We start from the raw sequence: 144,179 nt of genomic DNA on the forward strand, positions 1-144,179 counted from the left end.
CTCCCATCTTGGAATCTTTTCTAAAGTTGTTCCAAAACAACTCTTTTAACAAGGTCAAAAGTCCTTTAAAGTATCAGGAAGTGCAAAATCACTAAATCACTGACTTCAACTGACTGAAACAGAAAAGGGCTGTTGATATTATTTTATGATGCTCAGATAAAGTCTTGGATTGGGGGTAAGAATGGAAAAGAGTGGATGCTCTCTGGGATCAGTTGTCCCTGAAATCCTTTTGACTGAGGACCATAGGTTTTGAGGTTGACAGAAGGTACCTTCACCTTCCCCCCATTAAACTCTGGACACAAGATCAGAATAAAGTAAAATGGGCAAATCTATAATGGCCTCAGAGCAGCGCTTATAAAGCTGGAGGAGATGAGGGTTGATAGTTAGGCCTGGGCGTCCTAGCATCCTGGTGTTAGTCCTGACTGTGATAGCATATGTGGTTGGAGGTCTGAGACATGACATTCGCCTTATAGAGAACAGAGGGAGATCAGTAAAGTAGGAAGAGTTTCCCAGAGATTAGAGGGAAGTAGGCAAGCCAAGGTAAAGGGAACAGTGATGGTTAGCTTGAGGACTAAGGTACAGGTAAGATGGAATTGTCCATAGATGGATGTCAGTGATCTTTGAACTGCTCAGGCTTGTGAGGGACTTCTGGCCAAGAACAATCCTGGATTTTAGGTGTGTGGTAGATGTAAATCTCATTTTTAATTTCTCTTGAGATTTCTCCTTTGACCCATGTGTTATTTAGAAGTGTGTTGTTTAATTTCCATGTATTTTGGGATTTTTCCAGTTATCTTTCTGTTATTGATTTCTAGTTAATTCCATTGTGGTCCAAGAGCAGATATTGTATGATTTCTATTCCTTTAAATTTGCTAAGGTGTGTGTTATAGCCCAGAATGTGGTCTACCTTGGGGAATGTTCCATGTGAGCTTGAGAAGAACATATATTTTGCTGTTGTTTTATGAAAGAGTCAATTATATCCAGTTGGTTGATAGCAGTATTGAGTTCAACTATATCCTTATTAATTTTCTGTCTGATAGGTATGTCCGTTTCTTCTAGAGGGGTGTTGAATCTCCAACCATGATAGCAGTTTCATCTATTTCTCCTATCAGTTTTTGTCTCATGAGGTTTGATGCTCTGATTGTTACATCTTTTCAGAAACTTGGCCCCTACCATTATGAATGCCCCTCTTTATCCCTAATAAGTTTCCTCACTTTGATCTCTGTTCGGTCTAAATTTAATATTGCTATTCCTCCTTTCTTTTCTTTTTATATACATTTATTTATTTATTTAATTTTGGCCATGTTGGGTCTTTGTTGCTGTACGCAAGCTTTCTCTACTTGTGGTGAGCAAGGGCTACTCTTCGTTGTGGTGTGCGGGCTCCTCATTGAGGTGGCTTCTCTTGTTGTGGAGTACGGGCTCTAGGTGTGCGGGCTTCAGCAGTTGTGGAGTGAGGGCTCAGTAGTTGTGGCGCATGGGCTTAGTTGCTCCACAGCATGTGGGATCTTCCCGGACCAGGGCTCGAACCCGTGTCCCCTGCATTGGCAGGTGGATTCTTAACCACTGTGCCACCAGGGAAGTCCAGCTACTCCTGCTTTCTATTGGTTAATGTTAGCATGGTATATTTTTCTTTATCCTTTTACTTTTAATCTATATGCATCTTTACATTTAAAGTAGAATTTTTGTAGAAAACATATAGTTGAGTCCTGTTTTTGTATCCACTCTGACAATCTCTGTCTTTCAATTGGTGCATTTAGACTACTGACATTCAAAATGATTATTGATATAGTTGGATTAATATCTACTATATTAGTTACTGTGTTTTTTATTCGTTGCCCTTGTTCTTTGTTCCTATTTTTGTCTTCCACTTTTTTTCTGCCTTTTATGGTTTTATTGAGCATTTTATGTGATTTCATCTTCTCTTATTTCTTAGCATATCAGTTATGCTTTTTCTTTTCCATTTTCTTAATGATTGCCCTAGAGTTGCAATATACATTTACAACTAATCCAAGTCTACTTTCAGATAACACTCTACCACTTCATGGGTAGTGTGAGTACTTTATAATAACAAAATAATACTAATTCCTCCCTCCCATCCCTTTTATCATTTGTCATTCATTTCATTTACATATACACAGCCATAAGCATATATACGCATGAGCAATATACACATGCATACATAATTGAATTCATTGTTGCTATTATTATTTTGAACAGTTATTTGTTAGATCAATTAAAAATAAGTAAAATAAAGGGTTTTTTTTACCTTCACTTATTCCTTCTTCAATGATCTTCCTTTCTTTATGTAGATCTGAGTTTCTGACCTATATTATTTTTCTTCTCTCTAAAAATTTCGTTCAACATTTCTTGTAAGGCAGGTTTACTAGCAACAAATTTTCTCAATTTTTGTTTGAGAAAGTCCTTATTTCTCCTTCACCTTTGAAGGATAACTTCATAGGGTACAGAATTCTAGGTTGGTGTCTACTCTCTTCTTGCTTGCATGGCTTCTAAAGAGGTTGGATGCAGTTCTTATCTTTCTTTGTTCCTCTGTGGGCAAGGTTTTTTCTCTCTGGCTTCTTTCAAGACTTTTTTTCTTTGATTTCTGTAGTTTGAAAAATGATATGCCTAGGTATAGTTTTGTTTTTTTTTGTTTTTTGTTTGTTTGTTTGTTTGTTTTTAATCCTGCTTGGTGTTCTCTGAGCTTCCTGGATCTCTGGTTTGTGTTGACATTAATTTGGGGAAATTCTCAGTTTTTGAATTCTCAGTTTTGAATACCATTCATGAATTTCAGTAATTTGAAATTATTTTTTCAAATATTTTATCTGCCCCTATCTCTCTTTCTTTTCCTTCTGGTATTCCCATTATGCATGTGTTATATCCTTTTTGGTTATCCTACAGTCCTTGGATATTCTGTTCTGTTTCTTTTCAGTCTTTGTTCTCTTTGCTTTTTAGTTTTCAAGATTTCTACTGAGATATCCTCAAGTTTAGAGATTCTTTTCTCAGCTGTGTCCAGTCTACTAATAAGCCCAGCAAAAGCATTCTTCATTTCTGTTGCAATTTTTTTTTTTTTTTTTTGCAGTACGCGGGCCTCCCACTGCTGTGGCCTCTCCCGTTGCGGAGCACAGGCTCCGGACGCACAGGCTCAGTGGCCATGGCTCACGGGCCCAGCCGCTCCGCGGCATGTGGGATCTTCCCGGACCGGGGCACGAACCCGTGTCCCCTGCATCGGCAGGCGAACTCTCAACCACTGCGCCACCAGGGAAGCCCTCTGTTGCAATATTTTTGATCTCCAGCATTTATTTTTGGTTCTTCTTTTAGGATTCACATCTTTCTGCTTACATTGCCCATCTGTTCTACTTTATCTATTAGAACCCTTAGCATATTAATCGTAGTTGTTTTAAATTCCTGGTCTCATAATTCCAATACTGTTGCCACTTCCGGTTCTGATGATTGCTCTATCTCTTCAAATTTTTTGTCTTTTAGTATGCTTTGTATGTTTTTGTTGACAGCTAGGCATAATGTACTAGATAAAAGGAACTGCTGTAAATAAACCTTTAGTAATGTGACAGTGAGGTGTGGGGAGAGGGGAAGTGTTCTATACTCCTATGATTAGATCTCAGTCTTTCAGTGAGCCTATGCTTCTAGACTATGGACTTCACAAGTGTTTCTCTGTATTTTTCTCCCCTCTTAGGTGGAGCAGGATGGCTAGAGTGGGCTGGAGTTGGGTATTTCCCTTCCCCATGTCAGTTAGGTTGTGATAATACCCTAGCAGGTAGGGTCTGGTTAAATAGTGCCCCCTGAGGGCAGGCCTTGTTAGGAACAAGATACTCTGGTATATTTCAAAATGGTTTATTTTCCCCTCCTCCTGCAGGGAGCTCAAGAGGATTTCCCCCCAAATTTACTGTGGGAAACTGGTCAAGCTCCTGGAGGTAAATCTTACAATATTGTTGGGGTCTCCGTATGACTGGGTGCCCCTGGAGTTTTTAACTCTCAGATTTTTTCTCACTCAGCCTCCAGCAATTTAGTTACAGATCAGGTAATTTTCCTACCCAGACGTACTCCTGAGTCTGTTCTGGTAAGCAGCAGCTCCCTGTGTTTGCATGTCTCTCTCTTCAACCTCAGGGGCAGTGATTAGCCCTGTGTCCTCCCTGCTCTTAAGGATCCAAGAAGAATTGCTGATTTTTCAGTCTGTTCGGCTTTTTACTTGTTGTTAGGACACAGCGGCAACTTTCAGGCACCTTATATGCGGAACCAGCTGTACATCTTATTAAATGCCAGTGTCACCGAGAGAGCTTTTTATTGAAGGCGGAGGAATTTAAAATATACCGAGAGACTCCAGCTACCCAATGAGTTCTAATTATTAATATTTCGCTCCATCTAGGAGGATTGAAGCAAGTGTGAAGTGCTTGGTGAGAGTGAAGGATGGGCTGGGGTCTAAGAGAAAGTCTTGCTACAGTCACTAGGCTGCACAAACAGGGGCTGGCCTTCCTTAAAACTCTACAATCCTTCTTAGAAAGGCAACAGTCACAATGAAAGGATCTAACTTGGCTCAGGCTTCATCCTCTATGAGGCAGTATCAGTAAAGTGGGTGTATTGCTGGTCAGTAAAGCTGCTCAGAGGATTTGCTCTGTGTATGTAACATGCTATTTTTTTTCTCCATAAATCCCAAGTAGGTATCAAGTGTCAGTTCTTTCTGTCAGTTCTAACTCACTGTTACTTTTTTGAATAGGAAGAGATAGCATATGATGTTTCCTATATATTGAGAATTTTTAAGGTAACGGGCTATTCTATTGTAAGGAAAAAGTCAAAACCACATTACATTTATATTTTTAAGTAAAAATCAGCCAAAGAAATAATACAATATTTTAGGTTGTTGATGATATCATAGTGTCTCTCTTTTTTTTTTTAAATGTCTGCTGAAGTCCAGTAAAGGATCTACAAACCTGTGTTGAGAGAACTGTGTTCTCGTAGAGAACAGAAGAGATAGAGTCTGATAAAATGCGCGTGCGCCTCCTAGTATAATAGAGGTGCCTTCTGATTTTGCAGTATCTCTAGTCAATGAAACCACAAGGTGAGATCATTTGGAACATTTTACATTAAATTAGGGGAGGCTAGATAAGGGAGAGAAGCACAACTTTAAAATACAATCTGGTTTAATCAAAACCAGAAAACCATGAACTCTTTGGGACTCAGAAGGAAAAAGGAGAACTTGAAAGCAACTGTAATATACAGGCGCCAATGCTGCTCTGTGACAGCTTCTACTTAATGGGAAAGCCGTGGTTTTTTCCAAGGTAAAGATAGTAAATCTGATTAGGGATCTGCCTAGAACAGGGAGTGTACTCTGATCTCTGGAAGAAGGTTTTGCCCTCAACAGGAAGCCTCACCACATCCTATGTGTACACTGGATGACTAATATTTATTATAGAGCCATGTGATGGAACAGTGAACAAAGGTTGCACCTGGTCACCTTAGGTCCGTCACCACAATCACTCCTCTTATGGAACGTGACATATTGCCCGCCTCCTAGGACAGTTTTTGAGCCACCAACGAATGTTACTTTATAAATACAGCTCAGAACCCCCAGGAATGTGTTAGGACAACTTATCAAACATACCGTCTCCCCCCTTGTCTCTCAGGTGCAAAAGGACTCTCCCAACACTTCCTTCGTCCTCGTGGCTGTGCTGTGATTGGCTGTGAATGACGTCATGACACTGTTTACTTTTCTTAGTTGAAGGCAAGGATTGGAGTGTGATAAGTGTGTCTACATTGTGTTAGGTAATAGGAGAAACTGTACACATAGGTCTTGAGCCATGTTGTACTCATTTACTATGAGCCTATGATGCGGCAACTCAATGAAACACACATCATCTGTGTGTCTTTTGTTATTTACAACTTTTGGAAGTTTCTGTTTACCTTGGGTTCTTCCTCTTGGACTCTCTTTCTAAGTTTAGCAGTTGAGCCCTACTATTAACAAGCTGTGTCTTTCCACAAACACAAAGCAAATTACTAGGCACAATTTGAAAAGAGATTTGTGGACTGAGTTCTGCCCTGACCAAGTTTTAAGATAAGTAGGTTTGTTTATAATTGAGAGTTGAATTGCCAGGTCTTTTGCAGCTCATTTCCACAAAGCAGAAAATGCCTGGAAAGGAGGAATTTGATTAGGTGGTTTTATATCTATCTATATATACGAAACTATCTATCTATATATACTAAACCCATGAGATATCTGTATCTCATGGGTTTAGTAGTATTTCTGGCATTTCTAGAGAGGTAGGAGAAGGCTCATCATAGAGTCTACAAATAACTCTTTAACAGATAAAGAAGAATGTAGGCAATGCTATTCAGCTAGATATCGTGGATTAGACCAAAAAGTTTTTAGGAGAGGTAAATTCTATCAAAATGTCTTCAAAGATTTTTTTTTTAAAAATAATTTCACCCTGCTCCATACAAAATGTACTGCAGAAATTTTGGTCACACAGTCAAAATAAGAACAATAATTTTCACAATTACTTTAATTATAATTTGGAGGTAGAATGTCCAGTGAAAAGTTATGAACTCCAATTAAGTAAAAATTGCACTTAAGAATCCAAGGGGCATTCTAAGGCCATGCCTTTGGACATTTAATGCCTTCATATCCTCAGTATTCCATCCACATGATAAGCCTCACAAATTGTTGATACTGATATTTCACATGAGATATTTCACATGATTTTAGCATACTCATTAGGAGCATTCGTATATTAAAATATCCCTCAAGGTTGCTTCTTGTTTCATGACAACTTTGGCTGCCTCCATGGGATTTCCAGAGGTTGCATTATTCTTTAAAGCCATTCAGCACAACTCACTCACCTGAAACTGCTTTCGTGGACAAAATTCAAAATGTGCTATCTTTATTATACACATTCATATTCTAAAAGGTAAATTTATATAGGTAAACATACTTTTGGATTCTCATTAGAGTATGTATTGGCCTGGAGACTATTAAACTTCTTTATATAAATATTATTTATAGGTATTAACCAAAAATTCCCTAAAATATCTAAAATCTTGAACTTGAGAGATAAAAATCACTGTAAAATGTATTTAAAGTTAAGAACTTCTCTAAGGGATTGTAAATCACTTACCTGTACTGTGCTTTGTAGAATCACAGCTTGGACAAGACCACAAGAACCTAAGAATAACCAATGACCCACAACACCCAGCCTGTCTTCAGATACTTCCTACGATTGAGAGCTCACTTTTCGTGATAACTCTTCCAACTTTCACAGGAAAAGTTTTCAGAAGAATTTTACCTGGTTGACTTTGGTCAACAGGTTTAAGCTTTCTGGGTCTCGGGGTCTTTTTACTTGTAAAAGTGTTCCATATTTGTTGCGTTTCTACTGTGGATCAGGCAGCCCCAAATATTTTTTTGGCAGGGGGAACCAAGGCAGGGTATAAATGAACAGATTGATGAAATGAAAAAGTAAGCTGCACAGAAATTTTAGTCTTTGGGGATGTAAAGTTGAACAAGACAATAGTCTAAAGGGAGAGATGGGGACATAATCAAACACTTATGAGGACAATACAATGAGTAATTTATTAAGGTCAGGAAATTCTGGGGACACTGGGAGCTGGGGACACTGCTTGCTATTTGCTCTTTCCCCAGCCCCCTCCCACGTGCAAGCTCAAAGTGCTGATTTCCTATAAAAACTGGATCAGGACTTCCCTCCAGGCGCCTCCTCTCCATGCCCTCCAAAGTCCCTTGCACTGTAAACCCCAGTGAAGGTAGGGACCCCACTGATTTTATTCATCCTTTTATCCATTTCACTGAGCCCAGATTCTGCCTTATGGAGACCCCAAGTACGTATATATCGAATAAATGAATAAATGAGTCATATCCAGAAGCTAATGGGGAGCTACTCATGGAAGTTATTTAAAGTAATGACATGAGCTTTCTTTCCCTTATTACTCCCTCCGGAAACATACTGCTGGTAGCAATAGGGATATGGGTCAAAGGAGGCCACGTAGGGGGATATTACAATAATTCAAGTAAGGAGTAATGAGGGGATGAAATAGGGTGATGCCGAGGATACTGGCAGGCGGTAGCCTTGATGATTGACTGGGTAATGGGGAGGGTGAAGAAGAGGTTATTTTCTGAGTTCTGGTTTTGTATTTTTCCAAATAAGGCACACGGGAGGAAGAGCAGTTTCTAGAAGCAGACCATGAGTTCCGCTTTGGACATGTTGCACCAAATATGACTGTGGATGGTAAGATTGGGAGATGCTTGCTGGGCACTTATCAGACCAGGTCTGGAGCTGAAATTGCAGACATCGTTGCTGACTCTGCAACACCCGTTCCACTCCTCTCTCAGTGATGTAGGAAATTGACCTCATCTCAAAGGTAGGCCTGATTGATCTAAAAGTATTGATCCCCAAATCATCCTACTTGCCAGAAATTAGTTCAGGAATAGGCATGTGATCTAATTCCCATCAATGAGAGGCAAGGAGGCTTCTGGAAAGGCACGGGAAGCCAGGCTTTCTCTCTCAGTGGATTTGGATGAGGAAGCCTATAGCTCTGGTGCTGCTGACAACTTTCCTACAGACACAAAGGTACTAAGCCACAGGATGAGGCCAACATGAAGACTGCAGAGTGGAGAGGGAAAACTCGTTTCCTTGACGATGTTGTTGAATCTGTGCATCCGCCATCTTGGAAGCTTACTCTACCGCTGGATGGCCTCTCACATGAGCGTTCTCATATCTTTTATGATCATTGGGTGAGGATCTTATTAGTGGCAGTTGAAAGCATCCTAACTGAAACGGCTGAAGCTAGCTATACATCTGGTGGTCAGAAGCCATGGGGTGACAGCTAAAGCTGGAGATGTTAAAGAGATTACCTGGGAAACGTAGGCTGAGAATGGAGTTCTGGGCACCTTACACTTATTTTTGCATCCCATCTGATTCTAACCTATGAATCAAGATTATTTTTTAGCCAAACTCAATCTCCGTAAGTCTATCCTTTAACAAGTAGCCCTGTGACTCTGAACAACCTACAAATCATTTAGCCTTTGTGTGTTTCAGTGAGCTGAACAGTGAATTGGGAGGACATTGTCTGTCCATACACCGACTGTACATATACACCTATACGAACAGGTTCAGGTTTTGTAGGGCTTGACGCATAGACCATCTTGAGAGACCCTCTTAAAAACTGGGTACAGAGACTTGGAAGGAAGCAGAGCAAGTGAGGGGCCCTAAGGTTTCAAGGCACATCTTTGTCTGCTTAACTTTCAGGTTGTTGTGTGGAATGAGTGAGATAAAGCAGGTGGCGCGTTTAACGCATGGTAATTGGTCAATAACGGTTAGCTGGAGTGATTAGGGATGACACATAATTTCGATCTAGACTATGGTGAGGCACCGATATCTGTATTTATTTAATTTTTCCATTGCTAGTTTAAACTCACTTCTGAGCAGAGTTCTTGCTAACTCCCTCTCCCTCACTCTACCTATAAGGCCCACTTCTCCACTAGGCAGAGGGGAAGGGTGCCTTGGGCCCCTAATAATTTAGAAGCACACAAAAATATTTGTATTTCTTTTAAAATCAGAAGAAAAAAATGACCTTTCAGGTTAAAACAATTTAATACAAAGATCAGTATATTCACCTTTATTCCAACGCCGTAGTAAAATCTAAGTTTTAATATTTTCTTATGGAGAATGAAACCCATAAGGCAAAAGTTCCCAAGGCCCACAAAATTCAGAATGCAGCCCTGCTATCTGCTTCTCCCCTTTGGTCACTTTTTCTGTTTTCCATTATTTTCTACACCTTCATCTCTTCCTTGCCTCTCCCCACTCTTTACTATTTTAAACCGATTATTCTCCTACCTCTAGCATTTTCTGGTCTATATCCGTATGACCATCTCGTGTAAAATGAAAAAATAAAAACAAGCATTTTCTTTGTGTTTCTTTCCTGTCTCAGCCTTTTAATTCCTCGGGTTATCAGCTTTCAGAGTGAAGACACATAATCCCTTTGAGAATGGAAGACTCAGGATGGAGAGTTTGAGACACACCTTCTGAAACTGCAGCCTCTTGAGAGACTGATTCCCAGCAAAGAGTGTTGCCGCTCTGCGTTTCACACTGGAACACAGTGTAGACGACTAACGTTAATTAGGATTACAGGGCCAGGGAGGCTTACCGCGCTGTGACAGCTCACGAGAAAGAGAATGCTGCTGCTTCTTTTGGGTGCAATTCTGAGTGTCATGTATGTATGTATTAATCCTTAGGCTCAAGCCAAGTTACATTGGGGTGAGATGCAATCTATTATTTTTAGGTCATATTGGGTAGGGGCGGAGGCTATTATTTTAGGTTAGTGAGAAGGTAGGTTGGGTTAATTTCAGATGATCAAGTTTCCTGTTATGAGCCTTCCTTCAAAAACTAATTTTGGAATGTTATCATTTATAGTTCACACTTATGGAGAACTTAATGTTGGAAGCATTCCTTAGATCAAGGGGATTTCACGCCTGGGTAATTTTCAAGTTTTATTGTTTTCCAGCTTACTTGCCTGACTTAGAATTCCTACTGCTTCTTAAATTTCACAAATAAATGCCTTAAAGAAAAAAGCTTACACACTAAAAACAAACCAGTACTTAACTCCTTCTTCCAAAACCCCACTGTCCTGAGGGAGATATACATAAAGTAAGAAATAAAGTGGCAAGTTTCCTGTTTCATGAATGCCTTGAATTCTAATTATTTCTTAAAGATAGATTGAAAACAAAGGTTTTTATAAATAATGATCATTAAGATTGTAATCTCTAAACGCTGGCATATAAGTCTCTGATTTACCATATAAGTTCACACTGATTACCCAAGATGATTTCCAGATGTTTACTCTCTGCATGTAATTAAATTTTGCTAAAAATTATAACTGGCTCAGTTGCTTTAAAAAAAGAACTGTCAACAGAAACATGAAAGAAGTTTTCACTGAGATATTTTTCCCTTCACGGTAGTCACTCCTCTCGTGACAGAAATCTCCTTCCTCAAAAATCTCTGGCTCACTTAAACCCACTCCTGGTTTTAACCGGAGAAGAGAAAGTTGCTCTAAGACATGTGGCAGATTGATCACTTCAAGTCCATCATTTGGGAGGAAACTGCCACAGAATTTGTATGACAGCATAGAAAATTGGCACAAGTAAATTATTGAGTCTGTATTCACAGGCGTAAAAGGGAATAGAAATGTATGACAATGGGCAGTAAAATTAAAACTTCAGGGAGAATCAAAGTATCATGGAAAAACAGGTAAGAGCATTGTCTGTTTATGTACTGGGAACTGAAATGATAAGTTTGGGAAAACCTGTGTAATGTATCAGCTAGAATGTGGGTATAATGCACAACAGCAAATGAAGAGACAGATACCACGTGATGGAAAAGGAACAAAAGTCAGGCAAGAAAATAGTTCAAAGATGCATATCTGGTAGAAATCATTTAAATATATTAGAAAGAAGGAGATGGTAAACTAATCAAATGCAGAGGAATGAAGCTGAGGGGAAACACAGAGAGAAGAAGAAGGAGGCCAAATAATTTGACAAGAGAGGAAGGATGAAAAGATAGAATGAGAGCAACCATCAGGCAATGGTTCTTAATGACCTGTTTCTCATGAAAAATGCATTATCCTGGAAGGGAATGATTTTTCTCCTCCCTCACACTACTTTGATTTGTGTGTCTACAACACACCGAGCCCACTGGGAGGCAGCCGATGGATTCAGAGCCTCCAGAATGATCAACAGGAGACTGCCATTCCAGACACCAAATGCAGTGTAAATAATTACATATCAATGCAAGTCCACTAACGTTGATAGGGTGTGTACTCTCAGGATGAAGCAGGCATCTGCACTGTGACAGAAGTCTGGGGTCTTGACAGAAATGCAAAACCCCAAATGAACCACAATGGTGATCCAGGGGGAGGAAGACTCAAAAAGGGTAAATGTAACTTGACCCAGAAGTTCTTAACCTTATTCTGAATAACAGACTTTGCATATTTGATGAAAGTCTCAGGCTTTTACCCCAGAAAACGCACATTTGTGTGTACAAACAAAATTGTGTTTATGTCAAAAGGTTTATAGATCTCCTGAAGTCTGTGCTCCCCCTACTTTAAGATCTTAGAGTTCTGAAATTTTAATAGAGAACAACGTTTAATAGGCCACTATTTAAACTACTTACTGATTCACTTCAGTTACAACCTTAGGAATTACTGTAATTACTGAATTTAACTAAAGAGTGAGGCACAGGTGTTGTCCCTCTGGGAAATCTTTATTCAAACATGACTTCTTCAATCTTCCAGCAGGGCTGGATTTTTTGTTTATGTATTATTTATACGTTACTGTGTTCTAGCAAAAAATTTTGACTTGTAAAATGCATATAATACAAAATAAAAAAATAAGTACTTGGAGGAATCAGGTGAAATAAAAACATGAGTAAAAAGCCCACAAAATTCAGAGACAAAAATTAGCAGAGTGTATGTCATGGTAGATGTTAGTTACAATTTTGTAACTTTCTGGTAGCCAAAGCTAAGACAAAGACAGGCTTAATTACAACACTTATTACATTTGATAAAACAAAAACTAATTATCTATTAGGCTACGAGTAACAGAAAACTCAGCTAATAATGCTTTACATGAATCAGGGGCTATTTTTCTCACTAACAGGAAGTCCAGAGGTGGACACTTGTTCAGTCATGTTATCAGAGACCCGGGCTTTTTCTATCTGTCTTCCCTACTGTCCTTAGGGTGTTGATTTTTATCACTCTGTAGCCTCACTGCCTCAAGTGGGCTGCTACAACTCCAGACATCACATCCATGACCAAGGTAGAGAGAAGAGGTAAGGACAGGCTCGAGATCTCTCCTCCCACATGTATTTTTCATCAGGAAAGTAATTGCCCCCCCTTCCTTTTGCCAGTTGCCATTGCTTCCTTGCAGACTTCCTTCTATGTTTCGTGGCCACAACTGGATCATATGAATTCCCCCCACTACAAGAGAGACTGGAAAAGTGAGCATCGGACTTTTTGGCCTTTACAGAGAAAGGAGGGCAAGCAAGGGCCTTGGGAATGGCTTTGGGTTAGTGTCTTCTACAGACAATATGAACAGATTTTCCTGATGTAGAACAGCCTCACTTCTGGGTGTCCTCAAAAGGAGGGTACTGTGTGATTCCTCAGATTATGCCCTAAACATCAATCCATGCAGAAAACGCAGCAGCAAGTACTATCATGTTCCATGAGACTTCATGTTTCTCTCTATAGGCTGATGGCTTAGGCTAAGGCACAAATTTAGAAAAGGGAGGTCTACAAGGAATCAAAACTCAAGTTCACAGCCCTGTTATGATCTCGTTTAATTCAAGGGCAACATTTAGCCTAGCTAGTGTAATGTATGGGCAGCAATGTCCTTGTAAATATTATAATATTATAAATATTATAATGTCCTTTGTAAATATTATTTCTCACAACTGGACTTTGAATTAGAATGAGACCACAGGGAGTTAAAGGTTGTAATCTCCAGCACAAACCTACCTGGAACATAAAAGCCTACATTGCTGATAAGAGCAGACATAGATGCTTTAACAACCTGCTAGTGAGAGGAGAGGATTAAGTGCTCCTTCTACAAATTCAGAAGCATAACCAACACGTATGCCTGATGGATAAATGTTCTCTGACTGGTGAAGATGAGTCCCAAGAAGAAGAGGTAATCATTCTTTCCACTCTATTCCCTTAGCGCTGCATCTCCGTCTCCATGATAGCATGTATAGTCCAGATTTATGTAGCTCTATTACTGGTTATAAGCCTACTCATTTTGTAGCCCAAGACCATGTTATTTTTCATATAATAGACAGGTATGTTCTCAGAAATATCTAGAAAAAGTATTCTTTTATTGAACAGTGGGTAGAGGTTGCTTAGATAATATCTGGAGAGACAACTTTGCACAAAGAAATCAATGACAACTTCCTTCATGCTCTTTTTAGTAGTGAATGCTTGAAATAAGCATTATTTGAATTCTTATTGTTTAAAGACTGGAATACTAGATGCAGTGGGTTAGACACTAGAGGATAAAAGTTCAAGGGAAAGAAGATGTACTTTCCCTTGAAGAACCTGTGAACTAGTTGTGGGGATGGGCATATTGTATCTGAGAAAGAAAACCAAAACATTTACAAACGCTGTTGTTTTAATAAAGGGTAAATTCGACGTAGGGCAGAAAAAAGGTACAATTAAATTATAATGCTTTTGTGTCTAATTCCATGTCTAAGGTCTTTTGTTTGATAAAAAAGATTAAGGCCTATGACTTGTTTTATAATTGGAGGTGTTTCATAAATAAAAAGAGTTGGTGAATAGAGTTACCTGACATGGAATTTTAAAATATACTGGTGAAATATATTCTTCATCATGTATAATCAAGCTACATCTTTTGCATTAATTGTTGGTATAGGTTAGAAACACAATCTGCTAATTGTTTTTTTTATTGCTATAGACATTAAGGAGGCATTCCCATCTTATTTGGGGTTTAGGAGGAAATGGAAAATGACATCATATAAATTACACACTAAGTTGCAGGAATAACAGGAAATGAAAGATGAACAAGACATGTGAGGAGAACAAAAAAATTATTTATTGTCACTGAAAGTTAAAGAATTACGAGATAGGATGTCAGGGGTGTCATTTAGCTGGAGAGCATGAAATTCTGAGCAAAGAATTTCAGATTTCACATGCTAAGAAAAAGAGAGTGAAGGTACTTTAAAAAATATCTGACTGTTGGATTATAAAATCTTTGAGAATAATGACTGTCTTCCAGGTTTACATTTATTCACTCAATAAACTCTATGGCTCTGTGGGGGATCAAAAATAAATAAGAAATATAATCCTTGCTCCTCTATGGTCCATGGTCTACTAGAGAAGAAATTATGTTTATACAAAAAGCTGTAATACAAGGTGGACTGTTTTAAATTCCATGGCAGGAATATAGATCAAGTTCCAGGGACTCTGCCATGTGAAGGAGTATCCCAGCTGTACGGCGTTGAGAAAGGCTTCCTCGAAGAGGTGACATCTGAGCTGGACACTAAGGGATCAGTGGTGCTTTGACCTAGAGAGACATCGGGAAGAAGGACATTCTAAGGAGGAGAGACAGTGTGGCTAAAGTGTTGGTGGCAGAAAAGAGAGGCATATGTATAGAGAATAGAAAACAGTCCAGTTTATAGGCCCATAAGAGTTCATTAAGTGGAAAAATGAGAGATAAAAATGAAAACAAGTGTTGAGGTTAGATTCTAGAGAGTCTGTTAGATTTAAGTGAAGGCACTTGGACTTTATTTGGTAGATAATGAGAAGCTATCGATGCTTCTTGAGTACCGGACAGAAATCGAACACATGTTTTTCAAGTGGAAGAGGCTTCAGGTGATAGGAACCAAGCTATCACTCTGTTCACTTTGAAGTGCCCAACATAGTCTTAGCATGTAATAAATAGATGACAATATTTTTAGATTGGCTATTAGAGAAGTACATGAGCAGGGAAGCCATCTAAGAATATTATTGAGAATGTCTGACATCTCCAGGGATGGATCAGGTATGCCGTGTCGGTATACCGTCGATCCACCCATCTCCTTCTGCACGGCCCCTGTATCACAGGGGCTGGAAGGTTAACAGCTACATTTCTCAGGCTCCCTTGCTGTCAGGGTTTCAGATGCCTCCCATGAGATTTGGAAGGTGAAATGCAGGTGAAGGCCAATTTTATTTCTGCAGCAGTGACAGGTTCTGGCAGAACTGAGTTTTTGCTGTGGACAGACTTCACATCCCACTTTCTTGTGACCAGCCTCACGGATATGGGGCAACTGTAAAACTGGCAGCAGTTCCTCGACCCCTGGGTGTTGACAGTGATTTCCTGACCTCCGGTTCAGAGCTACAGGCTTATAACCTCAAAACCTAGCAAAGGCACGAGCTTTCCATCTAAGAGGTCTTCCTCACTTACATTTAGCTCTTCGGATAATTTTTCAGCCCTCAATTCCCTGTATTAAATTCCTTTCTACTTGAGGTACCTAAAATGGTTCTGTTTCCTGCACTGAACACTGACAGGAGCAAGAGATGAAGAAACTTGCATAGCAGAGGGAAATAGTCATTCAAGGATAAGTCATTGTGAGATGGAAGAAAAGAAATTGAAGTTGGAGGTCCTTCGGCACTACTAAGGGCACCAATGTCCTTTGTTTCAAATGGTCACGTCTATTTGAAGAGGGAGGCAAGCAAGGTAATCTTTATTCTGCACGGTTGTATACTCAGCTAAAATAGGGAGTACCATTAAGGAAGGGGGCAAGGAAGGATATGGAGAACAGCTAGCGCTCCCAGTCACATCACTGTAACCATTCAGTCTTCCCTCTTATGGAGGCTGGCAGCTTCCCATTTCTTGCTCCCTCAGGCCCCAACACCATCCCCATCCCAGGTTGTAATCTTAATGCTACTGCTTTTGTCATTTTTTGTCACTTTACCCTCTCTCCCCTACCTGGAACATTTTGCTTGGAGTACTTCTCCTAGCATTAATTATTTTAAAATTCTTTCTCTATCAGCCTACCTGTGACCACCTGAATTTTCCCTCTTCTATGTCTACCAAAAAATGGAACATCCCACCAGACCCCTCAGGCCAAATTTCTATAATGCCTTCTTGTAGAGTCGCCTTGACCTGGCTTCTAGAAGGGCTTCAGGTTGTATTGCCCTTCTCCTGACCCTCCATTCAATTTTTCCTTCCAAAAGTCCAGTAGGTCTTGAAAACAACTTCCTTGAAGCTTTTTTGGACTAACTGCAGCCCTCTGTACACCTCACATGAAGCCCCAACAAATCTCCCTTCTTCTGTGCCTTACCAGTACTGTAAACTATTTTCTGTAATGTAAATTACATCTCTTCCAGTTTTGCCAACATTCTTTCAGAGTTCTTTTTAATCTGTGAGTTTTCTCCAGCCATAGTTTTTCCTTTTCCACTTTTTCTACTCTTACATTCAAAGTGGCTCAGGGATTGAAGCCCTCTGACCATAGAAAGATATGAAAAGAGATACTTAATTCATGCATTCCGTTGATAAAGTTTCTCTCTTGGCTCTGTTTGAGCTAAGTGAGACCCCAATGAACATCTTTCTGCATCTTCTGGGACCTATCATGGCTCTTATCTACAACACCTTGGGCTTCCCAAGCTTAAGGCTTAGAGATGCATCCACAGACAACTGACTTGCAATGCCACGCCCTAGAGAAATACCCTGGCTGTGAAAGCTCCTATTGCCTAAATAAAGTGAGGATGCTTTTTCATGGAAGTCCAAGATCAGTTTGATACAATTCAATATCGAATCTCCATGTAACAGGACAAGGAAAGGAGCATCTTCTGTGCCTTTAGCAATTACAATAGTCCAGGTTATGTTGCAGTAGCCAACAGCTTTCAAATATTATGAGTGGCTTTAAACCAAAAGCGCTGATTTCTTGCTCATGCTACTTGTCCCTTGTAGGTTGGCAGGGGGACTCTGATATTATAGTTATTTAAAGGCTCAGGCTGATGGAGAAACTATCATCTCAAATACTGGTGGTCCCCATTCCAGAGAGCCTTACATCAGTAATTCAATACTCCAGGCAGGAAGAGACCCATGTCACTTCTACTCACTGGCTAGAACTAGTCACATGGCCCTACCCAACCACAAGGAGACCAGGAAGTGCAACCCACTTTGCTTGAAAGGGTGGAGAACTGGAAATACTTAGAGAACAGTACTAATATTATCCACAAAACCTAAGAGAAGTCTAGTCAATTGTGACTATTAATATTCACAAGTCACTATTTGATTGCAATTCATATTTCTAAACTTCTTTGTGTTCCAGTCAAAGGAAATCACTTTCAACGTTTTGCTGCTAATTACTCTGTATCTCTCTCAAATTGTTCCTACTTCAAGGTAAAATGTTTTGAGAGCTCTGGTACAAACTCCCAGGCTGTCTCAGCTTCCTTGTTAATATCCTTGGCACTTGGGCTCTCCTTGAGCGTCCTCCCCACCCCTCCCACCAGCCCCAGCCTCCCCGCTGCACTTGCCTGTCACCCTGGGAGCTGCTTGCATGCAGCACTGTTTCAGTGGAAGGCAGCAATACACAAGGGCACCTCATTGTTGGAAAGGAACTGCCTTCTGCCTGCCAAGGACAAATGCAGACACACAAAGCAATATCAAGCAAGACTTCACATCAAAGGGAACCCTGCCTGGGCTTGCCAAGAGCAGGGCTGCCTCTGAGCCTTTCCCTTCAGCCTTGTTAGTATTCTTGGGCCCACAGGGCTCCGGGTGCTCCTACCAGGCCCCCTCATTCACCCAGAACTCCTGTTTACTCTGACACCTGAAGCTCAGACTCTCCCTGAATGTGGCCCCGACCACTTGAATGGAGCAGAATGCCAAGTGTTTTAAAATGTTGGGCGATTAGGAAGGAAAATCCATGAGAAATATTTACTCCACGAACTCTGTTTGAGTAGGAGAACAGAATACTTTACTCAGTTTGTTCACTGCAACAACACAGAGAGAGTTAAGTCCCTGCCTAGTGTTTCAGGGGAAAAAGCACAGAAGGGAAACTTACCTATTGAGGAAGGAAGGATGCTCTATGAGCAGCGGTTGGGGACCATTAGAACCGATGCTGACATGGAGACTGGCTGTCCTAGGCACTCAGACCTGGTGGGGAGAAGTGGTTTCCAGAGAAACTTCTAGTTCTACTTTAGAATCAACACAAGAGTTCATGTTCCGTTGCTCTCAGGAACAGAAAAAGTCTCTGTTTTAGAAGGAGGATGAGGAAAAAATGGACAAAGAGAATGACAGTGACAGATAAACTTTATTTTAGAAAACAGGTAAGGCTTTCTGTTCTGGATACTAAAGAACTCTTTTGGAAATCTACGTTAATCATCAAAATACAATGGAAGTTTTTGAAAGTTTTAAAGTCAAAGATTGTGCGAGATGGAAGGGGAACTTAGAGACTGTATTTTCCAAATCTTTTTTTTTGAGTTAAGAAAACCTGAGGCTCAGGGATGTCAAAGGGCTTTTTCACAGTAACACACTGGTTAGTGGCAAAGCTGTAGCTAGAACCCTGAGCTCCTGGCTCCCAGGCTTGGTGGAGCAGTCCTAGACATGGCATGCGATCAGAGTGCAGGTCTGCAACTTCGTCAAGGACAGTATTTTTAACACATGGCTTCAACCCTTTGACTAAGATCTTCCACTGTGGCCAACCCTACTGCCCTGTTCCAACAGCTTCCCAGAACCGTAGTAATTAGAGCAAAAAAAATAATGGACAGGGCCCAGAGAAAATGTCACAGTTCTAGAAGTGGGAGGAGGTACAGATAATGCGTTTACATAATTTCCTACTTTCAGAACACTTCATGTAACCATGGATCCATGGAGAGAGCTCAGGCATTCCATGATGGGAAAAAAAAAAATTACGTCTTTTACTAACCTCTTATTGAAAGGCAACATTTCCTTCATCATGAATGTAGGCAACAAACCAAGACAGTATTTGCAGAACTTGGACTTTGTCACTAATAGAAATAATAAATATTCTCATATTATATTAGTTTGGTAGATATCTTGGAATATCTTTACCCTCATTACCACTTTGCAATTACGGTAGTTATTCGATCTGCCACTAGAGTTTGTTATTTAGTGCTTAATAGATAAGCACATATTTGGCTATGTTACAGATTTTTATAAATATTTTGAAAACAAAATTTCAATATAATTAGATTCCTTTATAATCCTTGGTATTTTATTTTATGCAGTTAAAGGCATTGTTCCGAGAAGGGATCTGTAGAATTCATCTGACTGTCGAAAGGGTCCTTGGCATGAAGATTGGGAATCCCTGACATATGAGGGGTGAACGAGTGTCAGGTTGCTGATGGGTACTCATGTCACTCGATCCCATGTGTCTGTTCCATCACCCTGTGGGCTCAGAGTGACAGACATGCTCACTTGTCATTCCGGATTGGAGAACCGCCAGTGTCTCTTGCTTGCAGTTCCAGGATGCACCAGCCTTTGAAAGCTGGTATGACTATATTACAAATGTGACAGGAAAGAATCCATTGTTTGGCATTATTATTAAAATGAAGGCTGATGGAGATTTGGTGACATTTATATTAAGAGGGTTGTATTCTCATGTCTCGTGGAAGTTTTTTCCCAGGGAGTTGGCATTCCAAAGTCCACTCAAAAGAAAATCAGATTTTTCAAAGGTGGCACAAGTTGGTTTGGCATAGCAAATAAATGTTAAGAAAGAAAATGAAATTTGAAAATATCGAGGCACCATTTTCCACCCTTCAGATAGGCAAAGAGTTTTAAAGATGACAGTCTGCAGGAATGATGGGGTGTAATGAAATGAGTGTTTTCATAAGCTGCCCACAGGACCAAGAGTTGGCATAACTTTTCCAGATGACAGTTTGGATTCTATGTTTTAATTGCTTTTCACCCAGTCGTTTCACTTCTAGGAATTTATCCCTACAGACAGAAATACAAGATATTCTTTTAAGGAGCTTCCCTGGTGGTGCAGTGGTTAAGAATCCGCCTGCCAATGCAGGGGACACGGGTTCGAGCCCTGATCCGGGAAGATCTCACATGCCTGGAGCAACTAAGCCCGTGCACGACAACTACTGAGCCTGCACTCTAGAGCCCACGAGCCACAACAGCTGAGCCCACATGCCACAACTACTGAAGCCCGTGCACGTAGAGCCCATGCTCTGCAACAAGAGAAGCCACTGCAGTGAGAATCCCGCGCACCGCAATGAATAGTAGCCCCTGCTCGCTGCAACTAGAGAAGCCCGCGTGTAGCAACGAAGACCCAACGCAGCCAAAGATAAATAAATTTTTTTTAAAAAAGATATTCTTTTAAGGATCTTCATCAAAATATTTTTTGTAACAGTCAAAACTGGCAACAACATGAATGCTAACAATATGAGGTTGGTTAAATAAATTATGCTACTTCTGCAAGACAAGCTATTATGTAGCTAATTTTAAAAAATACCCATTCTGAAAATATTTAATGATATGGGAAATGCATAAATATAATGTTAGGCCTAAAATGCAAGACATAAAACTGCATGTGTAAAATAATCCTGGTTTTTGGTTTCAAAAATATTCATTGTGTTTCTTTGCAATCTTAACTTACATGCATATGCAGGTAGAATATATACATGTTTAAAAAAAAAACTTGGGAGGAAATGTATCAAAGTGTCAGTATTGGCAGTCTTTGGGTAGCTGCATTTGAATACTTTTATTGACTTCTTTATACTTTGTGGTATATTCTGATATTAGATAAAGCAGTAAGACATTGTGTTTTAAATGATGAACTGGGCCATAGGGGCTGATCTCTGTTTGCAGTGCCTTCTTGTTGCTCCAGACAAAAGTTTGTTTTGCTAGTTGCTGCTGTTAGTTTTCTCCTAACCTTTGCTCTCTTTCCTCACCATGGGCTTCCAGATGTCCGATTTAACCAAGTTCAGGGCATTCAACTCACGTACATTTTCCCCCTCTAGCTTGTACAGAAAATTCAGAAACTACATGAGGGCTGCCAATCTGATAGAGTTAGCATCAGTGTGAATGTCAACCAGAAACCTCTAGGCATAATGAGAAATAGTTCAATGGGGGGGGGGGGGATCTGAAGCTTTTGTAAACAAAACTGAAGATGGAGCTTAAAATAGGGTGAGAATTTGAGGAGGCATCTGCCCCTCTCCTTTTACCTCTGACTGTTTCTGCCTAGCTGCGCTTTGTGCATGTCAAGAGGCAGGAAGGGCGATGAAAAAGAATTCTTCTAGAGCCACTTAACCTTTCGCTCATATTTGAATTGAAAGTTGATACATTTTCAACTTTCAGCGATTATTTAGCAGGTAGTGTATAAATTGGCTGGAAAAAAATGTTTGGCTGGATGAAGCCATTATCTATTGATTTTACCTTGAAAGTGAGAATTATGAAGGCAGTTTTCTGTCTGTGAATGTTTGTTTTAAGCTCCTATTATTTGCAATTTCGAATTTTGAAAACACTAGAGCCTAGATTCCCTTCCTCCTCTCTTTCTTAAACTTGGATCGATTTTCTCCTGGGTGAAGTTTAAAATAATAAAAACTGAGAAACCATTTACTCAATGCTTCCTGTTGCATAGCAATCTAAACAAACAAGTCCCTTTCCTCTGTTAAGAACTTCCAATAAAACAATCACAATGGTTGTGTTTAAAAGAGATGATTTCCAAGTCTCCTTTTTTTTTTTCTTTAAGAAAAAAATATTAGAGGCCAAAGATTGCAGGAAAAAAACTCAATTGACTTTTTAGTGTTTCACTTCTCATGCTTCTGCAGGGATTTGAAAACTTCTTCTTTTGTGGTGAGGCCAGAGGGGCTGAGCTGGACATATGAGTACCAAGCCAACCAAAGCAGGAAAAACAATAAGAAATAATACTAACCATCAAGTGTTGAGTATCCTCTGTGTGCCCGGCGCAGTGCCATGTCAATTACCTAATCCTGTAACAAATCTCTCGTGTTGGGTATCTTCCATCTGCATGCCCAAGTCTTCCCTCTACTCTTCTCCATCCTGTTCTCTGCTCAGGAACCATGATCTGTATGGACTGCAGCAAAGGGCTCCCTTGCCCAGGGGCACTGGCAAGAGAGAGGAGGGAGGAGACAAGGATGGGGTACTTATTTTCCTGGCGTCTGTCTGCTGCTTACGGCAGGTTGGCTGTGTCCCTCTGCCCAGAGCCACAGCTCCCGCCAGGCAGTCCTCCCCGTCCAGCTCCTCTCCCTGAGTCCAGGAATTGCTCTTTGCACTCAGTGCCTTCAGGCGTCCTGATGGAAAGAGCTCTTCCCTGTTGCTAGCTCGAGAGGATGACCCTATCCTTAATGGTAGAGTCCAGCCCTACCCGGCCCTCTGCCCCTCTGCAAAGAGTCTCTTTGTTCACCCCCTTCAGTCACCCCTTCTGAGGATGACATCTGTTTCCTGCTTACCTGTTACCCCTGTCACCATCCTCAGGCAGACCCTGGTAGTTCTTGCTAAGAGGACTATGCTAACCCCCAACGTACTCTTACTTTCCAGATTATTTTGTATTCTCTTGTAAAGCAAACCTTTCTCTTTTTTTTTGTTTTTTTTGGCGGTACGCGGGCCTCTCACTGTCGTGGCCTCTCCCGTCGCGGAGCACAGGCTCCGGATGCGCAGGCTCAGCGGCCATGGCTCACGGGCCCAGCTGCTCCGTGGCATGTGGGATCTTCCCAGACTGGGGCACAAACCCGTGTCCCCTGCATCGGCAGGCGAACTCTCAACCACTGCGCCACCAGGGAAGCCCAAATCTTTCTTTTTTTTTAAAAAAAAAAATTATATATATATGTATTATTGAAGTATAGTTGATTTACAATGTTGTGTTAGCTTCAGGTGTACAACACAGTGATTCATTTACACACACATATATATATACATATATATATTCTTATTCAGAGTCTTTTCCCTTATAGGTTATTGCAAAATATTGAGTAGAGTTCCTTGTGCTATACAGTAGGCCCTTGTTGGTTATCTATTTTATTTATATATAGTAGTGTGTATATGTTAATCCCAACCTCCTAATTTATCCCTCCCCCCACTTTTCCCTTTGGTAACCAAAAGTTTGATTTCTATGTCTGTGGAGCAAATCTTTCTAAAGCACTGCTAAGACACTCAGTTTGACCCCATCCCGCCATAGGAAAGTATTCAAACATGCCATCTTCAGACTTTCCATAGGAAAGTATTCAAACATGCCATCTTTAGACTTTCCAGAGCTCTCAGGTTTGGTCAAACCGGTTTGTGCTCCATTTCTTGAAAGATGGTGCAATTTTCTCCTTCCCTGTGATCGCTCACACAGTAAACGGGCCTCTGCTGCCCGCTTCCAAAATTACACTCATCCCTCAAGATTCTCTTCCAGCCCCACCTTTTCCAGTTAGTCTTTCCTCCCTGATGTTTTTGTTGGAATGTCTTCCTGTGCAAGTTATTGGGAAATCAATGACATATCACCTTGCCATACATCCTCTAGTATTTTGGAAACATTATTTACATTTTAAATCATTTGGCTTTTCAAAATCACGGGCTTTGGCACCAAGTAGTTTTGGCCTTGACTGAAAGCTCTGTCAACAGTGGAAACTCGCATAAGTTATTAACCTGGCAATCTCTCTTGACTCCAAAATGAAAGGGTAATAGTAATACCCACCTTACATAGTATTGTGAGGATTAAGTTAACATTTATAAACTCTTATTACAGGTATACAGATAAATATTATATTACTTCTCTTGTTTTCTCTTTCCTCCAACTGCGGCTCAAAACTAGCTAACATTTATTAAATGCTTATCACGTGTCATGTACTATTCTAAGCATTTTGCACACATTAATTTAATTACAGCCGTCCTATGTATTACTATTCTCCCTATTTTATGGATGGAGAAACTAAGGTACAGAGAGGTTAAGAAACTTGCCCAAAGACTAAGCTGGGAGCATTAATTCACACGCAGACTGTAGACTTTTTGAGACAAAGACCCATCTTTACACCAGATTTCTTTCTGTCTTTCACAGGGCCAAGCATGATGTCTTATATATAGTCGGTATTCAATAAACGTTGATTTCCTTCCAAGAGGCAAAGGCAATTAAGCTAGTGTCGCAATAGGCAGGGGGCTAGAAATGCACGTGGTCAAAGCAGCAGCTGCTTCCAGGAAGCAAGCGGTAAGTAACAGTGCAGCTGAGACGGAGCTAGGATGCGAGTTTCTGGCAACTGAGGAATGCGGCTGCTGCAGGAAGTCAGAGGGAAGCCAGCTGGGGGGAGGTAAGAAAGAGGAGAACCTGAGCGGGGGAGGCCAGCAATGGTGGAAACTTGTACCAACTAAGCCGGAACTCCTCTGCCAGCGATCCTCCAGGCCCCGAGGAGACAGTAAATCTTACTCCATCCTACGGTTATACCGCTGCAGCATCTTTAAAAACACTTAGCCCCAGACTAATGGGCCCTTTCCTGCTGCCCTTCTTACCTAAGCCAGCAACCTCAGAGCTTTCTGGGATTGCTATTAAAAACACCCAGATCCCAGGAATCGCTCTCCACCAACACAACTGTCACTCACGCCAAGCATGGGACATATGGCCGAGCATCTGGGAGGGGGCAGATCGGCCAGGAGTGCTGGCGGGCGGCACAGGCTTTCATTAGAATGGATGTGTCACAGTAAATCATTTTGTAAATGTTCCCTCCCTTCTCTCTGCATAGCGAAACATAAAGGAAGACGAATTACCCGCAGCTCCATAATGCTGTTTGAATATGCCAAAGCTTGTGCCTGAGACACTTACTGACATTGCCTTAAATATCTTTTTAATATCTTGGCCAGGTCAGGCATACCAATGGCATGACAGAGCTTGCAAATCAATGCCCCAGCTGTTTTGGTTTTTTAATAAAACTGAATGTGATCTCTTTTAAATGATCGCCTTCCATCCCCTAGTTTTCTACAGAGTTTTCAGAGAGCGGCACTGTGGGCAGCCTTGAAGTCAGGACTTGGCTCTGAAAGGAGAGTTGTTCCTTTGGGGTGGGAGTGGGGGTAGAAATGAAACATTTGCGGGGTTACCGTCGTCATCTTTTCCTAGTCCCCGGCCTCACAAATCTGGTGACAGACGTAATTCACAAAACCAACGTGTGGCTCGCTGCTGTTTTAAAACATGGATTTACCAAAATGTTGCCGAAGAATCTAAAGGTTTCAACTTCTAAAAGTCACGTTGGGCTCTCCATCTGGGATCAGTCCAAGTGATTTATTCATCATTTTATTAGAGATCTTTTCCCAGGGAAATTCTCTGTATCTGATTATCAACATAATGGAAACTGAAAGAGCCCCTACCAAGAATTCAACCTATGCATATGACTTTTGCCCCCGGAAAAAAATGGAATATGTAAAACTGTCATCAACAGGAACCATCTTGACTGCAGGACATCCACGGTCCCCAGTTACGACAGGAATTCCTCATGCAAATAGGGAGGTGGTCCTGTCTAATTTGAGGTTCCAGTAGGAGGAAAAATCCAACGTAAGTGCTTATAAATCAGAGTTTTATAATGATATTAGTTGACGGCTACTTACGTGGGTCATAAATGTGACACCACGATAAATAGTCTAGTTGCTTTGAGGATGTATTTGAAGGACTCTTTTACTGGCTTTGAGATATTACAGTACCTCCATCAGGAAAGTCTCATCTGTTTTTGCAGTTTATTGCTTTTACTTTCTATAGTTTGTACAAAATGTCTAAGCTTTGTTTCTTCCAATATTTTGCCTGGGCTACATTAGTGGAAGCCTGTGTTTTCCCTGGGCCTTCAGAACCACAAGCCAAATTAAGACAAATGGGGAGCTGGAGCCTCAGCTGGGCCCCCGGAGAGGCCTCCTCCCACTGCCTTCCTTCCCCTGACTTTTCATAAACCAACTTCGAAGCAACTAAAATCCCCCCCCCCCTTTTTTTTTCTGACCACAGGCAAAGTTCTGTCTCCTCGGTTCTCTGAAAGTTATCCATTCCTGAATTTTACCCTTAACCACAGTGGAGGAAAGGGAATAACTGAGGTCAGGAAATATGGAAAGAATGTTAACAATTTACCACTAAAATATACATTAAGAATATTTTCAGCAAGTATAATCTCCACGTTGAACTTCTAAATCTAGAATTCTCCTGTCATTATGACCATCTTCACATTTACGTGTGCCCCTTTCAGCTTCAATTCAGTCCTTCCTGAATGAACTCTTTGTAAAAGGTAGGGCTGAGTAAAAATAGACAAATAAGGTCTCCAAGTTTCCCTCCCTATTCAACATTTGGCTTCACTGATTATAAATGTTAAAGCGGTTAGGTTAAAATACTCGTCTTTCACATGAGCCAGTGCATGAAGATCACCAGAGATTTGAATAGACGTAAAAATAGAAGCAAAAGTACACTCACAGGTAGTGCCTTCAGTTGAATAAGTTCCGTTAATAGAAATCCAAAGTCATAAATACTTTTGCTTTAAGATTGTCACAGAATGTTAGCATGAGACAGAGACTTAGAGATCCTTTTATTCCATCCCTCACTTTATACAGGACACCAGTACCAATAATCATCACTGCCAGTGTATATGGGTTATCTCATTTAATCCTAACAACCCTAGGATGCGTCATCCCCATTTTGCAGATGGGAAACCGAGGCAGAGAGAGGCGAAGTAACTTGCTCAAGTTGAAGTGGCAGAGGTAGGATTCAAACTCGGGCACTCAGGTTCCTAATTCAAACACTGGGTTAGGGAACCTCCAGGGATTTGAACCCTTGTCTCCAACAGCTGGCCTCTTTGCCCTGCCCTGGGGCAAGTGGATGGCTGTGACCAGCCTGGCTTTATCCTCTCCTTCCTGTGCCATGTCTCTTCCTCACACTGATCTCAGGTTGGCCTGGAATGGCTGTCATGATCCAAGATGAATCCGTCTTTGTCCCAAGAGCTGTAGCCAAGGCCTCCCCAGACACGCATGCTGGGCTGCATCTGTCGCTAATGGGATTTCCAGATTTCTGTGTCTTGATGAGTCCCCACTTGGCAGCCTTGCATATCCATGAATCTAATGTGTGCAGTCATGCTCTTCAGCTGTTCCAGTCTGGCAAAAAAGTGATGATGTCTGTGGTCAGGTTAACTCTGAAGGCAGACTCACTGTAGAAGAAATGACCCCCTTAGCAGGGTTAGGTTTCTGAGTCCATCTTTGCAGGGCTGAAGCTACCTTAAGAAGGCAATAAGTCATATGGTAATAATGCCTCTGCACACATCCAGCACTCATCTTCCTTAGATCCTGAGCACTTTATATATTATTTCCATGTACGTGAACTTTCCTTAGAGGTATTTTTTCCCTCTTTCCCCCTTTTTTTCTTAAGTGACGTATTGTAACTTGAAGGCCTCTCTCTTGTTCCGCTTTGTTTTCTCTGTATATTACCTACCATAGGGCATTAAACTTGGAAGACCAACCAATGATTATTAAATGCAAAAAAGAACAGCCTGTACCAAAGCCCTATTGTCTCATTGACCTGTGTCATGGACTTCGGCATTTCTTGGCTGTCCACACCCATTCTATACCCCAACATACCCACTTTTGGAGAAATTCTTTCTTTTGGAGAATTCTCTCCCCCTCACGGTGTGACATCTTAGTGATCAATAAGTCCAAGTGCCCATTTCTCTCTCTGGAAGCTGTAGCGGGAAGTCCCGATCTCATAGGGTTGTCATGTGCATTTACTGAGTTAATTCATCTGAAACATGTAGCAACTGCTCAGTCGTATTAGCTCGTCTACTTGCTATTATTGTTCTTCATCTTGTTCTAGTTTGCCTTCCCATTTTCGTTATTATTATTAGATTACTATCCTCCTATGGCAGCTGGGACAATGACATTTGGTCTGAACTTTGCCACTCACTCTTTCCCCTGGAATGTTGAATGTTGTATGGTGGACACGGGACAGAAGATGTGGTTGGATTTTTTTTTAATTGTGAAATATAACGACACTTAGGGAACAGTGCATAAAACTACATGAAAGATTTATAAATAATTGAAAGCGAGAACCAATGTCAAGATTATCAGCCTCCTAATCCTTCCTGTGTGTCCCTCACCGATCGAAACCCTCTCGCTCATTCAGGGATAGCTTCACGGGTATGCGACCTGTGCAGTGGCCCAGGGCTCCATGCTCAGAAGTGTCCCAGGCTTCGTTTCATGCTTTGCAGTCGCCATCTCGAAATTCCTAATAACCTTTCACCAAGCAGTCATGCATTTTCATTTTGCGCTGGGCCCTGCAAATTAGGTAGCTGGTCCTGTCTTCACTTCTTGAGGTAACCATTATTCTGACTTTTATGAAGATGATTTTCCTGCTTTTCCAGATGTGTGCATCTGGAGCTCTTCATCCCAGTGGTATTCTCTGACATACTCTTTCTGCTACAAAGTCTACCAATCCTATGATTCCTGTCTCATAGCCTTCAGAGATGCCCTGTCTGTTACCTTCCAACATTCTCCCAATACATTTTATTTTGCTTAGGTTTGCCAGTGTCGATTTCTGTTGCTTGCAATCAAAGAAACACTACTGGTACAGTCTGTTACTAAAAGACCCTTGATTGAGAAAAAGACAGTATATAGTAGTTTTTCTCTGTTTTGTTTCCTTCTGCCCATACCCCGAAGTCTGATGAGTATTCTATAGATTTGAGATTTATTTAAAAAACTGACTACCATCTAACCTGACAAATTCTTGTTCTCTAGCAGAAGAAATTGAAACTCGAAGTTGTGAAAGCAGTTACTATATTTAGAAAAATATCTTCAGGACAGGCCACAAAGACCAAAGGACCTGCCAATGACACTTTTTTCTTTTCAGAAAAGTTGCTTTGGGCTGCTCATGGATTACCACTTTGTGCAGAACTCCTCCCCGTGAGATGTAGTTGCGGTAGGGTCCCCAGTCCCCAGCTGCACATGTATTCTTGTCCCCCTAATTTCAGTGATTGGTGCAGGGATAGGGGTATGTGACCCAAAAAGAACCACTAATAATCCTCCCTAGTAGTCTTCTGCTTGAACCATCAAGGAGGATGACCTCTGGCCTTTGGGGACCCTGGAATGATATTAAGCTAGGGTTGCCGAGGTGTGGGGAAAAAGCAGTAGAGACCGAGGCCAACACATTAAAGGCAGTAAGCAGAAGCCATGAGGTACCCAGGGAGTTGCTATTATAGTTGATGGTGGAATAAAAGCAGAGGCAGAGAAATCCTGGCTACCAGACTGCTTTGAGCCTCTTGGGGGACTGTGGTGTCTTGAGGAACATTTTAGTGCTCCATGAAGCTTGGCTTCATCACAGTCAAGATGGTTCCCTCTGCTTCCCTGTTTCCCCGTGTGTCCTAAAACAAACATCCAACACCTGTCTCAGCCTCTCGCATCAGAATTGGTGCCTGAAATGAAACATAGTTACAAACACTTGGTGATTTCACTTGAGACCCTAAAAAAACCCTCTGCAGACTCACTGTGCTTAACCAACATTTGTTCTTACTAACTGTGGGCTTTCCTTATGCTCTCAGTGCCTGCAGCTCAGGGGTGAGTGAAACAGGGCAAGGCCAACATGGAAATGGTAACCCAACGAAGGGGACCGACAGGAACTGCCTGCAACATTGGAATACTGACCTGGTGAGTCCTGAATTCTTTTTTCTTCATCTCCACTCCCTCTACTCTATTTAAGGCTGCTAGAACCCTTGGCCTGGATTGAGGCTGGCCTCCCTGCTTGCAATCTTGTTTCCCTCAACTCCATTCTCCACAGAGCAGCCAAAGCAAACGTTATAAAAGTAATATTTTATAATTGCTCTCTGGATAGGACTCCAAACCCTTAGTATGCACTTGAGATTGTTTATGGTCTTGGCCCTTGCTTACCGCTCCAGCCGTGTTCTCACCACCTCCCCCCTACCTCCATCCCATCGCTCACACACTCTGCTCCAGAGCCAACCCCTCTTCCCTGAGCTCACTCTTCTGCCTTCTCACCTTTTACATGAGTTTCCTCAGCCCCTCCCCTTGCTGCCTCCTACTCTTCCTTAAGGGTTTAGTTTAAATGTCTTTTCCTCCAAGAGATTTTTTTGTGAGCCCCAAAGACTGAGGTTCTCAATCAGACACTGTAGACCTCTTTATTTTATTTTTAAAATTTATTTTATTTAAGTAGAGTTGATTTACAATGTTGGGTTAGTTTCCATACAGCAAAGTTTTATAAATATATATATACACACACATATATATACATATATACCCATATATATGTATATATATTCTTTTTCATATCCTTTTCCATTATGGTTTATCATAGGATATTGAATATAGTTCCCTGTGCTATACAGTAGGACCTTGTTGTTTATCCATTCTATATATATAATAGTTTGCATCTGCTAATCCAAACTTCCCAAGCCATCCCTCCCCCATGCCCTCTCCCCCTTGGCAACCACAAGTCTGTTCTCTATGTCTGTGAGTCTGTTTTGTAGATAAGTTCATTTGCGTCATATTTAAGATTCCACATATAAGTGATATCATATGGTATTTGTCTTTCTCTTTCTGATTTATCTCACTTAATATGATAATTTCTAGGTCCATCCATGTTGCTGTAAATGGCATTATTTCATTCTTTTTTAGGGTTGAGTAATATTCCATTGTATATATGTAACACATCTTCTTTAACCATTCATCTGTTGATAAACACGTTTCCATATCTTGGCTATTGTAAATAGTGCTGCTATGAACATAAGGGTGTCACTGATGTGTATGAAATGGATGACTAATTAAAGAACCTGCTGTATAAAAAAATTAATTAAATTAAATTTAAAAAATTAAAAAATAAATAAATTAATTAAATGACAAAAACAACCTCCCCCCCAAAACATAACGGTGCATGTATCTTTTCAAATTAGAGTTTTGTCCAGATATATGCCCAGGAGTGGGATTGCTGGATCACATAGCAACTCTATTTTTATTTTTTTGAGGAACCTCCATACTGTTTTCCATAGTGGCTGTACCAATTTACATTCCCACCAACAGTGTAGTAGTGTTCCCTTTTTAGAGCTTTTTATTTTAAACTATAGAGTTTAAAGAACTGTAGAGTTCCTTATTTTAAATTGAATGACTCTTTAATTTGTCTGTTTCTGACTTGACTGTAAATTCCTTGAGGGTGACAAGCACATTGTTGGTGCACAAACAATGTATGTATGAGATTAGAAGAAACAATGGAACTCTACCACTTCTGTAGCCAGAGCTCACAGCTATGGGCTAAGGGAGATCAGAAAATTGGACTAGAATCTCGGTCAAAATACGGGCCAGGGCCCCAATCACTAGTCAAACAAGACTGCTAGGAACCATGAATTACTTGGAAAACTACCACCTTAATCAGGTTTGTCTGAGGCAATCTAGCAAATCCATCCATTTTCTTTCCTTGCATATTTTAACTAGAAGAAATTAATAGTCCTCCCCTTCCTGTCAATATTTACATGTCAGACAAATTGCCTATTTCATCATTTCTTAAACAAACAAGCAAAAACTAACCCAAATCACAGACAAGCTAGGATGCTTGGTGAGTTGTATTAGATGTATTACAATCTTGGCTTGAGAGTCCATTAATTGGAATCAGACTTGTGGAAGGACAAAGTGCAAATAGTTAAGCAGATTCCTTAAATTTTGCTAAAACAGGAGTAAAAATAAGAAAACCAGAAATCACCTTCATCCTGGCCAACGTGGGAAGCCTGGATAAGTAGATGACAGTATATTCTGAACCATAAAGGAATGTTGGTTTGTCTTCTTTTCCTTTTGAAAAGACTTCCTTTATTTAGGAAACCCTAACCCTAACCATAACTGTAACCCTAATATATCAGGAGACCCTGATATCAGCAAGCAGAATGCTTCAAGGCAACATCTGTGGTTGAAAGAGCACTGAACTGATGATAGGATTCTGGGTAAGTCACCTGACTTCTTGGACCCTCAGTTTCTTCATCTGTGAAACAGGAATAATGATAACAACTGAGCCTTCCCTGCCTGCTGAGAGATGCCACAAGAGAGAGTGTTTTAGAAACAGCTTTGTAAAGTCCAAAGCCCTCTGTAAACACAGGGTGTGGCATTAACTCTGTCTAGCATGGTCTACAGGAAACAAAGCCAGGGAAACCGAGTCCATGAGCATCAGATTTGGAAGATGTGTTTCTGAGCAGAAGTCATGAGATCAAACTTTATGATACAAATAAGCAGTAGGAAAGCACAGGAATCACTTTTTCTTTGATCAAATTAATTATCGTGAGTAAATTCTCCCTCATCAATTGTGCTAAAATGGTTTTTCATTTCTCAGGCAGCTTTTTACAACGTCATGTTGTGTTTAATGGTCATCACTAAATTGTTCATCAATTTAAATCAATAAGTTGGCAAAATAGTTGCAGGAACTGAGGTTTCCCTTTCTCTTCAGCACAGAGAGGAGACATGGAAGGATTGTTTAAGAATGTATTTCTATGTGGGTCTCAAGTAAAGGTGGCCATTGGTACCAGTAAGGACTGGACTCAGGATAATCACAGGCATGCACATAGCTACATCCCTTTACCATAGCAGACATCAACAATCAATCACAGGCCCTCAAGCCTGGAGTTGGCCTCAGAACCCTTCCCAACATAATGGTAACTTGATCAGATAAGGGCAAAATCCATTTGTCATGCCTGGTCTAGGCACTGATCCGAGGCATGACTCTTCAAAATTGTGCTGTTAAAGCAGCTATTAGGTGATGCCCCAATGTCCTACTGAGAAAATAAACTAGCAACTTACAGGCTTGTGACTTATTCTTTCATTTTCAGAACACTTATTAATTCAAAGCAAAGCAAACAGTGTAGTAGAGTGAAACCAAAACGCCTGGGTTGTAATCTCATAGAAGGTTCTCTCTCTTCTTCCAGCCACACAGGATATTTGATCCTTCTAATGCCATTAACTGTTGGCTTCAAACAACTGTGAAGAAGAAGAAGAAACCTGACACTTAGTCAGATGGTGTTTATACAGATGTAGCTTCTTCCTTAGCATTTTTGGTCAGGAGGAGCTCAGTGAGCTGGGGGCTGAATCTCAGGAATGTGTAAATAAAGTGACATTGACACAGACCTTTAGGAACATTTGCAAGCCCCATTCTAACCCCACTTAGAGCAGAGGGTCTTAATCTTTATTGGGTATGAACTCCTTTGGCAGTCTGGTGAAGTTTATGAACCCTTCTCAGAATATTGTCTTTAAAGATGACAGTAAAAGAAAACATATTAGGTTATAAAGGAATCTGATTATATTGAAATAAATTATTGGAATATTTTTTAAAAATCTGTGATATAGTAATAATATATGTGCTTCTTGACTAAGCATTAAATAACAAGATCTAACTGCAGGTCAAATACCTACTATAATTTTGGGGTAAAGATGAGTGCAAATATCTGGGATAACTGTAATGTTCTATAGATTATCTGTGATTCTTACTGGTGACCAAGTCACAGGTACTGACTGAATAATACTACTGTGGTTCGTAAGCACATTTAAAACAGGAAAGTTGCTAAATTTCAGAAAGGGATTAGTAAAAATAAAGGCAGAATTTTTTCCTGCATCCAGCTAGTTCATGAACCCTCTGAATTATGTCCTGGTACCCCAGTTACAAACCTCAGACTTAGACAAACTTGGGCATAAGGGTCTCTGACTAACAGGGCAACACCCCTTACCTCTAGTTTCTCATTTGGGGAATATCTTATGCAAAAGAAAATGGTCCTCTATGGATTGCTTTGCTTTGGTGTGAGACCACCGTTCTCTTCTCTACTTTCAGAGCTTTTCCCTTGAGGGTGGTACCCAGCTTAAACACATTCTCTGCCATAAAAACTGCATAACCATTGTAGACGTGAGGAAATGGGAACATAAGTAGGTTAAGTGACCAGACCTCCAGAACCAAACAGCGGGAAAGACCATCAAACACCACAACCTCTGATTTCTAGACTTGGGAGAAAGTTCTGTTACTTACGGTCATTTTCTATCCCTGGCAAGTTAAAGGGTTAAGAAGGCCAGAAGCTCTCACTAGATCTGACTTGAACCAGAGGTCCAGGAAAGGAATCTCAAGTATAATCAGGGACTCCTCGTCTAGGGGGGTCGATTTGATACAGCACCTCACCTAGAACTTTTCTGCAGGGGAGTCGCTAAAGAACTAGATGATCTAGTATTGGTGGGAAATCTTTAACATGATATCATTGAAGCATTGTTAGTGATACATCTGTTTTGTGGTTGGTTTTACATTGGATCAAATGAAATCTATTGATGTGTGGGTGGAAGTGGGAGATGGGTGAGAGGAACTATTTTAGAAAATACTGCTCTTGGGTATGATAGCCTCTGACACAACATTATAATTGTTTTAATTGAGGTATGGTTGATTTACAACGTTGTGTTAGTTTCAGGTGTACAGCACAGTGATTCAGCCATATATATGTTAAATATATATTAAAATAAATAAGTTGCTTAACGATTTATTTTAATGACATTTTCACTTCTTCATTTGTAGGCGATCACAAAAGGGCTCCCCAGAATTATTTAATACTAGAAAAATAACCCTGAGAGAGAATCAAATTAACCACCCCACCCTCTTCTAACAACGTGGAAGCTTGCAAACGGGTCCATGGCTCCTCGTACACTGACTCACTTTGGTTCTCTCACTTGGGCTTTATTTATGGTGAGAGCTGCAAAGCTGAGCTTCTGGGGCATCTCGGTCTCCCCTGGATTTAGGTGAGTGTCCAGAGTGCAGGAATGTGGGAGTGAAAGGCATGAACAAAGAAGACTTTGTGAGCACTCCTCTGAAGAACTTTGTCCTTCTATTCGATTGCTTTTTCCTCCACTGAAAAAAAATTACCCAAATAATACATGCTCAGGTAAAAATGTAAATAATACAGAAGTGAATTTAATAAGAGGTGAAAGTCCCTCTTTCTTTGCCATCCTCCAATCCGACTCCTTTCCCCAGAAGTGGAGTATCTTTCCAGAACTTTTTTTCTGTGTTTATATATGTATATGCATATAAATGCACAGAATGTAAATAAATTCAAATGAAGTGTTTATTTCTTTACAAAAATGGGAACATATTATACATATCCTTCTATGACTTACTTTTTTTTTTTTTTTGGCAGTACACGGGCTTCTCCCTGTTGTGGCCTCTCCCGTTGCGGAGCACAGGCTCCGGACGCGCAGGCTCAGCGGCCATGGCTCACGGGCCCAGCCTCTCCGCGGCAGGTGGGATCCTCCCGGACCGGGGCACGAACCCGTGTCCCCTGCATCGGGAGGCGGACTCTCAACCACTGCGCCACCAGGGAAGCCCCTATGACTTACTTTTTTAATCTTATTTTCTCTATGACTTACTTTTTTACTTAATAGTTCTTAGCTATCTGTTTGTACATATAGATCTATCTTATTCCTTTTAATGTCTACATACTGTTCCATAATATAGACGGATGCCCCATATATGTTTAACCATTTCCCTGTGCATGGACATTCAAGTTGTTTGCAGGTTGGGTTTTTGTTAGTTGGTTTTGTTGCTATCAGAAACAGTACTCCAATATTATATCTTCTTTAAGCTGCAAAAACTCACCCCTCAATGTGATTTTTCTCTCCTCCTGCAGGGATAAGAGTGGAGGTGGGGAGAACAGAAAAAAGAGAGGATGCAATCCTTTTCTTCCCCCTGATCACTTCTTTCCCTTCTCCCACCTGAGTTCCCAACCACGATATACAAAAAGAGAGCTCCCTCTGCTGGGAATGCTCTTTCCTTCCTCCCTCTCACCTGGGTAACTTTTCATCCTGCAAGGCACACCTCACATTTTGTCTCCCCAAGGCCCTGCCCTACCACCAAGAGAGGGAAAGGGGCCCGCTTCTGTGCTCCCATGGCCCTCTCTGCATCTCATGTCATTTTGAAGTCACCTGACTATATGCCTGGCCCCTGAGGGGAGGGAAGGATGGAGAGTGGAGTGTTCACCGTGTATCCTCAGCTCCTAGCAGCATGGTTAGCACGTGATAGGGGCCCCGTGACACAACTGGTGCCCTGAACTGAAGGGCCTGCAGATGAGTAGCTCCTGACTTAGTGTACACTTGGTCTAGTTACCTTTCAATATGTGTTGAAGCCAACAACACTAGATTATGACTCATCTGGACAGCATCTGAGCATGGAACCAGGTGCATGGACCTCTTGCAGAAAGGTTAAAACAACACAAATCTCATGGCATTCACCAGTGCCTTCTCTGGTCTTCCCCCACACTCATCACATCCACGGGGATCACTCTGGTCTTGGCAGTAGGCTCTAGCACACCGAAAAAAGAACAAGACCTGTTCTGCAGGTTCTATTTTTAATTTTTATTAAAATCATTACCTGTGCCCTGCTTGATAGTTCTCAGGCAGGTAGCTCTGATAAAACCGGTTGGGTTATGCCCTTTCCTGGCCGCGGCTCTGCCCATCCCGAAGCCTCCGCTAGGTCTGGTAGGAGCTGATGAGTTTTCCAGGGCCTCCACTCTCCCTCCCATGTAAGACAGGGAGCGCCCAGCAGGGGACTGCATGTTTCCAGACTGCTGGAGCAGAAAAGAAGGGAAGATAAAGGAGCGCAGAAGAGCTGAAGAGAGAGTCCATCTGAAGCAGCCAGAAGATCAGACCCCAGCGTTGAGGCTGACATTATGAATCCTGAAACTCTAGACTATCCTCAAGAAACTCTAGGTATCTTGGGGACCAGGTAGTTAGTATTGGAGCCAAAGAAGGTTTGGGGAACTGGATACCTTCTTATGTAAAGCTCAATGCATGCTAATTCCACCCTTGCACCAAATTGCTACTTCCTAACTTGACCTATATAAACATTCTGGAGTCAACTGGCAGTAGGCCACGATCTTCCACTCTGGCTTACACAGGTGGCCAGTAAACTCTGATATCTACACGGTGACCCCAACAGTGAGGGAGAAGGAAGAGGGATGAGCAGAGGAGATGGAGAAGGACTGGTGTGACTGCATCTTCTTCCCATCTGTCATTCTCCAGAGAAGCAAACTGACACCCAGAGAGGTGAAGGGTCAGGCCCAAGCCACTGCGCTGGAGAGCCAGCAGCGGACCTCTGAGGATAACTCAGGTCTCCTCCAGGCTGGTCTCTGTACTTTTCTATGCCCTGAATTTTGGAGTAGGTAGAACAGATGTCTGCCACACTTCTGTTATAACCTATGTGTAAGGGAGGGATGGGTGTACTGTACCTCCTCCACTTGACTTGCCAATTTCCCATCTCTATCAGTTTTTCTCTTCGACCTCTAGTTTGGTTCTTCTATACATGCAAATACCCCTCGGAGAGGCAACACAATCTCACTGAGGGCAACATCATTAAATCTTTTCTGTAAAGCATATTGAGCAAAGTCCTGGGCTAATACGGGCTCGGGGAAGAGTCTGTGTGTGTGTTTGTTAAGGTTTCCAACCCTCCAGAGGGAATATGATGCCAAAAGGGAAGAGATGACTCTGGATTTACTTTTTGCCTAGAGACCAGGCTGACATCAGGGATTTTTTTCCTATGAGAGTGTGTTCCTTGTCACTTTGGCCACAGAGTGAGATATGGAATCACAGTAGTTCACATCCTGGCCTGGCTGCTCCTACAACCATAAACTTCCATTGACCCAGATTCTTCTTGTCAGCCCATAGGAAGATGAGTCTACACTGATCAGCAGATTAGTTCTTTAAAGTGGAAGACTGCCAGCGAGATGTGTCAGCCGCCCTCCTTGGTGGAGGAGATTAGGTGGGAGAGCCTCCCTTTCGGGCAAGGTGTATCCTGGGTCAGTAAATCATTTCTGGCCTGAAGTCACCTGCTTATTCCCATGCATTAAATAAAGTAAGAAGCCTCCTTTGCTCCCTCACAGGTGGATTGCCAATGTCATTGCCTAGCTACGAAAGCAGGGGTGCCTCTAGAGCCTGACAGCTGCCCCCGTTATGGAGGCTCTACCTTTAGTAGTTATTTTAGGGTTCCTTCTGAACCTTGTTAAGTCTTCACGTTTCTCCTTAGTTGGAGGAGCCCAGAATGAAAATTAAGGAATGTGGTCCTATAGCAGCTGAGCATGCCGGGAGGATGGGTTAATGCACTGTGGCCCCCTCTCTCTCTTCGCATCCCTTGTGAGGATAAGTAAAAGAAAGCAATGCCTGCAAAGCTCTCTGAGCTCCCTGGGGAGAGGGATTATGAATGCCCAGATTCTGTGGTTTATACAGGGCATTCAACAGTACCACGAACAGTTAGACTTTCCCCTCCCTGACAGAATTTGATGACATGAATCTCCCAAAAGTTTTCTCTGAAATAGGATTTTCTAAAAGTGAACAAGAGAGAAAACATCTCAGTCTTCCAATAATGACTGACCCCAGGCAAGGTTCTGCTAAACCTGGGGGAGGGGCTGCATTTCCCATGGGACAAGCGGATTCTTCCTTTCTGGAACGTCTCAAAGACCGAGCAGTAATGGGAAACACAAGAGCGAGTTTGACTACTGAGATTTAACAAGGCCTGTCGTTTCTGTGCCTAATCCTCATATATATTCCATTATGGTGATTTTTCAAGACAGACCACGAAAACCAGACCCTCTTCTGTACATGGGGTGGGGTAAAGGGCAGGAAGCAAAAGGCGCAAGAAGGGTCTATAATGAGAGCAATCACGAATAATCCCAACAAAACTTCTGGAAAAACCAGCCTGATTTCTATTTCTCAGGAAATTCTCCCTTTGACTAATCTGCCAGGCTCCAGTGAAATCCCAAACTAAGTTCTTCAGGATGCTTAAAATACGAAATCTGATGTAAAAGTAAACATTTTAGAAATAGATACATGAAATGACATTGTGGAAAGCTGAGAGAAAGAGAAGGTTTGGTAAGTCAACTCTTTCTAAACTATTTCAGCCTGCCTGGATCTAGACAAGGGAGGAATTTAGAACCCAGCTGCCCAGATTCTCTCTGTGGCTGCTCAGACATTCTTCAGTGGCTTTGGTGGTTAAAAAAAAAAAAAAAAAAAGACACAAAGAACAAAAAAAAACTTTATAACTTGCTTCAGAAAGACAAGTGCCTCCCATTCATGACCATTAGAACTCATAGAAAGTCGACTGGATTCACACCGACCCAATCAGCGAAAGATTGCACGTCTCGTATAAAGGCTGCAGTACCATCCGCCCTCCAATAGAATGAGTAATTTTATGCTATTTTTGGATGGTGTGGTTCTTTAAAACAAAGTGATAAATTAAAGTGGCCCCAGTAATGTTGCAAAAATGTTAAGCTGTCTTAAAGCAAATGGAAAATGTGGACTTCTCGTACAAAGAAGGAGACAGCAGATGGAAAGGTCTGGAGTTGGCTTTCAACTGAGTTCAGAAGAATTTCAGCCAATCAGTCCATCTGGTATTGAACTTTGGAAACTGCCCTGTGTGCAGTATTGTTCCTGGGCATGCAGAATATTTCTTTTCTTCTTAAAGGAAGAAAAAACTAGTCTTTTTTTTTTTACTTTCTGAATTTTATTTTATTAATTTTTGTATACAGCAGGATCTTATTACTTATCCATTTTATACCTATTAAGGTATATATGTCAATCCCAATCTCCCAATTCATCCCACCACCCGCCCCACTGCTTTCCCCCCTTGGTGTCCGTGAGTTTGTTCTCTACATCTGTGTACCTATTTCTGCCCTGCAAACCAGTTCATCTGTACCATTTTTCTAGGTTCCACATATATGCGTTAATATATGATATTAGTTTTTGTCTTTTTGACTTACTTCACTCTGTATGACAGTCTCTACATTCATCCATGTCTCTACAAATAACCCAATTTTGTTCCTTTTTATGGCTGAGTAATATTCCATTGTATATATGTACCACATCTTCTTTATCCATTCGCCTGTCAATGGGCATTTATGTTGCTTCCATGACCTGGCTATTGTAAATAGTGCTGCAACATTGGGGGGCATGTGTCTTTTTGAATTATGGTTTTCTCAGGTATATGCCCAGGAGTGGGATTGTTGGGTCATACGGTAATTCTATTTTTAGTTTTTTAAGGAACCTCCATACTGTCCTCCATAGTGGCTGTATCAATTTACATTCCCACCAACAGTGCAAGAGAGATCCCTTTTCTCCACACCCTCTCCACAACTTCATGTTTATAGATTTTCTGATGTTGCCCATTCTAACTGGTGTGAGGTGATACCTCATTGTAGTTTTGATTTGCATTTCTCTAATGATTAGTGATGTTGAGCAGCTTTTCATGTGCTTCTTGGCCATGTGTATGTCTTCTTTGGAGAAATGTCTATTGAGGTCTTCTGCCCATTTTTGGATTGGGTTGTTTGTTTTTTTTAATATTGAGCTGCATGAGCTGTCTATATATTTTGGAGATTAATCCTTTGTCCGTTGAGTCGTTTGCAAATATTTTCTCCCATTCTGAGGGTTGTCTTTTCATCTTGTTTATGGTTTCCTTTGCTGTGCAAAAGCTTTTAAGTTTCCTTAGGTCCCACTTCTTTATTTTTGTTTTTATTTCCATTACTCTAGGAGGTGGATCAAAAAAGATCTTGCTGTGATTTATGTCAAAGAGTGTTCTTCCTATGTTTTCCTCTAAGAGTTTTATAGTGTCTCATCTTATATTTAGGTCTCTAATCCATTTTGAGTTTATTTTTGTGTATGGTGTTAGGGAGTGTTCTAATTTCATTCTTTTATGTAGCTGTCCAGTTTTTCCAGCACCACTTATTGAAGAGACTGTCTTTTCTCCCTTGTATATCCTTGCCTCCATCCTTGCCTCCTTTGTCATAGATTAGTTGACCATAGGTGTGTGGGTTTATCTCTGGGCTTTCTATCCTGTTCCATTGATGTATATTTCTGTTTTTGTGCCAGTACCATATTGTCTTGATTACTGTAGCTTTGTAGTATAGTCTGAAGTCAGAGGGTCTGATTCCTTCAGCTCCATTTTTTCCCCTCAAGACTGCTTTGGCTATTCAGGGTCTTTTGTGTCACCAAACAAATTTTAAGATTTTTTGTTCTAGTTCTGTAAAAAATGCCATTGGTAATTTGATAGGGATTGCATTGAATCTGTAGATTGCTTTGAGTAGTATAGTCATTTTCACAATATTGATTCTTCCAATCCAAGAACATGGTATATATCTCCACCTCTTGGTATCATCTTTAATTTCTTTCATCAGTGTCTTATAGTTTTCTGCATACAGGTCTTTTGTCTCTCTAGGTAGGTTTATTCCTAGGTAGTTTTTTCTTTTTGTTGCAATGGTAAATGGGAGTGTTTCCTTAATTTCTCTTTCAGATTTTTCATCATTAGTGTATAGGAATGAAAGATATTTCTGTGCATTAATTTTGTATCCTGCAACTTTACCAGATTCATTGATTAGCTCTAGTAGTTTTCTGGTGGCATCTTTAGGATTCTCTATGTATAGTATCATGTCATCTGCAAACAGTGACAGTTTTACTTCTTCTTTTCCAATTTGTATTCCTTTTCTTTTTCTTCTCTGATTGCCGTGGCTAGGACTTCCAAAACTATGTTGAATAATAGTGGTGAGAGTGGACATCCTTGTCTTGTTCCTGATCTTAGAGTAAATGCTTTCAGTTTTTCACCACTGAGAATGATGTTTGCTGTGGTTTTGTCGTATATGGCCTTTATTATGTTTAGGTAGGTTCCCTCTGTGCCCACTTTCTGGAGAGTTTTTATCATACATGGGTGTTGAATTTTGTCAAAAGCTTTTTCTTCATCTATTGAGGTGATCATATGGTTTTTATTCTTCAATTTGTTAATATGGTGTATCACATTGATTGATTTGCATATATTGAAGAATCCTTGCATCCCTGGGATAAATCCCACTTGATCATGGTGTATGATCCTTTTAATGTGCTGTTGGATTCTGTTTGCTAGTATTTTGTTGAGGATTTTTGCATCTATATTCATCAGTGATATTGGTCTGTAATTTTCTTTTTTTGTAGTATCTTTGTCTGGTTTTGGTATCAGGGTGATAGTGGACTCATAGAATGAATTTGGGAGTGTTCCTTCCTCTGCAGTATTTTGGAAGAGTTTGAGAAGGGTGGGTGTTAGCTCTTCTCTAAATGTTTGATAGAATTCACCTGTGAAGCCATCTGGTCCTGGACTTCCGTTTGTTGGAAGATTTTTAATCACAGTTTCAATTTCATTACTTGTGATTGGTCTGTTCATATTTTCTGCTTCTTTCTGGTTCAGTCTTGGAAAGTTATACCTTTCTAAGAATTTGTCTGTTTCTTCCTGGTTGTCTATTTTATTGACATAGAGTTGTTTGTAGTAGTCCCTTAGGATGCTTTGTATGTCTGTAGTGTCTGTTGTAACATCTCCTTTTTCATTTCTAATTTTATTGATTTGAGTCCTCTTCTTTTTCTTGATGAGTTTGGCTAATGGTTCATCAATTTTGTTTATCTTCTCAAAGAACCAGCTTTTAGTTTGATTGATCTTTGCTATTGTTTTCTTTTTTCTATTTCATTTATTTCTGCTCTGATCTTCATGATTTCTTTCCTTCTGCTAACTTTGGGTTTTGTTTGTTTTTCTTTCTCTAGTTCCTTTAGGTGTAAGGTTAGATTGTTTATTTGAGATTTTTCTTGTTTCTTGAAGTAGGCTTGTACTGCTATAAACTTCCCTTTTAGAAGTACTTTTGCTGCATCCTATAGGGTTTGGATCGTCATATTTTCATTGTCATTTGTCTCTAGGTATTTTTTGATTTCCTCTTTGATTTCTTCAGTGATATCTTGGTTATTTAGTAATGTATTGTTTAGCCTCCATGTGTTTGTGTTTTTATGTTTATTTTCCCTGTAATTCATGTCGAATCTCATAGCGCTGTGGTCAGAAAAGATGCTTGATATGATTTCAATTTTCTTAAATTTACTGAGGCTGATTTGTGACCCAAGATGTGATCTATCCTGGAGAATGTTCCTTGCGCACTTGAGAAGAAAGTGTAATCTACTGTTTTTGGATGGAATGTCCTATAAATATCAATTAAATCTATCTGGTCTATTGTGTCATTTAAACCTTCTGTTTCCTTATTAATTTTCATTTTGGGTGATCTGTCCATTGGTGTAAGTGAGGTGCTAAAGTCCCCCACTATTATTGTGTTACCGTCAATGTCCTCTTTTAGAGCTGTTAGCAGTTGCCTTATGTACTGAGGTGCTCCTATGTTGGGTGCATATATATTTATAATTGTTATATCTTCTTCTTGGATTGATCCATTGCTCATTATGTAGTGTCCTTCCTTGTCTCTTGTAACATTCTTTATTTTAAAGTCTATTTTATCTGATATGAGTATTGCTACTCCAGCTTTCTTTTGATTTCCATTTGCATGGAATATCTTATTCCATCCCTTCACTTTCAGTGTGTATGTGTCCCTAGGTCTGAAGTGGGTCTCTTGTAGACAGCATATATATGGATCTTGTTTTTGTATCCATTCAGCAAGCCTGTGTCTTTTGGTTGTAGTAGTTAATCCATTCACGTTTAAGGTAATTATCGATATGTATGTTCCTATGACAATTTTCTTAATTGTTTTGGGTTTGTTTTTGTAGGTCCTTTTCTTGTCTTGTGTTTCCCACTTAGAGAAGTTCCTTTAGCATTTGTTGTAGATCTGGTTTGGTGGTGCTGAATTCTCTTAGCTTTTTCTTGTCTGTAAGGCTTTTGATTTCTCCATCAAATCTGAATGAGATCCTTGCTGGGTAGAGTAATCTTGGTTGTACGTTCTTCCATTTCATCACTTTAAATATGTCATGCCACTTCCTTCTGGCTTGTAGAGTTTCTGCTGAGAAATCAGCTGTTAACATTATGGGAGTTCCCTTGTGTATTGTTTGTCATTTTCCCTTGCTGCTTTCAATAATTTTTCTTTGTCTTAATTTTTGCCAATTTGATTACTATGTGTCTTGGTGTGTTTCTCCTTGGGTTTATCCTGTATGGGACTCTCTTCTCTTCCTGGACTTGTGTGGCTATTTCCTTTCCCATGTTAAGGGAGTTTTTGACTATAATCTCTTCAAATATTTTCTTGGGTTCTTTCTCTCTCTCTTCTCCTTCTGGGACCCCTGTAATGCAAATGTTGTTACATTTAACGTTGTCCCAGAGGTCTCTTAGGCTGTCTTCATTTCTTTTCATTCTTTTTTCTTTATTCTGTTCTGTGAATTCCACAGAATTCCACTATTCTGTCTTCCAGGTCACTCATCCGTTCTTCTGCCTCAGTTATTCTGCTATTGATTCCTTCTAGTGTAGTTTTCATTTCAGTTATTTTATTGTTCATCCCTGTTGGTTCGTTCTTTAATTCTTTTAGGTCTTTGTTAAACATTTCTTGCCTCTTCTTGATCTTTGCCTCCATTCTGTTTCCAAGGTCCTGGATCATCTTCACTATCATTATTCTGAATTCTTTTTCTGGAAGGTTGCCTATCTCCACTTCATTTAGTTGTTTCTCTGGGGTTTTATCTTTTTCCTTCATCTGGTACATAGCCCTTGCCTTTTCATCTTGTCTATCTTTCTGTGAATGTGGTTTTTTTTCCCACAGGTTGCAGGATTGTAGTTCTTCTTGCTTCTGCTGTCTGCCCTCTGGGCATGAAGAATTATTACAGAGCAATTATTTGGGGGGTTTCTGGATCCCCAGTTAATAGAGAATTTCTTGAGGGTAGGCACATTGTTTGTTTTTCTATAATAAGACCCCACCCAGCCAAGTTCATGTCCCACCTTCTATAGTTCTCCCAGGCTACTCAAAACAACCTATAATTGGTCACTGGAGCCATCCATCACCTCTCCCCAGTGTTCTCCAAGTCCAGGCTCTATTTCTCCACATTTCAGTTAATTAAATCCTACATCCCACACATCCTTCAAGGTCCAGCATAAACCCCCTGTTGTTCCTTAATGACTCAGCCAGTGATGGTGGCTCCTTTTTCTCCTCTCTTATTGCACTTAGGGTGGACCACACAGAGGTGTTTAGATGAGCAGCAGAGAGAAGGGGAACATCCCAGGAACAGCACGGACAAAGGCAGACTGAGGGCACCCCAGTGATGCTGGGGAAGGGGAAGAGTGGGAGAGAGTTTGGGGAGCTGGAAAGAGAAAGAAGTTGGTTCCAAGTTCAGGCCCAGGTCCCTTCACTCCTGAGCTCAGCAACAGTGGGCAAATCATGTCCTGTCTGGAAACCTCGGTTCCTCCAGTGCCAAAGACGTCCCCTGAAAGCTTTTGTGAGTGAGTGCCTGTAGTATCTGTCAAACAAATGAATGAATTTATGCTAAACGTATTTAACATATATCAAAGTGGCTTACTGGGATGAGGAGGGTATGAGTAAAGGCAGTTTTGGGAAGGCTTTCTGAATTAGGTCTCCCCAGCAATCCCTTCCACAGTTCCAAGTTCTTTTTTGTTGTTGCCCTGTATCAGTTTAGGCTTGGGGAGGTGTATGTATGTGAAGGTGTCTGGCTCCCTAACATACTATGTGCTCCCATGGCAGGGATGTGGTATATATATGATTTTAATATTTATTTATTTATTTGGCTGTGTCAGGTCTTAGTTGTGGCATGCGGGATCTTTAGTTGCGGCATGTGAACTCTTAGTTGCGCATGTGGGATCTAGTTCCCTGAGTAGGGATCGAATCCGAGCCCCCTGCATTGGGAGTGTGGAGTCTTAGCCACCGGATAACCAGGGAAGTCCCAAGGGACATGGTATTTTCATATACTGTTGTGTCCCCAGAACTGAGCCCAGTGCCTCAATAAATACCTGTGGGAGAAATGAATGAGTTCATCCTCAAGGCGTTGGTAGCATTTTAAAAAGTGCTTTAGAAAGAGTGTCCTGGCAATGGTGTGCTGCACAGATTAGAGAGGGTGAGGCTAAGAACCAGAGCTTCAACTGCTTCTGAACTTGAGAAATTTGGGGAACTTATTGTGGGCACATTTTATGTTTTGCCAGTGAGGACACCCCTCTTCTGAATCTTAGCAACAGTTTCTGCATGGAGTATCACCACCAAAGATCTTCTGAGGGAGCCCTCCATTCAGCAGTAACAAGATTTGTCCTGTTTGATAAACATGATGATTGATTCAACATGATCTTAATACCAAGATTTATTGAGTGCTAAGTATGTACTAGACACTGTTCTAAGAACTTGACAGGTTGTATTAGTCAGGGTTGTCTGGAGAAACAGAAACAATAGGAGATATACATACCTATGTGTAAAGAGATTTAGTATAAGGAGTTGGATCGTGTGAAGGTCAGAAATCCCAAGGTCTGCTGTCGGCAAGCTGGAGACCCAGGAAAGCTGAGGGTATAGTTCTAGTTCAAGTCCCAGTCTGAAGGCAGGAGAAGACTGATGTCCTAGTTTGAGGATGGGAAGAGAAAGAGAGAGAGAGAGAGAGAGCGCTTCCCTGGTGGCGCAGTGGTTGGTTCGTGCCCCGGTCCAGGAAGATCCCACATGCCGCGGAGCGGCTGGGCCCCGTGAGCCATGGCCGCTGAGCCTGCGCGTCGGGAGCCTGTGCTCCACAACGGGAGAGGCCACAACAGTGAGAGGCCCGCGTACCACAAAAAAAAAAAAAAAAAAAAAAAAAAAGAGAGAGAGAGAATTCTCCTTTTCTCAGCCTTTTTGTTCTATTCAGGCCCTCAATGGACTGGCTGAGGCCCACCCACATTGGGAAGGGCAGTGTGCTTTACTCAGACTACTGATTCAAATGCTAATCTCACCCAGAAACACCCTCACAGACACACCCAGAAAAATGTTTAATCAAATGTCTGGGCACTCCATGGCCCAGTCAAGTTGACACATAAAATTACTCATCATACATGTGTTAATTCAATTAATCCTCACAGTGATTTTGTAGGCAGGTAGCACTATTATCCTCTTCATTTGGGCGAGCCAGGATTTGGGCCAGTCTGACTTCAGAACCAATAAGTCTAGCCAGTACAGTATGCTCCACTGCTCCACCCTGCCTTGGAAAGCCATCCTAGGGCTTCCCTTCACATGTGCAAGTGATGTTTATTTTATTTTGTTGAATAAGATAATTTCAAAACATCAAATAAAGTTTTAAAAAATAGTTTATTATTTTTATGTGTTACCTTCTGGTCCTTATCCAATTTTACATATAACTTCACAAAAGGTCCTGGTTTGCCTCATATATGCAAACTTAGAAGTAATGTTGGCATAAACAGTGTCATGCTCACCTGGCGTTGGTTAGTTGCTCAGTAACAATAATAATGGTAATAATCATAACATGAAATTATTATTACCAATTAACTTTATTAAGTAATTATTATCTAATGAATTTTTAATATATCTCATTCTTCTGGGTTGTGGTTTACTTTCCTGAACGGGACCAAAAAAAAAAAAAAAGTAAATCTACTACTTATTAAAGAAGACATTTACATCAAATTCTCTTCATAACAAGGAAATACAACAAGATGTCAAATGTTGGATCCAAGTGATAGGAGTATAGGCAATTTTTCTTTGGTCTCTTTTTTCTGCCCTTTTAAATATATCACAATGGAAAAATATATAAATCACCTTATTTATTTAAAAGTCTGTACAATTACAACATTAATTAAGGTAAAACTGGGCCAAACTGCCCATAAGAAACACTTTCGGTGGCTGCAGGACCATTAGGGCTGGTCCATATGCCACCCTGACTTCAAAGACTCTTCGGTGGCCTTCCTTATCACACCTCAAACCATAACAGATGCTAGATCATAGTGTTACCGAACCAAACAAGAGTCTGCTTGCCCAACATGTAGCAGAGCCAATCTGCTGACACTAGGTTGTGGTGAAGAAAAGTGCAGAGTTTATGTGCAGGGCACCAAGCAAGGAGAGCGGGCAGCTCAGCTCATGCTCATAAGACCCAAACTCCTCAATGGTTTCAGAGAAGTGTTGTTGTTTTTTTAAAAATAAATTTATTTATTTATTGGCCGCATTGGGTCTTCATTGCTGCGCGTGGGCTTTCTCTAGTTGCAGCGAGTGGGGGCTACTCTTTGTTGCAGTGCGCGGGCTTCTCATCTAGGTGGCTCCTCTTGTTGTGGAACATGGGCTCTAGGCATGCGGGCTTCAGTAGTTGGGGCGCATGGGCTTAGTTGCTCTGTGGCATGTGGGATCTTCCCAAACCAAGACTCGAACCTGTGTCCCTGCATTGACAGGTAGATTCTCAACCGCTGTGCCACCAGGGAAGTCCCCAGAGAAGGGTTTTTAAAGGCAGCATTGGGAGTGAGGGTCTCAGGGTGATCAGCTCATGGACATTTTTCTGATTGGTTGGTCGTGAGGTAATAGGGTGATGTGTCAGGAACCTTAATCATCAACCTTCTGGTTCGAACCACTCTGGCATCTACATGCTTGTGGTCACCACACAGTCACCATCCTCCACCTGGTGGAGATCTTAATTTCTGCAGAAAAACTCAGAGATATGCATCAGATTGTTACGTCTATCCCTTCAGGAGGAACTAGGAGACAAGTGAGTCCATTTTTCTAATCATTAACTGCTTGAGTCTGCTCTTTGGAACGCAGGGAAGGTTAAATGAGATGCAGGGACTTGGAGGGGATTGTACCCAGGAGGGTCCCACAGGGTCCTGCTCAGCTTCAATACCCCCTTTTCTTTCATACTCCTCAATCCTGAGGGGAACAGAGGCAGGACAAGAAAGGGAATGAAGTTTTGGTAGGACAAGTTAGTCATAAACTTGACAGGAGAACTCGGTTTTAGGGGGACTTGGTTTCAATAGGGCTCCCAACCTGTTACTGATTTCCTCCAAGATTATTAGCTATTTAGTGACAGACCAAAGCACAGAACCCAGGCTTCATGATTCCCCGCTCTCTTATCCCAAATGAGCCAGCTTCGTGAAATTTTCTTTCTAAGATTTCATCACGTGCATTTTCCTACTTTGCGTTGGGTCCATGGGCTCATGGCTACAGGAGCATAAATGTAGAAACTGGGTGCAGGAGTAACAAAAACATGGTGAACCTCCCCGCATTCTGTCCCCTTCTCACCTCTGGCAGACATCATTAATGGATCAGAGAACACTCTTCCCTGAGCTCAGCCTTAGTTCAGATCCTTCCCAACACATTGCTCCAGGCAGCCACTACAAAGAACTGGCTCTGAGGATGAACCTTGCTCTCCCTGGATGGAGTAGTGATGGCAATCTTAATCCTTCCTTTGCCTTCCTTAGTATCTGGCCTTGGTTCTATGATTATATCTCCAACATTGCACTGATTTTTCATTCTTCTTGAGCGAATCTATTCTGAAAATGGTAACTCAGCTTGGAAGCTACTTTCATGCCCAAACAGATTCCCAAAACACAAGACCTGGGGGAATCACATTGAACCTGTTTATTTTGCATGCTTAGAAACCTCTGAATGATTGGCTCCAGCTTACACAGGCGTGTTCACGACGGAACAGAAACCAGTCCCAAGCTAGCTGACTCTTTGTCCAGTGCTCTTTTTACCACTCTGCCCATCTGACTCTGGGCTTTATCAGACAGAACAGCAAAAAATGTTCCTGGGGCCTGACACGTGTAAACACTCCTCCATCACCCTGGCCACGGCAGCTTGCCAAGACAGGAATGAGGCCAAATTTAGTGGGTCCTTCAGCCCGGTGACCCCGGTGGAAACAGTCTCCTGATATAGAACAGAGAGAGCCAGAGAAAAATGTGCCGTCCCACAAAGAACAAAGCCTGGGATGATTCATTGTCCTGATCCTGGTGATTTATCACTGGATGTGGTCATTCATACGTGGCTGTCAGCAACTTTGCAGGAATTCTAATCTGGACGCTCGTCCTGAACACATAATTCCCTACTTACTTCCTCCTGGTTCCCAAACATTCAGAAGTTTCCTGGGCATGCTTCCCTGGCTGCCCTCTTGGTATACAGCCAGATAGTCTGGGGGCCTTGGGTAACTCTTTTAGCTTCTCTGAACCTCAGCTTTCTCATCCTTAAAAGCCAGAAATTGAAGGAGTTGTTCTCGAAGATCCCTTCTGGACCGAAAATCCTATGACAAGACAGATTTAGGAAACCCTTTTAAATAAGAAAAACATATTTGATTTCCTATATCTTACAGCTTGGCTGGTTACCTACGTCCTGATGGGACCAGGTGAGGAGTGTGGGCCAGGGCCTGGCGGGAGGCCGTAACCTTTGAGGAAGGACCACCACCCTCCCAGTCCACTGTGGTCCGTCTCCTTCTGCACTATGGAAACTTCTCGTGCTCAGATCACTAACGATTTATTTGTTGCCAAATTCAATGTTCAAATACTTTATAAAGTAAAAGAAAATTATACAAGCACTATGAGGGTATTCTTATGAAAAATCAAGAAAGCAGAATACGTATATATATGAAGTCATGTATACGTGTAAACATTTACAAAGATGCCATTTTTTTAGGGGGACTTATTCTAGGTATTTTAGTTTAGATTTATTTTTACAGACATGAGATCAAACGGAACATATTTCTTTGTATCATGCTTTTTCCACTTGACAGCATGTCCTAGAACTCTTAACCATGCCAGCCCATGTAGTCTTTTTTATTAATTGCTGCGGAGGGTCCCTATATGGTGTTTTAACTACTTCTTTTTGTTAACCACTTCTCCACTGATGGATATTTCGTTTGCTTCTTAAGGTGCTGCTATTTCAAAAAAATATTGCAGTAAACTAATATTCTTGTCCACACATTTGACCATTTCTCTAAGATTGGTATATCTAGAAGCAAAACTGTTAGGTTTACAGAAATGTACATTTTAAATTTTGAAGAATTCTGCCAACTAATCCTTTAATGTGGTAGTACCAATGGGAATACTCATTTTCCCATATTCTCATTGATTCTCCACTGCTTTTTAATATATATATATATTTTTAATTTATTTGTTTTTTTAATTTATTTATTTTTGGCTGCATTGGGTCTTTGTTGCTGCATGCAGGCTTGCTCCAGTTGTGTCAAGCTGGGGCTACTCTTCGTTGCAGTGCACGCATTTTTTGTGGTGGCTTCTCTTTTTGCAGAGTACGGGCTCTAGGGCATGTGGGCTCAGTAGTTGTGGCGCACGGGCTTAGTTGCTCCGCAGCATGTGGGATCTCCCCGGACGAGGGCTCGAACTCGTGTCTCCTGCGTTGGCAGGCAGGTTCTTAACCACTGCGCCACTGGGGAAGCCCTGCTTTTTAATATTTGTCATTTCTCCATTATTAGCAAGGTTGAGCACATTTACACGTGTGTGTTGGCCGTGTATATTCTTTCATGAATTGTCTATTTATAAGCTTTGCTTATTTTTCAGTTAGGTTGCCTTGTTTTCTTATCAGTTTGTAGGAGTGTTAAAAATTTTTTTTTAAATGAACTCAAGTACTCATCACCTAGTTGCAATATTATCAACTCATGGCCAACATATTCTCCCATCCCCATGCAAGGATTATTTTGAAGAAAATCTCCAACATCATACCGTTCCATCTGTTAATATTTTAGTTAGTAAATCTAAAAACTCAAAGCTCTTAGAAATATCCACATTATCATCATATCTAATAAGAAAAATGATTCCCTTATGTTGTCAATTATTCAGGGTTCAAAGTTCCTCCATTAGCTTTTATATTTTTAAAAAAATAATTACCTCAGTGTCATCAAATAACCAGTAAGTGTTTACATTTCTTCCATTGCCTCATAAATCTTTTTTAAACAATCTGTGTGAACCCAGGTCCAAAGAATGTCTGTGAATTTTAATTGGTTAATATGCTTTTTAAGTCTCTTTTAATTTATAGGTTCTTCCCCTCATGTGTTGAAGACTTCTGGTTATTTTTCTTATGGACTTTCTCTCAGCCTGGGTTTTGCTGATTGCCTCTGATGATATCATTTAACATGTTCTTGTGTCCTGTATATTTCTTGAATGCTTGTAGTTAGATCTAAGGCTTGATGGGATTGTTGTTTTGACAAGAGTAGTTTATAGGTGTGTTGTATATTTCCAATAAGACCACCTATACAATCATGAATGGCTACTAACCTCTGGCTGTCTCTTTGTGAGGTTAGCAGCCATTCATGATTGTGTTGGTCTGGACACACTCAGGAAACAGAAACCACACAATAATTCAAATAGGGGACACTTAATATAAAGAATTATTAATTCTGATAGGAAAGTAACTGTGAAGATGTAAGGAGACCCCTACTGGGTATCCTCTATCTAAGGGAGAGTACTCAAGGAAAGATAAGCTTGGCGAGAGGGCCTCCCCACAAGGCTGGGTCTCCCAGTCAGTTGGAGAAGGTATGGCTGGGCACACTAGAAGTTGGCAGTTAAGTTCACAGGGCTGCTCGGTCAGTCACAGCCACCAGGTGAGCAAGAAAGAATCCACGGATGCAGGCACGCTGAGGCTGGTGGGTACCGCGATGGGTAGAAGGCCTGGTGTGTGGCATTCACGTTGGGAGGGTGGTGGGAAACAGCATCTTGGGGTGCAGGCCAGCTGACACTGGAGAACAGCGCACAGGAGGAGGTGGGGCTCCACTGCAGGTGTGAGGCCTGGGGTACACAGTGTCTACAGCACAGGGCTGAGGCAAGGCGGCCACTGGGCCCAGGCTGGGCGTCCGCGGTCTCTGAGGTCTCTGATGGACCACACGTTCTAGGCATGTGGCTGAGGCGGGGCAGGCACTGTTGACAGGCTGTGCAGCCAGTGCAAGGGAAACAAGAAAGAGAGAGGGAGAGAGGGAGAGAGGGAGAGAGAGAGAGAGAGAGAGAGAGAGAGAGAGAGAGAGAGAGAGAGAGAGAGAGAGAGAGACCGGGACCTAGAAGAAGAGCCCCCTCTGTCCTGCGATGTCCATCTGGCGCCCTCTACCGATAAAGCTTAACATTGCACTCTTTGTAAAAGAGTCCAATTCATTATCACAGAGCAGGTACTGAAAGGTGCATTGGGGGCTGAGAAGCCATAAATTGATAAGGGACACAATGCTCATTGGCTAGGTCCGTTATTTCACTAGGGGTTGTGATTCTAGCTACCTTCGTATTAGTAGTTGGACTGATCCCAGAGGGAGAATCTTCCTACATCTCTCTGGCTGCCCTGAGACACAGTGTGTACCAGAACCTGGCTCTTTCCCCTGCGCCACCACTTTTCCACTTCTCACACGGTCTAGGTCTTTAGCGTCACAGCACTTTTTGCTCATTCACCAGGTCTAATCTGAACTCCCACTACTTTGGGCCTCCTGGCATCTCCTTTTCTCTCTGGTCCAACGCCTGACTTCGGGACAAAACTACCTTCTCATCACCTCCTGAATCTTGCCTGTAAATCCCCTGAACAGAATACTTGGGAAGTGGAACTTTTCATTCACACCTTGTGTAATCCTCACTTGTGGAATGCATGTTATTGTCCTGATCTTACAGATGGGAAACCCGAGGTTTAGAGAGGTGAAGCAAGTGCGTCCAGGTACTTCCAGAAGCAAGTTCCAGGTGGTAATGGGCAGAGATGGCATTAGAACCTGAGTCTGCTTTACTCTGACTCATGACAGCTTGCCAACCCCCCGCCCCGGGGAGGCACTCACAGCCTTCTGCCTATTTCTCTTCAGGTAACTTCAAACTCACTTGTCTCCTGGCTTCTCACCAGTTCTGTTTTCTTCTGAATTTCCAGGTCATTAAAAGTGTTCTCCCAGAATCATCATTGAAAAACTCTCTTCCAGGATCACCTCCTCAAATATCCAATCCAGGTCTTTATTTTTTAACTGGGTTTTTTTCTCTAACAGTTCCCTAATACCATCTCACTGCATTTAGCTCCATGCAATTCAATTGCAGTTTATTTTCTCTGGCCTCAGGTTGATGAGACCGACACCTATATCCTCTTTAGTGTGAAGATGCTGGGGTTTTTTGTTTGTTTTTTTTGCGGTACGTGGTCCTCTCACTGTTGTGGCCTCTCCCGTTGCGGAGCACAGGCTCCGGATGCGCAGGCTCAGCGGCCATGGCTCACGGGCCCAGCCGCTCCGCGGCATGTGGGATCTTCCCGGACCGGGGCACGAACCCGTGTCCCCTCCATCGACAGGCGGGCTCTCAACCACTGCGCCACCAGGGAAGCCCACCAGCTGTGAAGTCTTGACTATTCCAGCTGTGCAGAGATGGCTGCAAAGCATATTGCAATCTTTCTTTTCCTCTCTTCCTTCTGCAGTTCATCCTCCCTCCTTCAACGAGTCACCTGCCACTTTTCCTTTTCTCCTGAGTCATCTCCTCCATCCCATAGTTATCACTCCCGCCTCCTGGTCTTCCTTAGCCCCCTCCCCTCCATCCCTTCCTTTTGGTCCATGGCCCCCTCTCTACCTCCTTCCTTCCTCCTACCCAAGCTTTACTGGCAAAATCAAACAAAATAACAAAAGAATGGGGAATAAGTAAACAGCTGCCTACCCTCACATGGAAATCCCTGGAAGCAGCTCCCTTCACCTCCACTGACAGAGTGTCTCTGCATTTCAAAGTGCTTGGCGCTTGTTCAAGGCCAGTCCCAGTGGCCATGGAGTCATTGTGTTGAGATGAAGGTGCATCTAGGCAGTTTCTATATTTAGGTGCAATTGTGTTTCTGGAAAAGGCTGCACATCACATAATAGGAAATCCTGAGAGTGTGAAGACTGTTTCCTGCCAGTTGAAGCATTGTTGTCTTTGGCTGTTCTGACAATAGCAGAAGCCCGCAAGTAAGTGGGCAAAGGTGGAGGGGCAGCGAGAGGCAGGAACCCGGACGCGCTGGGTAGCTGAGAAGCAGTGAAGTGTGGGCGCAGGGGAAGTGGGGACGGCTGGGGAAGGTGATTTAAAACTATAAGTGAAAGCAAGTAAGTTACAGAACCCTGTCAGAGGATGAAAAAAGAAAACACCTCATTCATCTGTAAAAATATTTGTGGAAATGTTGTCAGCTAGGCCCAGGCATTGTCTGCTCAGCGTAGGCTTCTATAAAAATGGTCCTTGATTATGTGGAGATGCAATGGACACCGCTCAATGGGGGTACTGATGACAGTCAGTGGTGATGACATTGATGGGGGTGGTGATGATGGTGATGGAGAAAGTCACAGCTATTTTCCTCAGGCGTAAGGAGCTGAACACTCTTTCTGCTGGGAGTCTCTGGAGAGTTCTGAGGCAGTGCTTCTCAGCCTTAAATGTACATATGAATCACTTGGAATCTCATTCGAATGCAGATTCTGATCCAGTAAGTCTCGGACAAGCCTGAGATTCTGCATTTCTAACAAACTTCCGGGCGAGAGAGGCATGGGAGAACATATTAGGGGATGGATTTTTAGAGTGTTGAGTCAGGGTTGGGAGATAGAAAATAAGGCAGAGTTGATTGATATAGGGCCCTTTCTCATGACTCAGGATTCCTACCCTGGTGAGGACACAGAAGACATTCTCTTTACTGGAGTAACAAGGAATCCATTACTTACGGCCGGGGAGGCACCAACATCTGTGGAAGCACAGCAGTGGCTGTCTTCCGCAGGCCAAGATTGACTGTAGGAGATGCTGCGTTAGACTTGGGCTCCATGGTCAATGGGGTTGGTACCATTCTGGAATACCAAAGGCGAAGTGGAGGCAATCATCAGAGGCAAGCCGGAAGTAATTGTCATAGTGAGGGGCAAGGCAGAAGGACAGCCTAAGGGCTTTGACCTGCAAGGGCCTCTGGTGATGACTGATAGACCATGGTGTGTCTAAGGATGAGGTCATAGGCAGCCCACGGGGGTGCTGCTTGACCTATGTATACAGAAAGGTCAAGAGCAAACGAGCAGAAGGCTGGTACCAGCTGCCACCGTGAAAAATCACGATCCCTCATCCAGTTTTTAGGCGTGAGTCGGTTCTCAGACCAAGAGCACATTACGGAAGGAGAGGCCAGTTCCTTTTCAGGAAGGATCCTGCAACATTCCACACCAAACATATTCGGTAGCTCTTCCCCTAACCCTGCCCTCCAAACCCCATCGCCATTTACCCCAGCAATTCTACACTGGGGAACGGAGGATACCCAGCTCTTTCAAGGATCTGAGTTGTTACTGATAACAGGGGACCCGAAACACCACCATGGCTCCCTGGTCGAGTGGCGTACAGAGAACAGTGTGATAAATGGCCCAAGTCAGTCTCAAAATGGGTCCAAGATAGGTCCATGAACCACACTGGGGTCTCTTCCTCATTCCAATGGCATCCCGTAAACCAGCTTCCCCAAAGAAGGAGGAAGGAGAGCAGGAAGGGGAGGAAGGGGAGAAAAGAAAAAAGCCTCACCCGGACGTGTGGCACTGGCTGATTTTCATGTTGTACATGCTCCCGCCAAGGCCAGTTTCCAGCCACCAACAGGAAGTCATTGAACGTGAACTTGGGAAAAGATGCCTGAGTTCCTCTGCGTAGAATCAGGACGGGTGCACGGAAGAGCTGGCAGAACTCACCTGGAGCCCGTGAGCACTCAGGCCATGTCCTGTGGCTGTTTGGGTGAATGATCCCTTTCCTCCCAAAGCAGGGACACTACTCACCACCCAAGCCTCACTGACCCTTGACTCTAATTGTTGATCTAGCAGCCGTGAGGAGACGCAAGAGCAGGTCTTCAGGACAGCGAACACAGCCTAGCAAGGTTTCTGGCTCGGAGGAGGCCTTTGTCTAACCTCCAGGTGAGGGGCAGCTGGTCTCCTCTAGCAAGTGGGAGGAGGGGGCGACTGCTGCCATCCCAGAGCTTCTAGGAAACTGGAGGCTTCATGGATCTCAGGCTCACCTCCCTCAAGTTCCAGGTCCCACTCTTTCTTCTCAGGGCCCTCAATTCCGCATAGGAGACATGCCAAGGCTGTGGTGCAGCCTCCTCTGTTACTGCAACACTCTGACAATCGGGTCCTAGACCTGGTTTTCTTCCTGACCCGCCCTCCAGCTGCAGGAGACGAGGATTTTAAAAAATGCTGCCGTGGAAGCCCTATGGCTTTCGCACTGTGTTCTAAGTTGATGGCTGGCTGCACTGAGCCTGTCGTTTTCTTCCTTCAGGGTTTCAGTTATAGTTAGCAACAACTCAGCAACTCTCCAGTCTTTGCCACCGAATCTCTAATGGGCCGGAGCTATTGCATGAGCTGATGCATCTCCTTCCGGCAGATTCCATCTCAACTCACTGCCGATGAGAATCTTAGAGAACTCATCCACAGCTGAGTGAGATGGGAATCTTACAGAATCTTTCAGAACTCCACTCAGCACCAACAATGGGGTCTTGCAAACATTGGGCTGCGGAATGACCCTATTCCACAATTCCATCCTGAGGCTCTGCCTCAAGACAACTTCCAACACCAATTGTCTTAGGTTGAGTTCTCCCAAATCAGACCCTGACACAAGGATTTGAGTGTAAGTAGTTTATTTTCACAAGGATCCCAGGAAGCACCAGTAGAGACAGGGAAGGGCAGGTAGCTAATAAAGGGTGTGTTATCCAGCAGTCGCCCTCTTGGGAACACTGGGGCTTAATGGCACTGGGAAATACTCTGGAACATTCCTCAGAGTTACCCACTGCCCTGAGGGATGAGGAAGCTGATGTGCTTCTCCACCCACACCTCAGCTGTCATTGCTTGAGGGCTGTGTCTGGAGAACATTAACTCCCTGGCAGCCCAAAACAGCCCTCAGCAGACAAAAATCAGGTGTTCACAAAAGTAGCCATTGGAATTTCAAGGCAAGTGCTAAGGAGATGTGGGCTGGGCATGTCAGCCTCTGCTACAACCTTGTGTCATAGAATGGAGTTAATGGTCACCTCACCATGGCCTCAGCAGCAACGCCAAAAACAAAAAAAAATCCAGAGTAGAGCCAGCCCAAACGCAGATGGTGCTTGGAAACTCTTGGGGAAAGGAACACGGAATGATCTCGGTGCTGGAGCCACTGACGACATGATGGTCAGGAACTACAGTTGCAGCTGAAGATTGGAATACCGCACTGCCGTGTGGGGTGAGTCACCTAGCCGGTTCTTGTGAGACTCTCCACGGGGGTGTCAGGAGGTGTGGTCCATGGATGGGTTAATCTGACCAATTAACACCGTGCCCTCAGGTAACAACACATGATCCCTGTGAAAAAGACCCCTGAAAGAGTGACTCCTTGGGTGAGAATTTCAGGCATAGGCTGTAGGGAAGTGATGGCTATACAGGTTTTTTTGGTAAAGCCCTTCTCATTATATTGAAAATACTAACAGCATCTACTTGCATTTGTATGGAGTTCTCCGAGCACTTTCATAAATTAATTAGTTCAGTCAACTTACTCATAACAACCCCAGGAAGACAAATGAGGGGGGCATTTGTCCTCATTTTAGAGATGCGAGCATTGAGACGCAGTGAGGTTAAGTGACTCGCTGCAAGGTCCCGGTGCCAGGTGGAGAAGAGGCTCTACCTCAGATCTTCTGATTCCGTGTCATTCGGAGCTTGTTCCTGTTTCCCATGAGCTGTCTCTCCCATTTGCTGTAAGAGAGCACCTCGGTTGCAGCAACGTCTCTGGTTCGCTTTGGCAGCCCCAGTGCTGGCGTATTCTGAGTGCTTAATATCTGGATGTTAAGCAAATGAATTTTGAAGTCCCACCAGAAGGCTTGTAAGGTGAGGTAGCAGCTTTTGTCAAGCCCCCTTTCTTGGTCTCTCCTCCCGACTACACCTGCACACACACACACACACACACACACACACACAACCACACTCTTCTCTCACACATACACTTCAACTCTGCAGGCTATACTCCCCAGCCCCCCAGCTTTGTTGAGATGGAGTTGACACATACAGTTGTAAAATATTTAAAGTGTACCTCGTGGTGATTTGATATACATATACATGGTGAAAGTATTCCCCGTTTAGTTAAGTAACACATCCATCGCCTCATTTTCTATCTATCTATTTATTTAGTGAGAACTTTCAAGTTCTAGTCTTGTAGCAAATTTCAATTAGACAGTGCAGTGTTCGGGCTCTGCTCTTTGGATACTTCTTGGAAAGCCTAGGACAGCTTGAGAAATCTAAGGATCGAGAGGCAATCAGAGGTGACCTCACATTTATTAGGAGACCCAGACCGCTCTCTGGACATGTCTTTAGAGTTAGACGGTGGAGTCTTGGCTGAGTCCTGATGGTATTCAGAACTGTTCAGCTCACCATCCTATGCAGGATCTGCTCTCCCAAGGTCAGGCCTCCCTTCCGTGGTATGCAGTGCCCTTCTAGAGCCACAAGAGGGAGCCAGTGGAGCGGAGAGCCCGCCTTAAAAGAGCCGCCTGCACCAGGAATGATCCTTCAGAGGCTGGACCGAACCCACAAAAGAAATCTGGACGGAGCGCCAAAGTGGGAGAAGGAGGAGGCCTTGGGGAGTGGGAAGCAGAACAGAGGGAACGTGAGAAAAGAGAAAACTGTAGAATAAAGCAGAGGGGGAGGGTGTCAAAATTGTAATTAATCATATTTCATGTAAAAAAAAATAAATCGGGGAGGGGGCTTCCCTGGTGGCGCAGTGGTTGAGAGTCTGCCTGCCGATGCAGGGGACACGGGTTCGTGCCCCGGTCCGGGAAGATCCCACATGCCGCGGAGTGGCTGGGCCCGTGAGCCATGGCCGCTGAGCCTGCGCGTCTGGAGCCTGTGCTCCGCAACGGGAGAGGCCACAACAGTGAGAGGCCCGCGTGCCGCAAAAAAAAAAAAAAAAAAAAAAAAAAAAAAAAAAAAAAATCGAGGAATTTTCATCCTTTACTTTGCACTATTCTGATTTTTTTTTCGGAACAAAAAGACATTATTTTCATAATTAACAGCGAATAAACATATATTTAAAACAAATGGGAAAAATAGAACAAACTGAGCGAAATGATGGAAAAATCCTGTAGTTGCTCTGGAGTTCTGGGAAAAATCAGTGTCGGTCCAGGTTTTCTGCTTTGTTACCAGGGACTGCCCGGAGGCCTCCACATCTGTATTTACATCCATTGTCTCCTTTTCCTTCACTCATTCTCTTATGAATTGTAATTGTCTTCTGAGCAAACCACCTTTAGTCTGAAATTAATATAAATAACTAACATTAATGTTTTGCAATCATTCTTAACTGAAGCTTTTATCATTTCTACTTCTTTATGAAGATAAACCCCCAAATGAAATCGTTAAAACTTCATTGGAAACAATAGTAAAGCTATTTTATCGCCTCTTGGAAGCCTCTATTTTGAGAGTTTGTTTTGTGTATCTTGAGAGGCACAGCTATAAAGCGATGGGAATGATTTTAATTAAACATCTTGGACCTGATGTATCTAATTGACACTTTTCCTGCAAATCACAGGAACCAATATGATTATTACAGGCATCAAAGCCTTTGGCTTAGGAAATTGCCCTCTGAGTCCCTTTAGAAAACATATTAAAAAAATCAATTTATATCATGCTTCTTTGGGACTCCAAATGTTATTATCCATCTTAAAATGGGTTTTTCTTGTTTGTTGTTTTTTTGGGGGGTGGTACGCGGGACCCTCACTGCTGTGGCCCCTCCCGTTGCGAAGCACAGACTCCGGACGCGCAGGCTCAGCGGCCATGGCTCACGGGTCCAGCCGCTCCGCGGCATGTGGAATCTTCCCGGACCGGGGCACGAACCCGCTTCCCCTGCATCGGCAGGCGGACTCTCAACCACTGCGCCACCAGGGAAGCCCCTTAAAATGTGTTCTATTCATTTGAATGTAGCTGCCGGTGACTCAGATCTTTTCGGGAAATTAATTCACGCTCAGAGGATGAAGACTCACCGCCTGCATTATTGTATCCGGAGAAGTATCGGGGAGAAGGAGGGAGCAGCAAACAGAGTCTGGCCTTGGTGGTGGGGCCGGAGCTCTCTTTTTGGTGGGAGAGGAGGGGCAGGGTCTCGCTGTCTGTGTCGAATGCCCTCTTAGCCTCTCACCGGTACCCACACCGCTGAGAGGAGCTCAGCACACAGCCTCGGCTCACGTTCCCCACCTCCAAAGGTGGGTCTGAACTGGTGTGGGCCCTGCGGCAGCGGGGCTTCTTCTGTCCCAAAGCTTCCCAATCATTTGCATATCGTAAATACATAGAAAGGGCTAATGCCAGAACTAAAAGCTAGAACTGGAGGCTATCTGGAGACATCTATGCAGGGGATGGTGAAAAAAATGCATCACATTTTTCTTATATTATGTAATAGGAAGTAGTGAATTTTTATGAAACTTCCAAGTAAAATCTTTGAACATATTTATTTATTTTGGCTGCATTGGGTCTTTGTTGCGGAGCACAGGCTTTCTTTAGTCACGGCGAGCGGGGACTACTCTTGGTTGTGGTGCACGGGCTTCTCATTGCAGTGGCTTCTCTTGTTGCAGAGCGTGGGCTCTAGGTGCGCAGGCTTCACTAGTTGCCGCACGTGGGCTCAGTAGTTGTGGCGTGCGGACTTAGTTGCTCTGCAGCATGTGGAATCTTCCTGGACCAGGGATCAAACACATGTCCCCTGCTTTGGCAGGCGGATTCTTAACCACTGCACCGCCAGGGAAGTCCCTGAATATTTTTAATAAGAAGCTTGAGTTTGCTTCCATCTATATAATTTTCTAAAATCAGATCTATGCTTAAAATGGCTCCTTGAGGGACTTCCCTGGGGGTCCAGTGGTTAAGACTATGTGCTTCTACTGCACGGGGTGCAGGGAACTAAGATCCTGTGTGAAAAAAAAAGACTCCTAGCAATAATTCCTCAAGACTTTTTAATAATAACCTCTTCAGAATTTTGACAGTCACCATCAATGACTTCATTTGCAAAAGAAAGTGATACGATTTTTAAGACCCGTTTCGCAGCCATTCCAAAATTTACAACATTTGAAATTATAACAAAAGAGAAATCAAGTGTTCTTACTCTTCTTTCAAGACAGAGGGAATGTAGGCATTTCCTATGATAAGGAGAATAGATTTTGATTTCAATGAAACATTTTCAGATCAAGTATTTCAAAATAAGGGGCTCTGATCTGCAGAGGGTACATGCACGCATGGTTAGAGTGCTTATCTTGCAGCAAGTAGCCAGACGTATCCCACGGATACAAAGAGAGAGACTGGAGAGCTGTGAAGGCCAGAGGCCCTTTGCTTCTTGGGTCCCTGGAGCCAGACTCTTCTGGCAGCTGCATAGGCCCCTCATCCAGGCAGTCACTGCTACCCTCTACAGGGGATGGAGCTGCCCGGGATGCCAGTGGCAGGGCACATCCCTTACTGCTCGCCCTCAGCTCACCCCTGCACAGCAACCAACAAGAGGCCCACAGTGATGCCCCAGCCTCTCTGGCCCGGAGGCCTCAGCAAATCAGGATCGTGGACTCACTAGTAACCCACTCGGAGCACCCCACTACAAACCACTGTGGGAAAGCTCTCTTCTACTTTGGACCCAAGGAATCTTCTCCACTCACATCCTGGTCAGCCAGTTCCTCAGGGGGAGAAACAGAAGGGGATCTCGGGCCAAAGCTCCACAGGTATCAGAATGCCCTAGGCTGACTTTGCCCCTGGGACCGAGCTCTCTTGGAGCTCACCAGGGTTAGCATAGCCACAGGAAGATATTTTAGGGTTCCCATCTTAGGGTATCTGTTACTATTGAGATGTGACCAACAACCTCTTTGCTCTTCATGGTGGAATAGCTAAGAGTTGTTCCAGATGTGTTTGGAAAAATGGTTTTACTGGAATCGGTGTCCCCTCATCCAAGGTGATTGCTTTTGAAGGAACGGCACTCATTTGGATATTAAGTTTCTCCCGTTGGAATAAGTTGCCTCTTCCTATCCTTACACATGGTTTTCTTTTATCCATAGATCAAGAATTCTGCTGCATTTCAGAAGCAGTAGTTTAATGCTCAGGTGTGTCAGCATGTAGTTAGCTTTGTGAATGGGCTTCACCTGATTTTAATCAGTTGTAGCTTTGGAGCCCTCATTTGTTTACAGCCTCTCACTCAATAACAAATTACTCCCAAAATTTAGCAGCTTAAAATAACACACATTTATTATCTCATAGCTTCTGTGGGTCAGAAGTCAAGGAGGGGGACTTCCCCGGTGGTCCAGTGGGTAAGACTCCATGCTTCCAATGCAGGGGGCCCAGTTTCGATCCCTGGTTGAGGAACTAGATCCTGCATGCATGCCACAGCTAAGACTTCGCATGCCGCAGATAAGACTTCGCCTGCCGCAACTAAGAGTCCACATGCCGCAACTAAGAAGTCCACATGCCACAACTAAAGATCCCACATGCTGCAACGAAGATCCCATGTGCCCCAACTAAGACCTGGCATGGCCGAAATAAATAAATATTAAAAAAAGAAAAAGGAATCAAGTAGGGCTCAGCTGGATGTGTCTGGCTTTAGAGCCCTCATGTAGTTGCTGTCAAGCTGTCAGCTGGGGGCTGCGGTCTCATCTGAAGACTCGGTTGGGGGAGAATCGGTTTCTAAACTCTCTCACATGGCTGTTGGAAGGATTTAGTTCCTTGTGGGCTGTGGGACTGAAGACCTTGGTTCCTGACTGGCTCTTGGCTGGAGCTGCTGCTCAGTTTCTTGCCACGTGAGTCTTCCCATAGGGTGGCTTATACAACACAGCAGCTGGTTTCTGTCAGAGTGAGCAAGCAGGAGAGAGAAAAAGCCCCAAGATAGAAGGCACTAGATCTGAAACTGAGCAGGGCCCTGCGGGGCCCTCCTGGTGACAGACTCCTCCGTGTCCCTGCTTACTGTTGACTGGGAAAAGCAGCTATGGAAATATACTGTGACCTCCATGTATAACAAAGAACAGGCCCTAGCAGTTAATGTTTGGAGAAGTAAGGAATGCAGAAACAAAGATAGGACAGTCAGACAGGAAAGTATCCATAACTTAAACATTAAATCAGTCACAAGGACACCCAGTTCTGTTTCAAAGGTAAAGATAAGTCTGACACACATGCCTAAATAGTTTTGCAGATACTAAAACCCTCACCACGTGGAAGAGGTTAACTGCATGTTGACCACCAGGATGTAGCCCCTAGTCCAGTTGGAGCCAAAAAACTGATCATTGAGATTCTCCAAACATCACCCTGTTACCTCACCATCAACCAATCAGAGAACTGAGCACAAGCTGATCGTGTACCTCACAACCCTCTCCCTTGCTCTGTCTTTGAACACTCTTTCCCTGACAGCCATCAGGGATTTCAGTCTTTTGAACGTGAACCACCCATTCTCCTTGCTAGCACCTGCAATAAACATTGTACTTTTCTTCACCAAAACCTGGTGTCAGTAGACTGGCCTTACTGCATGCTGGGTGAGCAGACCCAACTTTGGTTCGGTAACAGATTTGTGACCTAATCTTGGGTAGGATATCCCATTACGTCCAGCTCTCCCTCAAGAGGAGGGGATTACACTTAAACTTAAATAACGGGAGTCAGAGGTCAGTGTTGGTTATCGTGGAAGCTACCCACCAGCCTCTGCCAAACATCCACACTTATTCCCTTTCTCTGAGACTCTGTCTGAAGGATGGGCTGGTTTCCCCATCCTTTAAGGACAGGAGCACAGCTTGATTCTTGTCAGCACCTCTTTCCTACCCATTCACTCACCTCTTCATTCAACAAGCATATATATTGAGGCTACTATATGCCAGATTCCATGCTACACACTTGGAGGCTGGTAGAAAAGAGGACCCCTCTGTATGCACAGAGTTTCTTACCTTCTGACCTCTTACGTAGAACCTGTGGCCTGCTGCAGTCCTCTCAGAGGCCAACTGATGTCCTGATGACCCACGTGGATGGCTTGGGTCAGAGACACTGTGCCACCCGCGTGCTGACAGGGCTCCTCCTGCTACCATCTCCCTCTGGGGCACCATGCTCCACCTCCAGCCTAGTCACCTCATTCGCCCCCTTCCAGCAGCCAGACTTTGTTTCTCCATCCTGAGCCTTCCCAGGTCAGTGCATCCTGCTGCATTCTGAGTGAGGAAACTCTCCATGCCTCAGTTTCCTCCCTGGGTAATGACTTGTATAGTAAACAAAGATAATACAGGAAAGAACCTAGAACAGAGACTGGTAACAGTAAACACTTAAACTGTAGCCTTCCCAATGTTGTTATTATTCTGCACACCTGTTCAGGCAGCCACAAAATTAGTCACATTGCCACAGAGTCATACCCACATGGATGTATGAGTGGGAACGTCGATAAAAAGGTTATGCTCGTTTCCTCCAGTTTAATATCACTTTGAAGCTCTTTTCTTAAAGCTCTGATCTCATCCTGGAAACCTGAATTCTTTCACCAGCACTGCTGCTTTTCTCAGAGGTTCCCACGTTGCTTCCATCCCCTCCCCACCCACATCCCGTATTGGATGACTAATGTGGCCCCTTGCCGCTGGCTCTCACATCGCCTGGCTGCCTGGATGGAACCATCTTCATCCTCTCTTGTGTCATCCTTGGCTGAAGTGGCTTCAGGTAGGAGGATTTGGGCCAAGGTTTCATTTGCCAGCTCACGGGGGCAACCTGTCTATACACGCCGCATGGTAAATTGCACACCAGCTGTTTGAAAAACATCCTACAGGAGCCAGTGACTGTGTTGAAGTTGGGGTCCCCTCCCTGAGATATTGGTGAGCTTTAAGGCAGGAAGGGGTCCCTGGAACTGTTGAGCCCCGCCCACACCCCCAAGTTCCCGGAGATCTGGCATAGATCACACGCCGCTAAACTTAGCTCCCTCTCCGCCTCTGTCAGCAATGCTTCCTGACACAAGGCAGGTGTTGCTGGCATATAGTGAGATTTGCCCTCTCTGCATTGCTGTCCCAGCCATGTCCCCAGCTGCCAGAGGCCAGGCTCACTTCTTGGTGTGGAACTGTTTGCCTTCTCATCGTGGCCCCCTACCTGTGGCCTGATGAACAAACAATTAAGGAAGCTGGAATGCTTATTGCTCAAGCTAAGACTACCGCCAGCCAGAGAGGAGGGGAGTATGAGACGGCGCGGTGTGAGGTTAGGAGCGTCGTCATTAAATCGTAGAGTTTTGCTGTCCTCTGATCGGCACGCGGGCTTCCGGGAAGCCTTTCTCCCTGGATCTGACGACAACCGCCTGCTCTTTTCTGATATTTGCCCCTCATCCTTTCCTGATTTGCTTTCTTATCCCCTCACATCCTCACTCCCACCCCCTGTGGTCGTTTCTCCCACAAGCTTATCTTCTCATCCCAGGTTTCACCGCCTCAGCCCTGGATCTTGCCTGTGAGGAGGGGTACCCCCCACATGACAGGTGCTCTGGTCTTCCTCCTCACACCCACACCCCCCCTCCTTCCTCCACTCTCTCTGCTGCAGCTGCGGTTTTGGATGGAGGGCAGTGGAACCTGGGTTGAAGGGTCCCCCACTCTTGTGCTAGGCAGGTTGACAGAGCCTCTGTGGATGAGAGTAACAAGCATTGAGGAGCAGAACGCACAGCTTTTTTCTTAACGGGCGCGGGTGGCTGGCTTTAGAGCAGGGTAGGTGGTTATAGAGCAGTAGATGATGTTTTAGGTCCCTCATCTCCCACTCTCTTCTGCATCCTGCTTCATGTCTCTTATTAAAGGCATGCTTGTGTCCACCTGGATCTCTGAGACTTTCTGACAGGTGAGTGGTTGAGGATCAACAGTTATCAGTCAAGCAATCTCCAGTATATGTAAAGAACTACATCTCAACAGCAAAGGAGGCAAACAACCCAAATAAAAAATGGGAAAAGGACTGGAATAGACATGTCTTTAAAGAATACATACAAGGGCTTCCCTGGTGGCGCAGTGGTTGAGCGTCCGCCTGCCGATGCAGGGGACACGGGTTCGTGCCCCGGTCCGGGAAGATCCCACATGCCGCGGAGCGGCTGGGCCCGTGAGCCATGGCCACTGAGCCTGTGCGTCCGGAGCCTGTGCTCCGCAACGGGAGAGGCCACAGCAGTGGGAGGCCCGCGTACTGCAAAAAAAAAAAAAAAAAAAAAAGAATACATACAAATGGCCGATAAACATGGGAAAAAATGCTCAATATCATTAGTCATTTAAGGAAATGCAAATCCAAACTACAATGAGATACGACTTCACATCTACCAGGATGACTATAATAAAAAAAGGAAAAATAACAAGTGTAGGCAAGGATGTGGAGAAATCAGAACCCTGGTACATTGCTAGTGGGGATATAAAATTGTACAGATACCGCAGAAAACAGTTTGGCAACTTATCAAAATCTAAACGTACAATTACCATAAGGTCTAGCAATTCCATTCCTCAGTGTATACCCCAAAGAATTGAAAACAGGACTCTATCAGATCCTTGTATGCCAATGTTCATAGCAGCACTATTCACAATAGCCAAAAGGTGGAAACAATCTGTGTCCATCAGCAGATGAATGGATAAACAAAATGTGGTATACGCATACAACGGAATACTATATTTTAAAAAAAAATCTTCTATTTATTTATTTTTGGCTGTGCTGGGCCTTCGTTGCTGCATGCGGGCTTTCTCTAGTTGCAGCGAGCGGGGGCTACTCTTCGCTGCAGTGTGCGGACTTCTCATTGCAGTGACTTCTCTTGTCGCGGAGCACGGGCTCTAGATGCGTGGGCTTCAGTAGTTGTGGCACGTGGGCTCAGCAGTTGTGGCTCATGGGCTCTAGAGCACAAGCTCAGTAGTTGTGGCACATGGGCTTAGTTGCTCCGTGACATATGGGATCTTCTCAGATGAGGGCTCGAACCCATGTCCCATGCACTGGCAGGTGGATTCTTAACCACTGCGCCACCAGGGAAGTCCCTATAATGGAGTACTATTGAGCCATAAAAGGAATGAAATTCTGATATGTGCTACAGCATGGATGAGTCTTGAAAACGAGCTACATGAAATGTCGTCACAAAAGGACACACATTGTATTTTTGTGTTTGCACTGTATTTATCATACATGTATGATTTCAAATATGTGAAATATCTAGAATGGACAAATTCATAGAGATAAAAAGTAGAGTAGAAGTTACTCGGGGCTGAGGGAGGTGAGGAGTTACTGTTTAATGGGTGCAATGTTTCTGCTTGGGTTGATACCAAAAGCTTTGGAAATGGATAGTGGTAATGCTTGCACAACACTGTGAATGTGATTAATGTCACTGAATTATACACTTAAAAATGGTTCAAATGGCACATTTTACGTTACATATATCTTACCACAATAAAAAATTTTCAAAGCAAAATAAATGAAAGACAGCTCCAAAGGACAGGTATGTAAACAAAGGCTCTGGAGGTGGGAGGGTTGGAGGTTGAAATTTGTGGGCTGTTTACTAAGAGAGTGACTGTGGGCAAGACTTGACATCTTGGACAAATCCTCCTAGAGTGTCTCGGGTTTCTCAGCAGAAGGCAGCAGAGTGAAACGCATAAGAGCATAGGCTCTGACTGCCTGGGTCCAGTTCCCATTTTGACACCTGTGTGACCTTGGATGAGTTACTGAGCCCTCTTGCTCTGTTCTCCCCACCTGTAAAATGGAGACAGTACAACTTACCTCACTGGGTTTTTGTTCAAATTTGATAAGTTAATTTGTGCCAAGGTTTTCAAAATAGTGCCGGCCACATAAGAAGTGCTAAATAAACATTAGCTGTAAAATGGAACCAGGGTGGAATTACTTACAGTTCGTTAGCAAAGAGATTTTTTAATTAAACATTTAAAAATGTAAAATACTAAAAGAAAAAACATTCCTGCCTGCTCTCGTTATATTTAAGAGCTTTATTCCCTCTAAATTTTTAGACTTTGCAAATTCCAGATAAGTTTATCAAAGCTTAAACTTTTCTTCTCTTTCTTCTTCTATCCTGCTGTGCTGGTGCTCTAAGCATTTTTAAAGCAGCCTAAGCAGTATTTCACACTGGCTGTGGGGAGAGTCGCCAGAAAAATAATGTCTACCTTAAGAGGTGGTTTTGAGGCTTAAGTAAGATAAATGTATGTGAAAAACTCCCTTTCATGGCATGTAATGTTCTTCAGCTCTGTGAGACCCAATGCCCCCTTTTTAATAACAGGTGTTTGTTTACGGAATTATAAGCAGAATTATAAGATTCATACCCCAAGGTACACACCTTGTATAATCTCCTATCCTAGAGTACGGGCTGGACCAGTGAATATAATGGAATGTCACTCCCATGATAAGGTTACTAACCAATTGACTGTGAGTTAATAGAAAAGAAGATGGTCTCTAGTGGGCCTGACCTTTAAAAGAAGGTGAAATATTAGATGTTCTCAAACAAATTGCCACATTGTTAGAGGGTCTGCAGGAGGAACCACCTGGCAAGGATCTGAGCGCAGCTTCTAGATGCTAACAGCAACCCTGGCAGATGGCCAGCAGGGAAACAGGGACCTCAGTCCTACAAACACAGGGAACTGACTTTTGCCGACAACCCAAGTGAGCTTGGAATGGATCTTGTCCTAGTTGACTCTCCAGATGAGAACAGAGCCAGCGAACACCCTCCTTTATCTCAGTCTTGTGAGGTCCTGAGCAGAAGACTCAGCTGAGGCTGTGCTGGACCTCTGTCCGCAGAAACTGGAGAGAATAAATTTGTGCGGTGTTAAGTGACTAAATGTGTCTTAAATTTTTACACTGAAATAGAAAACTAATACCCCCTTTTCCATCTTGAAATAAAATTCATGGATAATATAGTCTACTTATAAGCATAATTTTAAAATTTCAATGTAAGATCCTAACTATATTATTAGGAGAAGTAAAAGGAAGGTAATATCTAAGAGTAGAATAATATATATATTTAAACAAGGGAGAGCCCAGCCACACTCACAATAGAAGATATGAAAGAGCCAGATCTTTGCACCTGTACGTAAAACCACGAAGAACGTCACAGGTGCAAATGCAGACTGACCCAGTGTTCAAACACTGCATGTGATTTTTCCAAAATAGTGAACAATCCTGGTGAAATTTTGTACAAAACAAAGCCCATCCTTCTGTCCATTTGTACTCTAGTTACATTCCCCCAAATCTCAGTGTATATTAAAACCTTGCAAAAAATACTGCGTGATCAAGTTAGATTGATGCACGTATAACTATAAACAGATCTCTCATTCGCACTCCTGTCCAGTGAGACAGTCATCCAGGATGCAGAAAAATATCTCTTGTTTGGAAAAGGAGCCTATCCGCTAAAAAAGCCAGGAGCCCCCTTTCCCGCATCATGGTAAGATAAAAAACTCTCTTGGCAGGACTTCCCTGGTGGCGCAGTGGTTGAGAATCTGCCTGCTAATGCAGGGGACACGGGCTCAAGCCCTGGTCTGGTAGGATCCCACATGCCGCGGAGCAACTAGGCCCATGAGCCACAACTACCGAGCCTGCGAGTCTGGAGCCTGTGCTCCGCAACAAGAGAGGCCGCGATAGTGAGAGGCCCACGCACCGCGATGGAGTGGCCCCCACTTGCCACAACTAGAGAAAGCTCTCGCACAGAAACGAAGACGCAACACAGCAAAAATAAATAAATTAATTAATAAACTCCTACCCCCAACATCTTAAAAAAACAAAACAGAACAGAAAAAAAAACCTCTCTTGCAGATTTCTGAATTGACCTCCAGCGGAGGTGCCGCTGCAGCCTGCAGTGTAGCATCCGAGTGCTATTATTACTGTGTGGTTCCTCCCCCACTACCCCATGCTCTCCCGGATTTGTCTTTTGGGGTTGTCAGGTGGAGAAAACGTACATTGCTAAACAGTTAAAACACTTCTGGCATAGGCTTTTTTGCTTCTTTGGCAAAATGACAACATTAAAATTAGAAATACAAAACCCCCCGTGGCGACGGCCAAGAAACAAGCCACTGCCGTGGCCCCTCGCCTCGCACGTGGGCAGCTTCCCGGCTGGGACATGTGTGGAGGCAGATCTGCGAGTCCCGGTGAGGAAGCACGAGGAAGCAAACGCACTGCCCGCCCACGGATTTCTGTAGCTGCCAGTTTCGCTGGTGATGAGGTCCCTCTGGCTGGCTCACAACATGCGGGGCTCGGCTTGCAGGGGTCACCGATGCTCGTTTCTGCTGCCCCCAAGGGTGAAATGGTGAAGTGGGGGGTGCTTCTCAATTAAAAAGCAAAAGGCACTGGGAGAGAGCGCCGCCACCCAAGCAGAGAGCTTGAGCAGCCTGACTGCCCCCAGTCCCTGCAGGTGCTGCTGGCGGGGACGTTTCGCACTCCAAGGAGGGGGCCAGAGCATCGGGGATGGAAGATCCTTGGCTCCGCCGGAGCACTGCCAAACAGCACCAACTGGATCTTTCTGTGAGAGACTCTGGAAGGAGAGATGCTCAAAGATCACCTGCTTCCGAGCCTCCCAGCCCAGCGACCGGAGCGCAGCCGCAGAGGGTTTCCTCTTGCGGACCCCAGCTGCCTGGGGCCTCTGCAGGGAGACTGAGAATAGAACAGCTCTCCAGCAAACCCAGAGGCTCCCTTGGTGCCTCGGGGCCTCAGAATCCTGAGTTGGTTTTTCACAAGGTATTAGAGGAAAACAACACAGGAACCCTCACTGCTTTGCCATCACCCTCAGAATGTATCCACTTCCTCCCATGACCCAGAGCCCCTGATGATCTGTTAATCTGGGTGCTGGGTTTTAGTGTTACTTCCTGGCCAAGAGAATCTGGGGGAAAATGCTGCTTCAGAACTCAGTTCTGGTGTGGACTTGTTCCAAAATGTGTGGAATATATTCAAGTCCCAAGCTGGTTCCCATTCCTTATGAATTGCCTTATCTCCATGATTTCTAGACCTGTTCTTTGTAGTCTACCCACAAGGGAACACTTCTGCTTCAAGCCAGGAATGGGAAGGGCCCCATTTCATTAAAGTCACTGGTCAGATACAGACAGATCTCATGACATCTTTTTGCCCAGGCAGCAAAAAAAGCACCTGGTTGAACCTTCATCGGTCAACACTCGGATGGCTGAGCGACAATCTTTTCCCCAGCAGGTGGGGATAGCGAAGTGATCTCTGCTCCATTAGCACCCCCTGAGGAAAGAGCTACTCTCTGAATGTGGACCTCGAGAAAGGAGCTCGGAGTAAGACAGGGACTCTCAGCTCTAAGACCCATCCCACTGTCTGAAAATGCTTGGTTCTGTTGCCCTCCTAGAGCCACGCCTGGTACTCAGGGCCACTATGGTCCTCGATTACAAAACACACTTCTTAACCTTTCCACCCCTTTAAAACTGGATGTGTCTTGTACCTCTCTCAACTTTCTGACATCGGGCAGTTTCTTTTATTCTCATACTACACAAAACAATGGGGTGTTTTATAATGAATAGCATCATGGATTCTATGAAATAAAACAAAAAGACAAGGCAGCCATATAGAGAACCTTTCCTGAAATTCAAATCAATGGGAAATGCACTGTGAAGGAATCTCAGGTTGCACCTGTTGATGGGGTTATCAGATTACAAATGACATAGACATAGGAAAATATTTCCTGTGTCAAAGGATACTGTCTTAGTCAGCTCAGGCTGCCACAGCAGAATACTACAGACTGGGTGGGTTACATGACAGACGTTTATTTCTCACAGCTCTGGAGGCCGTGAAGCCCAAGATCAAGGTGCCGGCAGATGTGATTCTTGGCGAGGGCTCTATTCCTGGCTTGCAGACAGCCGCCTTCTCCCTGTGTCCTCACATGGTAGTGACGGGGATGGGGAGGAGGGAGAGAGAGCCAGACAGACACACAGAGGGCTCTCTGGTCTCTTCTTATAAAGGCAGGAATCTCATCGTGAGGACCCCACCTTTACAACCTCATATAAACTTAATTATTTCTTATCTTAGTCTGTTCCAGATGCTATAATAAAAATACCACAAACTGGGTGTCCTATAAGCAGAGGACATTTACTGCTGGAAGGACAATATCAGGGTGCCAGCATGGTCAGGCTCTGGTGAGAGCTCTTTTTTGGGCCGCAGACTGTCGACTTACTATGCTATTGCCACAAGGTGGAAAGCGCAAAGGAGCTTTCTCTAGCCTTTTTTTTTTTTAAGATTTAATTTTGTTTATTTTTGGCTGCGTTGGGTCTTCGTTGCTGCGCACGGGCTTCCTCTAGTTGCGGCGAGTGGGGGCTACTCTTCGTTGCGGTGCGCAGGCTTCTCATTGCGGTGGCTTCTCTTGTTGTGGAGCACGGGCTCTAGGCGTGCGGGCTCAGTAGTTGAGGTGCACGCGCTTGGTTGCTCCGCGGCACGGGGGATCTTCCCGGACCAGGGCTTGAATCCGTGTCCCCTGCATTGGCAGGCGGATTCTTAACCACTGCGCCACCAGGGAAGTCCCTCTCCAGCCTTTTTTATAAGGGCATGAAACACATTCACGAGGGCTCCACCTTCATGACCTTATCACCTCCCCAAAGCCCCACCTCCTAATACCATCAGAATGAGCATCAGTATTTCAACATATGAATTTTGGGGAGACACAAACATTCAGACCATAGTATCTCCCAGAGGCTCCATCTCCAAGTATCATCACACTGAGTGTTAGGGCTTTGGCGTATAAATTGGGGCAGGATACAATTTAGTCCATAGAAGATACCGTTGTCAGTGAGATGGCATGACCATTTGGATGACTGTTTGCCCAAGTCATTTCTGGTTGAACACAGCACGTTCAATGTAGTGACTCATATCTGTGTCCAGCTGAGGGTTATTTTTGACATGCCACGAAACACACAACCTTGGCCCCATGCTGGTCAATGATTTTCTATCAATAGTTTTAACGAAGGTAACATAAAGTTGCTTATTCAAAGGAAGGATAAACAACTTATATCCTGCATGGAAAATAATTCCCATCGAATGGAGTCGGCAATGTGGAATTTAACAAAGCAAAGGAAGTTTTCATTTGCGTTCAAAGAATGAATGGTATATATGTAAGATGAGGGAGGAGGTGGGATCGTTCCTTAAGGAGGAATGTTTTCTTCAGCATGTTTGATGTGAAGCAAGAGTGCGATAGAGTTATGAAAATGGGTAGCAAAATGAATTGCAGTTCTGAAAGTGTCCTGACCTTAAAATGTAATGGTTCTACTGGACTCTGGATACACATTAATGTAAAACAGTTTCTCAACTTGGGCACTGTTGGCACATTGGGCCAGATAATTCTTTGTAGTGGAGGTTGTCCTGTGCATTGGAGGGTGTCAAGCAGCATCTCTGGCTTCTACCCACTAGATGCCCATGGCAACCACATACCTTTCCGAACCCTCCCCAGGTCCTGACCATCAAAAATGTCTCCAGATGTGGCCAAATGTCCTCTGAGAGGCAAGATCACCCTCAGTTGAGAACACTGATGTAAAGTGTTACATTCAATTTTTGGAAGCACAATTTAAGAGGGAAGCAGCCAAGCTAGAAGAACATTCCATGAGAAAGGCAATGATTACATTAAAGCATCTGTCAAAAATGCACAGCATACAGAGCACATGTTGATAAGGAGCTTTTGCAAGTTAAGTCCTTGGACCTCAAGTGTCCATTAAATGCTCCTCATTCAATATGGGTTCCTTAATAATCTTCAATTATTTGAAGAGCTCTTGATTGAAGATGGAATAGATCAAGGGTGTGAGGGTTACAGACAGGTAGATTTCAGAATACAAAGAAAGCTTTTCTTTTAGTTGTTCTTTAAAAAAAAGAAAAAAATCGGATATTACATTAGTGTACAAAGTAAAAAGTCAGAGTTTCTCCCCTTTACCCCAATTTGATCCCTAGTAACCACAGATAATGGTTTGGGGAGATTTCCTAGACACCCCTCAGGTAAAATGCACTAAGGTCAGAATGGTCACAAATGTCCTCCTCTCCTGGCTTTGTAGAGTACATGAAATGGCCAGGTCAAATGCTTCCCTCCTGCTTCTCCTCTGCCCCCCTCCCACTTTGTGGAGAGTCTTTCTGCTGCACTGGTCCAAGACTTAAGATATTTTTTTAATTGTGAAAAATTTCTCACCTCCACAAAGAAGAGACAATAATTAAAAACAAAAAACCACCCATGTTCCCATCAACCAGATTTAACAATTATCAAGATTTTGCCACATTTATTTCCTTTACCCTTTTTTTCTTTTCTGAAGAATTTTAAAACAGATCTCAAACATCATGTTATTTCACTCCCACATACTTCAGTGTGTTTCTTAAAATATATATATATATATATATATATATATATAAAATTCCAAAACTTTTATGCTGTAAAATCAGAGGATGGACAGGGAAGGATGGAGCTAAAAAAAAGAAAAAAAAAACTGGAGGAGGAGGGAAAGAAGTAGGAGTAGGGGTGGGGAGAGGAGGAGGGTTTTGGGGGGAGCGAGCGGAAAGGCTGGGAAACTCTGAGGTTCATCGAAAACAGGAAGAAGAGGGCTTCCCTGTGGCGCAGTGGTTGAGAGTCCGCCTGCCGATGCAGGGGACACGGGTTCGTGCCCCGGTCTGGGGAAGATCCCACATGCCGCGGAGCAGCTGGGCCCATGAGCCATGGACACTGAGCCTGCACGTCCGGAGCCCGTGCTCCGCAACGGGAGAGGCCACAGCAGTGAGAGGCCCACATACCGCACAAAACAAACAAACAAACAAACAAAAAAAACAGGAAGAAGAGACAAGGGGATACTAGACGGATTATTAAGGATTATATTTGATCACTTGTTCCTTCAAAAGACTTGAGTGCTAATTTTTAACTGGATTTTTTAAATCTATTTTTTTCGTATTTAGATGTTAAAAATATGACTCTCTTCTCAGTTTGAACCATGTGTGACTTGGTTCCACTAGAGTACATACATTAAATGTGTTAGTTTATCTTATGATGAAAATGGAACACATGATTTTCACTTAATGTAATAGACATTTTAGAAAGAGTGTTTTTCCTAAGAGTCTCTCACAATGTGCCAGGCTCTCAGTCCTTCATGTGAGCTACGTTGCTTAAATTCACAGTAACTTTATGCTTTAGGGGCTATAATTATCCCTATGTTACAGTTGGGGGGTTAAATGTCTTGTCCAAGGTCACTGCTTTTGGGGGCAGAGGCAGGTATTGAACCCAAGTCTATCTCATTCCAAAGTGTGGCTCTCAGCCTCTCCTCCACAGTAACTGTGCTAGGAGGCTGTGGATCACAGCTGTGAGGGGATGCCCATCCGATAGGCGTGGAGAGTTCCATGGCTCTGTGCTGTTAGAAATGCCACCCCTGCAAATGTGCATTCCTTACTCAGAGGTTCCTATCTTTATAAATTCCTGTAAAAAATGCAAACTCTTCCTGGGAAAGTGGAACCAGTCAGATAAATTCAATGCTCATGAAACATGATGAGCTGGAAGGGAATTGTCTTAGTCTGTTCAGGCTGCTATAACAAATTACCATACACTGGGTAGCTTATAAACAACAGAAATTTATTTCTCAGGATTCTGGGGGCTGAAAGTCCAAGATCAGGATCCCAACATGGTGGGGTTCTGGTGAAAGCCCTATTCCTGTTGCAGTAGGCTTACTTCTTGCTGTATCCTCACATGGTGGAGAGAGAGCAAGCTAGCACTCTGGAACCTCTTTTATAAGGGCACTAATTCCACTCATGAGGGCTCCACCCTCATGACCTAAGCACCTTCCAAAGGCTTCACCTCCTAACACCATCATAGTGGGGGTTAGGATTTCAACATATGAATTTTTTTTGTATTACAAACATTCAGGGCAGAGCAGGAGTAGGGTGGTTAGGATCAGGAACTCTAGGCTCAGACAAACCTGGTCTCACATCCTGCCCCTGCACTTACAAGCCCTGAGACCTTGGGCAAATTGCTTAACTTCTCCAGATCTCCATTTTCTCTCTGGTAAAGTAGCAGTTATTACATGATAAGTTTCACCTGTTTGGCTGGTGGTGTTGGCCTTTTGTTCTGCCTGTACTGGAGGGTTTCAGTCTATGCCCAACAAAGTATATGTCATAGTTTCTGAGCAGTGTCCCTGACATTGACGTCACCCCTTTGGGCTAGACTCTGTGGGTGGAAAGCACTTTTTGACATGGAGAGGCATGGCCTAGTGGGATGGCACATGGAGCCAGAGCCATCACACTGACAGAACAGCATGCTAATGCAGGTTTGTAAAGAGTCAAGGTTGTGCTCTGCCCTCTTCATCATTGTTCAATATTGTAAAACATAGCCAGGCCTTCTGCATTACATGTAAAGTGACCAACAGCAGAGGTGGGACTTTCGGTGCTAAAACTGGGACCACTCAGGGCAAACCGGGGTGAACTGGTCATCCTCCTTGCACATCTCCGGGGGATCTTCATGAAGTTGCCCCCTTGTGCAAGGCACAGTTTGTGTAACTATATACCAGTCCCGAAGAGGGTTATTAACCAAAAAAATGCTTTCTGCTTAAAGTTAAGATTATTGTGGACAGTTTGTATTCTCAATGGTTAACTGCAAATACCTCCACAAATGAGAAAAGGCTAGAGAAATAAATAACAAAGTTATTTGGGCTCTATTTGGAGAAAAGTTCAATCATTTCTGGCTCTAAAAATAAATAAAATTACTTGGTCCCCATTTGAAGTAGGAGGCCAATTTTCCGTTCCTTAACCATTTATTCCCTTAACAGTTTTATTCCCTCAACATTTTCACACATACGGAAAAGGTGAACTAGTAAAAAAAAAAACCATACACACTCCACCTAGTTCTTAATAATTGTTAACATACTGCTATATATACACTCACTCTCGCCTCTCTCTCTCTAAGTATGTACATGTGCCATGTTTGAGTTCCTTCTCTCTATATGTATGTGCATGAAAATATTTATATATTTTTTTATTCTTGTTGATTTGAAGAAAAGTTGCAGATATCATATTTCATCCCTAAATCCTTCATCTCACATCTCCAAATGCCATTATTTCACATAAGAAAATGAACAATTCCATACAATCATTACTTTCAATGTTCCCCAGTTGTACCCAAATTGATATTTTAGAAAATTACATTATTGTCATTCATTAATAGATTTAATTTTTGCCTGTTTCCTTTAAGTCTTTATCTTGTTGAATGCTATACCCCATAACGGCACTGGAATTAAGTGTCAATAAGACAAAGTTGAGTTGATTGCTTGCTGTGGTAAGGGAGAATGATACCTGGACAGAGCCTAATAGTATCTCGGAGGAGGAAGGTCAGTTGGGATATTCACTGAGACTCTGAGGTCTGGTTTAAGGTGGGTCTTTCCACTGGAGGTGGGGGATTAGAGGATGGGGGCCTTGGGCAGGACTGAGTAAGGATCAAGATATAATAATTTAAGATTCATGGCTCCAGAAGATCTCTAAGATCTAACAATCTGTGAGTCATTATGTCCTATTTTCTTATTTAAAGCACAAAGCAGAGTCTTCTGGGTCAACCCTGCATCGGAGGATGCTGAAAAGCTTACCAATCCCCTGATCCTACCCCCAAATCTGCAGAGTCTCAGGGGTTTCACTGAGGGGTTAACTCTGAACTCCTGACTTCTAAGATGCTATGACTTCCGCTGGGGATATTGAATGTCTTCAGGTTCTTTTTTCAGCCCATAAAACTTAGATTTTAGCTTGGGAGGGATCAAGGCATCAGTCAGGGATTGAGGGAATGCCATCCCAGGGCTTGTATAGAAAAAGAAGGAAAGGAATGACTCTGCAAGTCCCACACCCAAGATCAGAAGTTCAATATTTAAAAAAGGAATTTGTAACACAATCAACATAAAAATCAATTATATTTCCATACACTAGCAACGAACAATCTGAAAATGAAATTAAGAAAACAATTCTAAGATAGGGGTAGGGGAACAAGAGCTACAAACTATTGGGTATAAAATAAGCTACAAAGTTATACAAAGTTATACTGTACAACACGAGGAATAGAGGAATAGAGCCAATATTTTATAATAACTATAAATGCAGTGTAACCTTTCAAGTTATGACTCATTTGTAACTTATATAGTATTGTACATCAACTATACTTCAATTAAAAAAATCCATTAACAATAGGGGCAAAAATAATAAAAGAAAACGGTATGTCTGTTCTTCAAAATAATTAAACATAGAATTATTATAAGATCCAGCAATTCCACTTCTAGGTATATACCCCAAAGAATTGAAAACAGAAACTCTAACAGAGATTCGTACACCCATGTTTGTAGCAGCATTAATCACTATAGCCAAAAGGTGGAAGCAACCCAAGTGTCCACTGATGGGTGAATAGGTAAACAAAATGTGGTATATATTTGCGAAGGCATATTATTTGGCAAATGAAGTACTGATATGTTCAACAACATGGATGAACCTTGAAAACATTACGGTAAGTGAAAGAAGTCAGACGCAAAAGGCTATATACTGTGTAATTCTATTTCTATAAAGTGTAGAGAATTGACAAAATCACAGAGACCGAAAATGGATTCGTGGTTGCCAGAGCCTCAGAGTAGGGAGCAGTGGGGTGTGAGTACTAATGGTGTGGAGCTACTTTTTCAGGTGATAAACTGTCCTAGAATTAGATAGTGGTGATGGTTTCACCGTTCTGCGTAAATGCTAAAATGCACTCAAGTGTACAGTTTCAAATGGTGACTTTTATAGTATATGAACATCTTATTTTTTGAAAAAAGGAAACTTGGAACAGTCATGTGGCTCCTGTTTCCAAATGATCAATGGATTGGAGGGAAGTGATGTGCGCTCTCTGGATTTGTCCTACTTGAACACAACCGTGATATCTGTAGAGTAGATGCCCAAAGCATCATCCTTAAAATTGTTACCTCTGGATTGGGATTGGCCATCGAAGAAAGCTGTCACACTGAAACTGTGATTTCTTTCTTTCTTTTTATTTTTTATTTTTTGTGGTATGCGGGCCTCTCACTGCCGCGGCCTCTCCCGTTGCGGAGCACAGGCTCTGGACGCGCAGGCCCAGCGGCCATGGGCCACGGGACCAGCCGCCTCGCGGCATGTGGGATCTTCCCAGACCGGGGCACGAACCCGCGTCCCCTGCATCGGCAGACGGACTCTCAACCTCTGTGCCACCAGGCGAGCCCCGAAACTGTAATTTCTTAGTATAAACTTAAAATTGCTGGAAAAGGGACTTGATTGGAACAGCTTGCATTAGGTACCCAACCCCTGAGCCAAACAAACAACTGAGGGGCAGATGGTGGTTAAGGGTAGAAGGAGGAACTGCTACTGCCCCACCCCTGGGCCAGTCAGCTGTGGGCAGGGGTCACCAGGTACAATTATGCTTGTTCTGACTGCATGCATGTCCACAGGAGTGGAGAAGGGGAGAAGGGTCGAGCCCAAGTGCTGGGCAGACAAAAATAGTGCCTGGGGGCTTTCCTGGTGGAGCAGTGGTTGAGGGTCCGCCTGCCGGTGCAGGGGACACGGGTTCGGGCCCCGGTCCGGGAAGATCCCACATGCCGCGGAGCGGGTGGGCCCGTGAGCCATGGCCGCTGAGCCTGCGCGTCCGGAGCCTGTGCTCCGCAACGGGAGAGGTCACAACAGTGAGAGGCCCGCATACTGCAAAAAAATAAAAAAAAAAAAGATGTTAATTCCAGGGAGTTAACCTAGGCCTGGCCTACCACCAGCCATACGGATCTGCCCTCCCTCCCTTCCTCCAGAGAGAAAGAAGATACTGTCTGTCTCAGCTCTGCCCTGGGCAAAAGAGAAAAAGAGGAGGAAGAATAACCCCTTCACGAGCCCACTTGATCCCATCCACCAGCTCTGGACTAAGAGGAATTGTGGTCTTTTTAGTCGCTCTGAATAAAACTGGTTCCAGTTAGTGAGGAAGAAGGGAAGAATGAAGATTGGAGAAGCAATTGACAGCCTCTGCCAAACCATTCAAACCAGCTTATGTCATGATGGAAAGATCCGAGGAAGCGCCAGGGGACCAAGGGCAGGAAGTGCGGTCGGGTCTCATGGTGGGGGGAGGGGAGGGGCAGGCAATACCCAGGAACTATAGGGTATTTGGGAACCCAGGCGGCCACTCTGGGAGTCTCTTTCTGGGGCCCATTGGTTTTTAGTCTGGTCTTTACTCCCCATAATTACCTCTTACTTTTTCTTTCTCTCCCATCTGGCTCTTTGTGTCTCTGTGCACACAACGGAAGATGGTCACTCTCTAGATCCCAAGTTCCCGTGTCCTTTGCTCAAGGAGACCGATGGAGATCACAGGGCTTTCTCTGAATATTTGCCTCCAACTTCCCAGGAAAGAGAATCTGATTATCTCCCTTTGGTCAGGGGTTACTCCTGGTCCAATGATCTGTGGTCAGAGGGCCACTCAATTCAAACACGTCTGCTAGATCCACGTGTGTGTGTGTGTGTGTGTGTGTGTGTGTGTGCGCGTGTGCGTGTGTGTTGGGGTTAGGAGAGTAATTCTCAAAGGAGCACTTCTCAGCCAGAATCAAGGCTCTCTCCTGTAAGTAACCATAATATAGTAAAATGAACTTCTGTTAATAAAAATACAGAATCAGAAAGTCCAAATTAACAAGTACCTCCCTGATCATATGAAATCATTGAGGCCCTGCCAGTCCCTGAAATGCCATCTGAATTCACCACATCAAGAGAAGGGTAGGTTAGATCCTATATCCTTCTTCAGTTAGGGGCTTTCTGTATTATCCGGGAGTCTTTACAAAAATCTGTCACTTATTTCTGAGCTGGGGATGACCAGCTCACCCGAATATCCCATTCTCAGGCCTGCCAAATAAATAGGGGTTTACTGTCTTCCTTGGAGTCTGGAATGGATTCAGTCAAATAGGCTCCACATTTCCATGAGTTTTAAGATGCTGAATATCGGCCAGCTCCACCCCACCAAGTGTAATTGTTGACAGCTGTGTCTTGAAAAGGGTTTCTTTTGTTGCCCATCCAGCTGAGTGAGGCAAATTACTTCATTAACATTTAGGCCATGTTACACGTTCAAGCGCTTGTGAGGTATTTGGATTTCAGATGAGGTTGTTTTTTTAAAAAATTTTTGTTCCCAACATGACGAGCCTCCATTTCTGTAATGAGTTTTTGTGTATATGGGTGCTATTGAAAGCCGATTTGCATCTTTGTTCATTTGTCATGCAAAGATGTACAGAAATGATTGTTATGGGTGGCCCTAGTTATTAAGGCCTTTTATATTGGGGATGAGCAAATTTCAAATCATTCCTTGGAGCAGCCATGGCTGTTGGTGTTTCCCCGCCCAAGAAGATAATGTCAGTTCCAAAAGGTGGTTGGCAGTGGGAGGGGACACTCTCCTCTGAAAAATTCACAGGATTCCTTAAGCCATCCCAAATGAATGTACAGATGAATTTAACTGAAAGAAAAAAAAAGAAACCCTACAAGAAACCAACCAAACAAACCAACCAACCAAACAGTGAACTTGCTATGAAAATTCAGCTTCAAGACAAGTCCCCTCACCTACATTTCTAAGGAAATTTATGCTTTAAACCACTTCTCTGGAGGAGTTCAGGGTCTATAGGAGCAAGCAGCCCCTTCTCAGTTTGCAGCCCCAGGACCGGAAGAATTCCTTGTGACATACACTGATTGCTTTTACAGTACCTATTCTTTCTTGCTAACCTCAGTCATTATGGGGGTCAAATGTGCTGTATTAAAAGTTCTTGCCTTCCAGACTCCCTTGCAGCTAGAGGTAGCCCATGCAAACTGAGTTATCGCCAGTGAATTGTAAGGGAAAGTCATTAAAAATAAGACTTCCAGAAAAACGCCTCAAAAGAAGCAGATTTCCCTGCTGATCTCCCAGGCCTTTTTTCCCTTACCTACTGTTACTGTCTTGGAACACTGGTGCAGTGGCAGCAGAGGCAGTGGTCGTCCTGTGTGGAGCAGGAAGCTAGAAGGAGCCCGGGTCCCTGCTAGCAGCCTGGAGAAGCTGTGCCATTCCAGGATGCCCAGCTCTGAACTTCTGTTATTGGTTTAAGCCACTAAACAGGGTTTTCTGTTATTTACAGCCAAACATATTATTTTTTATATTTTTTTTGCGGTACGCGGGCCTCTCACTGTCGTGGCCTCTCCCGTTGCAAAGCACAGGCTCCAGATGCGCAGGCTCAGTGGCCATGGCTCACGGGCCCAGCCGCTCCGCGGCATGTGGGATCTTCCCGGACTGGGGCACGAACCTGCGTCCCCTGCATCGGCAGGCGGACTCCCAACCACTGCGCCACCAGGGAAGCCCAAGCCAAACATATTCTTAATTAAACTTTCCATAAAGGCACAGAGAGGGTTTCTGTTTTTTTGGTACGGCCTCTTCTGGTTACCTATTACAGTATAACAAATTACTCCAAAATATATGGCTTAAAGCAATGACGATTTTATCATCTCTCTTATTCAGGCAGTGTTAGCTGGACAATGTTTCTGCTCCATATGGCATTGACTGAGGTCACTGGGTGGTACTCAGTTGGTGGAGGGGCTGGTCTGGAGGGTCCAAGACAGCTTCACCCACATGTCTGGTGCCTTGGCAGAGTAGCCTGTAAAGCAGGGCTCAGTGGGGTCTCAGATAAAGCACTTATACGTAGTTTCTCCATCAGGATGGTCTCTGGTTGGTCAGATATTCTATGGTCGTTCAGGGCACCCAGAAAGAAAAAGTTCCAAATAGAAGTTTCCAGTTTCTCAAAACTGAGCCTGGAAATAGATACTGCATCACTTCCAATGTATTATACTGGTCAAAGCAGTTACAGAGCTCAACTAGATTCTGGAGCAAGGGGACTTAGACCTACCTCCCGATTGGAATATTGTCAAAGAATGTGTGGCCATTTTAATCTGCCAAAGGGCAATGCGCTACAAGATGACATTGGCAAAGTTTGATCCACAGGCCTAGAATAGGCAGGTATACCTCTGAGAGTAGGCTTAATATTCACTCTCTGTGAGGTCTATCAGGTCTACAGATTGTCTACTGGGTATCAGGAACTAGTCTAGGCACTGGATGTAATGATAAACACAGCAAACAAGGCACCCTTCTGTTAAGTTTGAGGCTCTTATTGGATTTACAAGAGGAGATACAAGACATAGTTAAAAACAAGACATATTTATGGTGACTGTGATGGCTAATTTTTTTTTTTTTTTTTGGCAGTACGCGGACCTCTCAACATTGTGGCCTCTCCCGTTGCAGAGCACAGGCTCCGGACGCGCAGGCTCAGCGGCCATGGCTCACGGGCCCAGCCGCTCCGCGGCATGTGGGATCTTCCTGGACCGGGGCACGAACCCGTGTCCCCTGCATCGGCAGGAGGACTCTCAACCACTGCACGACCAGGGAAGCCCCTGTGATGGTTAATTTTATGTGTCAACTTGATTGAGCTAAGGGATGCCTAGATGGCTGATAAGACATTATTTCTGGTTGTGTTTGTGAGGATGTTTCTGGAAGACATTAGCATTTGAATCAGTAGACTAAGTAAAGAAGATCACCCTTGTCAATGGGAGTGGGCATCATCCAATCCATTGAGGGGCCCGAATAGAACAAAAACGTTGAAGGAAGGGTGAATTTGCTCTGTCTGCTTGAGCTGGGATGTTTGTCTTCTTCTGCCCTTGGATGTGCTCCTGGTTCTAGGGCTTTCAGACTCCAACTGGGAATTATACCATTGGCTCCCCTGGTTCTTAAGCCTTCAGATTTAGACTGGAACCACACTACAAGCCTTCCTGGGCCTCCAGCTGTACACAGCAGATCGTGGGATTTCTCAGTCTCCAATCATGTGAGCCAATCCCTCATGATAAATTCCTTTCTGTATATCTGTATGTACCCTATTGGTTCTGTTCCTCTGGGGAACCCTGACTAATACAGCGACCTAAGTGGCTGCTCTTTCCATAAAGATCCTGGCCCACAGATGGGGTGTCCTGGGTTTTCACCTTCAGCTTGGTGCTAAGGATCTGTGTGACTGTGAGAACATTCAGTCACACCTTCAGATTTCATTCTCATCCATAAAATGATGGGACTGGATTTTATATAATCTCTGAGGTCTCTCCCACTGTAGATTTTATGGGTCTAGGCAATGACTATTTATGATTATGAAAAGAGCTGGAGTCATGATTTCTTTCCTTAATTTTTAAAAATAACATGCCTTTTCTGTCATCAAATTCCACTGCACTCTTCTTCCATAGACTTAGTTCATTTATAGAGCAGACCTCAGAGAGAGCTCGGGGTAGAGGCAATATTTTTGTGAAAATTAAATCTTCCCAGTTAATTTGATTTCCCTGACTTTCCCTGAGAACTTGTTCTTTCCAAACTTTCCCCGCTGTTCTCTTTTTGAAATTATAGTATAAGCTGTTTCCATTGCCATTGGAACATGACAGCAGACTCAGTACAGCCAAATGTTCCAGGGTTCACTGGGTTCCTGAACCACGAGGGAATCTGAGAAGTCTTAATAACAAAGTGAATGAACAAGAGCCTGAGAGGGAGTCATTTGGGGTTCAGTTAAGAAAAGGGGACCCGCTGATGACTGAAAGATGAATGCCTAGGAGGGTACCATTGAACTTGGTGGTGGGAGAACAACCATAGTTACTTCTTTCAGGAAATTTATTCTTTTTTTTTCCATTTCAAAGATTTGTAGTAATAATATGTAATTTAATCCCACAAAAGTTTGCGGATATTTAGTGAATTCATGGAATACCTACATAACTCGGACTCTTGGGATTTGAGAATGTCAAAGAAAAACCAGAGCTGGACTGTAGTTAGAGCAGTACAAAGTGATTTTATTCAGGGCTATTACAAGAGTGGGGAAGAGACCTCAGTACTGAACTGGGCTCAATTCTGAATATAGCATGGGCAAGTGGGAATGCACAGCCAAGGAGCAGAGTGGGAGTGAACGGATAAAAAATCACTTAGAAGAAACCTCAGGGGTAAAGGAAGTTCTAGCTAAATGGACCTAACAGGATTGTTGTTGAAGACAAGCCAGGGTGATCAGACGTCATCTGGGGGACGGTGGAGGCTAAGGAACCTGATCAGATATTCAGAGCAGTCAGATGTGAAGGATGGGGGTTCTTGGTAAAATGTCTTGGCAGAGTTCTTGCTAAAACTGGATTTTAAAAGAAGGTGCACAGATGGGCCCAGGAGAAGGCTCAGGAGACTGACTGAAGTTTGGTCAAGTAAAGAATCTTTGTCAAGAAGTGGAGAAACCTGGGTTTTTTTCTGAGGGACAAAAATATGTATGATTTTTGCCTTGACTTCCTGTAGTATTCTGGGTAAATCTATTAACTATTTCATGATTATGTTGTGGCTATGTTATTTGGATTTCTAGGAGAAAAAAATGATCTGCAGTATATGATTTCTATGATATTAATACAATGTACTACTATGTAAGGTTTGCAATTTGTTTGGGGAAATAAATGCTGTAAGACCTCCTTGTAACTCTATCCTTGGGATCCACTGCAGGAGACAGTCTTATAAAAGAAGATTGTTTTGGATGGAGGTCTTTGTGATTTATCAGTAACTAGTCTCCTTTGGATTAGCCCAAGAAAGAGTCACACGAGAAAGTGGGCACACAAAAGGACACTTTATAGTGAATGGTGTTATACTGAAGACTCACTCATTATTAATCACGATGGAAGAATCAGGATATTTATCAATGGCCATATGCCAACAGTGTGCCAGGCACTGTACTAGACGCTTCTCCATATATTGCTTGTAATCCTCACAACAGCCCTGGAAGGTCTCCATCTGAAAAGACTGAGGTTCAGGGAGCTTGAGTCTTCAGACTGGTGAGCGGTGAGGCTGGAATTCTAACCCAGTCGTGTCTGTTACCCAAGCTTTTCCCATTTTTGTCTTTATCCAATTATCCCTTTGAGGGTAATGCAAATATTTTTAGAACACCACAGAACCATCGCAAACAAACAATTTGTATTTTTCTCACTTGGTAACAAAAGACAAGACAATCAGGCAGCAATTACATTGTTGCAACAGGATATTTTCCCTTTAAGATTTATATGGTAAATACACATTGTCAAATATTTCTGGATCCTGTGGCGCTTTTTTTCACCTCAACAAATACTATTCAGAGGTTCAGGGAAACCACAACAGAGACTCGCTATGTCTGTCTGGTGGGTGAGAAATTAAAATGCTCCATAATTTTATCAAGTACTGCCTCTTCAGATCATTTTCAGTTTTGAATTTATAGCCTCCTCCACTCACCTTGTCTTTTGGGTGAGTTCTTCTTTTCTAAGCTCTTCCTGTTACCCTCACTCTTTATTGCCTCCAGGGGTTCCCCTCCTGCCCTTTCACTTGTAGACACCCACTCTGTAAGACTGCCTGCCTTGCCCTGACTCCCGTTTACTCAAGATCATTAAGAAAATCAACACCTTGGGGCTTCCCTGGTGGCGCAGTGGTTGGGAGTCTGCCTGCCGATGTAGGGGACGTGGGTTCGTGCCCCGGTCCGGGAGGATCCCACGTGCCGCGGGCGGCTGGGCCTGTGGGCCATGGCCGCTGAGCCTGCGCGTCCAGAGTCTGTGCTCCGCAAGGGGAGAGGCCACAACAATGAGAGGCCCGCGTACCACCAAAAAAAAAAAAAAAAAAACCAACACCTTGAAAAAAAACATCACTTTCAGGAACGATTGTACATACTGCTTCCCTGTTCTAGCCCAAATTCTTGATTTCCTCCCCGCTTCCTCTGCCAGGTGGTTATGCAGATATTTCATTTCAATTCAGGGTCCCTGTCATCAAGCTGTGAAGAATACATAGTACAAATGTAAATCACCCCAATTTGCCACTTGTTGGCATCCTCTGTAAAGATTTTGAAGAAAGAGTAAAACCAGTACCAAAATGTAGTTTTAAAAAAAACCTTTTCTAAACAACAAGGTCCTACTGTATAGTACAGGGAACTATATTCAATATCCTGAGATAAACCATAATGGGAAAGAATACAAAAAAGAAAGTATGTATAACGGAATCGCTTTGTTGTAGAGCAGAAATTAACACAATATTGTAAATCAACTATATTTCAATTAAAAAAAAAAAAACCTTTTCATTCTGGATCATTATAGATTCACAGGAAGTTGCAAACGTAGTTTAGAGGTCCTGTGTACCTTTCACCAAGTTTTCCCCAATGATAATACAGCACAATATCAAAACTAGGAAATGGACATTGGTACAATGCACAGACCTATTCAGATTTAACCAGTTTTACATGCATCAGTTGTGTGTGTGTGTGTGTGTGCAATCTATAAAATTTTATCACATGTGTAGACTCATATATCCACTAACACAATCAAGGTACAGAACTATTTCATTACCACAAAGTTTCCTCATGCCAGCCTCACACCCAACCTCCTCTCCTATCATCTTCTAACCCTTGGTAATCTGTTGTCTATCTCTACAATTTTCACATTTTGAGACTGTTGAATAAATGGAATTATATGGTACATTTTACAATTGGCTTTTTTTACTTAGCATAATTCCATCGAGATCCTTTTTGGTGAAATGTCTATTCATTACTTTTGCCAATTTTCTAATTGAGTTGTTTGTTTGTTTTTTACTGTTGAGTTTAAATATACATACATATATTCTAGATATGTCTTTGTCAGATACGTGGTTTGCAAATATTTTCTCCCAGTTTGTATCTAGTGCATTTATTTTCTTAGCCGAATCCTATACAAAGTTCTTAATTTTCATGAACTCCAATTGGCCTTTTTTTTTTATGGATCGTGCTTTGGTATCATGTCTAAGAACTCCTCATCTAGCCCTAGATCCTGAAGATCTTCTCCTTTGTTTTCTTCTAAAAGTTTTATGGTTTTATATTTTAAAATATGATGTATTTTGAGATGATTTTTGTACAAAGTATGAGGTTTAGGTTAAGGTTCTTTTTTTATTATTTTGCCTATACGTATTCAATTGTTCCAGCATCATTTATTAAAAGAATATCTTTTCTCTTTGAATTGCTTTTGCACCTTTGTCAAAAATCAGCCAGCCATACTGTGCACAGGTTCTACTTCTGAATTACCTATTTTGTTCCATTAATCCTTGTGTGTATCACTTTGCCGATTCCACACTGTCTTGATAACTGTAGCTATATACTAAGTCTAAAAATCAGGTAGAGCAATTCAGTCCACTTTAGTCTTTTTCAAAATTGTTTTAGCTATTCCAGTTTCTTGGCCTCTCCATATATATTTGAGAGTAAGTTTGCCCATATCTGCAAGAATTCTTATTGGGATTTTGTTAGGAATTGAACTAAAACTGTAGTTCAATTTGGGGAGAATTGACATCTTCACTATGTTGAAGATGAACATGGTACATTCCTCTATTTTTGTAAGGTCTTTAATTATTTTTCAGCAGCATTTTTAGCATACAAGTCCAGTACATGGCTTATTAGATTTACCTAAGTATTTAATTTTTTAGTGATTATAAATGGTATTGTGGTTTTAATTTTGATTTCCATATACTCATTGGAGTATATAGAACTACAACTGATTTTTGCATGTTAATCTTGTATCGTCTATGATATAATCATAGATGTAGAAAATCAGAAAGAATTGAGAAAAGAACTCCTGGAAAAAATAAGTGATTATAGAAAGGTTGCAGGATGCGAGGTTAATATACAAAAGTGAACTGCTTTTCTAGTACCAGCAATGAACAAGTGGAATTTAAAATTTAAAATGCCATATCGTTTACATTAGTACCCCCCAAAATGAAATACTTAGGCATAAATCTAACAAGATATGTACAAGATCTACATGAGGAAAACTACAAAGTTCTGATAAATGAAATCAAAGAACTAAATGAATGGAAAGATAATCTATGTTGTGGATAGGAAGATTCAATATTGTCAAGATGTCAATTCTTTTTAACTTGATCTATAGATACAATGCAATCCAAATCAAAATCTGTTATTAAGTTGATATTGGAAAACTGATTCTAAAGTTTACATGAAGAGGAAAATACCCTGCACAATTTTGAAAGAGTGGTCAATATAGTCAAGTGGTCTTTGACAAAGAAGCAAAGGCAATACAATGGAGCAAAGATAGTTCCCTTCAACAAATGGCTGTAATAATGGACATCTGTATGAAAAAAAAAAAAATCTAGACACACAGCTTATGCCCTTCACAAAAAATAACTCAAAATGGATCATAGATTTGAAGGTAAAACACAAAACTATGAATCCTAGAAGATAACATAGGAGGAAATCTAGATGACCTTAGGTTGGTTGATGACTTTTTAGATACAACTACAAAGGCATAATCCATGAGAGAAATAACTGATAACCCAGGCTTCATTAAAATTAAAATATATGACTCTGCTAAAGACACTCTCAAGAGAATGAGAAGACAAGTCACAGACTAGGAGAAAATATTTGCAAAAGACACATAAAGGGATATTACTTAAAACACACAAAGAAGACTTAAAACTCAATGATAAAATGAACAACCTGATTTTAAAGTGGGCAAAAGATCTGAACAGACACCTCATCAAAAATGAAATACAGATGGTAAATAAGCATATGAAAAGGTGCTCAATGTCATATATAATTAGGGAACTGCAAATTAAAACAACAGAGAGATATCACTATATACCTATTAGAATGGTCAAAATCTGGAAGACTGACAACACCAAATGCTATCAAAGATGTGGAGGAACAGGAACTCTCATTCATTGCTGGTGAATGAGCAACAACATCAGCTACGGTATTCCTGCTTTTGAGGACAATTTGGCAGTTTCTTATAAAACTAAACATATTCTTACCCATCACCCAACCCTCCCATCAGGAAACTTGCACAAGCCTCTTAGATAGCCTCATCCACTAGAGGGCAGACAGCAGAAGCAAGAAGAACTACAATCCTGCAGCCTGTGGAACAAAAACCACACTTACAGAAAGAGAGACAAGATGAAAAGGCAGAGGGCTATGTACAAGATGAAGGAACAAGATAAAACCCCAGAAAAACAACTGAATGAAGTGGAGATAGGCAACCTTCCAGAAAAAGAATTCAGAATAATGATAGTGAAGATGATCCAGGACCTCAGAAAAACAATGGAGGCAAAGAACTAGAAGATGCAAGAAATGTTTAAAAAAGACCTAGAAGAATTAAAGAACAAACAAATAGAGATGAACAATACAATAACTGAAATGAAAACTACACTAGAAGGAATCAATAGCAGAATAACTGAGGCAGAAGAATGTATAAGTGACCTGGAAGACAGAATGGTGGAATTCACTGTTATGGAACAGAATAAAGAAAAAAGAATGAAAAGAAATGAAGACAGCCTAAGAGACTTCTGGGACAACATTAAACACAACATTCTCATTATAGGGGTCCCAGAAGGAGAAGAGAGAGAGAAAGGACCCAAGAAAATATTTGAAGAGTTTATAGTTGAAAACTTCCCTAACATGGGAAAGGAAATAGCACCCAAGTCCAGGAAGCGCAGAGAGTCCCATACAGGGTAAACCCAAGAAGAAACACACCGAGAAACATAGTAATCAAATTGGCAAAAAGAAAAGGCAAAGAAAAATTATTGAAAGCAAAAGGGAACAAGGACAAATAACATACAAGGGAACTCCCATAAGGTTAACAGCTGATTTCTCAGCAGAAACTCTACAAGCCAGAAGGAAGTGGCATGATATACGTAAAGTGATGAAAGGGAAGAACCTACAACCAAGATTACTCTACCCAGCAAGGATCTCATTCAGATTCGATGGAGAAATCAAAAGCTTTGCAGACAAGCAAAAGCTAAGAGAATTCAGCACCACCAAACCAGCTCTACAACAAATGCTAAAGGAACTTCTCTAAGTGGGAAACACAAGAGAAGAAATGGACCTACAAAAACAAGCTCAAAACAGTTAAGATAATGGTCATAGGAACATACATATTGATAATTACCTTAAATGTGAATGGATTAAATGCTCCAACCAAAAGACACAGGCTCACTTAATGGATACAAAAACAAGACCCATATATATTCTGTCTACAAGAGACCTACTTCAGACCTAGGGACACATATACACTGACAGTGAGGGAATGGAATAAAATATCCCATGCAAATGGAAATCAAAAGAAAGTTGGAGTAGCAATACTCATATCAGATAAAATAGAATTTAAAATAAGGAGACAAGGAAGGACACTACATAATGATCAAGGGATCAATCCAAGAAGAAGATATAACAATTATAAATATATATGCACCCAGCATAGGAGCACCTCAGTACATAAGGCAACTGATAACAGCTCTAAAATAGGAAATCGACAATAATAGTGGGGGACTTTAGCACCTCACTTACACCAATGGACAGATCATCCAAAATGAAAAATAATAAGGAAACAGAAGCTTTAAATGACACAATAGACCAGATAGATTTAATTGATATTTATAGGACATTCCATCCAAAAACAGCAGATTACACTTTCTTCTCAAGTGTGCATAGAACATTCTCCAGGATAGATCATATCTTGGGTCACAAATCAAGCCTCAGTAAATTTAAGTAAATTGAAATCATATCAAGCATCTTTTCTGACCACAACACTACGAGATTAGAGATGAATTACAGGAAAAAAAAACATAAAAACACAAACACATGGAGGCTAAACAATATGTTACTAAATAACCAAGATATCACTGAAGAAATCAAAGAGGAAATCACAAATTACCTAGAGACAAATGACAATGAAAACATGATGATCCAAACCCTATGGGATGCAGCAAAATTAGTTCTAAAAGGGAAGTTTACAGCAATACAAGCCTACCTCAAGACACAAGAAAAATCTCAAATAAACAATCTAACCTTACACCTAAAGGAACTAGAGAAAGAAAAACAAACAAAACCCAGTTAGCAGAAGGAAAGAAATCATAAAGACCAGAGCAGAAATAGAAACAAAGAAAACAATAGCAAAGATCAATAAAACTATAAGCTGGTTCTTTGAGAAGATAAACAAAATTGATGAACCATTAGCCAAACTCATCAAGAAAAAGAAGAGGATTCAAATCAATAAGATTAGAAATGAAAAAGGAGAGGTTACAACAGACACTGCAGAAATACAAAGCATCCTAAGGGACTACTACAAACAACTCTATGTCAATAAAATAGACAACCAGGAAGAAACAGACAAATTCTTAGAAAGGTATAACCTTCCAAGACTGAACCAGAAAGAAGAAGAAAATATGAACAGACCAATCACAAGTAATGAAATTGAAACTGTGATTAAAAATCTTCCAACAAACAAAAGTCCAGGACCAGATGGCTTCACAGGTGAATTCTATCAAACATTTAGAGAAGAGCTAACACCCATCCTTCTCAAACTCTTCCAAAAAATTGCAGAGGAAGGAACACTCCCAAACTCATTCTATGATGCCACCATCACCCTGATACCAAAACCAGACAACAATACTACAAAGAAAGAAAATTACAGACCAATATCACTGATGAACATAGATGCAAAAATCATCAACAAAAGACTAGCAAACAGAATCCAACAACACATTAAAAAAATCATACACCATGATCAAGTGGGATTTATCCCAGGGATGCAAGGATTCTTCAATATATGCAAAGCAATCAATGTGACACACCATATTAACAAATTGAAGAATAAAAACCATATGATCACCTCAATAGATGAAGAAAAAGCTTTTGACAAAATTCAACACCCATTTATGATAAAAGCTCTCCAGAAAGTGGGCATAGAGGGAACCTACCTCAACATAATAAAGGCCATATACGACAAACGCACAGCAAACCTCATTCTCAATGGTGAAAACCTGAAAGCATTTCCTCTAAGATCAGGAACAAGACAAGGATGTCCACTCTCACCACTCTTATTCAACATAGTTTTGGAAGTCCTAGCCATGGCAATCAGAGAAGAAAAAGAAATAAAAGGAATACAAATTGGAAAAGAAGAAGTAAAACTGTCACTGTTTGCAGATGACATGATACTATACATAAAGAATCCTAAAGATGCCACCAGAAAACTACAAGAGCTAATCAATGAATTTGGTAAAGTTGCGGGATACAAAATTAATGCACAGAAATATCTTTCATTCCTATACACTAATGATGAAAAATCTGAAAGAAAAATTAAGGAAACACTCCCATTTACCATTGCAACAAAAAGAAAAAAATACCTAGGAATAAACCTACCTAGGGAGACAAAAGACCTGTATGCAGAAAACTATAAGACAGTGATGAAAGAAATTAAAGATGATACCAAGAGGTGGAGATATATACCATGTTCTTGGATTGGAAGAATCAATATTGTGAAAATGACTATACTACCCAAAGCAATCTACAGATTCAGTGCAATCCCTATCAAATTACCAGTGGTATTTTTTACAGAACTAGAACAAAAAACCTTAAAATTTGTATGGAGACACAAAAGACCCCAAATGGCCAAAGCAGTCTTGAGGGAAAAAAGCAGAGCTGGAGGAATCAGACTCCCTGACTTCAGACTATACTACAAAGCTACAGTAATCAAGACAATATGGTACTGGCACAAAAACAGAAACATAGTTCAATGGAACAAGATAGAAAGCCCAGAAATAAACCCATGCACCTATGATCAACTAATGTATGATAGAGGAGGCAAGGATATACAATGGAGAAATGTGTGCTGCTGGGAAATATGTGCTGCTGGGAAAACTGGACAGCTACATGTAAAAGAATGAAATTACAACATACCCTAACACCATATACAAAAACGAACTCAAAACATATTAGAGACCTAAATGTAAGACCGGACACTCTAAAACTTTTAGAGGGAAACATAGGAAGAACACTCTTTGACATAAATCACAACAAGATCTTTTTTGACCCACCTCCTAGAGTAATGGAAATAAAAACAAAAATAAACAAATGGGACCTAATGAAAGTTAAAAGCCTTTGCACAGCAAAGGAAACCATAAACAAGAGGAAAAGACAACCCTTAGAATGGGAGAAAATATTTGCAAATGAATCAATGGACAAAGGATTAAACTCCAAAATATATAAACAGCTCATGCAGCTCAATATTAAACAAACAAACAACCCAATCCACAATTGGACAGAAGATCTAAATAGACATTTCTCCAAAGAAGACATATAGATGGCCGAGAAGCACATGAAAAGCTCCTCAACATCACTAATTATTAGAGAAATGCAAATCAAAACTTCAATGAGGTATCACGTCACACCAGTTAGAATGGGCATCATCAGAAAATCTACAAACAACAAATGCTGGACAGGATGTGGAGAAAAGGGAACCCTCTCGCACAGTTGGTGGGAATGTAACTTGATACAGCCACTATAGAAAACAGTATGGAGGTTCCTTAAAAAACTAAAAATAGAATTGCCATATGATCCAGCAATCTCACCGCTGGGCATATACCCAGAGAAACCATAATTCAAAAAGACAAATGCACCCCAATGTTCACTGCAGTACTATTTACAATAGCCAGGTTATGGAAGCAACCTAAATGCCCATCGACAGATGAATGGATAAAGAAGTTGTGGTACATATATATAATGGAATATTACTCAGCCATAGAAAGGAACAAAATTGGGTTATTTGTAGAGACATGGATGAATCTAGAGACTGTCATGCAGAGTGAAGTAAGTCAGAAAATGAAAAACAAATATCGTATATTAATGCATATTTGTGGAACCTAGAAAAATCGTACAGAGGAACCGGTTTGCAGGGCAGAAATTGAGACACAGATGTAGAGAACAAACGTATGGATACCAAGGGGGGAAAGCGGGTGGTGGTGGGGTGGTGGTGTGATGAATTGGGCGATTGGGATTGACATGTATACACTGATGTGTATAAAATAGATGACTAATAAGAACCTGCTGTATAAAAATATAAATTAAATAAAATTCAAAAAAAAAAGGAAAAGAACTAAACTAAACATAATCTTACCATGGATTCAGCAATCACACTGCTTGTTATTTACCCAAAGGAGATGAAAACTTATGCCTACACAAAAACCTGCACACGAATGTTTATAGCAGCTTTATTCAAAATTGCCAAAACTTAGAGGCAACTAAAATGTTTTCCAGTAAGTGAGTAGATAAATAATCTATGGTAAACCCGGACAATAAAATATTATTCAGAGCCAAAAAGAAATGAGCTATTAAGCCATGAAAAGATATAGAGGAACTTTAAATGCATATTACTAAGTGAAAGAAGCCAATCTGAAAAGGCTACCTATGGTATGATTCCAACTATATTACATATTGGAAAAGGAAAAACTATGGAGACAGTAAAAGGATCAGTGGTTGTCAGGGGTTAGAGTAGAGGGAGGGACGAACAGACGGAGCAAGGAGGATTTTGGGGACAGTGAAACTACTTTGTGTGATACTGTAATGGTGGATACATAACTATGCATCTGTCAAAACCCAAAGAACTGTACAATACTAAGAGGGAACACTAATGTCAATTATGGACTTTAGGTAATAATTATGTATCAATATTGGTTTGTAAATTGTAACATAGGTACCACACTAATGCAAGATGTTAATTAAAGGGGAAACTGGGATTTGGCGGCGGGGGAGGCGGGAATATGGAAACTCTCTGTACTTTCGGCTCAATTTTGCTGTGAAGCTAAACAAAAGCTCCAAAAAATAAAATCTATTTTAAAAAAAGAACATTTACAGAAGGATAAAACATCAAACACCCAAAAATAAATCTAACAAAAAATGTCCAAGACTTCTAGGTGGAATATTAAAAAGTATCATTGAGAGAAATTTTTAAAGACCTATACAAATAGTCCTATTTATTGAGGGCATATTTAATATTATAAAAATGTCAATTCTCCAGTAGCCTACAGACTTAATGCAATCTTGTGATTCTAAATTTTATGCAAAAATACAAAGTTTTAATAATGACCAAGACACTTGAAGATTTGGCAAGAGGACTAGCTAGCTCTTCAGGATATGAAGGCATAATATAGTTCCAGTAATTAGGACAGTTGGATATTGGGAGAAGGTAGAACAATGGAACAGAATAGATCATTCTCATAAACACAAATGAACACTTGATTTATGAACACTGTAGAAGAGTGGGATGAGGATGGTCTTTCCAAAAAATAGACCTAAGACAACTGGATACCCATATGGAAGGAAAAAACATGAGTACTACCTCCTACCAACAAAATTTCAGTTTCAGGAGATTGCAGGCTTAAATGCAAAAGGCAATGTAACAAAACATTTGAAAGATAACATAAGACAGCATCTTCTTGTCATCAGGGTAGGGGAATTTTTTTTTTTTTTTTTTTTTTTTTTTGCGGTACGCGGGCCTCTCACTGCTGTGGCCCCTCCCGTTGCGGAGTACAGGCTCCGGACGCGCAGGCTCAGCAGCCATGGCTCACGGGCCCAGCCGCTCCGCGGCATGTGGGATCTTCCCGGACCGGGGCACGAACCCGTGTCCCCTGCATCGGCAGGTGGGCTCTCAACCACTGCGCCACCAGGGAATATTTTTTAAAAAGGACACAGAAAACAAACCATAAAAGAAAAGATTTATAAATTAGATTCCATTAAAATTAAGAACATTTTTTTATCCAGCGACACCATGAAGAGAATGAAAAAGCAGACCCTGAGAGGGGAATATATATCAATGTATATAACTAACAAAAATCTCTTAATCAGATTATCTTAAAAGCTGGTAAAAATAATAAAGAAAAAGTTCGTCGAAAAATGGCCAATAGACTTGAACAGGTAACTCACAAAGAAGGATATCCAAATAGAAAAAAAGTATGTATGGAAAGTTCTTAGCTTCACTACTAATTAGGAAAATGCAAATTCAAACACCATTGAGGTATCATGACCATACCCATCAGAATGACAAAAATGAGAATGATTGACAATATCACGTTTTGGAGATCGTAAATAAATTGTTATATTCCACTTTGGAAAGCAGTTTGTCATTATTAGCTGAAGTTGAAGATATGCAAACCCTGTGACCCATCAATTACAAATACTTGTACAAAGGCTCCAAAAATCGCTAAGTACGGGACCCAGTTTGTGTGGTTCCCCAGATTCCTCTGGACGTTGTCGAGTCCCCAGATCTTGATTTTATAACAGATGAGTTTGCATGTAGCAGTGGGGTCTGCCCTTCTAGGGGGAAACACTGATAAGCAAGAGGGTAAGACAATTTAGTTTTCTTTCCGTTGCCGGGTCCATCCCCAGCCAGTGGTGAAGTCCGGCTTCTGCTTTACACTAAGCTCCCACAACCTAGCGGCTCTGGCTTTTTTGGGGTACTCTTTTCTTGCCAGAAGACAGGATGTGTTTGTTCACCTGATAAACCGGTCAGAATGTCTTTGGTCTTGTTTTGTAACAACACTAGATGGAGCCCCTTCTTTTCGTTGCCGAGACTCTGGCAGGCAGCTCGGCAGCCAGCGTGGGCTCAGCAGTTTCTCCGAACCAGAGCTGGTGCCCTTGCGCTGCCTGCTTCGCAAGGATGTCATTCTCCGCCTACCGGGAAGTTTGCCCTCTGGGGGAGGGTGGAGTGCATCTTTCCCTCGGAACAGCTGAGGAGCTTAAGGGGTCTTCTAGTTAGCTTTATTCTTCTGACTCTAGGCAAGCGTGGGATCAAATCATTTCAAACTGGCAGTTCACCGCCTTTTCCTTAGGGACCTGAGGGAAGCAGCACCCATGAAACCCTCCTTCAGTGACAACCTTGATTTCATCCTCTGAGAAGCAAACGTCTCTCCGTGACATACGAGGAAGGGCTCAAGACATGTTTATTGTCCGTTGAAAAAGAACATACCTCCCTGAGGAGAGGAGGGAGAGGATTAAGCAAGAGAAATGAGTAAGGGATTGGTCTGTAACCCACGTGTACTGGGGTCACCCTGCTCCTGGGAGACCCGGATCTCCACCGCCTAAGATGTTCGCAAATCCTGATGGGAACAGTCTGTTTCAACATCGCCTCTGCAAGGTGATGGTCCATTCTCAAGGAGGGCCTCCATTCACCACCACACCCCCCACCCCCACGCTTTGTTTTCTCATTTGTTTATTTGGTCAGTTATGTATTGTCTGTCACTCCACTAGACTGTGAGTTCTCAGAGATCTTATCTATTTTGTTCAAGGCATTGTCCTCCTGTCCTAGAATAGTGCCCGGCCGATGTTAGGTGCTCAGTCGATGTAGAATGGATGGCCACCTAGGGTTCCAAACTCGACTGGATCAGTTTTGTCTACAGGTCATCTCCCACCCTGCACAATGTTGCCCCCAATCCTCAGTTTGCCAGCTCATTTGTGGAACTCTAGCCCTTCCCTGGGCACCCCTGAGAAACCTCCCGCAGAAGGTGTCTTTGGTGTGAAAGGCCACTAAAAATATGAGAAAAGAGAGGGACTTACATAGGCGTGACCAGATCGTTTAACACTGAACAGTAGTGTTTCATGGATGTAGCCTTCCATCTCCCTCCCATAATAGAACATCCCTAACGCTCTCGCCCCACAAACCTTCCTGACGTCTCAGGATTTTGCTGTCTCTCTTCTCTTTCTCACCTCTCTTACTGTTTTCAACTCTCTTTCTCACACTTTCATGCAGAATAACTCAACTCAGCTCTTCCCTAGCAACTTGTCCCAAACTGAACCCTAAGCCCAGCTTTACCCACCTAAGACCCATCGTCATATTAGCCTAATTAAAGGACTACCTCACTTAGCAAACATGAAGGTCCGAGATTCGACAATGTTTTCTTAGCATAGCACTGCCCTTTTCTTTACAACTAAGATTTTCCCGTTTATCTGATTCTGTTCCTCTATCCCCTCTTTCCCCACAAAAAGTTAGGTTAAAACACACCGTGTCCTTTCTATCCTCCAACATTTTTGTCTAGAATAAAAGTGGTTTAAAAGATGACGGAGGGAATTCCCTGGCGATCCCATGGTTACGACTCTGCACTTTCACTGTGGAGAACGTGGGTTCAATCCCTGCTCGGGGAACTAAGATCCGGCAAGCCCCGCGGCAGGCCAAAAAAAAAAAAAAACAAAAAAAGGAACCCTTAAGGAAGATAAATAAATCCTCTAAAAGTCTGAGCCTGAAACCTAGGGTAGCAGTAAGGAGGAGAGGGAAGCTTCCCTTTACTTGACCTTGGTGACTGCCTAAAGAGACATGAAGGGCAGCTGTATTTATCAGCCTTCGGTCTTTTATTTATCGAGGAGAAGAGCTCAAAGGAGTCATCACCTTGATTCTTGAGTTGCCTCTGATCCCCATACACCTCCTCTGACCTTTTATATGTGTTAAGTAAAACTAGCTGCTGCAATAGATCAATTCTGAAATCTCAGAGACTTCAGACCACCGAGTTTCTTTCCCATTCCCATTGCGGTCCAACGCAGGTTGTATGGCTTCCAGGGCATCCTTCAGAGGCCCTTTCACCTTGTGGCTCCTTCTTCCTCTTCATCCTCTTAGCAGCTGGCAAATGGAGAAACAGACTCTATGGAGATCCATGTGCATCTTGGCCCTCTGGCTCATCTGACCTTTTACAAAAGTCTTCTGCTTGCCCTCCATTGGTGAGCACCAAACACAGAGCCCATCTCTGTGTAAGAGGTAGGGAGGTTACGAAACGTAGCCCCCGGCTGGTCAGGAGGAACGTGGATCTTTGGTGGTCAACTATCCATGCTTGTTACACCAAATGGAAGCTCCAATTTCCATCGGGGATTAGTCACATATACTTGGCCTCCTTAACTTCTAGCCAAATTCCTCATCTCTGCGCTCAGTCCCTTATAAGCTCCCCAACTGCTTTCCCTCTCCTCTTCTCTCAGACTGGTACCCTAGCGTATCAACTTCCTTGTCCCTGAAAAAGCTCATTTATTTGGGGCATCTGTACGTTGACCTGTTTCTTGACTTTAGAGCACTCTCTCGCTGGCTAAGCCCGTGTCTCTCTGTTTCTGACTCCTCTTTGTGAATGTGCTGTCACATTTTCAGGAGCCCTCAAGACTCAGAGTCTTGAGTCCCCTTATCCAGCTAGGGGTTATGTTTCTCAGCCTTCCCCACCTACCGACTTATGTCTAGAGGGGCCAAGGGACTGATTCTCACCAAAGAAGTTTGAGCACCAGAGTTCGGTAAAGAGCCAGGTGGTCAAGAAACAGAGGAACCTTCCCCATAGTCTCTTTCACCATGTGCCAACTGTTGAGAGGAAGAGGTGCAGTTAAGGGAGAGGAGGCCTGGGCTCTGAATGATCACGTAGATAGGCCATACCAGCTGCCTTGGGCCACTGGCCCACTTTCAGGAGGACAGCTTCTACAGTAATCATGTTGGATATATGAAAATTGGCCTCTGACTCCACCTCAACTCCTGTCTGACTTCTGTCCTTCCATGGGGTCACTGTCCCCTATTTTTCTTCTCCTTCTTCCTAGACTATTAAAAGCTTAAGGCATGTGTCTTTCCAAATAGTTTCTTCAATAAAAGTCTTTCCCAATAAGACTTCAAAACTCAGTTAAGGAATTATAGGCACTGTTATAGGCAGAGAGGGAGTGATACTTTTGAAAACGGAACTTGCCCACAGCCCTTTAAATCTCCTACAATTATTAATATCCATCATTTATTAATGATTATCACATGCTGTGCTAAGGACTATATACGTGCTTTCACTGAATTTTTTCTGCAAACTTGTGAGGTTGAAATTCATATTTGTCTTCTCCAAGACATCTTGGACATCTAAACTAGGGACCATTTCTGGGAAATCTGCCAAGCTGTCTCCTTCTTCTTTCCTAAATTGGTTTAAAACATCTGCTCATTTTCCCCTGGCATGATAGTTCTATTCTATTCTTCGCATCCCTCTGGACTGTAAACTCATGTTTGAGAACATCCCTGTCTGTCACCTACCTGCCTTCCTAGCTAGTCCTCTGCTCATGCTCAAAGGGATTTGAGGCAGCCTATGTCTTATACATATTTATAAATCCCACAGAACTTAACTGAGCAACTTTTTCATAGAAGATGCTTAATAGCCACATTTTTGAATAATGGATGAATTCCAGTGATTTAAGCGTTACATTCCAACTACTCCTGTAGTTCCCAAACCTAACTGCGTATCAGACTCAAACGGGAGAATTTGTTACTATATCAACATTTCTGAGGATGGGTTTCCGAAATGTCTATTTTTAACAAGTTCCCCAAGTGATTCTGAAGCAGCCAGCTTGATCCCAGCCTGCAGACTGGCATTTGAAAACCCATGGAGCATTCTATCTTTCTTCAACCCAGAATCCTATAATATCACCCCTTCCCCCCACCATCCATGCTGCCCTAACCATTTTCTCTTAACAGACAAACACCAGCAATCAAGTTGGTCCATCCTGAGAGTCTCACCATGAGGCAGAGATATGCCCTGAAGTCTAGAAAATGGTAAGCTCTACTAGACATCAAAACTTTCCCCTACCAATCAGCTCCTACCTACAAACGGGTGACCATTTCTACAACCCCCTCCCCCCCAAAGAAAACACCAGAGCCACATTTCCTGCGTGTGTTTTACCATGTTGCCTATTTCACCCAGCAATAGACCCTTGAAAGTGTCCACAGTGAGTTTTGCCTTTAAATTCTTTTCACATCATCTTGGTATTTGGGGATCCCGTGTTCTCAGATGACCCGAATCCACGGTTTTCTCAAGCTGACCCTACCTGCAGCATACTCTTTGGGTTAACTTTTTGCAAAGAGGCTATTAAAGTAGAACAGGCAGATTCAAGAAAACCGCCATCTGGTTTCCACACGGCAGATGCCCACACGAGCCTTGAAAAACCTAGCTCGGGGGGAGGTGGAAGATCCTGTGGGCTGGCTGATAAAGGAAGAGATGAGAAGGTTACTTTTTTCCCTTAATGTTCCTACAATTGATCCTAATCACCATAATGTGAGAGAGAGAGGAAACTGTCATCACCATTAGGTAGAGAGTCTGGAGCATCTAAGGCTTAAGAAACAACCTGCATTTTGTGTTCTGTATTCTAGAGGCACATTATATGGCCACCCTGGTAGCTCTTCAGTGCTGCCAAGAATGGAACTCTTATCTAATCAATTCCACTTTTTCTCTTGCTTGTACTTTCTGGCCAAATCCCTCTTGTGACAAAAGGAATAAGAAGACGTTGCACCTATATGTATATATGTGTATACCTTTTCATTACCTGTGTATCTATAACTTAGGTGATGAAAATCATTTTCTCCATCTCTCCATTTGCTGAAGACAAGGTAGAAGTCTGGCTCTGAAAAATTGATTTTGATTTGAAAAATTCAGAATTTTAGAGCTGAAGGAAACCCAACCCAACCTTTTGTAGGAGATAAAGTTGAAACCCAGAGGGAAAAAGTAAGCTGCCCAAATGCACACAGTCAGTTAGAACCAGCTTCATAGCGATGTCGCTGATGGGCCCCCCCATCTCTCTTAAAGGAAGGATATGTTGCGTCTGCTGCTGGGAGGGCAGTTGGCAGTCAGCCTCTGTAGGGTGAACCTCGGCTACAAAGAGCTGCCTCTCCCGGGGACAGACCCTTCCTAGGGCGGCTTATATCCAGTGACTGACTGAGGTGGAAGTAGAAAAGCCCAGCCTTTTGACCTAACAATGGGACACCTTGAAGGGCCATTTTAGCTCCAGAGCTCCCTGGAGGGTTGGCTGAGGCTGTCAGGCGGCCAGTGGGGCTAGTTTCTCCCGACGCTTTCTTTCCCCCTTTTCACAAATGTTGATCCTAAAACCACTACTGAATGAACATCCAGCACGCTAACCTTCATTTCAGAGAGTGCTTCCCAGAGAACACAACCTTGAATAAGACCTAAAATAAAAATTGTGTTTAAAATAAAAGCTGGTTCCTGCTAAAATGTCCATTTTAGAAGTACGTGTGTGAGCATGCGTGTGTGTGTGTCCCTGAGTGTAAACATGCGTATATGCACGTACGGATACATGTCTGTATGCATCCAATGTCTCCTCATTTTCTAAAAACGTATCCATTTTGGGGGTGGAGAAACACCTCCTAATTTTTTCCATCATGCGCTGTCGGGCTTTCGCCTCTCTGGAGAGATGGTAATCATCTGGTCTAAATGAATAAGGGGTCTGGCATTGGCGTGGCCTGGCTTAGCGTGTGCAAGATTGTCTCATACTGACCTCACATCCTAGCAGCCAATGAGGGACTGGTTGAGAAAGCAAAGATCACAGGAATAGAACCACTAGGACCCCTGCAGTTTTCCACCTCACCTACTGACAGCGGCCCCAGAAAACCAACCTATAGTCACCCTAGAAAACCAACCTATAGTCACCCTAGTGGCCCCAGAAAACCAACCTATAGTCACCCTAGTTAAAGCCAGAGCCATCTATCACACATCAGAAAAAAATGCTGTATCTCTTCATATTTTCCCCATCCCCACCCCCTTCATGGTTTCGAGATTGCACTTCTAGATGCTGTTGGACACTCCGTTGGCTGAGGCCGTGGTCGCCCCTTTGTGCCGTCTCAGCTCCAGACTCTTTCCTGGCTTCTTAGCTGCCCCCGCCTCACCCCTTACCTGTCTTGCCTTCAACAAGCCCGACTGTGAGTCAAAGACCATCACACCCCCCATCCTCCACCCACCCTGGACAATACTTCTTCCTTTTTCTTGTGCCTTTCCCATCTCACTGGGTCTCATATGCTAGCTGAATGACCTTGGATAACTCTCAGTGTCCTCATGTAGAAATGAGGTCATGGTTCCTACCTCACAGGGTGTGGTGAGGACCGAGTGGGATTGTGTTGTGAGGGCTTTAGCCATAGTGCACTTCCTGACAGGAAGTCAGTCTCCTCATCCAGTCCCTCAACGCTGATTCACTTCTCCTTCAACCACTGGCCTATCCCTGTCCATACACCTCCTCTCAGCAAAGGAGGGGTTCATTCATAACGCCTGCCAGGCTCCGGCCGCGCAGGCTCAGCGGCCATGGCTCATGGGCCCAGCCGCTCCGCGGCACGTGGGATCTTCCCGGACCGGGGCACGAACCCGTGTCCCCTGCATCGGCAGGCGGACTCTCAACCACTGCGCCACCAGGGAAGCCCCTGCTCCATTTTTAAGACATGATGAGGTTATATGATTTCAATCAGGCCCCAACTTACACCCCAGAATTTATCTGCTGTTCCTCAGGGTATCTTTATCAATTATTATGCATATGTAAAATAGCCATGCATTCAAAAATATTCTCACAAACTTGACATTTGAAAGGGAATTCTAAATGGATACCACATTTCAACCACTTTGCAAATAACTTAGTTCTTTTTCAGGTCTTTCTGGCTCCTTCTACTTATATCCCATGAACATCACATTGTAAAGTCTTGACACACTGACATTTTAAAGTGCTTTCATTTTAAGCCGTTCCTCTTCGAAGATTTCTCGCCACCATCTCCTGTCTACTCCGTCTTAAGAATGAAAATATCAGAGGGATAAGGGAACAAATATTATAACTAAAAACAGAGTTAGGTGCATGTTTGACAAACAGATTGCATTGTTGGGTTGTAGAAAGGACAGACTGCTGCTCTTATAAAACTTTAGAAGCCCCTAAATTTGTTTTCAGTGGGAAATAATCAGGATGGAAAAGAAGAGAAAAAAAATAGAGGAAGTTATTATATTCAAGAATATTGTATATGTTTTTGGAGAAAACCATTATAAAGCCGAAAGTTGATAGATACGCTAAAACAAAACAAAACAGATTATCAAGGGTTTCTCTATGCCCTTGGTAATGCCATCTACCTTATAAAACATATTTAATGCTGTGACATTTTTTAATTTTTAAATTATTATTATTATTATTATATTTTATGTGAATTTATCAGTATCATGATTTGGGGCCTAATCCTATCCTTCAAATTTCTAACAGAAACTCCATAGAATAAAGAAATGTAAAAGTTTCCACAAAATTCACACAATGACAATATAAGGCATCCTTTCCCTACAATATGGGTCTTCAGTGCTTCTGCTAACAATAAACTAACACTTATGGAATGCTACTTTGTGCCACACACTGTTCTAAGTACTTACCATATTAACTCACTTATCTTTCTCAATCCTGTTGTGAGCCCTGTACTTCACTTTATGGTTGTGTAACACTTTGCACTTCACAGTTGAAGAAACCAAGGTAGAGATGACTCTGGTCTGAGACGCGGCTGTCTCTGCTTCCGGTTTGAACTCTGCCACTACTCGTAACAAGACCTCGAGTCTCCCGGTTTCAGACTGTCAGTTTCTCCTCTGTAAAACGGGGCCACCTCATGGCATCATCTCAAAGGATTCTGCTTCTTCTAAAATACCCTGGTTTCGTGCTTCTATGTTTTGTTCCTAGAAAGCTGGATTTGGAACTCCTAAAACATCTTTTTTTAAACAGAAAACAAGACTATTTTAATGAAAGTCTCAGCATTCGTCTGAAGGTGTAGAGCTGTGTTGCCTGCAGAGTTTGTCTTGGGAGTGACCAGTTTATACTTCAAGCAAAAAAAGAATACGAAATTATGGTTGAGGGGGGTCACCACATCACAAGAAAAATATCTGTATACATGTAAGCTTAGAAGAGAGTAGGATGTGAAAAAGACTTCAAGGGTAGGTAAGGGAGGGATGTAAGAGGGGAACTGAACACCGCAACATATTTTTCCTTTTAGAAGACCATCTGTGGAAGCTGTGAGCATGAGAACAATGTGGGATTTGAAGGATCTGGAATAAATGAAGTGAAAGAAATGCTGAGAAATCTTTTGACGGAGCAATTTCCAGACAAGCAAGGGAAGTCATGTGACTGGCCCTTCTGGCCCCACAAAAGTATGCAGGTTCTTGGAGGGCAAACTGTGTCGAGTGTTCTCTGGCTGAAAGAATGTGATGCAAGGCCCACGATAACAGAGCCCGCAGCAGGGGGAAGGCGGAAGCGGGGAGTGCAGGCATTCAGGCACTCGGGAACTGTGATAGGAGAAAGAGTATGGATTCTATCAGAATAAAGAAGGAGCATTTAAATGGGGAAACTACAGAACATTAAAACTCTTGAGACCTTATACATCTTTTACCTCTCCTACTTCCTCTCAGGATACAGACACTGAGACCCAGGGAACTGAACGGACTTTACAAAGATGGCCGCTCTCGAAATCGATGCATGGAGGATTAAAAAGAGCATGAATTTTAGAAACAAGATGGACAGAAAATATTCTCTTTTACTCTCTTAAAATATGGGAATAACACCAAGAAGGAAAAAAACAAAACAAACAAAAACAACCTTTCTCAACGAAGGCACTAAGTGGTAATCCTTGGGCCCTTCAGCAATCTGTTTTGAAGGTTATATTGTAGTATTAATTTATCATGTCTTCTAAAACTACTGATATGCTCTTTTTTAGGTAAGAAATTATGAATCAGCTGAATGAACAAGCTTATCTACTGTTTCTATAATGTCTAATTTAGGGTAACATTAATAACAGAAGATGCTCGAAATGCAACAATGAAAGCAAGAGAAAATATATTCTTTTAAAACTTACCAAACAATCCTCCTTACAGGAAAGCAGCTGTGATACAAGGGCTCGAGAAACAGAAGAAAAGGAATGGAAAATCTACCCATGGTTATTTTTAGCAGTTGTAATTTTAAAATTTTATGTGTTAAAAGTGAAAAAGAATTCCTCAGAATGGAAATTAAGATTCATCACCGAGAAGGAAAAATAATGGTGTGAGTTTTCACTGTCTTAGAGAGTGTTTTAATCTAGCTGCCAGACCTATGACCTACTATAGTTCTCCATGCCTCATGTTTTTTAAAAAAATGGAAAACTATGCACATAATAAAGTGCTTTGGAAGTATTTTGTAAGATTAGAAACTGGGGTTCTGAGCAGTAAGCCAGGCCTCAGGCTCTTTCTCCTGGAGCCAGTATTAAGCCCATTGCATAGATCTGAGGGATGCAGCTGTGGCATCCTTTGTTTCCTCTTCTATCTTAAATCAGATTGTCACTAACATTTGGTCCCTGCCTTTCTAAGAGGAACCGATTTCTACCCCTGTTTTCTGGCTCCTGATTCTTCCTGTGAAATTATGACCCCACGTGCTGTAAGGAGACCAGGAATGAAGGGCATCAGAACAGAAAGGGCCTTCACTTTCTTTCCCTTTAATTAAAAAACTGAACAGCCCATGGACCTCTGACATGCAGAATCTTGTGGGCAGATTCATGCAGCAGGCAAGAGGGGGAAGGGGCAGTGACTGACACACTGCTCTTCTGAGAGGCTGCCCTCCGCTGCCCTGAGATTTCCCCAAATGAGGCCCAAAGCACCCCAGAGCTGAGCGCAACCAGCAAAACAGCCTGCTTTCAGAAAGGAAGTCTCTCCTGGTGGCTTTGAGGACCTAACTGGCACGAAGATCTTAGGTAAATGCTTGAGCTGGGATTGGAGGCATTTCAGCAAGTCTGATACCTCTTGGTAAATATCCTTTCTGAGAGTAGCCTGACACGCCAGCTTATACCGTCTGTGGCTGCCAGGTGGCTCGTGGGCCCTTTGGGGCAATAGCTATCCCTGTACCGTCAAGCTCTTTCCTATCTGAGAAGAGGTCACTCTTCTCAGATGGGACTGACGTAGTTCTGAGTTCAGTAACACTGAAGAGTAGTTTTGTGTCCCTCCTTTGCAGAGCTTACTCTGAACTTAAAAATTATTTGGGAACTGTTTTGGAGGGTTTCGAGCTAGCGTTTTTAGTGATGATTTCTCCCTCAAATTAATTTCTTCGTCTCCTTTTTAACTTCGTTTGGCCACCACGATTTCCCCTGGATTACCGTGACTGGTGTTAATGAGGCTCGCTCCCTCGTGTCTGTCCTCTTCCCCACCATCTAAAGAATCTTCTCAAATCACAAATCACACATCTGACCGTGAGCCTCCCATGCTCACAGCCCTTCACTGTCTCCCCTTATCCTCTGATGGACATCAAGGACCACTACAAGCTGGCTCTCCCTGTCTGTCCTCTCCCTTCATCACCTTCCTCCTCCCACCATGTAGGGTTCCATACACTTCCTGCTTGGGCCAGCCTTTCCCCATTCTGATTCGCCGGTGCCCAGTGCGAACTCATTTTTAGACATCAAGTCCAATGCCCCGCCATGGGAACCCTTCTCTGGCTCCCTTCGCCTGGGTCAAGCATCCCTCTGTTGCTCCTCCAACCTTTCACTTCTGCGTACAGAGGACTTGACTGTGTACACGTCCATCAACCTCACCAGACTGTGAGCTCCTAGAGGCCAGAAGCTGGGTCTCATTCTCGAGTCCCCAGAGCCTGGTCCAAGGCTTGACACTTGCCAGAGTATCTTGACATATGTCTGGGGAATGAATGAAGGGTTTCATCGACCCCGAGAACCAGGGGGAGGAGCTGCTGACCACTAGGAGGGAACATGGCTGCTTCTTCCATTTTCCTTTCCTCACCGAGGCCAAGAGGGTGCCAAGACTCCCCAGTCTCCCCTCGGCAGCCGGGGAGAGGGTGAGGAGAGGGGCCTTTGTTCCTCCTCCAGATGGCTGGAGCTGGGATAGAGCCCAGCAGCTGTGTTTGGGTGGAAGGCGAGAGGACAGATGGCCTGGTGTCTGTTTGCAGACAGCCTGAGAGACTGCAGCCCTGGTGCAAGGCATTCTCCGAGGTGGACTCCACAAGACAGTGGTGAAGTAGGGAAAACGCCAGGGCGGACCGCTGTGTTAGCATTCACTGCTCAAACACTGGCCGGAGTGACTGCTGGGCAGCAAAAATAGAAGCCTTTATGCACAAGACCCTTGTGTTTCTGGCGGTGGCTTTTAACTTTTCAATCTCAACAAAGCCTTCCCTATATAAAAACTCTCTTAATTACTATCATTTAAAAATTGGTTTAACACAAGCTAGCCTCGTTCGGTTTCAGTTTGGCCTTCTGCAATTTTGGCAGCGGGTGAATTATTCATTGGTGGTAGGGGGGGAGTGAGCAGGGGTGGGGGACTTCTTCTGCTCAAAATATTTAGAATCAGAACATGATACAAGGTCTAGTAATTTGTACCAGGGAAGCAGTCACGTGTTTATAGACTTAGATGGAAATGTGCTCACTGCTATTCTTATATCATCAGAAAATTATTTATTAAAAAAAAAAAAATGGGTAAGATCCCCAGAGGACTAGGCTGAGAGCTGAGGGCAGTGCTATCACCACCTGGCTGACCGCTCCTCTCCAGATCCAAAGCCAGTCAGTCCAAAAAGCAAGGCACAGTGTCACACTTGTGTCCCAGGGATGTGTGTGTAGCTTCCCTAAGATGCCAGTTTGTAATGGACATGCTTATGAGACAGCCCCTTCCAAGTCTATGATACTTTGATCATCCATTTTGATGATCTTTTTCTTAATTAATCATTCAAGCCACAACTTGAAATCACTTTTTAGTTTCTGCATATAGTAAAACAGAACATTGGAAAGATGGAATGCCATGGCGCTTTACATAGTGTGGGTATAAACTATCCCTCCCCAAATAATTTTTTTAAATAAATTTATTTATTTATTTATTCACTTATTTTTGGTTAAAAATGTGGTGCGCAGGCTTCTCACTATGGCGGCATCTCTTGTTGCAGAGCACGGGCTTTAGGCGTGTGGGCTTCAGTAGTTGTGGCACACGGGCTCAGTAGTTGTGGTGCGCAGCCTTAGTTGCTCCACGCATGTGGGATCTTCCAGGACCAGGGTTTGGACCTGTGTCTCCTGCATCGGCAGGTGGATTCTTAACCACTGCACCACCAGGGAAGCCCCTACCACCATATGATTTTTAACAGTAATAAGGAATCTATTTCTACCCAGAATCAATTGGGGGTATCCCAGTGAGGAAAGTGGAATTGTCTTCTTTCTTCCCACCACCTTGCCCCTCACCCTTAAAAATTCCACATCCCCACTTAATAGATGAAGGGAATCCTTTGAAGTCTGAGCATTCTAATACCCATGATTCTTTAAGGCACCTGTAACAAAACAGAGTTGTGGCCACAGGAGCTTCCAACTCCCTTTCTTGTTCCTGGCACTTTCGAGTTCTCTTACCGAGTGTTCTTGGCTACCAGATAGGCCTTAGCCTGAGTGATCCAATATGGTAGCCACCAGCCACATGTGGCTATTAAGTTAGAAAACTAAAGTAAGTAAAATTAAATACAGTGAAATAGTCCCTCAGTCACACTAATCATATTTCCAGTGCTCAATGGGTACATGCCGCTAGTGGCTACCTTATTGGACAGCACAGATATAGAGCATTTCCATCATCACAGAACGTTCTGTTGGATAGCACCGCTTAAGACTATTTAACTAGGCAATTCACTTCAGCATCAGTTCAGGCTTGTTTGATTTTATGACTGAATTGACCCATTGTTTGAATTTATTAATAGGTTCAGTTGTGCTAACTGTGCACTCCGGCAGCTGTTGAGGAGATGGCAAGGGTGATTCGTTCCATAAAATGGCAGTGGTAAGAGTAAAAGTATGAATGATGGTAATAGCTGACATTTACTGGGCACTTACGATCCAGGCACTGTGCTAAGCACTTAATCTGTGTTATCTCATGATCTTCACAACTCTATTATTATCCTAGTTTAACAAGAGAGAAAATGAATAGCAGGGATGGGAAGAGTCTTTAACATTCGTCTAATCCGACCCTCTCCGTTGACAGAGCTCAGACTCTGGAGTCAGACTGCCTGGGTTTACTTGAGTGACCTTGAGGGAGTAACCCTCTTTGTGCCTCAGGTTCCTCATCTGTAAAATGGAGGAAATGACAGGATCTATCATAAACTGTAGTGAAAATTCTACTACATGAATAGTTCACATAAACTATTAAGAACGTAGTGAGTGTTAACTGCTTTGATTGTTTATTACAGGTAGGGAAAACCCAGGGAGGTTAAAGCCATGCCCAAAGTCACACAGCTAACACCAGCTTAGCACCCTTTCTGTTACACTTGCATATAAATCACCTTGGCCCTCCCTTCCACCTATCCACATGCTTTCAACCAGCCTGTCCCCTTTTATCATGACCACTTGGCAGCCAACTGCTAGTATCAGAGTGACATCAGCACTTTTCCATTGGCAAAGGGCGCAGTGACTGTTCCATGAAGCAGCCAATTTCCAGGGCTTTTTGGCTTGGTGATAATTGGAGAATAACCTAGATGATTGCCAAGGTCCCTGTCACTCCCAAGAGGATCTGAACCAAGGAAGTAAAGACAGGATCCCCTGTTAGGTGAAATCTTTTGACACAGTTGGATCCAAGTTAAGACACCTGAAATTTTTCTATAGTAGGATAATAGTTGAAGAAGAAAAAAGAGGAAGGGAAAAAAATGTAGTTCACAAGACTGGCCCAATCCATGTGGCCACCTATCTAGGGCATAAACCTTTCAGGACTTAGTTAACCGCTTGTAGGTGTGTTAGTGTGGTTCCCGGTCCCAGGCCCGGCCTGAGATACTCTCTTTGGTTTACTCCTGTGCTGATCCAAGATGCTCACGTTAGAGGACATCAACTCACTGAGGGTTTGTTTGTTTGGGTCTGTCTGCCCTTACCTGGAAATTTGAGGACAGGAGAAGAAAATTCTCTTATGCATCATCATAAGTGCATACAGATCACTGGAATTTTTATTAAAATGATTCAGGAGGTCTGGGGTGAGATTTTGTATTTTTAATAAGCTCTCAGGTGATGTAGGTGCTTCTGGTTCAAGGTCCACACTTTGAATAGCAAAGTTGTATAGGACTTTTATGGCAGCAGCTGGTAACTGGAAATCTCTGGACACAGAATCTTCCTGGTCAATGTCATCTCTTCCGGTCTTGCTGGTGTAGATATCTGAGGCTTAAACTCAGTTCCCTTCTAAGCATTTGCACAGGCCCCAAAATGCTTCTTGAGAACAGCCTTGTCCCAGCCTGCCCCCACACAGGTAGGCCACCTCCAGATCTTACAAGGCAAGGTAATCCTTAAGTAGGATAGCATTCACACCTACTTCTTGCTGTTTCTTGTAATTGCTAATTTAGGTGGTAAGGGCTACCCTCTGGAGGGAAGGGAAGGGAAAGCCTTGTATCCAATGTATATAAAGAACTCTTACAATTCAACAATAAAATTAAAACATTCTCAACACCATTGGTTTTTCAGGGAAATATGAATCAAAACCACAGTGAGACACTACGTCATACCCACTAAGGTGGCTATAATAAAAGAGAGAATATCAAGTGTTGGCAAGGATGTAGAGAAATTGTAACCTTCATACATTGCATAAGGTAAAATCATGCAGCCACTTTGAAAAACAGTCTGGCGGTTCCTTAGAATGTCAAACATAGAGTTACCATTTAACCCAGAAATTCTACTCCTAGATATATACCCAAGAGAAATGAAAACATATGTCCACAAATAAGCCTGTACACAAATGCTTATAGCTGTATTATTATTCATAACAGCCAAAAAATAGGAGCAATCCAAATGTCCACAAACCAATGAATGGATAAAAATATGGAATATTCATACAAGAGAATTGTTTTAGCCCATTCAAGCTGCTATTACAAAGTACCATAGACTAGGTGGCTTCAACAACAGACTTTTATTTCCCACAGTTCTGGAGGCTGGGAAGTCCAAGAATAAAGCACTGGCAAATTCAGTGTCTGGTGAAAGCCCACTTTCTGCTTCACAGATGGCTATCATCTTGCTGTGTCCTCACATGGAAGAGGGGCAAGGAAGCTCTCTGGGGTCTCTTTTATAAGGGCACTAATTCCATTCGTGAGGGCTTCATTCTCATGAACTATTTACCTCTCAAAGGCTCCACCTCTTAGTACCATCACATTGAGGGTTAGGATTTCAACAAATGACTTTGTGGGGGGCAGGGACAGAAATATTCATTCCATGGCAGGAATATAATTTGGCAGTAAAAAGGAATGAAAAACTGATACAGGTCACAACATGGATGAACCTTGAGAACGTTATACTAACTGAAGAAAGTCAGTCACAAAAGGCCACATATTATATGATTTTGTTTATATGAAATACCCCAAACAAGCAAATCCATAGAGACAGAAAACAGATTAGCATGTTGCCAGGAGCTGGGGAGACGGGGAATGGGGAGTGACTGCCACCATCCAGGGGTTCTTTGGAGGGTGATGAACATGTTCTAAAATTAGATTGTAGTGATGGTTGTGCAACTCTGTGAATTTACTAAAAACCACTGATTTGTACACTATAAAGGGTGAATTTTATCATATATGAATTATATCTCAATAAAGTTGATAAAAATCTCATAGGGGTGGAGGCTTGGGGAGCACATCTTGAGAAAGCCCTACATCCACTACCTCCATCCAGGGGTGGTACTCTGCTCCCACAAGGGGGTTGTGCTTCCTCTTCTCTTTGCTGGAAAACTTACCCTCCATTATGTGCTCTCTCAGGTCTTGGTAATATGTCTATATTTAAAGCAATCTCACTGCGGATTTTTGAGTGTGCTGATATATTGAGTTTTTTCATAGGTTGTGAAACCCTAGAAAAATTTCCAGACCAGATCTGATTAAATGAGCTTTCCATCTGATGCTGTGAGAGACTGCTCTGTGTAGTGTCTGTAGTGTGACGACAAGCCTGCTAGATTTGAGTTAAAGAAGTTATACGAGCTCAGGTCAATTGGCATTTTCCATTCTGCTTTTGAACAATTCAATTCTCACTTAGAGTCCATGGACCTCTGCGAAGCCAAACCAGAAAGAGGTTCACACAAACTTTCCTTCTAGAGAATGAGGGCTTTCTTTCATTTAATAAAAATGGGCACCTACTTCTCTGTATCTATTCACAAAGAGCTGACAGTTATAATTTGCTGCTTAATAAGACTAAAGTCCATGTCAGGTCTAGATGGCTATCAGTATCCTTAAAAAGATGAATATTCTGTCCCAAACACAAAATTTTAAATGTAAAAAGAATTAACAATGTGTGCCTGCCATTAAACTGCTCTACCACAATGTGAAAAATCCTAGCTAATGGATTTGTTTCACCAAAGCTGGCTTTCTGTGTGGACAGAGACACTGATTACTTACAAGGAATGATTTGCACCTGGCCAGCTGTGCCCTCTCAACCCTCTACTCCTGGCCCTTCCCCGACTCAGTCTCCATCAGCTGTGTCTGTGTTACATAGTTAAAGTTTAAGTTATTGGGACTTTACCTGTGGTCCAGTGGGTAAAAGGCCATGCTCCAAATGCAGGGGGCCCAGGTTCGATACCTAGTCAGGGAAGTAGATCCCACATGCAGGCTGCAACTAAGAGGTCACATACCACAACTAAAAAGCCCACATGCAGCAACTAAGTCCGCATGCTACAACTAAAAGTTCATACATAGCACAACTAAGGCCCAGAGCAATCAAAATAGACAAATAAATAATAAATAAATGTCTAAAAAAATTTAAAGAAAGGCTAAGTGATTGCTCTATTTCTTTTGCTTTAAAATACAAACACCCTCGGGACGAGAAGCGTATTTAGCACTTTAGAATCACCGACACCTTGGCCAGCTAGATTCCCTGAATTGGTCTATCAGATCCCTTTTGTCTCCCTGATAATACAGAGCAGCGCCCAGAAAGAAAAAGGAGGGTGGGAATTCTGACTGGGAATAAAGAAACACAGAATAAAGAGCAAAGGGCTGGGTTTCAGAAGGTCTGGCTGAGCTCCTGGGATCAACAGTTACTTACTTCTAAGCCTTAGTTTCCTTATTTATAAAAAGACACTAATGGTGGTAATGACATCTGCCCGCCAGCCTCACAGCTCAGTGCTGGGGTCAATGCGGTTGTGAAAGGCAAAGGCATTTGTAACCACTAAACCAGCCTTTGCAAATGTGCAGTCCAGGCAGCACCTGATGCACCCCGCGCTCTGTGCTGGACAGTGCTGAGGGGCCCAAACAGATCACCAAATTGCACACAGACCTGGAAGGTCCTATTTCCTACATACTTCCAGTGGAAAACACTAAATAGGTCTTTTAAAGATTTTTTCCCCCAATATCTTGCTAAGAAAATTTTCAATCCTATGTAAAAGTCGTAAGAAATTTAGAGTGAGCCCACATATACCCACCACCTAGATTCTATAATTAACATTGTACTATATTTGCTTGATCCCACATTTCTCCATTTTTTCAGGATTATCTTTAAAATTGGGTTTGCCTTGCATGTCACTTATTAGGATAATTTATCTGGCAACAAACACGTACAAAGGGGGAACCAAATAAAGCTTTTTTTTTGGCATCCCACTCAGGGCTGTTATGTCTAAGATCCTCAACTGCCAAATCCTCTTATTCCTTTCCAAAAAAAAAAAAAATACAGGAAAGATAGATTTGGTAAAACCAGTAATATCTTAATGGTTCCCAACGTCCATCCTAGGTAAACTATGAAGATCTTTATATTTGGGCAAGAACACAAAGGAAGGAAACAAAAGGATTTTTTTTTTTTTAATAAATTTATTTATTTATTTTTGGCTGTGTTTGGTCTTCGTTGCTGGGCTCAGGCTTTCTCTAGTTGTGTCAAACTGGGGCTACTTTTCATTGCAGTGCGCGGGCTTCTCACTGCAGTGGCTTCTCTTGTTGCAGAGCATGGGCTCTAGGCAGGCGGGCTTCAGTAGTTGTGGCACATGGGCTTAGTTGCTCCGTGGCATGTGGAATCTTCCTGGACAAGGGCTCGAACCTGTGTCCCCTGCATTGGCAGGCGGATTCTTTCTTTTTTTTCTATATTTTATTTTTTTTTAGTATCTTTATTGGAGTGTAATTGCTTTACAATGGTGTGTTAGTTTCTGCTTTATAACAAAGTGAATCAGCTATACATATACATATATCCCCATATCTCCTCCCTCTTGCGTCTCCCTCCCACCCTCCATATCCCACCCCTCTAGGTGGTCACAAAGCACCGAGCTGATCTTCCTGTGCTACGTGGCTGCTTCCCACTAGCTATCTATTTAACATTTGGTAGCGTATATATGTCCATGCCACTCTCTCACTTCGTCCCAGCTTACCCTTCCCCTTCTCCGTGTCCTCAAGTCCATTCTCTACATCTGGCAGGTGGATTCTTAACCACTGTGCCACCAGGGAAGTCCCTTTGTTTTTGTTGCAAGTGTCATTGATGTGAACAGAGAGGGAGGATGTATTTTTTTCAGAAAAAAAAGGAAAAGGAAAGATAAAGACTTGGGGACTTCCCTGGTGGTCCAGTGGGTAAGACTGTGCAGGGGACCTGGGTTTGATCCTTGGTTGGGGAACTAGATCGGCATGCATGCTGCAACTGAGTTCACATGTTGCAACTAAGGAGTCTGCATACCTCAACTAACAAGTCCACATGCTGCAACTAAAAGATCCCGCATGCCACAACTGAAGATCCCTCATGCCACAACGAAGATCCTGCATGCTGCAACCAAGACCCGGTGCAGCCAAAATAAATAAATAAATACGTAGATACGTAAATAAATATTTAAAAAAAAAGAAAAGAGAAAGACTTGTCTATTATTAAAAGTCCTGAAATAAAACCAAAAACTACAAAAAAAAATTAAACAGCCCTGAATATTGGTTTAAACTGTATGCTCTGCACCTGAAGAAATGTGCAAGGAAAAACACTATCTTAAAACGAAGTAAAGCATTGTCTGCCCAACAATCGTTTCTGTATCAAAGAAAGAGAAGGTTCTGGAACACTATAAACTGGAACAGAAACTTTTTGGTAGATAACTATAAACACCTCACAATAATATTGAGCTGTGTTTCCCAAACTTAGTCTTTTAAGTATCCTTTCACTATGCTTGCCACAGCTGATTACCTCCTGTGCTCTTATACATTTTTCTTTAAACTGACTTGGTTCTTACCTAAATATATATTTTTTCAAAAGAAACCTTACATTATTTCCATACATGGAAAACCAATATTATTTGCCGTAAACTGACAGCTACTTCAAAAATAAGAGCCATGAAAACCAAACAGTGTCATTAACTTCTAGCTCGATCTTTTTCTTTGACAAAAGCTCTGAACTTGGGCTTTTTCTCTTTTTTTCAACTTTTTATTTTTATACAACTTTTAAAGGTCACTTTCCATTTACAGTTATTACAAAACATTGGCTATATTTCCTGTGTTGTACAATCCATCCTTGAGTCTATCTGATACCCAATAGTTGAGGGGGGGAGGGGCAACGTAGGGGTGGGGGAGTGGGAGAGGTCTGTTCTTATTAGAGAGTTGTTAAGATATTCAAGTGGAAACTTTCTTCTTGATTTAATCAGAAGCACTGAGGGATAATTAAAATGAGAATTAATTTCTCAGTGTGTGATTCAACGTCCTATAATACTGAGTCCTTGTACTATTTTGTATACTGCTGTGGGTACACTTCCCACACTGAGGTCAGTGTTTAACAGTGTGTAATACTCTGTCTTGGTAATACCTTCTGTGATCATTCAAATCCTACTTTTCTTTGGAATGGAGTTAAAGAGCGTTTGATCTCTGATTTCCCCAGTTACCAGAGTGCCTTTCTTTACAAATGTCCAATATGCCACAACCCTAGCAATTCAGGGCAGAGTTATGTCATAGCCACTGAACATCTCCTGTGCTTGTTGTTCTCCAATCGTTTCCCCCAGCCCCTCATTCTCCACGCTTCTTTGACCAGTTCTCTGTCCTGGAGATCACCACCCAAAGACTGGCTTGGATTCAGCTAAAAAGAAACAATAGCAGAAGATGGAAGCACAGGAGGAGAGTAGCCAGGAGATATCTCATCCCACTCCCTATTTTCTTGGTGAAATAGTTCTGGCAGTATCCTCACCTCTCTGTAACTGTGGTACCTGCAGAGGGCCCTACTTTCATGGTTCTAACTTTTACCAGCTTCTGTGAACACCGTTTCCTAATTTTGTTCCTTCAGGCCTAAAAGTGATAATGACATCCTGTTGATGATGAATCAACAATAATTTAAATCCCTTGTTTGATCCCTCAGTCTTATTGATACTTTTGTAATAATTTCTTATTAAATTATCTTCATATGAACCATCTAAGTGGGGGAAATGTTTGTTTCTTGCCAGATTCCAAGTGAAACAGATGGAAACTCTTCACTGCATATACTTTTGTACATGTTTCTATGTGCTTGCATTACCTATTCAAAAAGTAAAAACAAGTTTTTAAAAATCAAATAAATAACAATATTACACATCAAAATTTGAGACAGAGCTAAAGCAGTGCCTAGAGGGAAATTTTTAGCTTTAGTTTGACAATTAATGATCTAAGCTTCCATCCCAAGAAGCTAGAAAAAGAAAAGCAAATTTTAAAAAAGACAGGAAATAAAGACAGGAACAAAAATTAAAGAAATAAAAATAGAGATAGAAATAAAACAGAAATAAAGTTAAAATTGGTTTTTTGAAAAGATCAATAAAATTGATAAACCCTAAGCATAGATCAAGAAACAAAAAACACAAATTACCAATTCCAGGAATAAAAAAGGGGGCATAATTACAGATCCTAAATATTTTTTAAAAATTTAAGATGGTAATGTAACAACTTTACAACAAAAAATTTGACGATATAGTTGAAATGGAAAAATTTCTTGAGAAACACAAATTACTTAAACTGACACAAAGGAAATAGGAAAAATAAATAGTCCAATACTGATTAAAGAGTGAATCTGGGGCTTCCCTGGTGGTGCAGTGGTTGAGCGTCCGCCTGCCGAGGCAGGGGACACGGGTTCGTGCCCCGGTCTGGGAAGATCCCACGTGCTGCGGAGCGGCTGGACCTGTGAGCCATGGCCGCTGAGCCTGCGCGTCCGGAGCCTGTGCTCCGCAACGGGAGAGGCCACAACAGTGAGAGGCCCGTGTACCGCAAAAAAAAAAAAAAAAAGCTGGGACCCTGAAGAGGTACCCTATGCCTTGTCTTCCCTGGGCTGCATCCTGGGAGTGGAAGCCAAGGGAATGATAGATACCCCAGAAAGTTTAGAGGGATTCGGGTGCAGAAGGTGTCTCTTCTTACCTTCTAGCTGGAACCTGAGGGGGGATAAGCCACCCCAACTTATCCTGCACTGGTCAGAAGCAGAGGTAAGGAGGGGAAATGGTTATGTGGTGTGTCTAGGTCAATGGCCCACAGCAGCCTCCTAGAATTCCCTCACGCTCCCAAGCAGAAAAGGGAGATGTGCCAAAAAGTGGACTCCAGAGTGGGCTGAGAGAATCAAAACGAGCCACACTTGGAGAGGCCCAGAGGTCTGCAATGGGGACGAGATAACCTCACACATGAGGACCAGGAGAGGGAATGCTGCACACCCAAGCAGGGGCCAGCGTAGTAGATGGTTATCAAGAGCCTGATGGCCCTTCCCAAAGCTGTGAGGTAACATAGCCTCCTGGAGCTCAGACTCAATCTCAGTGAGAATGGGGAACCTCAAAGTGACTGAGATTAAGTTTCTGCCACCAGACAGGCAAATAGGAGATGGCTGCCACCTCTGTCGGTAGGAACCAGGGAGAGATAGGAAGGTGATTTTTTTGTTTGTTTTTTTAAAAAATAACTTGAGATACAAAATTAATCAATGCTCATTCTAGAAAACTATAGTACACATAAGCAAAAAAGTAAAACATAGATCGCCTATAATCTCACTACCTAGAGATAATAGTTATTATTATATGAACCTTTTATTTTCTTTTACAAAAATAAGATTTTAGGGGCTTCCCTGGTGGCACAGTGGTTGGGAGTCCACCTGCCGATGCAGGGGACTCGGGTTTGTGACCCGGTCCGGGAGGATCCCACATGCCGCGGAGCGGCTGGGCCCGTGGGCCATGGCCGCTGGGCCTGCGCGTCTGGAGCCTGTGCTCCACAGCGGGGGAGGCCACAGCAGTGAGAGGCCCGCATACCCCCCCAAAAATAAAAAAAAAATTAAAAAAAATGATGTTATTGTGTCCATCAATTTAGAAGCTTGGTGGGGTGTTTTTTGACATTATGATACAGCACAATCTGCTTGAGTGGTCATTACGCATTCTTCCTCGTCATCATTTTCAATAATCGTAGTAGTGAGTGTTACAGGTGTTCTATAATATTTTTTAAATACTTTACTAATTGGTGGGCATTCTTACTACTATAATCAACACTGTAATGAACAATTTTATGCTGAATCCTTGCTCACTTCCTTGGCTATTTCATTGTTAACCTGGGGTTTTTCCACTTCCTTTAGCTCCTTGTGTTGGAGCCGGGCATACACGGCAAAGAAAACCTGGCTGGTCATGCTAGTCAATCAGCCATGCAGATTGGAACTGGTGAAACAGGTTGGGTGTACTGCTGTAAAAACCAGTCAACCCTAGTTTTGACTCTTAAAATTATTCCTGTTCCCTGGAGATTATGTCCCCAACTCAAACATCCTCTGGCATACCGAGGGAGGGAACTGCCTCATGCATTATCTAATATTCTTAAGAGAATACACTGTCATCCTTGCCTGACAAGCGGAGCCCCTGGCAGCATGGCCTACGTTCCTATTTATACAGCATTGCTTTATACGTGCTAGTGGGTACCAAATATATTAAGTCAATGAGAGTCATTTGCACGCTGCAAATGGGATGAGGATATAAAATGATTTGGAGTCCTTGTTTTGTACAATGAATCTTCTTATATAAAATCTACAGATCAGCTTCCAAACAGAATTTTTAAATATCTGGCAGAGAAGTTTCATAAGAACTACTCCTCTTCTGTTGGATCTTGTTTTATGCTCATCTCTGGTTAAACAGGGCTCAGACAGAGGTTAGTAAAGCTCCTAAATGATTGTGCCATCCCCTGTTGCTTTTTGGGGTTTTTTTTTGTTTTTTTTGGCGGTACATGGGCCTCTCACTGCCGTGGCCTCTCCCGTTGCGGAGCACAGGCTCCGGACGCGCAGGCTCAGCGGCCATGGCTCACGGGCCCAGCCGCTCCGCGGCATGTGGGATCTTCCCGGACCGGGGCACAAACCCGAGTCCCCCGCATTGGCAGGCGGACTCTCAACCACTGCGCCACCAGGGAAGCCCCCATCCCCTGTTTTTAAGATGCCCCAGCTCCTTGATTGCCTACACAGGATGAAGTTCCAACCCCTTAGCACAGAAGATTTCCTTGTCCTGCCGTATATGGCCCCAAACCTTCCTCTGTAGCTTTATCTCCTGCCTGTCACTCCTTTCGTAGTGAACCACTGTGGATTATAACACTTTATATCATAAGTGGTTTAAATATCTGTCTCCCCGTTCGCATAACTTATCTCTTTAACCACAAGATCCTGTCCCTCTCCTCTGCCTACATCTAAGAACCTAGTACATGGTATACAGTAGAAAATCCGTAAATATATCAGTAAATCAGTTTGTAATAAAATAAATAGCTAACGTATGATAAGAAGGGCTAGCACTTATTATGTTCCAAGAGCTTTACCTGTGTTATCTCACTTAATCCTCACAACAACCCATCGGCTTGGCACTCTTATTACCTCCATTTCATAGGTGAGGAAATGAAGGCACAGAGATTAAGAAACTCGTCCAACATTACAGCAATCAATAGATGGCAAAACAGGATTTGAATCCAGGCAGTGAGGTTCCAAAAGTCCTGGTTCTTCATCTACAATGAATGAAATTTATTGTAGAATGAATGGTGTTAACCATGTCACTGGGACCGAGATCACATGTGGAGAAGCAGTTCAGTTTTCTTGATAGGTGCAGGGGTTCCACAGACTGATGACTTCTATTAAAATTCTGTTGTCGCTATTTAGTAGCTTGGTGAGTTTGGAAAAGTTATTTAAATTTTCTAGGCCTCTGTTTTCCCGTCCACAAAATGTGGATAAAAGTGGCCCCACAGTGATGAGATTACAGTGAACGTTAAATGATATAATCCTTATTAAGTGCTCGGCACATCCTAGGAGCTCAGTAAATACTGTGTACACACAGCTATTATTTCCAGACTGCTATTTGCTGTCCTGGAGAGAATATTGCAAATGCCTTGGTGAAAAGGCCATCCGTTCTCCAGTCACCTGCTTTGCACACGAGTCTGCGGGTGTATGTGTACTGATCACACAACGTGAATATGAAATGACAAGGTCCCTAATCCACCTAGAAGGCCTCCCACAGTGAGTTCCGCATCAGCGTTGGTGTTACAGTTTTCCAAGGTAGCACCAACAGGGCTTCAGGGTCACACTGCCCAACAGCTCTCGGGGACCCTCTAGTTCCAACATCCCATCCGTCAGAGATTAAGGCCTCTTCCAGACCTCAGGCAGTCAGTCACAGGAACTTGGGAGTTGAGCAAAGGCAGCTGATGGGCAGCTCCACCCATCACTCAGAAAACAGCTCTCCCTTCAACCCATCGCTGATAAGACACCAGCACACAGCAAGCACCCACAAAACTGTTTGGACTCCACCTTCCAGAGATTAAATTCTCACTGGGTTCTTCTCCCACCAGGAGGGAGCCGGGTGGGATTTGCCCATGATCTCAATCTCATAGATACCTACCTCTTGGATTTTTTCGGCTGTGTAGCTTGCGGAATCGACCGGGGAGAGAATCCAGGCCCCCTGCCCTGGAAGCGTGGAGCCCTAAGAACTGGATCGCCAGGGAATTCCCCCCCCCCCTTATTTCTCATGGGTCTAGGCAGCTGTGCCCTGAAAATATAGCTCTGGGTGGAGGAAATATTGTCTCCTTTCTTTCAGCACCAAAGCTCCAAGTTAAAGCCAAAAGCAAACTGAACTTATGAAAAGTAAATGGAGAAATCAGCCAGCACAGTTCCGCAGGGTGCTGGGAGAAAGAGGCAGCGTTAGCAGCATGAAAGTCTCTCAGAGATGAGGCAGCAACTGCCCAGGACAACGAAGACAACCAATAAAGGCAGAGCCCCCAGTCTGTACAAGTGGGAGCTCAGGTCCTCTGCTCCCAACTCCAGCCTAAATTCAGCCTTGAGTATTACTCAGACTAACTGGTAAAGAAAAGGTTTGAGGGACATTGCCATCTGCCTGGGATAACATGAGTCAATGGAGGGCTATCAGGACCTGCAGTGTTTCCTCTGTCTTTTCAGAATTGGTTGCCGGGAGGGGTGCAATGACTCATAGAATGTTAGTGGTAGAAGGAATCTACCCAGCCGTGTCCCCTCATTTTACCTGGAGAGGAACTAAGGGTCAGAGTGAATCCATTTGCCCAAGGTCACAAGGCATGACTGCTTGTCCAGCGTTCTATTTTGTCCCGACACTTTCTGCCTCCTGCATCTGACTCACCCGTAGCCCTTCCATCCCACCCACTATTCATGCCTAACATGATGCAGGGTGTGTGTCGAAGCTGTAATATCCTTGTGTGCTGCAGAGCGGGAAAGAGCGTACGACAGAGTCTCACAGGAAATATCATGGCGTCTGTTTTTCTGCCCACTTGTGGAAATCATCTTCATTTTGGACCCCACACATAGAGTTAATTTTCCACCCAAAGGAGAGACCACAGATCTCCCAGACCAGAGAGAGAAACTTCCAGGGCTATGTCACCCAGGTTATCAAACAGGGTTGGGGGGGGGCAATCAAGTTGCCAAACACTTGATACAGCCATTCTTCGGCTACACAAAGCTAAGGATTATCATCATTTTCTTAGCAAGAAATGAAAAAGAATCATTATCAAAATGTTTCTAGTAGCTTCTACTGAGTACTTACCATATACAAGCAGTATTCCTTAATCCTCAGCAACAGCAGGAAGTTATTGTTATCCCTATTTTAAAAAAGAGGAAATTGAGGCACAGAAAAGTTAAGCAACTTGCAAATAGTAAATAATCTGACTTCAGAACCTGACTCATCATCACGCTTTTGTCAGCTCTCTTGTAAAACTGTGCATATTTCTTGCTTCACAGCCTGGGTTCAGTCATTCTCATCCAGTTCTGTTCTCCTTATCAAGTTCTAAATGAAAGTACCCCTCCAGGTTATTATTCCTGATCAACACCTAAACCAAATCTGTTTGCAACAGTAGAGATGCTGGTGTTCAGTTAATTTGCAGTCCTTACAAAATGTTGCTTTGACAAGACTTTTTTCTGTTTGAATGTGCTATATGTTACATAACTAATATTAGCATGCTGGTATATTTCCTTTCTGCCATTTTCCTTTTTATTTAACGTGTGTGGAGGAGGAAAAAGTTTCTCCTCGACCCTCTTATGTTTAGTGTCTGGGGCTCTGCAAATTAAAAGGACAGATTAACAGGAAAATAAAAGAGAGTTTATTTATGTGTGCAGTGCTCATACACACTGGAGAACCCAGTAGTGAGTAATTCTGAGGGGTGGTTAGAATTTGGGGCAAATATACCATTTTAACAAAGGGTGATAAATTTGTAGGGAAGCGCAAGACAAAGGAAAAGGGGGTTGGGCTCCTGGCAGTGGTAAATTGTAGGAAAGTAAATATATGGGGAAACTAATGGAAGATAAGTTATTTCAGTAAGATTTGTTTGTGCAGACTCATCTCAGGGCTGGCTTTCTGTCTCCCGTGATAATGGTGGTTTTCCTCCCAGTCCAGGAGCGAGGAGGGGGAACATCTTCGCAAAGCAAAATTTATATCCTGCTTTTAGGCAAATAAAGGAAGGGCAGAGAGCTCTTTCTGTATTTGCTGCTTTTTTATTGCCTTCAGCTCATAGCAATACTATGCCAAAGTGGCATATTTTGGGGTGGCATATTCTGATCCTCTTCACGTAATAAAAACTGCAGGGCACATTCAATTTCTTAACTGCTTCGTCTCCCCTCATTATATAATATATTGTTTGGTGTGGCTATGTAGTCTTTATAACTACCATTTTTCAATGAATAAATAACATTTCATTGCGTAGATCTATCATTATTTGCTCATGACGATAAACAAATAGGACGTATAAGGCCCTACTATGAGATATTTGGGCTGTTTCCAAATTCCTCATGTTATCAACAACTGTAGTACACTTCATCTTTTCTATACTTACCAGATATATTTTATTCTAGGTTAGCAGAGTTTTAATTCTCTTAACGAAACTCAAAGCATGGTTTATATCTTTGTGAGTTTAGATAGGAAGAGTTTAAGAAAACGTAGATGGGCCATGAGCCAATCCAGAGCCTCAGCCAGTTCAGTGAACACCATGAAAAATCAGTAGCAACAAGCACCTACATAAATCAGTAGCAACAAGAGGAGAGAGTTGTCACATCAACCAAGAGAATATGTACAAGTGATTTAGGAAGGTTAGAGACATCACCAGGGCTCAGTGTCCCAGCTGGAGAGACAGCTCTCATATCACAGTGAACACTGGCTACCCATCTACACTGGAACAGTTTTTCTAACATGACAGGTTAATCATGATTCCCAGATCACTTGGGGGAATTCTCAGTTCTTTGCAATAACCACAGTGCACAGTGTGTGCGCGTGCGCACACGCACTCACACACACACACACACACACACACAGAGTTTAGAAATGTCCATTTTCCTGCTCATTCATGTAGCAAAGGTGGGAGACCTTGGGATTAGGAGGTAGGAAGACCTTGATTAGGATCTTGGCCTCAACCCTTCCCACCAAGTTGACTGTTATCCAACGTGACTATTTCCCAGTCTTCTCACACGTGAAATGGGAATTACATTTAAGGGAGTAATTAAATGGATTTTTTTAAAAAGTACTTTAAAAACCACAAAACTGTACATAAATGTTATCTCTTATGTATTGTTAGGGCATTTAGAAATGCTGGCTTTGGGGACTTCCCTGGTGGTCCAGTGGTTAAGACTCTGTGCTTCCACTGCAAGGGGCATGGGTTCGATCCCAGGTTGGGGAACTAAGATCATGCATGCCCTACAGTGTGGCCAAAAAAAAAAAAAAAAAAAAAAAAAAAAAATGCTGGCTTTATTATATAATTAATACCCATTTTAGGGGCTGAAGGTAGAAGTGATTACATAGCCACAGTCTGGTATTTTATACTTCCTTAACAGGAAGTATAGTTTGAGATTTTTAAAATGGGAGATATCGGTAAATGGTTTATGTCTTCTGCTATAGGAGATTCAAAAGAAGGAGTGGTATTTTCCCCTCCTTTTTGCCCAGTCGTGTTCAGAATCTGAGCTACATGCCTCCATGGGCCTAAACTGCTTTCCTGATGCTCGGCACCCAGAAGACCCCCACCTACTTCCTTGCCTTCTTTTGGGGAGGTGGGAGTGCATTTTGCTCAATTACTTATCTATTGGACCCTTGGGATCCCTGTAGACATTTGAGTTTGTGAACCCCCCATTCTGAGAAGTGATGATCAAACTTTGGCAATCTCTCTCACCTCCTTGCCCATATGCATGATAAATTCAGTTGTCAAATTCTCTGGTCCTATTCTTTCAGTTGAGTGTCTCTGCCCTAGTCCTCCCACTGCTGTCCTAAACTGTCCACATTACATTACCTCTTGCTTGTCTAATGTGATCATCTAACTGGCCTCCCTACTTCTAGTTTTTCCTCATTTTGATCCATCTTACACATCACTGCCAGAGATTGATTATATCCCTAAAATAATGTTCCTTTCTGCCTCAAAATAAGCTACTGTCTCCAAATTGCTTGAAAAATTAAGTACAAACTATTCTAACATGATATTCAAGGCCCTCTACAGAATGTCCATGTGTCAGAGATTGTCAATTTGTCCTCTCCCTCCTTCTTAATAAGAGACAATCTTTTCCTACTGAATATTAGCCAGCATAGGGCTGTTCTGAATAAGGACTACATTTCCCAGCCTCCCTTTTAGTTAGGGAGCCATGTGACTTAATTCTGCCAATGAGATGTAAGATGTGATGTGTGCAACCTCTGGGAAGTACCTTAGGGAAAAGACCCATACCTTTTTGCCCTCCCCTTCCTCCTTCCTGCTGGCTGGGATGCAGATGTGGTGGCTGAAACTCAAGAAGCCATCTTAAACCACGGATGGAAGCTGCATGCTGAGGATGACAGAGCCTGGTTCCCTGACCCCTTGGAGCACCACATCAGTCCTGAATTGACTATCTTGGGGCTTGTTTTCTATAGGAAAGAAAGAAACTTCTATCTTGGTTGTTGTATTTTATTATATTTTCCCAAATATTCATTTTTAGCAGTTTTATTTTGGTATAATTGGTATACAAAAACTGCACATATTTAATGTATACAACTTAATGAATTTAATGTATACAATTTAATAAATTGTATACAATTTAATATGCATACACTTGTGAAACACTCGCTACAGTCAAGGTAATAGACATGTCATCATCCCCAGCAGTTTCCTTGTACCTCTTTGTTGCTATTATTGTTGTTGTCATTGTAAGAACACAACATGAAATCCATCCTCAACACATTTTTAAGTGCACAATACAGTATTCTTAACTATAGGCACAATGCTTTTCATAGATTGCTATAACTTATTCACCTTGCATAACTGAAACTTTATACTAATTGAACAACTCCCCATTTTCCCCTTCCCCAACCCCTGGCAACCACCATTTTATTCTCTACTTCTATGAATTTGATGATTTTAGATACCTCTTATAAGCGGAATCATATAGTGTTTGTCCTTCTGGCTTTTACCACTTAGCATAACATCCTCCAGGTTCATTTATGTTGTCACATACAATAGGGTTTCCTTCTTTTGTTTTTCAAGGCTGAATAATATTCCATTGCATGAATATACCATAGTTTCTTTATCCATTCATTTGTTGATGGACATTTCGGTTATTTCTGTATCTCAGCTATTGTGAATACTGCTGCAATGGACATGGGAGTGCATATACCTCTTTGAGATCTCGATTTCAACTCCTCTGGATATATACCCAGAAGGGTACTGGGGTCCAAATATACATTTTAATAAGAGATTTATTGAGATATAATTCACATACCATAATTTTCACTTTTTAAAGGTGCATCTTCTCCTGTAATTGTTCCCTCTCCTTTGGACCCATAACTTTTTTGTTGTTTATTTGTTATGGTTGACCTTATTTTATAATTATTACACCCCTGTCACATCCCTTCTACCCATATCCTATAGTACTTGGCATTTTTAGTAGCTCAATTGTTTGTTAACTTAAGAATTTGTATGCTATTTGTGAACTTATGAAAGCACTGGTTAAGTTCAAATTCCAAGATGAACAAAAATCAAATATATTTGAGAAACCTATACGTACTTTGACGTATTCCTAGAGAATGGGTATTTTATTCAAGGCAACACATTGAATTTGAAGAAGTTTAGCAATGTTAACACAATATAGTTCAAAACAGGATCTTAATTCATAAATTTGTCAATTGTTCTTTCATCATGCAGATTTTAGTCAGGGTCCTGCCACAGAAAAAAATGGGCACCTCTTATGGTTAATAAATCTTATCAATCCCATTTTGCAAATGAGGAAAATAAAGCCCGGAATTAAAAAGTGTTATTTCAGGAAATGGTATCTCATTATTTGCTATTATCTAAAGACTTTAATCATAACCAGTTTCCTGCAGGTCTGAGAATATTACTTCCCCTACTTCAATCAGCACTTCTCAAAATGTTAGCTATAGACTATAGATGCTTAATCAGCATGTGGACTCTGGGGCTCCACCCTATTCCTCTGAATTAAAATCTCTGGGGCTCTGGAATCTGCATTTTTAATAAGCTCCTCAGAAGACTTTTTATGTACATCGGAGTTTGAGAACCTCAACTCTGCATAATTAATAATACATTAAACCAAATATCTCAGCCCTGGTTGAGCATCAGAAGCCCCATGGAACTTGAATTATCTTATTTCTAGGCTCCAGTCCCAGATATTCTGAGTCAGCCAGCTTTGAATCCTACTCTATTCTGCTCTCACTTCACCAAGGCTCAACTACCCAGAGGTTTGGAATAATTGTTTTGCGGACAATGCATTTAGATGAAAAATCGATCATCTATAAGATCATCTAGGGCACTGAATAGTATCTGGAAATAGATAAAATTCCTTTATGTTCATACTAAGCCATCCCTGCTATGGAAGAAAGTTGGAATACTATATAGATAGATAGATATAGATACACATATACATATATATATAGACATACTTATATACAGTTAGAGAGATTTTCAACAATACTGCATCAACTTCCTTATTTTTAACCAGAAAAACCTGTTAATTAGGAAAAACTAAGCTTTACTTAGCTTTATTGTAATAAGAGAGAACATCACCTTGGCAGACAAGATTGTTTCTCAAAAGGGGAAACTCAAGGGGGGGATATTTAGAGGATTTTAAGAGGGATAAATGACTTGGGGCTAAAAGCCTTGGAAGGCAGGAAACGGATTGGGCAGAGCTTACAACACAATAGCTTTGGGTTGTTGGGCACAGGGAGGACAGGGTCTTAAAGAGTCTTGATGGGCAAGTTGTTAACGCTTAGTAAGTAAGTCATTTTCACTGGCCCTCAGTCTTATTTTCCAGGAGCAAATACTTCCTGGAGCAAGCAGGTAAATTATTTGGTCTGGTCCCAGGATCACTGAACACAGGAGGAAAGTGTGTTTGTTTCCACTCTAATTGAAATGAAAATATTTACACTGAAGCCTCAATTGTCCCTAAAAACCCACTTTCCAGAATTTTACATTCTGTGATCACTGTGGTAGAAATCCATCAATTAACATTTGTATTTTGTTTCACAGTTTACAGAAAGCGTTCCCGCACATGGTGTCTTTTGATACAATAACTTGTGAAGTAGTTAAGCCAGGTCATTTAATATTCCCATTTTACAGATAAGGAAATGAAAACTCAGGGAAGTGATGTAATTTATCCTAAAAGTGAAGTGCCTTAGCTAGGAATTAAGCCCCGCTATTCAGACTCCAAAATCCATACTCCTCAATAGCACCACAAACAGGTTTTACAATGTTACATTGGAGGCTTTAAAAAAAAGCAAGAAAGAAAGAAAAAAAGAAAGTGCAGAGGAATCTGGAGTTAGCCCTTGAAGTTTATTTAATGTAATTTGGTTATAAGAATATTGGAAGGACCTCATTATAACTTGGCCACAACTCTAAACTCCCAGAATCATGGACCCTAGAGAAGGAGCTATAATGGTCAACAGCAGAGCGCTAATTTAGCCAAGTATACATCAACTGAGAAATAGGAAAAAAAACCCAAAAAAGATGGCTTCCTGAGTGCAAAAAGCACTGCATAGCACTTTTGCCCCGGTTGCTATTAGCTCCTTAAAGCGGACAACTTAGAAGCAAGTTCTGTGGGTTCCAAATTATAAATTCTTATAGTGAAATGTGTTTTTCAAGGACACAAAGCCCCACAAGCCTGACCAGGAAGTTACCCAGTTTTCAAGTGGAAACTTACTGGTGGGACTTAATGAGCCATGTCACTTCCATTAATGAAATGAAATATACCACATGTTCCAATGTCCCTTTAAATGGCGGATTCGTCTTAATCAGATAAACAAATATCACAATCCCCTCTGCACTAGAAAAGCACACTCTATGATGATCTGAAAAAAAAAAAAAATCACAAAGTCAAATAAGGAAATAAATCCCAGATATGGTAGTTCATTATATGAACTATCTCTTGGAAAGTGAATGTCCAAATAGCTTAAGTAATTATCTATGGCTGCTTGAAGAGTGGAAGAAATCAATTGTCCCATGTGCTTTTCTCAGGCAGGGCCCGTACTCTAAATTGGGGGCTCTCAACACTCACTGTACCTTGTAATCATCTGGGGAGCTTTGAAAATTCCTGATTTTCAAGCCTGACTCCGGACCACATGAGTTTTTTAATTTCCCCAGGTGATTCCAAAGTGCAGCCAGAACTTAGAAACAGTGCTCAACACCAGTGGTTCCCGAAATGTGGTCCCCAGGTCAGCAGCAGCATCTGGGAACTTGTTAAGCATGCAGATTCTCCTACCCCACCCCTGACTCTCTGAAACAGAAATTCTGGGTGTGGGACCTAGCGATCCATGTTGCCACATGCCTCCGGGTGATTCTAGTATAAGCTACAGCACTATTCAGAAACACTGATTCACTATTCTAAATATAAGGGCTGTGTCCCTCTACCTGCAGCTTAGGGGAACACAAGCCTGACCTGCCCCAAACACTGCTTGAGACCTGTGGCTTTTTGTCTAAAGACAGAAGCCACTGTTGACACAACACCCAGGCCTCTGGCTTTAGGTAAACTGTGAAGTACCATGTAAGTGTAAACTGTGGGGCTTTAAGGTAGAAGAGAATAAGTCCCAAGGCTCAACTCCAGGGCTGGTCCCATAAGGCAGGCTGGTCTCACACAGAGCGCTACTGAGGACCACAGTCAATAACCCATGGCCAACATTTGGGGATTTCCTCCCAGGATGCATTACACCTTCTTCTGACTGCCAAGATTTTTGTTCAGGGATTCACCTGTTCCCCTTTTAGTCCCTGAGTGGAGTCTGACTTCTCAGGAACCAGGCCAGTCACCTAAAGGCTTTGGCACTGAGGACCTTGGCCCCACCTTCCTCTCCGCTCTAACTCCTCCCATCCTCCTGGCTACATGGGCATCACCCTGCAGGATCATTCAGTTCCTCGGCCACGCACTTCCTGAACTTTATTTCCAATGACCGTTCCCTAGACTCAAGCTCACCCATCCCTGCTCACACATCTTTTTTTTTTTTTTTTTTTTTTTGGGTACACGGGCCTCTCACCGCCGCGGCCTCTCCTGTTGCGGACCACAGGCTCCGGACGCGCAGGCTCAGAGGCCATGGCTCACGGGCCCAGCCGCTCCGCGGCATGTGGGATCTTCCCGGACCGGGGCACGAACCCGTGTCCCCTGCATCGGCAGGCGGACTCTCAACCACTGCACCACCAGGGAAGCCCCCACAAATCTTTTAAAATCAGTAATTCAAGAATCCCATCTCCCGCCCTCAGCCTCCTCTTCTTCCAGTGCCTTTGCTTGAATGCTTTGTTGACCTCACCTGCCTTTCTCCTTCTCTCCCTCTTTTGCTCCTCCTGAGACAATGAATGCCCCTCCCTCAAGGTCAGGGAATAAAAAATGCACATGTTTCCCATCTCCAAACACTCTTTCTGTCACTGCTATTTGAATTTCCCCATTTTCCTCAAAGCTCTGCCACTCTAATACGATGGAAGGAGTCCCTTCTGCTTGCAAAGGCAAATCTCTAATTGCATTCAGGTCCCTCCCTCCATCCCTTTTCTCAGAAATTTCACGTTACTCAGTATCTGCCCTTATTTTTTTCTACTTTTTCAATCTTATTCTCAAACCTGGATCCTTCCTGTCATCTGTTGAACATGTACCAATCACTCCTGACCGAAGTCTTCCCCGTAAGAAGATACATGCAGGCACTGTTCTATTCCCACCCTTCTTGCTCATTCTTCCCACAGGAGTTGTCCACGTTTCCTCTCTTGATGGGTTCATCATTTGTTCCTTAGCCCTTCTGGTCTGGTTTCTGTCCCCCACACTAATGCTTCCTATGAACTCAGCTCCATGTGGTTAAACCCTGTGGCTGCTCTTCAGTCCTCATTGTTATTGAATCCTTAGAAGCATTTCACACCCTTGACCACTCCCTTCCTCTCCTCCTTCCTTACTATCTCCACCAGTTAATCCCCCCTAGAAGATAAACTTCATGAAAACACAGGCTTTGTCTGTTTTGTACCTGCTGTATCTACGTCCTAGAACAGTTTGGGCACATAGTAGGTGCTCATTTAATATTTATTCGATGAACAAATGAATCGATTGCATAAACTGTCATCTCATTATAGTACAGGAAGGAAAGTGCAACTAGAAAAGAACATATTATGGGGAGTGGGGTCTACCCTCATATTAGGTCTGGAAGTCTTCTGGTTTCCATGAAGCTACACTCTCACACGCTCTACCTCTCCTACCTCCCTTCCCAATCTCCTCTGCCAGATGCATTCCCCTTCTCTCACCCTGATGTTGTGTCATTCTTCAGGAATTGTTCCTAGACCCTATTTTCTTCTCACCTTACATCCCCTCCCCATGTAACGTCAGCAGTGTCATTTACCATCTTCATACCCATACCACCTTCACTTAGATGTCCTCAGCCTGGTCCTCTCTTCTGAGCTCCAGACCAGTATATCCAGTATATCCCTTCCTGCTCAACATCTCCACCTGCGTGAACTATAAGCGCCTCAAATGCAACATGTCCAGAATTAAGCAGACAAACTAGTGTTTCCCCATATCTGCTTATTTTCCATTGCTCTGTCTCAGCAAGGGACATCACCTTCTGCCTAGTTACTCATGCTTCCTTCTCCCTTAATTCTCCTCCCCAGAATCAAGGATAATGATTTTAGACACTGTTATAATAAATGGGATTCTGTCTCTCTTAGGCCCCTCATTCTTTTTTCCCCTTATCTACTAGATGCAGGTAAATCCCAGTTATAGTACACACATACAACTTTTCTTTACAAACTTGCTTTATCTGGAGTTACTAAGTGTCTCTTTTTCTGTTTGTTCATTTCATTTGTTTACTAGCTAGATCTTCCCTCACCTCTTCTCATATCTCAAATAGCTCTGTAAGACATTTCTCAGTTCAATGCCCCACTTTGTCAAACTTGATCCACAGTGCATCCAATCCATTTTCCTCCCAGGGATATTTCTTTCAGAGTCCTCTCTTCTCTCTTTCTCTTCTCTCCCTGTTCCCCTGTTTCCTGGACCCCATGTCTTCTTCTTTTCTTGGTTTACTCTCTCATTCTAATGAAGCATTTCCTTTAGTAGCTTCTGAGAAGCATCAAAAGTAAATTTTTGAGACAACATGTCTGAAATGTCCTTAGCTTATCCTCATATTAAGATACTAATTTGCGTGAGTATAGAATTCCAGGTTGACGATAATTTTCCATCAAAATTTTGAACTTGTTTTATTGTCCTTTATTTTTAAATGCTGTGGTTGAGACATCTGATGTCATTCTGACCTCCAATTCTTATACGTGACATGCTTTCTCTCTGGAAGATTTAGAGTGCCTCTGTTTAGCATTGGAAACCCTTAATTTTGTGATGGGCTTTGATACATAGCTCTTTTTCATTCATTCCTTAGACCCTTACAATCTGAAAACTCATGTCCTTCAGCTCTGATAAGTTTTCTTATATTATTATTAGTTTTTAATATATCATTTCCTTTCCAGTATTTTTTCTATTCTCTCTTTCTGGATTTAAAGTTTTATTCTGTTTTTTTGTATCATCTCTTTATCCTCTAACTTTTGGCTTCATATTTAATTTTGATTTTTCTCTTTCATACCAGAGGATTTCCTTAAAAGGCTGTCATCCTTGGATGTTGTAATTCAGCTTAAGCTACACTGTGTGTTTGAATGAAGCTTGTTGGTTGGTGGGCTTTACTGTGGGGCAATTGTATGGCCATCTGGCTTTTTCACCGCGACCCTAAAATGTCCATTTCTGGATATCTTTATTCTGTGGTGGTTCAGTTTCTCCAGAGAAGATCCTCTGATCTTCAGCTTGCTGGGAACTTCCACGGTCTCACTTTTCAGTTAGCTGACTTTCACTTAATCCCTCACTTTCCCCAAATCTGCGTCTTGGTTCCTGAATCCTTCTGGTTCAATTTCTTCATAGGCTCTTTCTCATGGACCTCTGAGCTTGACAGAGTGATAATATGTAAAGAGCATTAAAATGAATTTATCTAGGCAGAAATTTTGGAATCTGACCTTTCTTAGGTACTGACACCATTTCCTCAGAGAGAGATGGCTGTGAATGGCTGGATACTTGCAGGATTTCATGGATATCATGTCCTTCCATTGCCTCCAGGTTTAGAGTCTCTTTACTAATTCCTGTGTTCCTTTTGCCCATAGTATTTTCTGTCTGAAAGGAATCCAGCCCTATTGGTATGTAAAATTTTGGTATAACTCTTAGACAATTATTTATGTGTGTCAGACCTGTGCAGTGGGGCTCAGACAAACCTCCATTTTGTGCATTGTTGGGGTGATGGCAGGTGGAGAAGTGGAAAGAGGTTGGTGAAGAAAATGTAATATTTGACTGAAAACATCTTTGTGGGACTGTCCCTTTGACCAATGTTTCTTTCCTGGTTTCCTAGCGCAAATCTACTGAGTAGTCATAGCCCATTTTAAAAGTCACAGGGCTTCCCTGGTGGCGCAGTGGTTGAGAGTCCGCCTGCCGATGCAGGGGACACGGGTTCGTGCCCTGGTCCGGGAAGATCCCACATGCCGCGGAGCGGCTGGGCCCCGTGAGCCATGGCCGCTGAGCCTGCGCGTCCGGAGCCTGTGCTCCGCAACGGAAGAGGCCACAACAGTGAGAGGCCCGCGTACCGCAAAAAAAAAAAAAAAAAAGTCACTGGATTTTGAAAGTTGTCACTAATTCTGGCAACAATAAAAGCTTGGTATTTCACTAAAAGGACTTCAAAATCATCCCCAAAGAAGATTTGTGACGGGGTGTGGGAAATGGAGCTGATGACTCTTTACACACTTGAAATGACACCATTAACACTGTGCTATCCATTATAATGCACATAAGTGACTTTAAATTTTTTATGAGCCTCATTAAAAAGGATTAAAAGAAACAGGTGAAACTAATTTTAATAATATACTTTATCTAATTCACTCTTTCCAAAACATTATCACTTCAACTTGTAATCGATATAAAACATCATTGAGTTATGCAACATTTTCAGGTGTGTCCCGCGTCTTTGAAACCCGGTGTGTATTGTATTCCTCCAGCACATGGCAGCTGGGACTTAGTCACATTTCAAGTCCTGAATGTGGCCACTGGTCACTGTATGGGACAGCACCGCTCTTAAATCATTCATTACCAATGGGAGGCAATGGGTTGTGACTATAATCTGTAAGCTTCCAGTGAAAAATTGCTGCATCAGAACCATTCAAATGTAAAGCAGGAGTGTCTGTCAACAAGCATTGCTCCGTTGAGCTGAGAAAATTCTGGGCCTGCTGAACATAAGGTCTTGGGAGCCACTGAATGGAAACAGGCTTTCTGTCTGGAGGACCAGCTCCCATTAGCTTAGGAAGTCCTGGGCATTTTCCTTTCCTGAGGCGTCCAGTATTTTTGCTCAGTTTACAAATTAAGACTTTTATTTTCCCATTTTCCAGCATGTCCTGTGTAGCAACTAAGGTATATTTTATGAGTCTCTTGGGAATTTCTGGAATTCGGATGGAATTCCATCAATGTGTGCTAATGAGCAAAGCAGAACAGACTCCATCTTCTGTCTGGGGTGGATGGGCCTGAACCCAGTTACAATTAATTTCTGCATTAACTGAACAAGCGTGAATGCAAATAATATGCTCCTTTGCCTCACAATATATTAAGCTTCTGGGGATCCCAAATGTATTATCAAGGTGACCTAATTCATTCGCACTCTTCAGACCGGCTGTTTGGGTTGGTAAATACCCCATTTTATCTGTCTGCTTCATTCCATGAGCTATTGTTTATTGCTCCTAAGAGAGACAAGGCTGGGGGAGGAGAGTGGGGTTACCCCCTTTCTAGACCAGCTGGGCCCTCCCGTCCCAGGTTCTAAGACTACCTCTGCTGCTCCGCCCTCCATGCTTCTCACACACAGGACTGAGAGACATTCATGGAGCCGGAAGGGCACACGGAAACCCCTGTTTGACTTTCAGAGGATCAGCAGGGTTTTTTTGCTTTTGTTTTGTTTTGTTTTTTCTGTCTGCGTGAAAGGTGGTACCTTGACATTTTCCAGTGCTGGCCAACTCTTCAGACAAACAGCCTGCTTGTTGTCAAATCGCCAACTCAGGCCAAGGCACCTCCTGCCCCTGGTGTGCCTGACTGCCAGCAGTCCTCCGCAACAAACCGCTCACACTTCTAAAAAGGTGACATTTTAGCAGTCTGTTTATAAAACGGCCAAAGGAATATTTATCATGAGGTGCAAACAAAAGAGGCACTGGAGAGAAATGTTTTTCGCCAGGTTTTCCAGAACCCTGAAACCTGCCTCCCAGCCTCCCGGACACCTCTTGTTTCCCTGAGCAGCCCCACAAATATCAGAAGAACACAATTCAGCAGAACCGTGGCCCTGGAAGGCGCACACACGCTGTGTGAACCCTCAGGCCGGGCAGTCTGTGATGGTTAGACGTGTCAGAATCTGCCACGACTGTGTCCAAGGGATTATTAAAAGAATATGCTGAGGGGAAATTTTTCTGATTACAGCAGGAGTCCAAAAGGTTAAGGAATTGCTGAGTTAAAATATCCCTGACTGACTGGAGTTGCCCCTGGCATTATATTCCATTTTGACAGGCCGCCCATGCTGGAAAACAAACAGACACTTCCTTCAACAAGATGGTGATAAATCAATTATTCTACAGGAACAGCGGCCACTGGAGCATAGATTTAAGAGTATTATGCAGTTTTCTCTAGTGACTTATCCAGCTTGCTGTCTGCGAACTTGTTTGAACCTCTTTGGGGAAATAGCAGAATCAGAAGTTAATGTTCTGAAAAGAAGCTACCCTCAGAACATTACTCATTAACTGAGAAAACCTGAAAATAACCAGAAAGATCTGGCTGCAGTCATTGATGCCAGACCAATGTGGAGCCGCTGTCTCTTTCCTCCAGAGGTCACCAGCCAGGCCATCCACGACGCACTTGGAAAACCAGGGAAATAAACTCTGATGGACCACCTAGCCTGTGTTATGCTGTTCAAGCTCAGAAGGGTGCAAAGTTCCAACGGGTTCCCAGCACCACAGGATTCCCCCAACACTAACCTCAGTCAGGTGTTTACGGCCAAGGTACAATCCACCTCAGATCCAAACAGCTCTGGCTGCTCTAGACGCCTCTCCCTCCCTCCTCTCTCTCTTTCTACTCTCCGCTTTTGCTCTTTCTCTCTCTCTCAACCAGCAAATGGAAATGGAGATTTAAGGAGTGGGGGCAAAGACGGGAGTCAGACGAATTTCACGGTGTCCTGGGCAAGGAGAAAGACAAACCCCTTTGCCCCTAATAATTAAAAGGAGGAGCCACTTTCTGGCTGGAGCAGCAGGTGTGCAAGGGACTGAGGTAAGTCCCATACTGATAGATTTGTTTACCTGACTCCTTCTTTCCTGGGCTGTGGGCACCTTGAAGGCAAGATCTATGTCTTAAGGTCTTCCTTTAAAACAATGTGTATTTTTTTCGAACTATGGAAGAAATCCATGCTCATTATAGAAAAACTGAAAAATACAAAAAGATATTTTTATATAGCTTTAGAATAGTATTTGGAACATAACAGGCACTCAATAAAATTGTGTGGGAAGAAAGGAAGGAAAGGAGAAGTCAAGAATTCAGATAACTGTGACGTCAATCTCCTCATTAAAGTGTACATAATTCAGCAGTGGTCACGTGAGGCACTGAGTCCGGAAGTGCTAAAGCCCAGAGCTGTTCAGGGTGGCGCTCAGGCTCACAAGCTGCCTGTGGCTCTCGCTGCCACGCCTGTCTTTGGTCTCAGGAGCTTATCAGGAGGTATAAAGTGAATTTATTGGATTGCGAGGAACTGAGATTACTTAGCTTGGAGAGGAGAAGCCTTGGGAACCACTTAAGAATTACTATGGCACTATTATCTCTATTATAAGAAGTAGTAAAGTTTATTAGAGACAAATTGGAAAGTATAAATAAATCCCTTGGAGTTGCAAGCCTGTTGACAGTTTGGCACGTTCTCCCCAAGCATGTTTTCTAGACAGACGTTTTTGTCATTCGTTCTTTTTCCATCTTTGGGATCATGCTCAATCCGTGAAGGGTCACGAGCCGTCATTGGTGATGAAACCCATGTGGTGGGTCTAACTAAGAACTGGAAAAGACCCAATGGAAGCTCATATAAAATACCAAAATGCATGACACCCAGCATTGGCAAGCGTTGCTTCCTGCAGCCGTTGTGTTAGTAATAAAAGTATGTATAAGATGTCCTGGGTCAAGAGGCAAAATGAACTGTGTGGAGATAGAGGGTTGCCTGTCATTCCAGTAAACAACAAAAGTTGGTTGCCATCAAGCCATCCGCTATGGCACTACCGCCAACCACGGTGGGTGTGCCCTGCCGGGAGTTCAGGACTCAAGATGGAGGAAAAAGAGGATACTGACCCTAGATAGTTAAGATGCATATCAAAGGAATAGTTTCAATGAGCTCAGTCTCTTTCATCTTCCCATAGGTAGAAAAGCACTAAAATCATTAACGTGAGATGTCTGTGTTTTGTGATTATCAGGGATCTTTTGATGTTCCACTACTCTTCTCCCCTCCCACCCCCACCCCCACGCAAAACCTCCTATATATCCCGGCTCCTCCCTTACCTCTTTGGAACAGTTCCTCAGAGCTATCTGAGAGGCTGCCTCCCCAATTACTGTCCTCGGTAAGGTCCCTCAATAAAACATAGCTAGCCACTTTTAGATTGGGCATTTTTTTTTTTCAGTTAACTGTTTACTCTGGGTTGTGGTCAAAAGGTTTAAAAAATCCTGTACGATATTTCTTTCTGCATGTTCCACCGACCAATTTAATAGAGAAGTGGTTATATGCCATTGCATTGTTAGTGGAGACATCATTGTAATTAGTAGTCTAATATGCCAACAAGTGGATGTACTATAACTTACCTAATCTTCTCCTACTGCTGGGCATTTAGGTCACTTCATTATTATAAAATATATAGAAATTTAAAATATTTCTGCATAGTTGTTTTGTACTTTTAAGATTAGATTCCCCCAAATAAAATGATTATATTAAAGGATATGACATAGGAAATGCTCAGAGAGCTCCATGCTTAACGCCAGAGGCACAGACGCTATTTTGATAAGTTATTCTTCCCCCATCCCCAGCCCACACTTTCAAAGACTCCTATGGGAGTTGAAGTGCAGCTGGCAACGTGCACTTCGGATTTTCTTATTGAGAAAAGTTATCAAGAAGTAAACGTAAGTCAAGCATAGCCTATTGAAGCTTTGTTTCTGTTAAGCCATCCATCTCTCCCGACCTAGGACAAATACTTCCCAAGTGAGGGTTGTATGCCATTAAGATAACCTTATTTGATGGATATACATGCCATTAGACGACCTCGAATCAATACGCGGATATCACTCCTTTACCGTTTCTCTCCCAATCCTCAAGTCTCTGTCAGGTGCTAGTATATCTTTAAACACTTGCTTTTCCCCCTGTATTAGGATGTGATTGGTTGCTAAAAACAGAAAACCCAACTCAGGATGTTCTCAAGGACTGAAATAGCCTAGAGGGCAGGAGGGAGGAGTCCTGGCTGGTCTGCTGAGCTGGATCTGGGGCTTCTAGTATCTGGCCTCACTCTCCGGCTGGCAGCAGCCCTTCCCATGGCTGAGGCTGCTCCAGGGAGGGCATTTGTACTCAACACTGGCCCCAGTCGGCATCTAGAGGAAGAGATGCATTATCTTTCAGGGTCTCTCAAAAGAGAGAAAAAAATTTTTTTCCCAAAAGCCTCCAGGAAATTTCCTCCTCATGTTTCATCAGGACAAACTGGCTCACACTGCCTTTTCTGAACAATCCTAATGGCCAAGAGTAGCCCTAAGCCTTAGACCTAGGTCTGAGGCAAGGGGTCAGTGTGCTAGGTGACTAAACAAGACTCTCCAATCCCTTGTTAACAGAGAGCAGTCCTCTGTCTGGATACCTTTAGGCAAACAACAGAGTCTGGCTTACTTTGAATAATACAAGGGTGTTTGTTTTTGCTTTTCTTTTTTCTCCCCCATTGCCTTCTCTTGATGGCAAATACTACTGACTTCTTATTTACGGTTGTAATAAAAATTTTTGTTTTTAATTATCATTCGGTTTTAAAATGTAGTTTAGGAGATGTGGATGCCTATCTGGAGCGCGGAGTCAAAAGTACCTCTCTGAGTGGGGGATGGGAATGTCCGTGGCTCAGTCACTGCGGGAGAACGGGCCAGGGTTGCTGGGGTCATGCTTAGATCTCGTGATGTTTCGGCAGCTCCAGACTAGAAGTGGAGGCAGCTTCTCGCGAGAGCCCGGGCTGAGGGCTCTGTGCGGCCCCGTGTGTGTTGGTGAATGTGAGCGTGGGGAGGCAGCCGCTGCCGTTTCAGAGAGCTTTCTGCTGCTGTATCCTGAGCTGCCGAAGCTGCCGTCCTGAACTCCCCTGCGGGCTCCTCTGATCCCATTGTTTCTTGTAGATTCACTGGGGCCTATCCGCTCTCGGAGCCCAAAATTTGGGGTGGGCGGTTCCACGGCCTGGGGCCTAGAGACCGAACAGTAGCAAGAGCCAGTGGCCGCCCTCCCTTTTCCGAGTACAAGCGCCGCAGGGACCCAAAAGCCTGCCCAGGTATGTAGAGAAAGTGGCAGACGATATTGATTTTGAAGCAATGCTTGAGGCTCGTCAGAAGAAGACTTGCCTAACAATATCTCTCCTCTACTCTCGTGAATTCACCTTTGATGCCAGTGTGAACTGTCAGAAAGATGAGAACAAGTTGAGCAGTGCTAACGGCCATGAAGAACATAGCCCAAAAGTTCTTTGCGTTAAAATTTAGATCTTCTTACATGGAAGAGGTCAAATCCAGTTATAGCAAAATACCTTTACATTAGAGGCCATATAACCAAAAAGTCCACACGTTACCGGAACGGGGGGACCTGCTTCTAGGGCCCAAGAGTGGTCTCTTTAACTCTTGGAAGTGAATTGCCCGAGGAGACACACATACTGACAAAGCGAAAGACTTTATTGGAAAGAGGTGCTCGAGATTAGAGCAGCAGGGTAAGGGAACCCAGGAGGACTGCTCTGCCCCGTGGCTTGCAGTCTCAGGTTTTATGGTAAGGGGGTTAGCTTCCAGGCTGTCTCTGGCCAGTCATCTTGCTTGTGCCCATATTTGGTCTAACTCACGGTCCTTCCTGGTGGCGCCTGTGCATCTCTCAGCCAAGATGGATTCCAGGGTGAGGGTTTCTGGGAGGTTGGGCTGGTGTCTCCTCCCTCCTTTTGACCCCTCCCGAATTCTCTCAGTTAGTTTTCCGAGGCAGCACCGTGTTCCTTATCGGGACCTCCTGTTGTGAGACAACAGGTGCAAGCAGTTATTATTGTTGCCTGGCCAAGGTGGGTGGTTTCCGTCAATGGTCCCCTAAAACAAAGGCCCAGCCCAGTGGACTACTTACTTCAATGATGTTCAGTACAAAATTCCACTGCCACTAAAGACTTTGGAAAGTCCCTTTTAAGTTGCACCAGAACTTGTCCATTCGTGTGGATTTTGATGACATTTCTTTAGTTAACTTATTAAATGTTTATGGAGCTTCAAAAAAAATAAAATGTGATTTAATTTAGAGAAAAAGTTTAATTCAAGACTAGGACACGTGATAGATCCATGAATGTGGTAAAAATTATGAAGGTGATAAGAAAATGAGAACTTTGAGGAACATCATCAAGCTATTACTTCCAGGCTAACAGATGTTTGGGCCTTCTAAATAAAGAAAGTTAGATGTAACAGACATTATCGGATCAGCTTCTCAGTTCCTATGGTTGTAGCCTGATGGGTTCTCAACCCCAGCTGGATGGCTTAGTCTGTGCAGGCTGCTGTAACAAAATACCACAGACCAGGTGGCTTACAAACAACAGATATTTATTTCTCACAGTTCTGGAGGCTGGCAGCCTAAGATGAAGGTTGGGTGAGGACTCTCTTCCAGGTTGCAGACTTCTCTCTGTATACTTATGTGGTGGAAAGGGCAGGGCAGCTGTCTCGGGCCTCAGTTATAAGGGCATTAATCTCATCCATGAGAACTTTGCATTCTCACCTACTCACCTCCCAAAGGTCCCACCTCCTAATACTATCACATTGGACATTAGGATTTCAACATATGTATTTGAGGGGGACAAAAGATTTAGACCATGGCACTGGATTAGAATCATATAGGAGTTTTGGTAAAGCAAATTTCTGGGCTCCACACTCCAAAGATTACAGATGGTCTCTATTGGGGTCTGAGTATCTGTATTTTTTTTAAAGCCTCACAGACTATTTTAATGTACAGCCAAAGTAAGGACAACTGCTGAGAACTTTGGTGAATACTTTTGAAACTGGAAGTTTAAGGGCAACATGAATTTGGTTTGGTTTGGTTTGGTCTGCTGTCTCCATCCCAGAAATGTCATGTTTGTATCCACTATTAATCCAGTCAGAAGAAGCATAAAGATGTGCACTGTCGGCCAGAGAGCAAAGGGGACAAAAGCTTTTCTAGAGATGTTAAAACTCATTTTGAAAATACTGCTTCCCAATTAGTGTTCTCACAATAAATTTGCAAGGATAGTTATAAATGCAGGAAGATATTAATGTTAGTTTGTGATGTTTTCAATGTGTGCTTTGGAAAAAAGTGTACATTAAAGCTTGGAGTGGGCTTCCCTGGTGGCGCAGTGGTTGAGAGTCCGCCTGCCGGTGCAGGGGATGCGGGTTCGTGCCCCGGTCTGGGAAGATCCCACATGCCGCGGAGCGGCTGCGCCCGTGAGCCATGGCCGCTGAGCCTGCGCGTCCGGAGTCTGTGCTCCGCAACGGGAGAGGCCACAACAGTGAGAGGCCCGCGTACTGCAAAAAA

At 42.6% G+C, this 144,179-nt stretch overlaps 1 long non-coding RNA gene across 2 annotated transcripts; it reads left to right on the plus strand.

Annotated features, from left to right (window-relative positions):
- Window positions 1-13,567: 13,567 nt before the first annotated feature.
- LOC309962600 lies at window positions 13,568-87,511 on the plus strand. Of its 2 annotated transcripts, XR_014326249.1 has the most exons (4): window positions 13,568-13,696; window positions 16,069-16,237; window positions 30,013-30,118; window positions 84,192-87,511. It is a non-coding gene; the product is annotated as an uncharacterized lncRNA (long non-coding RNA). The 2 variants fall into 2 exon arrangements; XR_014326250.1 differs by lacking the exon at window positions 16,069-16,237.
- The last annotated feature ends 56,668 nt before the right edge of the window (window positions 87,512-144,179 follow it).

This window comes from Leucopleurus acutus (genome assembly GCF_964270905.1).
Source record: "Leucopleurus acutus genome assembly, chromosome: 5".
Lineage (NCBI taxonomy): Eukaryota > Metazoa > Chordata > Mammalia > Artiodactyla > Delphinidae > Leucopleurus > Leucopleurus acutus.